We start from the raw sequence: 144,179 nt of genomic DNA on the forward strand, positions 1-144,179 counted from the left end.
GATCGAAAAGAATTGAATCGAATGGAATCGGAAAGAAACGAATCGAATCGAAAAGAATCAAATTGAATTGAATCGAAAAGAACTGAATCGAATCAAATCTAAAAGAATCGAATCGAAAAGAATCAAATCGAATCGAAAAGAACTGAATTAAATCAAATAGAAAAGAATAGAATTGTAAAGAATCGAATAGAATAGATTCAAATCGATTCGAATCGAATCGAAAAGAATGGCATTGAATCGAAAAGGATCGAATTGAATCAAATCGAATATAAAAGAAACGAATCCAATCGAAATCGAATCGAATTGAATCGAAAAGAATCGAAAAAAAATCAAATAAAAAAGTATTGAATCGAATGAAAAGTATCGAATTGAATTGATTCGAATCGAAAAGTATCGAATCGAAACAAATAGAAAAGAATCGAATCAAATCAAATCCAATCTAAAAGAATCGAAACAAATCGAATGAAAAAGAATCGAATCAAATCACAAAAATCAATTTCAACTGAAAAGAATTGAATCGAAAAGAACCGAATCGAATCAAATCGAAAAGAATCGAATTGAAAGGAATCTAATTGAATAGATTCAAATCGAATCGAATCGAAAATAATTGAATCGAATCGAAAAGAATCGAATCGAAAAGAATCAAATCGAATTGAAAAAAACGATTCGAATCTAATCTAAAAGAATCGAATCGAATCGAATAGAAAACATCATATCGAATCGAATAGAAAAGAATCGAATCAAGTCAAATCGATTCAAAAAGATAGGAATTCGAATAGAAAAGACTCGAATCGAAAAGAATCAAATCGAATCGATTCGAAAAAAATCGAATCGAATCGCACGGAATCAAAAGAATCGAATTGAATGGAAGTGTAAAGAATCGAATCAAATTGAAAAGAATCGAGTCAAATCGAATCAAAAAGAATCGAATCGAATCAAATCGAAAAGAATCGAATCGACACATTTGAATCGAATCGAATCAAATTGAAAAGAAACGAATCGAAAACTATTGAATCAAATCGAAAAAAATCGAATCGAATCGAATCGCATCGAAAAAGAATCGCATCGAAAAAAATCCAATCGAATCGAATCGAAAAGAATCGAATCGAATCAAAAGAATCAAATCGAATCAAATCGTTTGGAAAAGAAAGGAATTCGAATCGAAAAGACTCAAATCATAAGATTTGAATCGAATCAAAAAGAAACGAATAAAAAATTATCGAATCAAAACGAAAAAATCGAATCGAATCGAATCGAAACGAACTGAATCGAATCAAATCGAAAAGAATCGAATCAAAAAGAATCGAAAAAATAGAATCGAAACGCACCGAATCAAAAGAATCAAATCGAATGGAAGTGAAAAGAATCAAGTCGAATTGAATCGAAAATATCTAATTGAATCAATTCTAAAAGAAAGGAATTCGGGATCCCTGGGTGGTGCAGCGGTTTGGCGCCTGCCTTTGGCCCAGGGCACAATCCTGGAGACCCGGGATCGAATCCCATGTCAGGCTCCCGGTGCATGGAGCCTGCTTCTCCCTCTGCCTGTGTCTCTGCCTCTCTCTCTCTCTCTCTCTCTGTGTGACTATCATAAATAAATAAAAATTAAAAAAAATAAATAAAATAAAAATAAAAATAAAATAAAATGTACGGATTCTATAAACTCCACAGTTTAAAAAAGAATAAAAAATAAAACAAAAAAAATAAAATAAAACAAAAGAAAGGAATTTGAATCGAAAAGACTCGAATAGAAAGATTCGAATCAAATCAAATCAAAACAAAAAGAATCGAATCTAATAGAATCAAAAAGAAACGAATCAAAAACTATCATATCGAAACGAAAAAAATCGTATCGAATTGAAAAAAATCGAATCGAATCAAAAAGGATCGAAGCTATTCGAAACGAATCAAAAAGAATCGAATCGAATCGAAAATATCTAATCGAATGGAAAAGAATCGAATCAAATTGAAAAGAATTGAATCTAATCAAAAAGAATTGAATTGAATCAAAAAATCGAATTGAACCGAAAAAGAATAGAATCGAATTGAAAAGAATCGAATTGAATCGAAAAGAACCGAATCCAATCAAATCGAAAAGAATCAAATTGAAAAGAATCTAATCGAATAGTTTCAAATCGAATTGAATCGAATCAAAGAATCAAATCGAATCGAAAAAAATCGATTCGAAAGGAATAAAAAAGAATCGAATCGAATTAAATTGATTCGAAAAGAAAGGAATTCGAATTGAAAAGACTCGAATTGAAAAGAATCAATTCGATTGATTCAATTGATCGATTTTTCAATTGATCGAAAAAAATCGAATCGACTCGCACCGAATCAAAAGAATCGAATCGAACGGAAGTGAAAAGAATCGAATAGAAAAGAATCGATTCGAAAAGAATCGAATCTAATCAAATTGAAACGAAAAGAATTGAATCGAATTGAATCGAAAAGAATCGAATCGAATCAAATCGAAAAGAACAGAATGGAATCAAATCGAAAAGAATCGAAACGAAGAGTCGAATCGAAAAGAATCTAATCGAATCTAAAAGAATGGAGTCGAATCGATTCAAAAAGAAATTCAAATCAAAAAGACTCAAATAGAAGGATTCGAATTGAATCGAATTGAATTGAAAAGAATCGAATCGAATCAAATCGAAAAGAAATGAATAGAAATCTATCGAATCTAAATGAAAAAAAATCGAATCGAATCGAATCGAAGAGAATAAAATCGAATGGAAGAAGATCGAATCAATGGAAAAAGAATCAAATCGAATCAAATCGAAAAGAACAGAATGGAATCAAATCGAAAAGAATTGAATCGAATCGAAAAGGATTGAATCGAATTGTACCGAATAGAAAAGAATCAAATCATATCGAAAAGAATCGAATTGAAAAAATCTAATAAAAAAGAATTGGATCAAATCGAAATATCGAATCGAATGGAAAAGAATCGAATCGAATGGAAAAGAATCGAATCGAATTGAAAAGAATTGAATCGAATCGAACAGAATCGAAAATAATCGAATAGATCGAATCAAAAAGAATCGAATCGATTTGAAATGAATAGAGTAGAATCGAATCGAAGCGAAGCAAAAAGATTCGAATCAAATGGAAACGAATCAAATTGAATCCAAAAGAATTGAATAGAATCGAACAGTATAAATCGAATCCAAAGAATCGAATTGAATCAAATCAAAAAGAATTGAATCGAAACGAAAAGAATCCAATTGTATCGAATCAAATCGTAAACAATCAAATCGAATCAAATGGAAAAGAATCAAATTGAATCGAATCGAAAAGAATCGAATGGTATCGAATTGAATTGAAAAGAATTGAATCATATCTAATTGAATTGAAAAGTATCAAATGGAATAGAACCGAAAAGAATCGAATCGAATCGAATTGAAAAGAATCGAATCGTATCGAATCAAATCAAAAAGAATCGAATCGAAAAGCATCGAAAAGAATCGAATCGAATCAAAAAGAATCAAATCAAGTCAAATCGAAAAGTATTGAATCGAATCGAAAAGAATCGAATCGAACCGAAAAGAATCGAATCGAATGGAATCGAATTGAATTGAATTGAATTGAATCGAATTGAATCGGAAAGAATCGAATAGATTCGAATCGAATCGAATCGAAAAAATTCGAAACGAATCTAATCAGATCGAATGGAAAAGAATCGAATCGAATCGAAAAGAATTGAATAGAATCGAACCAAATCGGAAATAATCGAATAGATAGAATCAAAAAGAATCGATCGATTTTAAATGAATAGAGTAGAATCTAATCGAAGCGAAGCGAAAAGATTTGAATCGAATTGAATCCAAAAGAATTAAATCGTTTTTTTTTTAATTGGTGTTCAATTTACTAACATACAGAATAATACCCAGTGCCCGTCACCCATTCACTCCCACCCCCCGCCCTCCTCCCCTTCAAAAGAATTAAATCGAATCGAACAGTATCGAATCGAATCCAAAGAATCGAATTGAATCAAATTGAAATAATCGAATTGAAAAGAATCGAATCGAAACGAAAAGAATCCAATTGTATCGAATCAAATCGTAAAGAATCAAATCGAATCGAATCGAAAAGAATCGAATTGAATCGAATTTTAAAGAATCGAATGGTATTGAATTGAATCAAAAAGAATCAAATCATATCTAATTGAATTGAAAAGAATTAAATCGAATAGAACTGGAAAGAATCGAATCGAATCGAAAAGAATCGAATCGTATTGAATCAAATCGAAAAGAATCGAATCGAATAGCATCGAAAAGAATAGAAATGAATAGAGAAGAATCTAATCGAATCGAATCGAATAGAATCGAATCGAATTGAAAAGAATCGAATTGAATAGCATCGAAACAAATCGAATCGAAAAGAATCGAATTGAATAGCATCGAAACAAATCGATGCAAAACGAAAAGAATCGAATTGAATCGAATCGAAAAGAATCAAATCATATCGAATGGAATCGAAAAGAATCGAATCATATTGAATTGAATCGAAAAGAATCGAATCGAATAGAACCGAAAAGAATCAAATCGAATACAATCGAAAAGAATCGTATTGAATCGAATCGAATTGAATCGAAAAGAATTGATTCCAATGGAATTGAATCGAAAAGAATCGAATCGAACAGTAACAAATCGAATTGAAAAAAATCGAATCAAATAAAATCGAAAAGAATCTAATTGAAACGAAAAGAATCGAATCGAATCGAATTGAAAAGAATCGAATCGAATCAAAACAAAAAGAATCAAATCGAAGAGCATCGAATCGAATAGAAAAGAATCGAATTGAAAAAATCGAATCGAAAAGAATCGAGTTGAGTTGAATCGAATCGAAAAGAATCGAGTCGAATCGTATCGAATAGAAAAGAATCGAATCAAGTACAAAAAAATCGATTCGAATGGAATCGAAACGAATTGAATCAAAAAGAATCGAATCGAATTGAATCGAAAAGAATCGAATAGATTCGAGTCGAAACGAATCGAAAAAAATTGAAACAAATCGAATCATATCGAATGGAAAAGAATCGAATTGAATCGAAAAGAATCGAAACGAACTGAATCGAAAAGAATCGAATCGAACAGAACCAAAAAGAATCGAATCGAAAAGAATCGTATCGAATCGAATCGAATTGAATCGAAAAGAATCGAATCGATTCCAGTCGAATTGAATCGAAAAGAATCGAATCGAACAGTATCGAATCTAATTGAAATGAATCAAATAAAATAAAATAGAAAAGAATCAAATCGAAACGAATAGAATCAAATCGAATCGAATTGAAAAGAATCGAATCAAATAAAATCGAAAAGAATCGAATCGAAACAAAAAGAATCGAATCAAATTGTATCGAATTGAAAAGAATCAAATCGAATCGAATCGTTTGGTAAAGAAAGGAATTCGAATCAAAAAGACTCGAATCGTAAGATTCGAATCAAATCGAATCAAAAAGAAACGAATCAAAAACTATCGAATCGAAACGAAAAAAATCTAATTGAATCGAATCGAAAAGAATCGAATATAATAGAAAAGGATCGAATTAAATCATATCGAATAGAAAAGAATCAAGTCAAATCGAAAAGAATCGAATCGAATAGAATCGAAGAAATCTAATAAAAAAGAATCGAATCGAATCGAAAATATAGAATTGAATGGAAAAGAATCGAATCGAACCAAAAAGTGTTGAATGGAAAAGAATCGAATCGCATCGAATCAAAAAGAATCGAAAAGAATCGAATTGGGGATCCCTAGGTGGCGCAGCGGTTTAGCGCCTGTCTTTGGCCCAGGGCGCGATCCTGGAGACCCGGGATCGAATCCCACATCGGGCTCCCGGTGCATGGAGCCTGCTCCTCCCTCTGCCTGTGTCTCTGCCTCTCTCTCTCTCTCTCTCTCTCTCTCTCTCTGTGACTATCATAAATAAATAAAAAGTTTAAAAAAAAAAAGAAAAGAATCGAATTGAATCAAAAAAATCGAATTGAACCGAAAAGAATAGAATAGAATCAAAAAGAATCGAATCGAATAGAAAAGAACCGAATCGAATCTAATCGAAAAGAATCGAATTGAAAAGAATCTAATTGAATAGATTCAAATCGAATTGAATTGAATCAAAAAGAATCGAATCGAATCGAAAAGAATCGAATTGAATCGAAACTAAAAGAATCGAATCGAAAAAAATCAATTCGAATGGAATCAAAAAGAATAGAATCGAATCAAATCGAATCGAAGCAAATCGAAAAGAATCGAATAAAATCGAATCGAAAAAAATAGAATCGAAACACACCCAATCAAAAGAACCAAATCGAATGGAAGTGAAAAGAATCGAATCGAATCGAAAATAATCGAATAGAATCATTTCTCAGAGAGGAATTTGAATCGAAAAGACTCGAATCGAAAGATTCGAATCAAATCGAATCAAAACAAAAAGAATCAATTCGAATAGAATCGAAAAGAAAAGAATCAAAAACTATCATATCGAAACGAAAAAAATCGTATCGAATCAAATCGAAAAGGATCCAATCGATTCGAAACGAATCAAAAAGAATCAAATCGAATCGAAAATATCTAATAGAATGGAAAAGAATTGAATCAAATCGAAAAGAATTGAATAGAGAAGAATTGAATCGAATTGAATAGAAAAGAATTGAATCTAATAAAAAAGAATCGAATTGAATAAAAAAATCGAATTGAACCGAAAAGAATAAATCGAATAGAAAAGAATTGAATCGAATCGAAAAGAACCGAATCCAGTCAAATCGAAAAGAATCGAATTGAAAAGAATCTAATTGAATAGTTTCAAATCGAATTGAATCGAATCAAAGAATCGAATGAATCGAAAAAAACGATTCGAATGGAATCAAAAAGAATCGAATTGAATTAAATCAATTCAAAAGAAAGGAATTCGAATCGAAAAGACTCGAGTTGAAAAGAATTGAATTGAATAAAAAAAATCGAATTGAATCGCACCGAATCAAAATAATCGAATCGAACGGAAGTGAAAAGAATCGAATAGAAAAGAATCGATTCGAAAAGAATCGAATCTAATCAAATTGAAACGAAAAAAATCGAATCGAATTGAATCGAAAAGAATCTAATTGAATCGGAAAGAATCGTATCGAATTGAAAAGAATCAAATCGAATCAAATCGAAAAGAACATAATGGAATCAAATCGAAAAGAATCAAATCGAAAAGAATCAAAACGAAGAGTTGAATCGAAAAGAATCGAATCGAATAGAAAAGAATGGAATCGAATCGATTCAAAAAGAAAGAAATTCAAATCAAAAAGACTCGAATAGAAGGATTCGAATTGAATCGAATTGAATTGAAAAGAATCGAATCAAATCGAAAAGAAACGAATAGAAAACTATTGAATCGAAATGAAAAAAATCCAATTGAATTGAATCGAAGAGAATAGAATCGAATCGAAAAAGATGGAACCGAATCTAAAAGAATCGAATCGATTCGAAAAGGATTGAATCGAATTGTATCGAATAGAAAAGAATCAAATCATATCGAAAAGATTCGAATCGAATTGAATCGAAAAGAATTGAAAAAATCTAATAAAAAAGAACTGAATCTAATCAAAAATATCGAATCGAATGGAAAAGAATCGAATCGAAAATAATCGAATCGAATCGAAAAGAATTGAATCGAATCGAGCCGAATCGAAAATAATCGAATAGATCGAATCAAAAAGAATCGAATCGATTTGAAATGAATAGAGTAGAAACGAATCAAAGTGAAGTGAAAAGATTCGAATCGAATGGAAACGAATCAAATTGAATCCAAAAGAATTGAATCTAATCGAACAGTATCAAATCGAATCCAAAGAATCGAATCGAATCAAATCAAAAAGAATCGAATCGAAACAAAAAGAATCCAATTGTATCGAATCAAATCATAAACAATCAAATCGAATCAAATCGAATCGAAAAGAATCAAATTGAATCGAATCGAATGGAATCGAATTGAATCGAAAAGAATCGAATCTTATCGAATTGAATCGAAAAGAATCGAATCGAATAGAACTGAAAAGAATCGAAACGAATACAATCGAAAAGAATCGTATCAAATCAAATCGAATTGAATCAAAAAGAATCAAATCGAATCTTATATACTCGAATCAAAAAGAATCGAGTCGATTCAAATCGAAAATATCAAACTGAATCGAAAAGAATCGAATCGAAAAGAAAATAATCTATTCAAATAGAAAATAATCGAATTGAATCCAAACGATTTGTCGATACGAAACAAATCGAATCAAAAATAATAGAATCAAATCGAACTGAATCGAAATGAAAATAATCAAATTGAATCGAATTGAAAATAATCGAATCAAATCAAATCAGAAATAATTGAATCGAATCTAATCGAAAATAATCTATTCGCATTGAATCGAATCGAAAATAATCAAATTGAGGGATCCCTGGGTGACACAGCAGTTTAGCGCCTGCCTTTGGCCCAGGGCGCAATCCTGGAGACCCGGGATCGAATCCCACGTCGGGCTCCCGGTGCATGGAGCCTGCTTCTCCCTCTGCCTATGTCTCTGCCTCTCTCTCTCTCTCTGTGTGACTATCATAAATAAATAAAAAATTTAAAAAAAAAGAAAATAATCGAATTGAATTGAATTGAAAATAATGAAATCGAATCGAAAATAATCGAATCGAAAGTAAACTTATCGAATCGAAAATAATCAAATCGAATCGAATCAAATCGAAAATAATTGACCGAATCGATCGAATTGAATTGAAAATAATTGAATCAAATTGAATCGAAAATAATCGAATCGAATCGATATGAAAAGATTCGAATAGAATTGAATCAAATCGAAAAGAATCAAATCTAATCGAAAAAAATCGAATCGAATCGAAAAGAATCGAATCGAAACGAAAGATTTGAATCAAATTGAATTGAATCGAAAGGAATCGAATCGAATCGAAAAAATCAAATCGAATAGAAAAGAATAGAATAGAATAGAATAGAATCCAAGATAATCGAATCGAAAAGAATAGAATCGAATCGTATCGAAAAGAATCGAATCAAATCAAATGGAAAAGAATCGAATCGAATCATAAAGAATCGAATTGAATCGCATCAAAAAGATTTGATTCGAATTGAACTGAAAAGTATCGAATCGAAACAAAAAGAATAGAATCGAATCAAATAGAATCGAATAGAAAAGAATCTATCGAATCGAAAAGAATCGAATCGATACGAATCGAATTGAAAGAATTGAATCGAATTGATTCGAATTGAAAGAATTGAATCGAATCGAAATGAAAAGAATCTAATCGAATCAAATCCCTAACCCTAAACCCTAACCCCTAACACTAAACGTATCCTAACCATAACCCTTAACCCTAACCCTTAACCCTAACCCTAACCGTAACCCTACCACTAACACTAACTCCTAAACCCTAACCCTAAACCTAACCCTAACCCGAACACTAACCCTAAACTTAAACCGTACCCTAACCCTAACCCGGACCCTAACCCTAACAGGTACCTTAACACTACCTGTACCCAAACCCTTACCCGTACCCTAAACCATACCCTAACCCTAACCAGTACTCTTAACACTAACCCGTACCCTAACCCGTACCCTAAAACATATCCTAACCCTACCCCTAACCCATAACCCTAACGTTAACCCTTACACCTAACCATAACCCTAAACCCTAACCCTTAACCCTAACCCTAAAACAAAACCTAACCCTAACCCCTAACCCTAGCCTTAACCCCTACCCATACCCCTAACCCTAAACTGAACCCCTAACCACTAAACCTAAACCTAACCTTAACCCTTAACCATAACCCTTAACCCTAACCCTAAACCTAACCCTAATCCTAACACTAACCCAAACCCTAACCCTAACCCCTAACCCACCTAACACCTAACCTTAACCCTAACACTAACACTAACCCTAACAACTAACAACTAACCCTAGCCCTAACCCCTAACCCTAACCCTAACCCTTAACACTAACACTTAACCCTAACCCTATCCCTAACCCCTAACCCCTAGCCCTAACCCATACCCTATCCCTAACCCTTAAACCTAACACTTAACCCTAACCCTAAACCGAACCCTAACCTCTAACCCTAACCTTAAACCTAACCCCTCACCCTTACCCTAACCCTAACACTAACCCGAACCTCTAACTCTAACCCTAACCCTAAACAACCTGAAACTTACCCATACACTAACCCGTACCCTAGCCCTAACACTCACCCGTAATCTAAACCTAACCCTAATCCGTACCCTAACTGTAACCCATACCCTAAACCTAACCCTAACCCTAACCCGTACCCTAACGCTAACCCTATCCCATACAGTAACCCTAACCCTAACACACTAAACCTAACCCGTACCCTAAACCTAAACCGTACCCGTACCCTAACCCTAAAGCGTACCCTAAACCTAACCCTAAACCCGTACTCTAAACCTAACCCTAACCGTACCTAAACCTAACCCATACTCTAAACCTAACCCTTTCCTGTACCCTAACCCTAACCCGTACCCTAACCCTAACCCGTACCCTAACCCGTACCCTAACCCTAACCCGTAACCCGTACCTTAACCCTAACCCAAACCCGTACCCTAACCCTAACCCTAACCCTAACCCGTACCCTAACCCTAACCATAACCCATACCCTAACCCTAACCCTAACCCGTACCCTAACCCTAACCCGAAACCTAACCCTAAACCTAACCCGTACCAACCCTAACCCTAACCCTAACCCGTACCCTAACCCTAACCCGTACCCTAACCCTAACCCATACCCTAACCCTAACCCGTACCCTAACCCTAAACCTAACCCGTACCCTAACCCTAACCTTAACCAGTACCCTAACCCTAACCCTAACCAGTACCCTAACACTAACCTGGACCCTAACCCGTACCCTAACCCGTACCCTAACCCGTAATCTAACCCTAACCCGTACCCTAACCCTAACCCGTACCCTAACCCGTAATCTAACCCTAACCCGTACCCTAACCCTAACCCGCACCCTAACCCTAACCCGTACCCTAACCCTAACCCATACCCTAGCCCTAACCCTAACCCGTACGCTAACCCTATCCCGTACCCTAACTCGTACCCTAACCATAACCCTAACCCGTACCCTAACCCTAACCAGTACCCTAACCCTAACCCTAAACCCGTACTCTAACCCTAACCCTAACCGTACCCTAATCCGTACCCCAACCCGTACCCTAACCCTAACCCTAACCCGTATCCTAACCCTAGCCCTAACCCCTAACCCGTACCCTAACCCTAACCCGTACCCTAACCCTAACCGTAACCCTAACCCGTACCCTAACCCTAACCCTAACCCATAACCCTAACCCTGCCTTCACCCCTTACCCTAAACTCTAACCCCATCCCCCACTCTATCTCTAACCGTATTCCCTCCCATTCCCTAACCCTAAACCCTATAACCTATCTGTAACATTACCCTAATCCAGACTTTAAGTCAATTTCCTAATCCCTAATACCTTATTTTAACTCCTACCTCTTGACCCTTACCCCATCCGTCACCCTCACCAGTAACTCGTACGCATAACCATGATCACTAATCCATATCATCTAACCTAACCTTTACCACCTATTGCTCACCCTAAACCCTAACCCTATCTCAATTCTCCCCATTCACTTACCTTGTCGTTCTGAGTAGCCCTGCTGAGGTGGATGTGACTCTGAACAGCGCCTCCAGGGTCCTCCAGCGGGTCCTGAGGAAGCCGGACTCCTGTCATGGCGGACGTGGCCCCATGTCTTCCTGAGTCATAGACAGCGGGTCCTGAGGACGAGAGGGGTCCTGTCACTGTGGACTATGCCTCACATCCTCCAGAAGCCTCCCCGCGGGTAGGCCCCATGGATGTGGCCCCACATGGGACTGAAGCTTACCCGCGGGTCCTGAGGAGGCCGGGGCTCCTGTCAGCGAGGACGCGGCCCCACATCTTCCTGAAGTCTCACCGCGGGTCCTGAGGAGACCAGGCTCCTGTCAGCGAGGACGGGGCTCCACATCCTCTGGAAGCCTCACCGCGAGTCCTGAGGAGGCCAGGGCTCCTGTCACTGTGGAGGCAGCCCCACATGGTCCTGAAGCCTCCCCGTGGGTACTGAGGAGGCCGGGGCTCCTGTCAGCATGGACGCGGCCCCACGTCCTCCTCAGGCCTCCAGAGCGCAGAGGGACTCCTGTTACTGCTGGCGGACGAGGCCTACTGCGCACGTGCGCCCTTGACCCGGGCCTGGGTTCGGGCGCCCCCTGCGGGACGCTCAGGAGCTGAAGGAGGCCGTGCAGGAGGCGGCGTCCCCGCGCCCAGGGCCGGACCTGCCTCCTTCCAGGCTCCAGCTGAGACCTAGGAGCTTCGGAAACGTCGCGCTGAAATGGAGCACAACACCCGGCTTCCCCAGAAATACTTAAGGACAATGAATTGGAGCCCACAGGATGCGAAATGAAATGTGGACCAAACTTTTACCACGTCCGCCAAGACTCACTCAACCCTCTTCCACTGTGGGCGGGACCGCGGGCTGGTGCAGCCGCCCTGGAAACAGTCAGGAGGCTCCTCAGGAAGTTACTGATAGAGCTGCCCTGCGACCGGCAGGTGCACGGCCTGGAGCTCACTCCGAAGATACAGATGCAATGAAACGCCGGGACACCTGCGCCCCAATGTCTACAGCAGCCGGGTCCACAGTAGCCACACTGTGGGAGGAGCCTCGGTGCCTTCAGACAGATGATGGATAAAGAGGATGGGAGATAGATGATGGTCATAGAGAGAGGAATGGTACTGAGCTATCAAAGAGAAGGAAATCTTGCCATTTGCAATGACGCGGATAGAACTAGAGGGATCATGTTAAGTGAAATAAGTCAGTCGGGAAAGAGAATGACCGTGTGGTGTCATTCATAGGTGGAATTAAAGAAGCAAAGCAGATGAACTACTGTGAAGGGAAGGAAAGACAAATAAGATGAAAACAGATACAGGAAATACAGACTCTTTTTTTTTTTTAATTTTTATTTATTTATGATAGTCACACAGAGAGAGAGAGAGAGGCAGAGACACAGGCAGAGGGAGAAGCAGGCTCCATGCACCGGGAGCCCGACGTGGGATTCGATCCCGGGTCTCCAGGACCGTGCCCTGGGCCAAAGGCAGGCGCCAAACCGCTGCGCCACCCAGGGATCCCACATCTGCTTTTTTGAAATAAGATTTTGTTTATTTACTCATGAGAGACACAGAGAGAGAGAGAGAGAGAGAGAGAGAAAGAGAGAGAGGCAGAGACAGAGACAAAGGGAGAAGCAGGCTCCCTGTGGGAAGTCCAATGTGGGACCCCATCCTAGGACCCCAGGATCAACCACTGAGCCACCCAGGCATCCCTAAAATTACATTTCCTAACAAACTTGCAGTCCATAAATACTTGAAACCGACAGAGTGGGACATTCTTCCAAGAATTCACAGCTGCCTGAATGTTAATGCTTTGCTAGAGGCCAAAAGCAACATTTGTTTACAGATAGCCAGACCTCCAGGATCCTGTAAATCTTTCATGTGTGAAAATCCTTTTGGAAACTTCTTTTATCTCTAGAGTCCCCACCCCACACAGCAACTTAAAAGTTTATAACCAAGGCTCCTCATAATCCTGGTGAAGCTTTTCAGGCCCAGGGGTCCTGTCCCCATACTTTAATAAAAACACCTTTGTCTCAAGGATTCTCTCTTGACCACTGGCTCCTGGCCCACAGTACATCACAGGTACATTTCTGAGTTAATTGCATCAGCACATCAGGAAAGTACAGAAGATTTTTGCCTATCTTCTTGTATGACACATTCCGGAGAGGGACATTCCCATCTGTTCGATCTGGGTTTTTCTCTTCCTGGGATATACAGCTAGCTAGCTAGGTAGATGATAGAGTGATAGATCTACTGATAGATCAATCCCAGGAACATAAATAGATGTTTATATAAACAAACATATAAACATAAATCTATTTTTCCACTTAATATATTTATTATTAAATATATTACTCATAATATAATAATTATTATCTATAAACAGAACTATATATTTATATTTAAATATGCAAAATAAACATTTCTATATCTAATCTCTATACGTCCATATATAGATCTCCCTATAGAGATAGAGACAAAATGGTTAGAAATAGATGTGTGCAGAAAGAGAGAGAAATAGATATAGACCTATAAATATGGAGAGGATCTGCTTTCAAATTCTATCCAAAGACCTCTCCTGACAGGCACAGGCAAACGCACACACACATACTCAATAAAAATACTTCTTTTATAGTAGACACCATATTGCAAGTGCATTTAAAATTAGCAATGCATAACATTTATTTCCTGGACATTTGTCTTCCAAAAAGTTCACAGTGCTTCAGTGTCAGTTAAGAAATGATTCATGTGAAATTTTTATTAAACCAAATTTACTGGGAAATTACTGCCCAGATAATACTTTATTTTGATTTTATTGAGTTCCTTCCTAATCACTGAGCCTTTTAGTTAGAGCTTTCAACTATAGCAAATGCCTTAGAAGGCCAATTTTTAAGTTGCTATTATAATACCCTAATGGATCACGTATCGTTTTCCTTCGCTCAGATATGGCACACAGTAGGCACCTGATAAAATACTGAATGAGTGAATGGATAAAATTGATTTTTATCATTTAATTCAGCAATTTCATTCTTATCTTTGTCCATTTCATGTTCTAATGTTTATCAACATCAACTCAAGAAGGTTAGGGATCCATTAATTTATTAAGTATTTGGTGCATAGCTACTATGTGCAAGGTGCTAGGAATACCAAGTTAACCAGATATAGATGCAGTCCCTAGCTCCCTCCAGGCCATGCTGGTGGGACGGATACTAACCAAAAAGTGACAGAAAGACAACTAAACAAGATTATAGTAGCCTATATAAAGGTAAATATACAGCTTACTACAAGTACATATATAAGAAGGCTTAGTCTAACTGGGGCCTCAGAGAAGATGACCAGAAGAAGCAACATTTATATTAAGACTTAGAGAAAGGAGAAGGTAAGTGGTGGAAGGAGAATATTATGAGGAAAAGGAAGGTTTCTGCCTCTGAATTGTAGGGCTCTGGGCAAGTCCCTTGAGCTTAGGCTCTGAACCTACTTCTTTCTCTGCAAAACTGTGACAGTAAGAATGCCTGTGCCATAGAGCTCTAATGAGTAAAGAGTTGGACTTTATTTGTACAATACCTAGGACTTTAGTAAGTACTTAATAAATATTTTCTGGTGGCCATAACGGCCTGGAGCCAGGCTTCCTGAGTTCGAATCCACTTAACTAGCTAGGTCAAACGACCTTGGACAAGATGTTTTCTTCCTATCTATCCTTTAGTTGGCCCATCAAGATAACAGTATCTGCCCATAGGGTTGTTGGAGGATCCCATGAGTTCTTTTATGTGAAGCATGACACAATTCTTGGCACATAATATGTGCCATATGAATGTTAACTTGTATTAGCAATAAAGAAATCCTACAACAGTCTAATGAGGTGTTTAGAAATTATTCTATAGCTTTTAAAGGAATTGAAATTCAAAAAGAACCTACGTGCCTGTCCGTGTTTATGTAGCTAACCAGTTCATTATCTGAAACCCAAACTCACAATTTCTGATTCTAACCTCACTCCAAGAGGCCTCCGCAAGCCCGAGGAAAAATTGCCTTCCTGGGATCTCAAGGAAGAATCTTTAACATAATAATATGACCATTGGTAATAATGTCTCTTGGTTCTTTCCAAATCCATAAAGATGCATTTCCTGAGGAGTGACTGAGCTGTGAAGAGATGAGGAACCCTCAGCCCTCTGAATTACTTGTGTCAGAAAATTTTAACCATAGTACTGCGGATAGTAAATTATCCTTATTAAGAGGAAATATGTCTCAGATTGGAATCTGAGCAATCAGATGGGCAGAGAAAAACCGCTTTGACTTGCTCTTCATCTTTTAAAGACAAAGGAGAGCTTTTCTATGTACAAAGTCAGTTGTCAAGATAGCCTTAGGGAATAAGAGTCTGCAGCATCGAATCCGGCTTCACAGCTTCACAGCCGGGACGCCCGCGCTCCAGGTCTTCCTGATCCCAAATCCCTGGACCTGTCCCCCAACACACGCTGCCACCAGAGGTCATTTGCAATTGCTCTCTTAGGAGCTCTGGGGAAGGGGGAAAGAGCTAGATAGGAAGACGGGACGTGTGGAGGCCGAGAAAAAAAAATTTTTTTTGAGGCCGAGAAAATTAAGGCCATTCCACTTTTAGTCCAGTGTTAGCACACGTCCAGCCATCCCACGCCCCTGCAAAGAAGAGCTGAAATTTTCATTACTTCAGTTACAGGGAAAAAAAAAAGTTTACAGCTTAATGTCTTTGAAAGCCCCACATTAGCATAAGAACTGAGCCCAGGCCTAGGGCGGGAAGCCCCTATTAGAATGAGAACAGAGCTCAATGCCCTTGAAGGCCCCATATCAAAATGTAAACAGAACTTGAGAAATTGCTCCAGCCCTTCTGGAGGTCCCCGAGACCAGCCCTTAAAACTAAGCTAAAACCCACCTCGGGGTCCAAGTCCCTGCTCCGCTGTGTCGGGTGTACTTGGACGCAAGCTCGAGCTTGAAAAAAACCCCTCGTGCGTTTCCATCGGTGTTGGCTTCTCGGTGGTTTCTCGGATTTGCAATCTTGGGCACAACAGTCTGAGATAAAAAAACAAAACCAAAAGAAGCTCGGACGCAGGCAGAGTGAACGCAGGGTTCTGAGAGAAGCGGCGGAGACCCAGGGGCTTGGGGGCTCTTCTGTGGAGGCCATCCCCCTCATTACCCACCTCCACACCATCCACCTACATCATCATCCCCCATGGGATCGTCCCCATACCATCCCCCCTACACCATCCCCCTGACACCCCCACACATTCCCCACCCACACTATACCCACACACCATCCCCCCTACACCACCTCCCACACTCCACCACCATCATACCTCTGCCCCCACACCATCGGACCCCAGCAAGGACCTGGGGCAGCTGTCCCCTCTGGGACATGCTCAGCCTCCCCGGGGTTCTCTGGACAGCCTGCTCCCATCAGAAGCCCTGGTGTCCCATAGAGTACACAGGAGGGAATGCCGGAGCCCCCCACAGGGTGGATGCAGGTGGGTGGAACACGGTATGCACTGTGCCCTGCCTCCTCCCACTGTCCCTCCTGGAGGGCGGCACACCCTGCACAGGACACCAGCCCCTAACCCAGAGAGACGTGGGCTGGCCTGGCCCCGGGCTCTGTGGGGGCTGGGGTGATTTGAGCCCCCCCCCCCCCAGGCCCAACACAAAGACTAAAGGGATCCAGCCCCCCATGGCCCTGGTCAGGCCTGGATACTGGCCCCGGGCTGAGCGAGCCCTCTCACAGCTGCATGTGGCCTCCTGGGCCCTGGGTGTGCCCCACAGATCCGGGTCGCTGACCTAGGGCAGCCCTTGGGATCCCGGGACACCCCAGGGTGGAGAGAGCAGGGGTAGGCCGGTGGGCCCCACCAACACCCACAGCAGGAGGCAGGCTCCTCCAGGTGCTGGGGCCCCAGGGGGCCCGAGATCGGGGTCCAGCTGCCCTGCGGGGACCCAGCGCAGGAGCCCATGAGGTGCAGGTCCAGGTCAGCTCTGCTGTCCTCAGAACCATCTCTCTGGCTGAAACCTCAGGACACACGCCCCCCCACACGGAGTCCACACATGCTCCCAGGTGGCGGACTCCAGCCCCCGCCCCCCCACCCCGTGTGATTCTTGCCCTCCCCTAAAGGACAGAAAGGTCTCCCTCCCCAGGGGAAGGCGCGCACTCTCGGCTCTGAGCCTGTTTGCTGTAGCAAGTCAAGAAAGTGTTGTGGTGCGAAAATGCACAGCCAGCCCATTTCCGTGTCTCCAGGAACTCAGTGCACGGGGCGTGGAGAGACCCCCAGAGAGGAGGAGGGGGCACCACCCAGGCCCCAACCAGCCCCTGCAGGGGCGCCGCCAGGCACACACACAGCTGACGTCCCCACGTGCCTTCCAGGGGCGGCCAGACACCAGGGTCAGGACCCCACGGACTTTACTGGGACTCAGCCTGTGCCCCGCGGGCCAGGAGGGGCTGGGACAGAGTGACAGTCAGGGAGCCTCAGGTCACCAGGGTCTGTGCAAAGCGACCTAGGAGGTCTGTGCTCCCTCTGTCCTGGGGGCCTGGGCTGGCCGGGTTCCGGGGCACTTCCTCCCCTCCCCGCATCCCCGTGCCTGTGTGCCTCGGGCACAGAGGGCCTGTGGGGCAGTCAGTGTGGCCCTGGAAGGGAGGTCAGGGCAGCAGGCCCTGGTCTTGTGCCCAAGATTGCAAATCCAAGAAACCTCCAAGGAGCCAAAACCGATGCAAACACACGAGGGTTTATTTACAAGCTCGAGCTTGGGTCCAAATATACCCGACACTGCGGAGCAGGGACTTGGACCCCGAGACTAAGAGGTGGCGTAGCAGCTTTATAGGGGCCAGTGGCCCATGGGATACACAGAAAGGTTCACAGTCATGTCGGTCCACTTGCAGGTGGCCGATTGAATTACATCTTACCCTATAGTATCCATTTGAGCTGGCCTATACTTTGGTCAGAATTGGCGCGCAGTTTTGGCGGGCACAAAGCAGGGTTACATTGTTATGAGCCGATTTCCAATTAGGGTGTGCCCAGAGGCTCGACTAGGGTGGGGCAGCGCCTTAAGCAATAAGCAGGTTATGTGGGGGTCATACAGGAGGTGGCAGGTGTAGCACAAAATGGAATCAGTCCTGCTCTGCTTGTCCAGGGGTAGGGGATTTTTGTTAAATTTCCTGGGTCTCACATTCCCCCCTTTTTCAGAGGATTCTATGCAGGATCCAATCAAGGGTCCAGGTTGCTCTTAGAGTGAGCCAGGTGGAATGATTAAACCAGGATTTTAACCAACCTTGTTGCTGTTCTCGCTCCCATTTATATTCCAGCGAAGAAGCAACACTCTACGTGTAAGGCAGCACATAACCCCCCACACACACACCCTTTGTTGTAAGAAGACTAAGTCTAATCCCTTTCTATTTTGAAGGACAACCTCAGACTAGGGAGTCTTGGAGGTGCGAAATTAGTGAGAACGGCGCAGTATTAGCTTTAGGGGATTGTCCTTGTCCGGTTGGCCTTTCCATTCTGGAACAAAGTTCTTGAGAACGGTATGTGGGTCAGCTGGCTGGACGTGGGTATGGTGGACTCCGGGAGTAATCCCGTCGACCTTGAGAGCAGTGGGAGTGGTCAGGATCACGGTGTAAGGTCCCTTCCAGCGAGGTTGAAGTGTCTGGTGTTGGTATCTCCACACGTACACCCAGTCACCTGGCCGATATCAATGGGGATCCGGGGGTGGCCCAGTCTCATAGAGGGCCCTCAGTGTAGGCCACACCTGCTCATGGGTTCATGACATTTGGAAGGAGAAAAGAAGTTGGCGACCATCAAATTCAGCAAGCACCTCAAGTTTTAAAATGGGGATAACAGGTGGAGGAAGACCGAACATGATCTCGTAGAGTCAGTCCCATCTTATATGGGGAGTTCCTCACCCTATATAGGGCGAAGGGGAGGAGAGTCACCCAGTCCCCGCCAGTCTCCAGGACTAATTTAGTTAAGGTCTCCTTTAATGTTCTGTTCATCCTCTCTACCTGTCCTGAGCTCTGGGGCCTATATGCACAATCTAATTTCCAATCTGCCCCAAGTACTAGTGCCACTCCCTGTGTTACCTTAGAGAAGAATCCTGGGCCCTTGTCTGACCCAATCTTAACAGGAAAACCATATCTCGGTAAGATGTCTTCCAGCAGTTTCTTGGTCACGGTCTGTGCCGTTTCATGTTTGGTGGGAAATGCCTCTGTGCATCCTGAAAAAGTATCTACAAACACTAGTAAATACCTGTATCTATCCGTATTTTCCAGGTTTTACCTCAGTGAAGTCCACTTCCCAGTACGCTCCTGGGCGGTCCCCCCGGAGCCAGGTGCCTGGGTTAGATCCATGGGCGGTGGCATTAGTTAACTGGCATGAGTGGCAGCTTGCCACGATCTGCTCGATCTTTGCTCGAGAGTCTTTAATAGTGATCTTTGCATGTCGTATGAGGTCTTCCATCTTCCTTGTTCCCGTGTGAGTACTCCGATGCGTTTTGGATAGGACTCGCTGTCCCAGTTCCTCTGGCAAGATGATGCTGGAGTCTGCGGCCCTCCACCAGCCACACAATCACTGGGTCATAGGCAAGTGTTTGATCCAGTGTAAGTCAGCATCACTATAGTTGGGGGTGTCCGGCAGGGTCCGCTCCCCCGGATCAGGTAGCGTGATTGCTAAGACCTGGGTCACCAAAAGGGACGCCTCCTTTGCTTTTAAATCGGCTAGCCGGTTTCCCCTGGCTACTGGTGTGTCTGCCTTTTGGTGCCCCGGACAGTGGATGATGGCTAGGGCCTTGGGCAGCCAGAGGGCCCTCAGGAGTTCAAGAATCTCCGTTTTGTTTTTAACAGTCTTTGCCTCTGCTGTCAGAAGCTCTCTCTCTCTCTGTAAAGGGCTCCGTGAATGTGAGTGGTGGCAAAGGCGTACCTGCTGTCGGTGTAGATGTTTATTCATTTACCTTCCCCCGTGGTCAGCGCCTTGGCCAGTGGGATCAGTTCTGCCCATTGAGCCAACATTCAGGCTGTCAATGGCTCTGCCCAGACGGTCTCTGTCTCCGTGGTTATGGTATGGCTGCCCCCGCAAATCGGACCCCTTCTCGGACAAAACTGCTGCCGTCCGTGTACCAGGTAGCATCGGCATTTGGCAGTGGCTGGTCCTGGAGATCAGCTCTGATTCCGTACACCTGTGCCAAAATTTCTTGACAGTCATGCAGGGGGGGGTCCCAGTCTGGGTTAGGGAGTAGCGTTGCCGGATTCAGGGTTGTTGGTGGCTTAAATAAAATTCTGGTGGGGTTTAGCAGTAGGCTCTGATAATGGGTCAGATGGGCATTGCTGATCCAGCTGTCTGGGGGCTGTTTGAGTACCCCTTTAATAGCGTGTGGGGTGGTAACATGCAGTTCTTCCGGACTTTTTTTATTATAGACTCGTTCTGCTATTATCACTAAGTCCTGCAAGCTCTTCTCTCCCAGTCTCTCTACTCTTTGCAATTTCTTTTTAATGTTCAGAGCGGCCTGGTTAACAAAAGCCATGATAATTGCGGCCTTTGTTTCCGGGGCTTCTGGGTTCATACGGGTGTACTACTTAAAGCCTCTATGACTCCCTCTAAGAAGGCTGCTGGACTCTCATCCTTACCCTGTCTCACATCATAGACCTTGGCCAGATTGGTCGTCTTGCACGCGGCAGCCTGGAGACCTGCCATTAGAGTCTGGCGGTGGACCCGGAGTCTCTCCTTAACTTAAGGCGAGTTGTATGCTTTGAGGAGTAAAAAAGGGTTTCAGCCAAAGAGGGGAATTCTCGATCATGTCCTGCCATGCCAGGATGTTGGGCATCTGGTCAGGGTGGCCATCTGGTTTGTCCCTGAAGTTCACGGCCTTAACCTGTAAGATAATAGGTAGGTGAAAATTTTCTTCTCGGGGCCATCCCACGTCAAAGGTTGACCATTCTGATATGCAATAAATTTGGAATCTCTCTCTCTGTATGTCTATGCTCAGAATAAGAGTGCTTCCCTAACATCCGAGAAGTGGGAGAGCATAAGAGACAAGGGTATGGTTTGCATCTGCCCCATTATGTCCCCCGTCCACACCAAGGCACAGTTATGACAGTTCACAAATAACACAAACACACAGTTAACAAGAACACAGTAACACAGACCAGCACACAAACAGGTAACACAGACCAGCGTGCAAACAGGTAACAAGAACACAGTAACAGACAAACGTTCTAGTGCGGCTGTGGAGACAAGACAGAAAGTAATCCAAAGGGCTGGCAGCCAGCCCTCCTTACAGATGAGGACCCCCGTCCTCCATACAGATGAGGACCCCATCCTCCTTTCATATGAGGACCCCCATCTTCCATACAGATGAGGACCTCCGTCCTCCTTACAGATAGGACCTCCATCCTCCAGGCAGGGGCAAGAGACGTCTCCTCAAGACCCCTGGTTGATGGCTCACCAGTGCGTCCGCCTAAGCCAATGCCGACCTAATACAGATTGGAATTCCTACAGGTTAGAGCTCTCAGAGAATATGCGCGCAAAAGGTGGAAAAAGTTGAGTGCACTCACCACGCATGAAACCCTCCGGATAGGGTCCTGAAAGTCTCTCAGATCCCGGAAGAGCCCCCAAATGTTGTGGCCAAGATTAAGAATCCGAGAAACCACCGAGAAGCCGACACCGATGCAAACACACGAGGGTTTATTCACAAGCTGGAGCGTGGGTCTAAGTATACCTGACACAGTGGAGCAGGGACTTGGACCCCGAGACTAAGAGGCATAGCAGCTTTATAGGGGCCAGGGGCCCATGGGATACACAGAAAGTTGCACAGTCATGTCGGTCCACATGCAGGTGGCTGATTGAATTGCATCTTACCCTATAGTATCCATTTGAGCTGGCCTATTACTTTGTTTTTTTTTTTTAATTAATTAATTTATTTTTTTATTTATGATAGTCACACAGAGAGAGAGAGGCAGAGACACAGGCAGAGGGAGAAGCAGGCTCCATGCACCGGGAGCCCGATGTGGGATTCGATCCCGGGTCTCCAGGATCTCGCCCTGGGCCAAAGGCAGACGCCAAACTGTTGCGCCACCAAGGGATCCCTGGCCTATTACTTTGGTCAGAACTGGCGCACAATTTTGGCAGGCACAAAGCAGGGTTACATTGTTATGAGCCGATTTCCGATTAGGGTGTGCCCAAAAGCTTGACTAGGGTATGGCAGCACCTTAAACAATAAGCAGGTTACGTATAGGTCATACAGGAGGTGACAGGTGTAGCACAAAATGGAATCAGTCTTGCTCTGCTTCTCCAGGAGTAGGGGATTTTTGTTAAATTTCCTGGGTCCTGAGATCCGTGGGTGGTGCAGCGGTTTAGCGCCTGCCTTTGGCCAGGGGCGTGATGCTGGAGACCCGGGATCGAATCCCACGTCGGGCTCCCGGTGCATGGAGCCTGCTTCTCCCTCTGCCTATGTCTCTGCCTCTCTATCTCTCTCTCGCTGTGTGACTATCATAAACAAATAAAAAGAAATTTCCTGGGTCCCACACTGACTGCATGTACACTTTGCTTCTAACAGGCCTAGGTTCGATGCGTGACAGAAGTGGTGTGAGAGGCAATTGGAAGGTGCAGGCCAGGAGACAAGTGTCTTCAAGCTCAATCCAGCGACTACCGAGGAATTCCTCTCATACATTGGCACTACATAATAACTTCCATACAAGAGAAGCTAGTTGAACGCAGTGTCCAGGGGAACTTGATTCTGAGAGGTGAGACCACACGCAGTCCCTCACAGTTCCACACTGCCTGCAGATAGAGTATCGAACATCCTCACTAGAGATGTATGCCAGAAGCTCATGGGATGCAGGGGGCAAGTCGCAGGCTTCAATGGTTGTGTCTCCAGGTGCAGCAGAGCAGTATTCATTAAACCTCCTGACTTACGGCACCGAGCCATGCGTCCTTTTGAGAGCTGAGCTCAAGACAGGACCCTCCCGCATCCTGCCTGACTGTAGACATAGCTGCTAACATCCTTATCTTAGGTGCTGGGAGACGTTGTGAGAAAAGCATGTGGAAGCGTTGGGCTTAACTCACGTGTATCTGAGTTGTATACAGCGATTTCCAACGGCCTTCTTCAATCAGAGTGTAGCTAGGTTCCAACTCCCATGTACGAGTGGGTATCAGACATTTGCCACCCAGGCATACACACTTCTGAGAGTTGAGCCAAGGGCCTGTACCTCCCACATCCTGCCTGCAGGTACTCGTCGCTCCTAACCGGCCTAGGCTCGATGCGTGACTCAAGTGTTGTGAGTGCTATGTGGAAACTCCTGGCACACAAGACTAGTGCCTCCACGCTCAATCCAGCGATTTCCTAGTAATGCTGTCTTAGACTAGTGCTACATGCTAAGTTCCATACATGAGAAGGTAGCTGAACGCCTTGTCCAAAAGCAAATTACTTCTGAGAGTTGAGCTCACATTCAGTCCCTCACAGTTCCACACTGCGTGCAGAATGAGTTTCCAACATCTTCAAAATAGACTTTTGTCAGAGGCTTCTGAGATGGAAGTGAACAATGCAGACCTGGAAGGTATCTCCAGGTGCAGTAGAGTGGCAATCTTGGAACCTCCTAACTCAGAATACTGCTACGTTCTCACTGCCAGGAGAACACAGCTAGTTGAAAGCTGGCTTCCAGGCATGCTTCCTTGTGAGAGATGAAGTGAGGACAGGACCGTCCCGCAACCTGACTGCCTGTAGACATAGGTCCTAGCATCCTTATGTTAGGTGCTGGAAGAGGTTGTGTGAAAAGCATGTGGAAGTGACAGGCCTGTACTCACGTGTATCTGAGTTCAATACAGTGTTTACCAACGTCCTTGTTCAATTATAGTGTAGCTCGGTTCTAGCACCCGTCAATAAGTGTCTGTCAGACATCTGCCTGCAAAGCATACACACTTCTGAGAGTTGACCTTATGCCCTGTACCTCCCACATGCTGACTGCAGGTACACTTCGCTCCTATCAGGCCGAGGCTCGATGCATGACAGAAGGGTTGTGAGAGGTTAGTGGAAGGTGCCGGCCCACACGACTAGTGTCTCCAAGCCCAATCCAGAGATATGTGAGGAACTGCTCTCTTAGATTGGTGCTACATACTAAGTTCCATACATGAGAAGCTAGGTGAACGCAGTGTCCAAAGGGTACTTGCTTCTGAGACTTGAGCTCAACCCCAGTCCCTCAAAGTTCCACACAGCCTTCAGATGGAATTTCGAACATCCTCACTAGACATGTTTGTCAGAAGCTCTAGGACACAAGGAGCTACCTGCAGGCTTCAATGCTTGTGTCTCCAGGTGCAGTAGAGCGGTAATCTTGGAACCTCCTGACTCAGAATACTCCTACGTTCTCACTGCCAAGGAGAACGCAGCTAGTTGAAAGCTGGCTTCTAGGCATGCTTCCTTGTGAGAGCTGAGGTCAAAGCAGAACCCTCCCGCATCCTGACTGCCTGTAGACATACGTCCTAGCATTCTTATGTTAGGTGCTGGAAGAGGTTGTGTGACAAGCCTGTGGAAGTGACAGGCCCGTACTCTCATGTATCTGAGTTCAATACAGCGATTGCCAACGTCCTTGTTCAATTCGAGTGTAGCTCGGTACTAGCTCCCCTGGATAAGCGTCTAGCAGACATCGGCCTGCAAAGCATACACACTCCTGAGACTTGAGCTTTTGGCCTGCACCTCCCCCATCCTGACTGCCTGTATGTTCCACGTCCACAGCATTTCGTTGTATGCGCGACAGTAGCGGAGTGAAAACCACGTGTCTGCCTTGTGAGTTTCTCGCCTAGCAGACGGCTGCCTCCAAGGCGTGCACACTCCTTTGGATTGAGCTTGTGGCTTGTACCTCCCACATGCTGACTGCCTGTACGCTCCGCTTCCAAAGGATTTCGTCCAATACGGGACGCAAGTTTTGTGAGAGGCAAGTGTCTCTTAGTTCCATCCAGAGACTTCTGAGGAATTCCTCACTCAGAGGGGTGCTACATGCTAACTTCCAAACCGGAGTACCTAGCTGAAAGCTCTCTCTCTGCGGAATTTCCTTCTGTGAGATGAGCTGACACGCGGTCCTTCCCAGTTCCACACTGCCTGCAGATGCAGTTACGAACATCTTCAACTAGACATGTTTTCAGAAGCTCATGGGATGTAAGGGCCAGCTGCAGGCTTCAAGGTTGTGTCTCCAGGTGCAGTAACGCGGTATTCATTGTAAGCGTACCACCTTACAATGCTGTCACGTTCTCATGGCCATCAGAACGAGCTAGTAGAAAGCTGGCTTCTAGGCATGCTTCCTTTTGAGAGCTAAGCTCAGGTCAGGACCCTCCCTCATCCTTCCTGCCCGTAGACGTAACTGCTAATTGCTTATGTTATGTGCTGGGAGAGGGCGGCAAAATGCTTGTGGAAGTGTCAGGCCTGTACTCCCGATTATCTGAGTTGAATACAGCGATTTCAAACGGGCTTTTTCAAAGAGTGTAGCCAGTTTCTAACTCCCATGTTCGATTGGGTAGCAGACATCTGCCTCTCAGGCGTACACACTTTTGAGAGTTGAGCTTATGGCCTGTACTTACCACATCCTGCCTGCAGGTACACTTCGCTGCTAAAAGGCCTAGGCCCGATGCATGACTGAAGTGTTGTGAGAGGTAAGTGGAAAGTCCCGGCACACAAGACTAGTGCCTCCAAGCTCAATCCTGCGATTTCCCAGTAATTCCTGTCTTAGACAGGTGCTACATACTTAGTTCAATACGTGAGAAGCTGGCTGAACCCCGAGTCCAAAAGCATCTCTCTTCCGAGAGTTGAGTTCACACCCAGTCCCTCACAGTTCCAACTGCCTGCAGAATGAGTTTTGAACATCTTCACCCGAGACGTTTTTCAGAAGCTTGTGAGACGCAAGTGGAATAATGCAGGCCTGGAAGGGGTCTCCAGGTGCAGGAGAGTGGTATTCTTCGAACCTCCTGTGTTAGAAGACTGCTATGGTCTCCCGGCCATTAGAACGAAGCTAGTGGAAAGCTGGCTTCTAGGCTTTCTCACTTGTGAGATTGAGGTCAGGGCAGGACGCTCCCGAATCCTGGCTGCCCATAGTCATAGCTGCTAACATCCTTAAGTGAGGTGCTGGGAGAGTTTGGAGAAATGCAAGTGGAAGTGTCAGGACTCTACTCACGTGTCTGAGTTCAATACAGGAGTTGCCAACGTCCTTGTTCAATTAGAGTGTAGCTCGGGTATACGTCGCCTCGATAAGTGTCTAGCAGACATCGGCCTGCAAAGCGTACACACTTCTGAGAGTTGAGCTTATGGCCTGTACCTCCCCCATCCTGACTGCATGGACGTTCCGCTTCCACAGCATTTCATTGTGTGCGGGAGAGTGTCGGAGTGAGAACCAAGTGTCTGCCTTGTCAATTTCACGCCTACTGGACAGCTGTCTCCAAGGCATGCACACTCCTTTGGATTGAGCTTAGGGCTTGAGCCTCCCACATGCTGACCGCCTGTACGCTATGCTTCTAAAGGATTTCGTTCGATACGGGATGCAAGTTTTGTGAGAGGCAAGTGTCTCTTAGCTCCATCCAGCGACTTCTGAGGAATTCTTCCCTCAGATGGGATCTCCATACTAACTTCGAAACCTGAGTACCTAGCCGAAAGCTCTCTCTCTGAGGAACTTCCCTTTCGGAGATGAGCTGACACGCGGTCCTTCCCAGTTCCACACTGCATGCAGATGTAGTTACGAATATCCTCACTAGACATGTTTTCCGAAGCTCATGGGATGTAAGGGCCAGCTGCAGGCTTCAATGGTTGTGTCTCCAGGTGCAGTAGAGCAGTATTCATGCAACGTCCTGCCTTACAATGCTGCTACGTTCTCACGGCCATCAGAATGAGCTACTAGAAAGCTGGCTTCTAGGCATGCTTCCTTCTCAGAGCTGAGTTCATGGAAGGACCCTCCCGCATCCTGCCTGCCCGTACACGTACCTGCTAATATGCTTATGTTAGGTGCTGGGAGAGGTCGGTGAAATGCATGTGGAAGTTTCAGGCCTGTACTCCCAATTATCTGAATTGAATACAGCGATTTCAAACAGCCTTCTTCAAATAGTGTAGCTAGTTTCTAACTCCCATGGACGAGTGGGAAGCAGACATCTGCCTCCCAGGCGTACACACTTTTGAGAGTTGAGCTTATGGCCTGTATTTCCCACATCCTGCCTGCAGGTACACTTCGCTGGTAAAAGGCCTAGGCCCGATGCGTGACTGAAGTGTTGTGAGAGGTAGTGGAAAGTCCCGGCACACAAGACTAGTGCCTCCAAGCTCAATCCAGCGACTTCCTAGTAATTCCTGTCTTAGACAGGTGCTACATACTAATTTCCATACGTGAGAAGCTAGCTGAACCCCGAGTCCAAAAGAGTCTCTCTTCTGAGAGTTGAGCTCACGCCCAGTCCCTCACAGTTCCAACTGCCTGCAGAATGAGCTTTGATCATCTTCACCAGAGACGTTTGTCAGAAGATTGTGAGACACAGGTGGAATACTGCATGCCTGGAAGATGTCTCCAGGTGCAGTAGAGTGGTAATCTTGGAACCTACTGAATTAGAATACTGCTACATTCTCACTGCCATAAGAACGCAGCTAGTTGAAAGCTGACTTCTTGGCATGCTTCCTTGTACGAGCTGAGGTCAGGGCAGGACCGTCCCGCATCCTGACTGCCTGTAGACATAGGTCCTAGCATCTTTATGTTAGGTGCTGGAAGAGGTTGTGTGAAAAGCATGTGGAAGTGACAGGCCTGACTCACGTATATCAGAGTTAAATGCAGCGATTGCCAACGTCCTTATTTAATTAAAGTGTACCTCGGTTCTACCTCCTATCAATAAGTGTCTATCAGATATCTGCCTGTAAAGCATACACACTTCACCAGTCACCTCGTCCAGGTGAGGCCCAGGTATATAAGAGAGTATCCAGGTCCCAAAGATGCCCAGGTAAGGACCACAGTCAACAGGTCCAGGAGAGGCCCAAATATGGATCAGAGTCATTTTGTTCCAGGTGAGGCCAAGAAAGAGTCCACAGCAATCAGGTCCAGGTGGGGAACAAAGTCACCAGGACTGGGTGAGGCCCAGATGGGGACCAGATTCACCAGGTCCAGGTGAGGCCCAGGTGGTGACCAGAGTCCCCGGGTCTGGGAGAGGACCAGGTAAGGACCAGATTCACCAGGTCCAAGAGGCCCACGTGGGGACCTGAGTCACCAGATATGGGTGAGGCCCAGGTGGCAACCCCACTCACCAGGTCCAGGTGAGGCCAACCTGCAGGCCAGAGTCACCAGATCCAGGTGAGGCCCTAGTGGGGACTGGAGTCACCAGGTAAATGTGAGTCTACAAGAACACCACAGTCACCAGGTCCAGGTGTGGTTCATGTGGGAACAAGAGTCACCAGGTCCAGGTGAGACCCAGGTGGGGACCACAGTCACCAGGTCCAGATTGAGGCCTAGGTGGGGGGACCAGAGTCATCAGGACCAGTTGAGGCCAAAGTGTGGAGCAAAGTTATCATGTCCAGGTGAGGCCCAGGTGGGAAACAGAGTAACCATGTCCCATTGATGCCAGGTGGGAAAAGAGTCACAAGGTCCAGACGAGGCCTAAGTGAGGAGTAGATTCACCAGGTCCTGTTGAGGCCCAGTTGAGGACCAGTGTCCCCAGCTCTGGGTGAGTCCCAGAGGGGTACCAGAGCCACCCGGTTCTGGTGATATCCAGGTGGGGACCAGAGTCACCACGTCAGGGTGAGGCCCAGAGGGGGACGAGAATCACTAGGTCCAGGTGAGGCCCCGATGTGGAACTGAGAAACCAGGTCCCATGATGCCCATATGAGGACCTGAGTCACCAGGTCCAGGTGAGGTCCCTGTGGGAACCAGTCACCTCGTCCAGGAGAGGCCCAGGTGGGACCACAGTCACCAGGTCCAGGTGAGGCCCAGGTATATAAGAGAGTATCCAGGTCCCAATGATGCCCAGGTAAGGACCAGAGCCAACAGGTCCAGGAGAGGCCCAAATATGGATCAGAGTCATTGTGTTCCAGGTGAGTCCAGATGGAGACCACAGGAACCAGGTCCAGGAGAGCCCCATATGGGAACCAGAGCCACCAGATCCAGGTGAGGTCCAGGTGGGACCACAGTCACAAGGTCCAGGTGAGGCGCAGGTGGCAACAGGATTCACCAAGTCCAGGTGAGGCCCAGGTGGCGACCAGTCACCAGATCCAGGTGAGGACCAGCTAAGGACCAGATTCACCAGGCCCAAGTGAAGCCCAAGGGGTGACCAGAGTCACCAGGTAAGGGTGAGGCCCAGAGGGGGAACCAGAGTAACCAGTTTAGTTTGAGGCCCAGAAAGGGACCAGAGGTCCCTGGTCAAAGTGAGGCCCAGGTGTGGAATAGAGTATCCAGGTCCCAATGATGCCTGGGTGAGGACCAGAGTCACTAGGGCCATGCAGGCCCAGATGGGGAACAGAATCACTAGGTCCTGGTGAGGCATAGAATAAGACCACAGTCAGCAGTATCAGGTGAGCCCCTTGTGGGAATCAGAGCCACTCTATCCAGCTGAGTCCCAGGTCCATGTGAGGCCCACGTGAGGACCAGATTCATCAGGTCGAATTGAGGCATAGCTGGGGACAAGAGTCACCAGGTCTGGGTGCGGCCTAGGTGGGGCAAGATTCAGCAGTTCTGAGTTAGGTCAAAGTGGGGACGAGAGACACCAGGTCCAGGTGAGACCAAACTGAGGACCAGAGTCACCAGATCCAGGTGAGGTCCATGTTGGAAAGAGAGTCACCAGGTCCAGGAGAGGTCCAGGTGGGGACCAGAGTCACCAGATCCAGGTGGAGCCCACGTGGGGACCAGAGTCACCAGATCCAGGTGAAGCCCAGATGAGGACCAGAGTTACCAGGTACGCGTGAGGCCCCGGTGGGGATCAGAGGCAACAGGTCCATGTAAGGCCTGTTTGGGGACCATGGTCAACAGGTCTACTGGAGGCCCAGGTGTGGAACACAGTATTCAGGTCCAGGTGAGTCCCCGGTGGTGACAAGAGTCACCACGTCCAGGTGAGGCCCAGGTGGGGACCAGGATCACCAGGTACAGGGGAGGCCCCTGAAAGAACCAGAGCCAACATTTCGAGGTCAGGCGCAGGTGGCACCAGGGTCAGCAGGTCCAAGTCAGGCCAAAGTGGGGTTCACAGTCACTAGGGCACGGTGAGACACAGAGGGGGACCAGAGTGACCTGGTCCAGGTGAGGTCCAGTTGTGGAACACAGTCACCGGGTCCCAATTTTGGCCAGTTGAGGACCATGGTCAACAGGGCCAGGTGAGGCCCAGATGGGGACCGCAGTCCCCAAATCCAGGTGAAGCCCAGGTGGGGACCACAGTCACCAGATCCAGGGTAGTCTCAGGTGCAGACCAGAATCACCATGTCCAGGTGAGGTGCAGGTGGCAACCACACTCACCAGGTCTTGGTGAGGTCCTGGTGGGGACCAGAGTCACAAGGTCCATGAGAAGCTAGAAACACTGCAGCCACCAGGTCCACATGATGTCCATGTGGGAACGAGAATCACCAGTTACAGGTGAGGATCAGGTGGGGATCCGACTCACCATGTCCAGGTGAGACCCAGGTGGGAACCAGTGTCACCATGTCCAGGTGTGGCCCAGGTGAAGACCAGACTTAATAGGTCCGGCTGGGTCACTGTTAGTGAACAGTGTAACCATATCCTGATGCTACCCAGGTGGGTATCAGAGACACCAGGTCCTGGTGAGGCCCAGGTGGGACCAGAGACATTAGGTCCAGATGAGGTCCCGATGGGAACCACAGTCACCAGGTCAGGTGAGGCCATGCTTAGGATCAGAGTCACCAGTTACAGGTGAGGCCCAGGTGGAGCCAGAATCACCTGGTACAGAAGAGGCCAAAGTCAGGACCAGAGTTACCAGGATCAGGTCAGTCCCAGTGGAGAATAGAGTAATCATGTCCAGATGATGCCCAGGTAGAACCAGAGTCACCAGGTCCAGATGAGGCGCAGGTGGGGAGCATATTCACTAGGTCCCGGTGAGGCCCAGTTGAGGACCAGAGTCACCAGGTCTAGTTGAGGCCTAGAGGGGTACCAGATTCACCTGGTCTAGGTGACATCCAGATGGGGACCAGAGTCACCATGTCAGAGTGAGGCCCAGAGGGGATCCAGAGTCATCATGTCCAGGTGAGGCTCAGGTGTGGAACAGAGTATCCAGGTCATAATGATCCACAGGTGAGGACCAGAGTCACCAGATCTGGGTGAGGCCCAGTTAGGATCAGAGTCACCAGTTCCAGGTGAGGCCAAGGAGTACACAGCAATCAGGTCCAGGTGGGGAACAAAGTCATCAGGACTGGGTGAGGCCCAGATGGGGACCAGATTCACCAGGTCCAGGTGATTCCCAGGTGGTGACCAGAGTTACCAGTTCCGAGTGAGGACCAGGTAAGGACCAGATTCACCAGGTCCAAGTGAGGCCCACGTGGGGACCTGTGTCACCAGATATGGGTGAGGCCCAGGTGGCAACCCCACTCACCAGGTCCAGGTGAGGCCAACCTGCAGGCCATGCAGAGGAACCATGTCCCGATGATGCCCAGGTAGGGACCAGAGTTAGCAAGTCCAGGTGAGGCCAACCTGCAGGCCATGCAGTGGAACCATGTCCTGATGATGCTCAGGGAGGGACCAGAGTCACCAGGTCCAAATGAGGCCCAGATGGAGCATATTCAATGGGTCCAGGTGACGCCCAGTTGAGGACCAGAGTCACCAGATCTGGTTGAGGCCTAGAGGGGTACCAGAATCACCTGGTTCAGGTGACATCCAGATGGGGACCAGAGTCACCAGGTCAGGGTGAGGCCCAGAGAGGTTCCAGAGTCATCATGTGCAGGTAAGGCTCAGGTGTGGAACAGAGTAACCAGGTACCAATGATGCCCTGGTGAGGATCAGAGTCACCAGATGTGGGTGACGCGCAGATAGGATCAGAGTCACCAGTTCCAGGTGAGGCCAAGAAAGAGTTCACAGCAATCAGGTCCAGGTGGGGAACAAAGTCACCAGCATTGGGTGAGGCCCAGATGGGGACCAGATTCACCAGGTCCAGGTGAGGCCCAGGTGGTGACCAGAGTCCCCGGGTCTGGGAGAGGACCAGGTAAGGACCAGATTCACCAGGTCCAAGAGGCCCACGTGGGGACCTGAGTCACCAGGTATGGGTGAGGCCCAGGTGGCAACCCCACTCACCAGGTCCAGGTGAGGCCAACCTGCAGGCCATGCAGAGGAACTATGTCCCGATGATGCCCAGATAGGGACCAGAGTTACCAGGTCCAGGTGAGGCCAACCTGCAGGCCATGCAGTGAAACCATGTCCCGATGATGCCCAGGTAGGGACCAGAGTCACCAGGTCCAAATGAGGCCCAGATGGAGCATATTCACTGGGTCCAGGTGAGGCCCAGTAGAGGACAGAGTCACCAGAACTGGTTGAGGCCTAGAGGGGTACCAGAATCACCTGGTCCAGGAGACATCCAGATGGGGACAAGAGTCACCAGGTCAGGGTGAGGCCCAGAGAGGTTCCAGATTCATCATGTCCAGGTGAGGCTCAGGTGTGGAACAGAGTAACCAGGTACCAATGATGCCCAGGTGAGGACCAGAGTCACCAGATCTGGGTGATGCGCACATAGGATCAGAGTCACCAGTTCCAGGTGAGGCCAAGAAAGAGTCCACAGCAATCAGGTCCAGGTGGGGAACAAAGTCACCAGGACTGGGTGAGGCCCAGATGGGGACCAGATTCACCAGGTCCAGGTGAGGCCCAGGTGGTGACCAGAGTCCCCGGGTCTGGGAGAGGACCAGGTAAGGACCAGATTCACCAGGTCCAAGAGGCCCACGTGGGGACCTGAGTCACCAGGTATGGGTGAGGCCAAGGTGGCAACCCCACTCACCAGGTCCAGGTGAGGCCAACCTGCAGGCCAGAGTCACCAGATCCAGGTGAGGCCCTAGTGGGGACTGGAGTCACCAGGTAAATGTGAGTCTACAAGAACACCACAGTCACCAGGTCCAGGTGTGGTTCATGTGGGAACAAGAGTCACCAGGTCCAGGTGAGACCCAGGTGGGGACCACAGTCACCAGGTCCAGATTGAGGCCTAGGTGGGGGGACCAGAGTCATCAGGACCAGTTGAGGCCAAAGTGTGGAGCAAAGTTATCATGTCCAGGTGAGGCCCAGGTGGGAAACAGAGTAACCATGTCCCATTGATGCCAGGTGGGAAAAGAGTCACAAGGTCCAGACGAGGCCTAAGTGAGGAGTAGATTCAACAGGTCCTGTTGAGACCCAGTTGAGGACCAGTGTCCCCAGCTCCGGGTGAGTCCCAGAGGGGTACCAGAGTCACCCGGTTCTGGTGATATCCAGGTGGGGACCAGAGTCACCACGTCAGGGTGAGGCCCAGAGGGGGACGAGAATCACTAGGTCCAGGTGAGGCCCCGATGTGGAACTGAGAAACCAGGTCCCATGATGCCCATATGAGGACCTGAGTCACCAGGTCCAGGTGAGGTCCCTGTGGGAACCAGTCACCTCGTCCAGGTGAGGCCCAGGTGGGACCACAGTCACCAGGTTCAGGTGAGGCCCAGGTATATAAGAGAGTATCCAGGTCCCAATGATGCCCAGGTAAGGACCAGAGTCAACAGGTCCAGGAGAGGCCCAAATATGGATCAGAGTCATTGTGTTCCAGGTGACGCCAGATGGAGACCACAGGAACCAGGTCCAGGAGAGCCCCATATGGGAACCAGAGCCACCACCTCCAGGTGAGGTCCAGGTGGGACCACAGTCACAAGGTCCAGGTGAGGCGCAGGTGGCAACAGGATTCACCAAGTCCAGGTGAGGCCCAGGTGGCGACAAGTCACCAGATCCAGGTGAGGACCAGCTAAGGACCAGATTCACCAGGCCCAAGTGAAGCCCAAGGGGTGACCAGAGTCACCAGGTAAGGGTGAGGCCCAGAGGGGGAACCAGAGTAACCAGTTCAGTTTGAGGCCCAGAAAGGGACCAGAGGTCCCTGGTCAAAGTGAGGCCCAGGTGTGGAATAGAGTATCCAGGTCCCAACGATGCCTGGGTGAGGACTAGAGTCACTAGGGCCATGCAGGCCCAGATGGGGAACAGAATCACTAGGTCCTGGTGAGGCATAGAATAAGACCACAGTCACCAGTATCAGGTGAGCCCCTTTTGAGAAACAGAGCCACTCTATCCAGCTGAGTCCCAGGTCTATGTGAGGCTCACGTGAGGACCAGATTCATCAGGTCGAATTGAGGCATAGCTGGGGACAAGAGTCACCAGGTCTGGGTGCAGCCTAGGTGGGGCAAGATTCAGCAGTTCTGAGTTAGGTCAAAGTGGGGACGAGAGACACCAGGTCCAGGTGAGACCAAACTGAGGACCAGAGTCACCAGATCCAGGTGAGATCCATGTTGGAAAGAGAGTCACCAGGTCCAGGAGAGGTCCAGGTGGGGACCAGAGTCACCAGATCCAGGTGAAGTCCAGGTGGGGACCAGAGTCACCAGATCCAGGTGAAGCCCAGGTGGGGACCAGAGTCACTAGGTCCAGATGAGGCCCAAGTGAGGACCAGAGTTACCAGGTACACGTGAGGTCCCGGTGGGGATCAGAGGCAACAGGTCCATGTGAGGCCCACGTGGGGACCTGTGCCACCAGGTATGGGTGAGGCCCAGGTGGCAACCCCACTAACCAGGTCCAGGTGAGGCCAACCTGCAGGGCAGAGTCACCAGATCCATGTCAGGCCCTGGTGGGGATCGGAGTCACCAGGTAAATGTGAGTCTCCAAGAACACCACAGTCACCAGGTCTAGGTGTGTGCCATGTGGGAACGAGAATCACCAGGTCCAGGTGAGACCCATATGGGGACCACAGTCACCAAGTCCATATTGAGGCCTAGGTGGGGCCCAGGGTCATCAGGGCCAGGTGAGGCCTAAGTGTGGAGTGAAGTTATCAGGTCCAGGTGAGTCCCAGGTGAGAACCAGTCACCTCGTCCAGGTGAGGCCCACAAGAGTAGTGCCTCCAAGCTCAATCCCCTGACTTCCTAGTAATTCCTGTCTTAGACTGGTGCTACATACTAAGTTCCATACTAGCTAATTGAACCCTGCATCCAACGGCAACTTACATCCGAGAGTCGTGCTCACACGAAGTCCCTCAGAGTTCCACACTGCCTGCAGAATGTGTTTCCAACGTCTTCACCAGAGAAGCTTGTCAGAAGCTTGTGAGACACAAGTGGAATAATGCAGGCGTGGAAGGTGTCTCCAGGTGGAGTAGAGTGGTGTTCTTGGAACCTCCTGAGTTAGAATACTGCTGCGTTCTCAGGGCCAGAAGAATGCAGCTAGTTGAAAGCTGGCTTCTAGACATGCTTCCTTGTGAGAGTTGAGGTGAGGGCGGGACCCTCCCGCAACCTGACTCTCTGTAGACATGGGTCCTAACATCCTTATGTTAGGTGCTGGAAGAGGTTGTGTGAAAAGCATGTGGAAGTGACAGGCCTGTACTCACGTGTAACTGAGTTCAATACAGCGATTTCCAACAGCCTTGTTCAATTAAAGTGTAGCTGGGTTCTAACTCCCATAAAAGAGTGGCTAGCAGACAGCTGCCTGCAAAGCATACACGCTTCTCAGAGTTGAGCTTATGGCCTGTACCTCCCATAATCGACGGCCTGTACGGATCGCTTCCACAGCATTCCCTTCTATGCAGGACTGTAGCCAAGTGAGAACCAAGCTTCTGCATTGTCAATTTCGCGACTACCGAACACCTGCCTCCAAGTGATGCACACTCCTTTGGATGAGCTTATGGCTTGTTCCTCCCACGTGCTGACCGCCTGTACCTTTCACTTCGAAAGGACGTTGTTCGATAAGGGACACAAGTTTTGTGAGAGGCAAGTGTCTCCCAGCCCAATCCAACGACTTCTCAGTAATTCCTCCCTCAGAAGGGAGCTACATACTAACTTCCAAACCGGAGTACCTAGTTGAAAGCTGTCCCTCTGGGGAACTTCCTTCTGAAAGATGAGCTGACACGCGGTCCTTCCCAGTTCCACGCTGCCTGCAGATGCAGTTACGAACATCCTCACTAGACATGTTTGTCAGAAGCTCATGGGACGCAAGGGGCAAGCTGCAGGCTTCAAGGTTGTGTCTCCAGGTGCAGTAGAGCTTTATTCATGGAACGACCTGACTTCCAACTCTGTAAAGTTTGAGTTAGGGTTAGGGTTAGGGTCCTGTTTAAGCTTAGGGTTAGGGTTAGGGTTAGGGTTCAGGTTAGGGTTAGGGGTAGGTTCAGTGTTAGGGGTAGGCTACGGGTTAGGATTAGGTTTAGGGTTAGGGTTAGGTTACGGGTTAGGGTACGGGTTAGGTTACGGATTAGGGTACGGGTTAGTGTTAGTGTTAGGGTTAGGGTACGGGTTAGGGTTCAGTTAAGTTTTCCGGTTAGGGTTAGGGTTAAGGTATGGGTTAGGGTTAAAGTTAGGGTACTGGTTAGGGTTAGGGTAGGGTTAGGTTACGAGTTAGGGTTAGCGATAGGGTAAGGGTTATGCTTAGGATTAGGTTAGGGTTAGGGTTAGGATTAGGGATTGGGTTTTGTTACGTTTAGGGTTGGGGTAAAGTTAGGGTTAGGGTATGGGTTAGAGTTTGGGTTAGAGTACGGGTGAGGGTTAGGGTAAGTGTTAGGGTATGGGTTAGGATTAGGGTGCGGGTTAAGGTTAGGTTTAGGGTTAGTGTATGGGATAGGGTTAGGTTTAGGGTACTGTTTAGCGTTAGGGTTAGGGTTAGGTTACAGGTTAGGGTTATGGTTAGGGTTAGAGTACGGGTTAGGGTTAGAGTTAGAGTTCGGGTTATGTTTAAGTTTCGGGTTAGGGTTAGGCTACGGGTTAGGGTTAGTGTTAGGGTTATGATTAGGGTTCGGTTTAGGCTTAGGTTAGGGTACAGATTAGGGTTAGGGTTAGGGTTAGGGTACGGTTTAGAGATATGGTATGGATTACGGTACGGGTTAAGGTATGGGTTAGTGTACTGGTAACGGTTAGGGTTTGGGTTAGGTTTAGGGTACGGGTTAGGGTTAGGTTTAGGGTTAGGGTTAGGGTACAGGATAGTGTTGGTTTACCGTTAGTGTTAGCGTTTGGGTTAGGGTACGGGTTAGGGTTAGGGTTAGGGTTAAGGGTAGGGTTAGGGTTTAGGGTTAGGGCTAGGGTTAGGGTACTGTTTAGGGTTAGGTATAGGGTTAGGTTTAGGTTACGGGTTAGGATTAGGGTTAGGTTTGGGTTAGGGTTAGGGTTAGGGTTCGGGTTAGGGTATGGGATACGTTTTGGGTTAGGGTTAGGGAACGGGTTAGGGTTAGGGTTGGGGTTAGGGTTACGCTTAGGGTACGGGTTCAGGTTAGGGTTAGGGGTAGGGTACGGGTTTGTTTATGGGTTAGGTTACAGGTACGGTTACGGGTTAGTGTACAGGTTAGTGTTAGGGTTTTGGTTAGGGAACGGGATAGGATTAGAGTTTGGGTACGGGTTAGGGTACAGGTTACGTTATGGTTTAGGGTTAGCGTACAGGTTAGAGTTTGGGTTCAGGTTAGGGTTAGGGTTAGGGTTAGGTTTAGGGTACGGGTTAGGTTTAGGGTCACGGTATGGGTTAGGGTACGGATTAGGGTTAGGGTTAGGATACGGGTTAGGGTTAGGGTACGGGAGAGTTAGTGTTAGAGTACAGGTTTTGGTTAGGGTTAGGTTTAGGGTACAGCTTAGGGTTAGGTTTAGGGTTAAGGGTTAAGGTTAGGGTTAAGGTACATGTTAGGGTTAGTGTACTGTTTAGGTTTAGGGTTAGGGTTAGGTTTATTTTACGGGTTAGGGTTAGGGTTAGTTTACGTGTTAGGGATAGGGTTAGGGTGAGGTTTAGGGTTAGGTTAGGGTTAGGGTTAGGGTTAGGTTTAGAGATAGGGTTAGGGTTATGATTAGTGTTAGGGTTAGGTTAGGGGTAGTTTTAGTGTGAGGGTACGGGTTATGGTTAGGGTTATTGTAGGTTACGTTTTAGGGTTAGGGTGGGTTAGGGTTAGTGTCAGGTTAGTAGTTAGGGTTAGGGTTAGGGTTAGGGGTTAGGGTTAGGGTTAGGTTACGGGTTACGGTTAGAGTACGGGTTATGGTTAGGGTTAGGGAATGGGTTAGGGTTAGGGTTAGGGTACTGTTTAGTGTACAGGTTAGGGTTCGGGTTAGGGTTAGGGTACAGGTTAGGGTAAGGGTTAGGGTTAGGGTATGGTTTAGGTTTAGGGTTAGTGTAAGGGTTAGGGGTAGGCTTACTGTACGTGATAGGGTCAGGGTTAGGATCCAGGTTACATTTAGGGTTAGGTTTAGGGTACGGGTTAGAGTTAGGGTACAGTTTAGGGTTAGGTTTAGGTTATGGGTGAGTGTTAGGGGGAGGGAAAGGGTTAGTTTATGGGTTAGGTTTCAGATTAGGTTTAGGGTTAGGTTTAGAGTTGGTGGTTAGGATTTATGTTAGGGTTAGTGTTAGGGTTATGGTTAGGGTGAGGGGTTAGGGTTAGTGTTAGGGGTTAGGGTTAGGTTTAGGGTTAGGGTTAGGGTTAAGTGTTAGTGTTAAGGGTTAAGGGTAGGGTTAGGGGTTAGCGGTTAAGGGGTAGGGCTATGGTTAGGGGTTAGGTGTTAGGGTTAGTGTTAGTGTTAGGGTTATGCTTAGGGGTTAAGGTTAGGGTTAGTGTTTAGGGTTGGGTTTGGGTTAGTGTTAGGATTAGTGTTAGGGTTAGGGTTAAGGTTTAGGGTTAAAGGTTAGGGTTAGGTTTAGGGTTAGTGGTTAGGGGTTCAGGTTAGGGGTAGGGGTATTGGTTAAGGTTAGTGTTAGGGGTTAGGGTTAGGTTTTGCTTTAGGGTTATGGTTAGCGGTTAGGGTTTAGGGTTAGGGTTAGGTGTTAGGGTTAGGGTAGGGTTAGGGGTTAGGGTTAGGGTTATGGTTAGGTACGTGTTAGTGTTAGGGTTAGGATACGGGTTAGGGTATGGGTTAGGGTATGGGTTAGTGTAGAGTACTGGTTAGGTTAGGTTTAGGGGACGGGTTAGTGTACGGGTTAGGGTACGGGCTTAGGGTTAGGGTACGGGTTAGGGTATGGGTTAGGGTTGGGGTACAGGTTAGTGTTAGTGTACCTGTTAGGGTTCGGGTACAGGTTTGGTTAGTGTACGGGTTAAGTTTAGGGTTAGTGTTCGGGTAGGGTTAGGGTTAGGTTTAGGGGTTAGGGGTTATGGTTAGGGTTAGCGTTATGGTTAGGGTTAGGCTTAGGGTTAGGGTTAAGGGTTAGGGTTAAGGCTTAGGGTTAGGATAGGTTTAGTGTTAGGGGTTAGGGTTAGGGGTTAAGGTTAGGGATTTGATTCGATTCGATTCTTTTCAATTCGATTCGATTCAATTCTTTTCGATTCGAATCGATTCGTTTCAATTCTTTCAATTCAATTCTTATCAATTAGATTCTTTTCGATTAGATAGATTCTTTTCTATTCGATTCAATTTTATTCGATTCGATTCTTTTCGATTTGATTCGATTCGAGTCTTTTTGATTCGATTCATTTTAATTTGATTCTTTTCGGTTCGATTCAATTCAAATCTTTTTTATGCGATTCAATTCGATTCTTTACGATTCGATTCGATCTTTTCAATTCGACTCGATTTTTTTCGATTTGATTTGATTCTTTTCCTTTCGATTTGATTCGATTCTTTTTGATATGATTCGATTCTATTCTTTTCGATTTGATTCTCTTCGATTCAATTCGATTCGATTTTTTCGATTCGATTCAATTCCTTTTGATTCAATTCAATTTGATTCAAATCTTTCATTTCGATTCGATTCTTTTCAATTCGATTCGATTTTTTCGATTCGATTCTATTCTTTTCGGTTTGATTCAATTCGATTCGAATGTATTCGAATCAATTCTATTCTTTTCAATTCGATTCGATTTGATTCTTTTCGATTCGATTCTTTTCGATTCGATTTGATTCTTTTCGATTCGATTCGATTCAATTCTGTTCGATTTGATTTGATTCAATTCGATTCGATTCGATACTTTTCAATTAGATTCTTTTCGATTTGATCGATTCTTTTCAATTCGATTCGATTCGATTCGATTCAATTTGATTTTTTTCGATGCGATTCGATTATTTTTGATTCGACTCAATTCGATGGTTTCCGATTATTTTCGATTCGATTTGATTCGATTCTTATCAATTCGATTCGATTATTTTCGATTCAATTCGATGCTATTCGATAATTTTCGATTCTATTCGGTTGCATTAGATTTGATTATTTTTTATTCAATTCGATTCGATAATTTTTTATTTGATTCGATTCATTTCAGTTTGATTCGATTATTTTCGATTCATTTGAATTCAATTTGATTATTTTTGATTTGACTATTTGGATTCGATTCAATTTTTTTCGATTTGATCCGATTATTTTTGATTCGATCGATTCTTTTTGATTCGATTCGATTCTTTTTGATTCTATTCGATTCAATTATTTTTGATTCAATTCGGTTCGATTCGATTATTTTCAACTCAATTCGATCGATTCGGTTCAATTATTTTCAATTCGATTCAATTCGATTATTTTCGATTCGATAAGATTACTTTCGATTCGATTATTTTCGATTCGATTTCATTATTTTCAATTCAATTCAATTCGATTATTTTCTATTCGATTCAATGCGAATCGATTATTTTCTATTAGATTCGATTCAATTATTTTCGATTTGATTTGACTTCGATTATTTTCAATTTGATTCAATTTGATTATTTTCATTTTGATTCGGTTCGATTCAATTCTATTATTTTTGATTCGATTAGTTTCGGATCGATTCGAATCGTTTTGATTCAATTCGATTATTTTCGATTTGAATCGATTCTTTTCGATTCGATTCTTTTCTATTCGGTTTGATATTTTCGATTCGAATTGACTCGATACTTCTTTTTTTAAATGTGTTTATTTATGATAGTCACACACACACACAGAGAGGCAGAGACATAGGCAGAGGGAGAAGCAGGTTCCATGCACCGGGAGCCCGATGTGGGATTCGATCCCGGGTCTCCAGGATCGCGCCTTGGGCCAAAGGCAGGCGCTAAACCTCTGCGCCACCCAGGGATCCCAACTCGATTCTTTTTGATTCAAGTATATAAGATTTGATCCGATTCTTTTCGATTGAATTTGATTCAATTCGATACGATTCTTTTCAATTTGATTCGATTCGTTTTGATTCGACTCGATTCTTTTCGATTCAATTCTTTTCGATTCAATTAAATACGATTCTATTCTTTTCGATTCGATTTGATTTGATTCTTTTTGATTCGATACAATTCGATTTGATTCTTTTCGATTTGATTCGATTCAATTCGATACTTTTCAATTTGATCATTTCGATCGATTCGATTCGATTCTTTTCATTTCGATTCGATTCAATTCTTTTCAATTCGGTTCGATTCGATTCTTTTCGTTTCGATTTGATTCTTTTCTATTTTATTTGATTCGATTAATTTCAATTAGATTCGATACTGTTCGATTCGATTCTTTTCGATTCAAGTCGATTGGAATCGATTCGATTCTTTCGATTCTATTCGATTCGATTCGATACGATTCTTTTCGATTCGATTCTTTTCGGTCTGTTCGATTCGATTCTTTTCGATTCAGTTCGATTCGATTCTTTTTGATTCGATTCGATTCTTTTCGATTTGATATGATTCTATTCGTTTCAATTTTTTTCGATTCATGTCGATTGGAATCTATTCGATTCTTTTCTATTCAATTTGATTCGATTGATTCTTTTCGATTCAATTCGATTCGATTCGATTCTTTTCGATTCGATTCGATTCGATACGATTCGATTCTTTTTGATTCGATTTTTTCGATTCAATTCTTTTCAATTCGATTCGATTCTTTTCAATTTGATTCTTTTCGATTCGATTCGATTTGATTCGCCTCTTGTCTTTTCGATTCGATTCTTTTCGATTCGATTCGATTCGATCCTTTTCGTTTCGATTATATTCTCTTCGATTCGATTCAATTCGATACGATTCAATTCTTTTCGATTCGATACCATTCGATTCGATTCTTCTCGAATCGATTCAATTCAATTCGATACGATTCGATTCTTTTTGATTCGATTCTTTTCGATTTGATTCGATTCGATCATTTGGATTCGATTTGTTACATTTTGATTCGATTCTTTTCGATTCGATTCGATTCAATTCTTTTGGATTTAATTGGATTCATTTAGATAATTTTTGATTCGATTCGATTCTTTTACCCAAGACTCGATTTGATTCTACTCGATTCAATTCATTTCGATTCTTCTTGATTCAATTCTTTTCGATTCTTTTTGATTCAATTTGATTCTTTTCAATTCGATTCGATTCAATTGTTTTTGAATCCATTTGATTCGATTCGATTATTTTCGATTCGACTCGATTTGATTCGATTCGATTCGATTATTGATTCGTTTCAATTCCAATTATTTTTGATTCGATTTGATTTGATTATTTTTTATTCAATTATTTTCAATTCGATGCAATTCGATTCGATTCTTCTCATTTCAATTCAATTCGATTCTTTTGAATTCGATTCGATTCGATTCTTTTCGTTTCGATTCGATTCTTTTTGATTTGATTCAATTCTTTTCATTTCGATTTGATATTCTTCGATTCAATTCTTTTCGATTCAATTCGATTCGATTTGATTCTTTTCGATTAATTTCGATTCGATTCGATTCCATTTGATTGATTCTTTTCAATTCGATTCGATTCTTTTCGATTCAATACGATTTGATCGATTCTTTTCGATGCGAATCAATTCGATTCCATTCTTTTTGATTCGATTCGATTCGATTCTTTTAGATTTGATTTGATACGATTCTTTTCAATTCGATTCGATTCGTTTCGATTCTCTTTGATGTTTTTTGATTCGATCTTTTCAATCGATTTAATTCGATTCGATTCATTTCGATTCGATTCGATTCGAATTTTTCGATTCTATTCTTTTCAATTCGATTCTTTTCGATTTGATTCGATTTGATTTTTTTCTATTCGATTCTTTTCGATTCGATCGATTTGACTCTTCATTTCGATTCGATTCTTTTCGATTCGATTTGATTCTTTTCGTTTCGATTAGATTCTCTTCGATTCGATTCTTTTCAATTCAATTCTTTTCGATTCGATTTGATTCTTCTCCATTCGATTCGATTCGATTCTTTTCTATTCGATTCGATAAGGTTCTTTTCGTTCGATTCAATTCTGTTCGATTCTATTCCATTCGATTCGATTCGATTGTTTTCAATTCGATTCTATTCGATTCTTTTTGTTTCGATTCGATTCTTTTTTATTTGATTCGATTCGATCATTTGGATTCAATTTGTTATATTTCGATTCGATTCTTTTCGATTCAGTTCGATTCGATTCTTTTCCATTCGATATGATTCCATTCGTTTCGATTTTTTCGATTCGTTTCGATTCGAATCTATTTGATTCTTTTCTATTCAATTCGATTCGGTTGATTCTTTTCGATTTGATTCGATTCCATTCGATTCGATTCGATTCTTTTCGATTCGATACGATTCAATTTGATTCTTTTCGATTCGATTCAACTCAACTCGATTCTTTTTTATTTGATTTTTTCGATTCGAATTTTCAATTCGATTCTTTTCGATTTGATTCTTTTCGTTTCAATTCAATTCAATTTTTTTCAATTCGATTCGATTCGATTCGATTCTTTTCGTTTCGATTAGATTCTCTTCGATTCGATTCTTTTCGATTCGATTCGATTTGATACAATTCAATTCTTTTCGATTCGATACCATTCAATTCGATTCTTCTCGAATCGATTCAATTCAATTCGATTCTTTTCGATTCGATTCGATTCAATTCTTTCGGATTTAATTGGATTCATTTAGATAATTTTTATTTGATTCGATTCTTTTCCCCTAGCTTCAATTCGATTCTACTCGATTCAATTCATTTCGATTCTTCTTGATTCAATTCTTTTCAATTCTTTTTGATTCGGTTTGATTCTTTTCGATTCAATTCGATTCTTTTCGATTCGATTCAATTCAATTGTTTTTGAATCCATTTGATTCGATTCAATTATTTTCGATTCGACTCGATTTGATTCGATTCGATTATCGATTCAATTCAATTCCAATTATTTTCGATTTGATTCGATTTGATTATTTTTTATTCAATTCGATTCAATTATTTTCGATTCGATGCAATTCGATTCGATTCTTCTCATTTCAATTCAATTCGATTCTTTCGAATTCAATTCGATTCGATTCTTTTCGATTTGATTCAATTCTTTTCAATTCGATTTGATACTGTTCGATTCAATTCTTTTCGATTCAATTCGATTTGATTTGATTCTTTTCGATTAAATTCGATTCGATTCTTTTCGATTCGATTCGATTCTTTTCTTCGATTCGATTCGATTCTTTTTATTCAATAGGATTCGATCGATTCTTTTCATGCGAATCAATTCGATTCCATTCTTTTTGATTCGATTCGATTCTTTTAGATTTGATTTGATACGATTCTTTTCACTTCGATTCGATTCGTTTCGATTCATTTCGATTCTCTTTGATGTTTTTTGATTCGATCTTTTCAATCGATTAAATTCTATTTGATTCATTTCGATTCGATTCGATTCGAATTTTTCGATTCTATTCTTTTCAATTCGATTCTTTTCGATTTGTTTTGATTTGATTTTTTCTATTCGATTCTTTTCGATTCGATCGATTTGACTCTTCGTTTCGATTCGATTCTTTTCGATTCAATTCTTTTCTATTCGATTCGATTTGATTGTTCTCCATTCGATTCGATTCGATTCTTTTCAATTCGATTCAATAAGATTCTTTTCGTTCGATTCAATTCTGTTCGATTCTATTCTATTTGATTCGATTAGATTCGATTGTTTTCAATTCGATTCTATTTGATTCTTTTCGTTTCGATTCGATTCTTTTCGATTTGATTCGATTCGATCATTTGGATTCAATTTGTTACATTTTGATTCGATTCTTTTCTATTCAGTTCAATTCGATTCTTTTCGATTCGAATGGATTCTTTTCCATTCGATATGATTTGATTCGTTTCGATTTTTTTCGATTCATTTTGACTCGAATCTATTCGATTCTTTTCTATTCAATTCGATTCGATTGATTCTTTTTGATTCATTCGATTCGATTCGATATCATTCGATTCGATTGTTTCGATTCGATTCGATTCTTTTCGATTCGATATGATTCGATTCGATTCTTTTCGATTCGATTCAACTCAACTTGATTCTTTTCGATTCGATTTTTTCGATTCGATTCTTTTCAATTCGATTCGATTCTTTTCGATTTGATTCTTTTCGTTTCAATTCGATTCGATTCTTTTCAATTCGATTCGATTCGATTCTTTTCGTTTCAATTAGATTTTTTTCGATTTTATTTGATTCGATTCTTATCAATTCGATTCGGTACTGTTCGATTCGATTCTTTTCTATTCAATTCGATTGGAATCGATTCTTTTCTATTCAATTCGACTCGATTTGATACGATTCTTTTTGATTGTATTCGATTCGATTCTTTTCGGTTCTATTCGAGTCGATTCTTTTCGATTCAATTCGATATGATTCGATTCTTTTCGATTCCATTCGATACAATTCGATTCTTTTCAATTCAATTCGATATGATTCATTTCTTTTTGATTCCATTCGATACGATTCGATTCTTTTCAATTCGTTTCGATTCGGTTCTTTTTGATTTGATTCGATTTGATTCGATTATTTTCACTTCCATTCGATTCAATTCTTTTGATTTGGTGCGATTCGATTCTATTCTTTTCGATTCGATTCTTTTCGATTCGAATGTCTTTCTTTTCAAATCGATTTGATTTGATTCTTTTCTATTCGATTCGATTCGATTCTTTTCGATTTGATTTGATTTTTTTATTCAATTCGATTCTTTTCGAGTCTCTTCGATTCGGTTTTTTCGAATCGATTCCATTCTTTTTGATTTGAACTTCGATTCGATTATTTTGGATTCGATTCGATTCTTTTCTTTTTTTTTGATTCGATTCTTTTCGAATCGATTTGATTCTTTTCTATTCGATTCAATTCAGTTCTTTTCTATTCTTTTCAATTCGATTCGATTCGATTATTTTCTATTTGATTCAATTCAATTCGATTTGTTTCTTTCTAAATGATTCGATTCTTTTTGATTCCACTCCTTTTGACTCGATTCATTTGGATTCGATTATTTTCGATTCGATTCGATTCTTTTCGATTCAATTCGATTTGATTCTTTTTAATTCATTTCTTTTTGATTCCATTCGAATGTTTTTGGTTCGATTAGATTCTTTTTGATTGAATTTGATTCGAATAGAAACACTACGATTCGATTGTTTTCGATTGGATTCAATTGGATTCGATTGTTTTCGTTTCGATTCAATTCAATTCCTTTCGATTCAATTTGATTCTTTTCGATTCGATTTTTTTCTATTCGATTCTTTTTTATTTGATTTGTTTCGATTATTTTCTATTCTATTCGATTCGATTCTTTTTGATTCGTTTAGAATTGATTAGATCCTTTTCGATTCGATTTTTTTTTATTCGATACGATTTTTTTATATTCGATATGATAGTTTTCGATTAGTTTCTTTTCGATTCTATTCGATTCGATTCTTTTTGTTTCGATTCGATTTGATTCGATTCTTTCGATTTGAGTCTTTTCGATTCGAATTCCTTTCTATTAAAATCGATTCGATTCAATTCTTTTCGATTCGATTCAATTCGATTCATTTTTTTCTGAAACAATTCGATTCTTTTTGCTTCCATTCTTTTCGATTAGATTCATTTGGATTCGATACTTTTTGATTCGATTAGATTCGATTCTTATGAATCGATTCAATTCGATTCTTTTTGATTCGTTTCTTTTTTATTCCATCGAATCTTTTTGGTTCGATTAGATTCTTTTCGATTCAATTCGATTCGAATCGAAACTCTTCGATTGAATTCATTTCGATTCGATTCTTTTCGATTCGATTCAATTCATTTCTTTTCGATTCAATTTTTTTCTATTCAATTCCTTTTTATTTGATTTGTTTCAATTATTTTCGATTCGATTCAATTCTTTTCAATTCGATGCGATCCGATCCTTTTGGATTCGATTCGATTCGATTCGATTTTTTTCGTATCAATACGATAGTTTCCGATTCATTCTTTTTGATTCTATTCGATGTGATTCTATTTGTTTCAATTCCATTTGCTTGTGGAAGTATCAGGCCTGTACTCACCATTATCAGAGATGAATATAGCGATTTCAAACGGCCTTCTTCAAAGAGTGTAGCTAATTTCTAACTCCAATGTACGAGTGGGTAGCAGACATCAGCCTCCCAGGCGTACACACTTTTGAGAGTTGAGCTTATGGCCTGTACTTCCCACATCCTCCTCCAGGTACACTGCGCTGGTAACAGGCCTAGGCTCGATGCGTGACTGAAGTGTTGTGAGAGATAAGACGAAAGTCCCGGCAGACAAGACTAGGGCCTCGAAGCTCAATCCTGCGATTTCTTAGTAATTCCTGTCTTAGACAGGTGCTACATACTAAGTTCCATACGTGAGAGCTAGCTGAACCCCAAGTCCAAAAGCATCTCTCTTCCAAGAGTTGAGTTCACACCCAATCCCTCACAGTTCCACATTGCCTGCAGAATGAGTTTTGAACATCTTCACCAGAGACGTTTGTCAGAAGCTTGTGAGAAGCAAGTGGAATAATGTAGGCCTGGAAGGTGTCTCCAAGTGCAGTAGAATGGTATTCTTCAAACCTCCTGAGTTAGAAGACTGCTATGATCTTACGGCCATTAGAACGCAGCTAGTTGAAAGCTGGCTTCTAGGCATGCTCTCTTGTGAGAGTTGAGCTCAGGGCAGGACCCTCCCGCATCTGGCCTGCCCATAGTCATACCTGCTAACATCCTTAAGGGAGATGCTGGGAGATGTTGGAGAAATGCAAGTGGAAGTGCCAGGACTGTACTCACGTGCATCTGACTTCAATACATCGATTGCCAACATCCGTGTTCAATTAGAGTGTAGCTCGGGTATACCTCGCTTCGATAAGTGTCTAGCAGACATCAGCCTGCAAAGCATACACACTTCTGAGAGTTGAGTTATGGCATGTACCTCCCCAATCCTGACTGCCTGAACGTTCCGCTTCCACAGCATTTCGTTGTATACGGGAGAGAAGCGGAGTATAAACCAAGTGTCTCCCTTGTCACTATCGCACCTAGCGGACAGCTGACTACAAGGCATGCACACTCCTTTGGCTTGAGCTTATGGCTTGTACCTTCCACATGCTGACCGCCTGTACGCTTCACTTCCAAAAGATTTCGTTCGACACGGGACGCAATTTTTGCGAGAGCCAAGTGTCTCTTAGTTCAATCCAGCGACTTCTGAGGAATTCCTCCCTAAGATGGGAGTTACATACTAACTTCCAAACCTGAGAACGTAGCTGAAAGCTCTCTCTTGGGGAACTTCCTCCTCGGAGATAAGCTGAAACATGGTCCTTCCCAGTTCCACACTGCCTGCAGATACAGTTACAAACATCCTCACTAGACATGTTTGTCAGAAGCTCATGGGACACAAGGAGCCAGCTGCAGGCTGCAATGCTCGTGTCTCCAGGTGCAGTAGAGCGGTATACATGGAACCTCCTGGCTTACAATGTAGCTTCTTTCTCACGGCCAGGAAAATGCAGCTAGCAGAATGGTGCCTTCGAGGCATGCTTCCTTTTGAGAGGTGAGCTCAAGAGAGGACCCTCCGGCATCCTGACTGCCTGTAGGCGTAGTTGCTAACATCCTTATGTTAGGTGCTGGGAGAGGTTGGGGGAAATGCATGTGGAAGCGTGAAGCTTGTACCCACGTGTATCTGAGGTGAATACAGCAATATCCAACTGCTTCTTCAATTAGAGTGTAGCTGGGTTCTAACTCCCATGGACGAGTGGGTAGCAGACATCTGCCTCCCAGGCATACACACTTCTGAGAGTTGAGCCAATGGCCTGTACCTCCCACATCCTGCCTGCAGGTACTCGTCGCTCCTAAGCAGCCTAGGCTCGATGCGTGACTCAAGTGTTGTGAGTGGTATGTGGAAACTCCTGGCACACAAGACTAGTGCCTCCACGCTCAATCCAGCGATTTCCTAGTAATTCCTGTGTTAGACTGTTGGTACATACTAAGTTCCATACGTGAGAGTGTAGCAGAATGCCTTGTCCAAAGGCATCTTACTTCTGAGAGTTGAGCTCACACCCAGTCCCTCACAGTTCCACACTGCCTGCAGAGTGAGTTTCCAACGTCTTCACCAGAGACGTTTGCCAGAGGCTACTGAGGCAAGTGGAACTATGCAGACCTGGACGGTATCTCCAGGTGCAGTAGAGTGGTAATCTTGGAACCTCCTGACTCAGAATACTGCTACATTCTTACTGCCAAGGAGAACGCAGCTAGTTGAAAGCTGGCTTCTAGGCATGCTTCCTTGTGAGAGCTGAGGTCAGGGCAGGACCGTCCCGCATCCTGACCGCCTGTAGACATAGGTCCTAGCATCCTTATATTACGTGCTGGAAGAGGTTGTGTGACAAGCCTGTGAAAGTGACAGGCCCGTACTCTCGTGTATCTGAGTTCAATACAGCGATTGCCAACGTCCTTCTTCAATTCGAGTGTAGCTCGGTTTTAGCTCCCCTGGATAAGTGTCTAGCAGACATCGGCCTGCAAAGCATACACACTCCTGAGACTTGAGCTTATGGCCTGCACCTCCCCCATCCTGACAGCCTGTACGGTCTGCTTCCACAGCATTTCGTTTTATGTGGGACAGGAGCGAAGTGAGAACCAAGTGTCTGCCTTGTCAGTTTCGTGCCTAGCAGACGGCTGCCTTTAAGGCATGCACACTCCTTTGGATTGAGCTTGTGGCTTGTACCTCCCCACAGCCCGAGGAGATAGTGGAGGCTGACACTTTAAGCTGAATGACCTGTGTCTTGAAGAAGTTGGCTTTCTTTACGTGGGAAAGATATCATGCCAAAAAAAATTAAAAAGAAAGAAAAAGAAAAAAGTACCTATAATGTAAAGAGTATTATCGCTGAGACATGTGTAGGAAGCTTTGCCACTGCCATAAAGGTGGGTGACACAAAAGGCAATCTGGAATGAAGAAGCAGGAACATGTTAACTGTCTATTTAATAAAATACATTCATTATGCAAATCTCCTACTTCCTGCTACTTGGACTCTCATTCTTATAGATTAGGAGGAGGTTCCTCTCTTTCACAATTGCTGCAGAATCGTTTTGTATGAAGTATGGTCGTGCCTCCCCGACCCCCTGAAAACCATGAGCATCGATGTTGACTGCTGGATCTGTCACCTCAGCAAACTGGATGTGACTTGTGCCTTGTTGGATTGCCAGAATGTAGAAAGAAATGTACTTTTCTTTTTTTTAACAATGTAATTGGTACTTGATAAGGACCGAACATTATTTTAGTTCATGTTTAATTTAAATTAAATATATTCTGTGGTTTAAAAAAATAGAATCGAATCGAATAGAAAATAATTGAAACAAATCAAATAAAAAGGAATCGAATGGAAAAAATTGAATCGAAATGAAATGAATTGAATCGAATTGAAAATAATCAAATCGAATCGAATCGATTTGAAAATAATCGAATCGAAAAGAATTCAATCGAAGTATTTCAAATCAAATCGAATTGAATCGAAAAGAATTTAATCGAACCGAAAAGATTTGAATGGAATCAAAAAGAAACGAATCAAATAGAATCGAATAGAATCGAATCGAAAATAATTGAATCTAATCGAATCGAAAAGTATTGAATCCAAATAAATCTAATCGAAAAGAGTAGAATCAAAAATAATTGAATTGCTTCAGAAAAAACGAATTGAATTGAATCGAATCGAAAAGAATTGAATCGAATCGATTCTAAAAGAAAGGAATTCGAATCGAAAAGACTCGAATCGAAAGATTCGAATCAAATCGAATTGAAACAAAAAGTATCGAATCGAATACAATCAAAAAGAAACTAATCGAAAACTATCATATCGAAAATAAAAAAATCATATCAAATTAAAAAAATCGAATCGAATCGAATTGAAAAGTATCTAATCAATTCGAAACGATAATCGAATCAAAAGAATCGAATCGAATCAAAAAGAATCGAATTGAATCGAATAGAAAATAATCGAAACAAATCAAATAAAAAAGAATCGAATAGAAAAAAATTGAATCGAATCGAAAAGAATCAAATCGAATTGAAAAGAATTGAATCAAATCGAATCGAAAACAATCGAATCCAATCGAATCCAATCGAAAACAATTGAATCGAACAGATTCGAATCGAATCGAATTGAATCGAAAAGAATCTAATCGAACTGAAAACATTCGAATAGAATCAAAAAGAAATGAATTAAATAGAATCAAATCGGAATGAATCAAAAAGAATTGAATCTAATCGAATCAAAACTAATCGAATCCAAATGAATTGAGTCCAAAGGAGTGGAATGGAAAAGAATCGAATCGTTTAGAAAGAAATGAATCGAATTGAATCGAATCTAATCCAAAATAATCGAATCAAATCGAATTGAAAAGAATCAAATCGAATCAAAAAGAATCAAATCGAATTGAAAAGAATCGAATTCAAAATAATCGAATCAAAGAGTCGAATCGAAAAGAATCGAAACGATTTGAATAAACTGAATCGAAGAGACTCGAAAAGAATCGAATCGAATCAAAAAGAATCGAAATCGAATTGAAAAGAATCGAATCGAATCGAATCAAAAAGAATCGAATCATACCGATTTGAAAAGAAAGACATTCGAATTGAAAAGAATCGAATCGAAAAAAATCGAATCAAATCGCACCGAATCAAAAGAATCGAATCTAATGGAAGTGAAAATAATCGAATCAAATCTAATCGAATCAAAAAGAATCGAATCGAATCAAATCGAAAAGAATTGAATCGAATTGATTCGAAAAGAAAGGAATTCAAATAAAAAACTTTCGAATAGAAAGATTCGAATTGAATCGAATCGAATCGAAAAGAATCAAATCGAATTGAGTAGAAAAGAAACGAATAGAAAACTATCGAATGGAAATGAAAAAAATCGAATCGAATCGAAGAGAATCAAATCGAATCGAATATAAGAAACGAATCGAATCAAATCGAAAAGAATCGAATCGAATAGAAAAGGATCGAATCTAATTGTATCGAATAGAAAATAATCAAATCAAAACGAGAAGAATTGAATCGAATAGAAAAGGATCGAATCAAATCAAATTGAATAGAAAAGAATCGAATCTAATCAAAAAGAATAGAATCTAATCGAAAAAAATCAAATCAAATCGAAAAGAATCGAATCGAATCAAATCAAATTGAAAAGAATCGAATTAAATCGATTCGAAAAGAAAGAAATTCAAATCAAAGAGACTCGAATCGAAAAGAATTGAATCGAATCGGAAAAAATCGAATCTAATCACACCGAATCAAAAGAATCGAATCGAATGGAAGTGAAAATAATCGAATTGAATCGAATTGAATCAAAAAGAATCAAATCGAATTGAATCAAAAAGAATTGAATCGAATTGAAAAGAATCGAATCGATTCGAAAAGAAAGGAATTCAAATAAAAAACACTCGAATAGAAAGATCCGAATCGAATCGAATCGAATAGAAAAGAAATGAATAGAAAACTATCGAATGGATACGAAAAAATCGAATCGAATCGAAGAGAATCATATCGAATCGAAAAAATCGAATCAAATTGAGTATAAGAATCGAATCGAATCGAATCGAAAAGGGTTGAATCGAATTGTATCGAATAGAAAAGAATCAAATCAAATCGAAAAGAATCGAATCAAATCGAAAAGGATCGAATTGAATCAAATCAAATAGAAAAGAATCGAATCGAAAAGAATCGAATCGAATTGAATCAAAAAGAATCAAATCAAATCGAAAAGAATCGAATCAAATCGAAAAGAATCGAATCGCATCGAATCAAATCGAAAATAATCGAATCAAATCGATTCGAAAAGAAAGAAATTTGAATAGAAGAGACTCGAATTGAAAAGAAACGAATAGAATCATATAAAAAAAATCGAATCAAATCGCACCGAATCAAAAGAATCAAAATCAAGGGAAGTGAAAATTATCGAATCGAATCCAATCGAATCAAAAAGAATCGAATTAAAAAGAATCGAATCGAATCGATTCGAAAAGAAAGGAATTCAAATAAAAAACACTCGAATGGAAAGATTCGAATAGAATCTAATCGAATCGAAAAGAACCTGAATCGAATGGAATAGAAAAGAAACGAATAGAAAACTATCGAATCGAAACGAAAAAAATCGAATCGAATCGTATCGAATCGAATCGAAAAAGATCAAATCGAATCGAAAGAAAGAATCGAATCGAATCGAATCGAAAAGAATTGAATCGAATTGAAAAGAATCAAATTTAATTGTATCGAATAGAAAAGAATCAAATCAAATCGAAAAGAATCGAATCGAATCGAATTGAAAAAGATCGAATCGAATCAAATCGAATAGAAAAGAATCGGATCGAATAGAAAAAAATCGAATCAAATTGAATTGAAAAGAATCAAATCCAATCGAAATGAATCGAAACGAATCAGAAAGAATCGAATCAAAACGAAAATAATCAAATCGAGTCGAATCAAATTGAAAAGAATCGAAACTAATCGAATGAAATAGAAAAGAATCGAATCGAATCAATTCTAAAAGAAAGGAATTCAAATCGAAAAGACTCGAATCGAAAGATTCGAATCAAATTGAATCGAAACAAAAGAATCGAATCGAATAGAATCGAAAAGAAACGAATCGAAAACTATCATATCGAAACGTAAAAAATCATATCGAATCGAATCGAATTGAAAAGGATCGAATCGATTCGAAATGAATCAAAAAGAATCGAATATAAAAGAAACGAATCAAAAAGAATCGAATCGAATCGAAAAGAATAGAATCTAATCGAATCAAAATAAATCAAGTCGAAGGGCGTGGAATTGAAAAGAATCGAATCGACTCGAAAAAAACGAATCGATTGAATCGAATCGAATCAAAAATAATCAAATTGAATCGAATTGAAAATAGAAAAGAATCGAATCGAACCGAAATGAAAAGAATCAAATCGAATCGAAAAGATACGAATCGAATTGAATCGAAAAGAATCGAATCGAAAAGGATCGAATTGTAAAGAATCGAATCGAATCGAAAAGAATCGAATCAAAGAGTCGAATCGAAAAGAATTGAATCCATTTGAAAAAAACGAATTGATTCGAATTGACTCAAAAATAATCGAATCAAATCAAAAAGAATCGAATCGAATCGATTCGAAAAGAAAGAAATTCGAATCAAAGAGAGTCGAATCAAAAAGAATCTAATAGAATGGAATCGAAAATAATCGAATCGAATCGCACCGAATCAAAAGAATTGAATCGAATGGAAGTGAAAATAATCGAATCGAATCGAATCGAATCAAAAAGAATTGAATCGAATTGAAAAGAATCGAATCGAATCGATTCGAAAAGAAAGGAATTAAAATCAAAACCACTCGAATAGAAAGATTCAAATCGAATCAAATCGAATCGAAAAGAATCGAATCAAATCGAATAGAAATGAAATGAATAGAAAACTATCAGGGAACCCTGGGTGGCGCAGTTTAGCACCTGCCTTTGGCCCAGGGTGCGATCCTGGAGACCCGGGATCGAATCCCATGTCGGGCTTCCGGTGCATGGAGCCTGCTTCTCCCTCTGCCTATGTCTCTGCCTCTCTCTGTCTCTCTGTGTGACTATCATAAGTAAATAAAAATTAAAAAAAAAATAAAAAAAAGAAAACTATCAAATGGAAACGGAAAAATCGAATCGAATCGAAGAGAATTGAATCGAATCGAAAAAGATCGAATCGATTCGAATATAAGAATCAAATCGAATCGAAAAGAATCAAATCGAATCGAATCGAAAAGGATCGAATCGAATCAAATCGAATAGAAAAGAATCGGATCGAATCGAAAAGATTCAAATCGAATCGAAACAAAAAGAATCGCATCGAATAGAATAAGAAAAGAACGATTCGAAAACTATCGTATCGAAACCAAAAAAATCGAATCGAATCGAATCGAATTGAAAAGAATCGAATCAAATCAAATCGAAAATAATTGAAACAAATCAAATAAAAAAGAATCGAATAGAAAAAATCAAATCGAAAAGAAATGAATCGAATCAAAAAGAATCGAATTGAAAGGAATCTAATTGAATAGATTCAAATCGAATCGAGTCAAAAAGAATTGACTCGAAACGAAAAGAATCGAATCAAAAAGTATCGAATCGAATTGAAAAAAGCGAATCGAATCGAATCTAAAGAATCGAATCGAATCGAATTGAAAAGATCATATTGAATCGAATAGAAAAGAATCGAATCGAATCAAATCGATTCGAAAAGAATGGAATTCGAATAAAAAAGACTCGAATCGAAAAGAATCAAATCGAATCGAATTGAAAAGAAATGAATCGAATCAAATAGAAAAGAATAGAATTGTAAAGAATCGAATAGAATAGATTCAAATCGAGTCGAATTGAATCGAAAAGAATGGAATTGAATCGAAAACGATCGAATCGAATCAAATCGAATATAAAAGAAACGAATCGAATCGAAATCGAATCGAATCGAATCAAATCGAAAAGAATTGAAAAAAGTCAAATAAAAAAGTATCAAATCGAATCGAAAAGTAATCCAATCGAATCAAATAGAAAAGAATCGAAGCGAATCGAATCAAAAAGAATCGAATCCAAACGATTCAAATCGAAAAGAATCAAATCAAATCAAATAAAAAAGAATCGAATCAAATCAAATCCAATTGAAAAGAATCGAAACAAATCGAATGAAAAAGAATCGAATCAAATCACAAAAATCAATTTGAACCGAAAAGAATCGAATAGAAAAGAACCGAATTGATTCAAATCGAAAAGAATCGAATTGAAAGGAATCTAATCGAATAGATTCAAATTGAATCGGATCGAAAAGAATTGACTCCAATCGAAAAGAATCGAATCGAAAAGTATCGAATCTAATTAAAAAAACGAATCTAATCTAAATCTAAAAGAATAGAATAGAATAGAATTGAAAAGATCATATCGAATCGAATAGAAAAGAATCGAATCAAATCGATTCGAAAAGAAAGGAATTCGAATCGAAAAGCCTCGAATCGAAAAGAATCAAATCGAATCGATTCGAAAAAAATCGAATCGAATCGCACGGAATCAAAAGAATCGAATTGAATGGAAGTGTAAAGAATCGAATTGAATCGAAAATAATTGAATCAAAAAGAATCGAATCGAATCGAAAAGAATCGAATCGACACATTTGAATCGAATCGAATCAAATTGAAAAGAAATGAATCGAAAACAATCGAATCAAATTGCAAAAATCGAATCGAATCGAATTGCATCGAAAAAAATCCAATGGAATCGAATCGAAAAGAATCGAATCGAATCAAATCGTTTGGTAAAGAAAGGAATTCGAATCGAAAAGACTCGAATCGTAAGATTCGAATCGAATCAAATAAAAAAGAAACGAATCAAAAACTATCGAATCAAAACGAAAAAAATCGAATCGAATCGAATCGAAAAGGATCGAATCGAATCGTATCGAATAGAAATGAATCAAATCAAATTGAAAAGAATCGAATCGAATGAAAAAGAAAAAAATCTAATAAAAAATTGTATTGAAAATATTGAATTGAGTGGAAAAGAATCGAATCAAATCGAAAAGAATTAAATTGAATCGAACCGAAAACAATCGAATCGAATCGAATTGAAAAGAAATGAATCAAAAACTATCATATCGAAATGAAAAAAATCGTATCGAATCGAAATAAATCAAATCGAATCGAATCGAAAGGGATCGAATTGATTTGAAACGAATCAAAAAGAGTTGAATCGAATGGAAAAGAATCGAATCGAATCGAATCGAAAATAATCGAAACAAATCAAATAAAAAATCCAATAGAAAAAAATCAAATCGAATCGAAAAGAATCGAATCGAATGAAAAAGAATTAAATCGAATCGAACTGAAACAATCGAATCGAATCGAATTGAAAAGAATTGAATCGAAGAGTTTCGAATCGAATTGAATGGAATCGAAAAGAATCGTATCTAATCGAATCGAAAAGAATTGAATCCAATGAATCGAGTCGAACGGAGTGGAATCGAAAAGAATCGAATCGTTTAGAAAAAAACGAATCAAAATGAATCCAATCGAAAATAATCGAATCGAATCGAATTGAAAAGAATAGAAAGAATCGAATGAAGAGAATCGAATCGAATCGAATCGAAAAGAATCAAATCGAATCGAAAAGAATCGAATCGAAATGAATCGAAAAGAATCGAACATAATCGAATCGAAAAGAATCGAATCAAATCGAAAAGAATCGAATCCAAAAGAATCGAATCGAAGAGTTGAATCGAAAAGAATCGAATCGAATCGAAAAGAATGGAATCGAATTGATTCGTAAAGAAAGGAATTCAAATCAAAAAGACTCGAATAGAAAGATTCGAAACGAATAGATAAGTATCGAATCGAATCAAATCAAATCCATTTGAAAAGAAAGGAATTCGAATTGAAAAGACTCGAATCGAAAAGAATCGAATCGACGTGATTCGAAAAAAATCGAATCGAATCGCACGGAATAAAAGAATCAAATCGAATGGAAGTGTAAAGAATCGATTCGAATCGAAAAGAATCGAATTGAATTGAAAAAAATTGAATCGAATCGAAAAGAATTGAATCGAATCGAAAGATTCGAATCGAATCAAATCGAAAAGAAACGAATCGAAAACTATTGAATCACATCGAAAAAAATTGAATCGAATCGAATCGCATTGAAAAAAATCGAATCGAATCGAATCGAAAAGAATCGAATCAAATAAAAAAGAATCGAATCAAATTGCTTGGAAAAGAAAGGAATTCGAATCGAAAAGACTCTAATCGTAAGATTCTAATCGAATCGAATCAAAAAGAAACGAATCAAAAACTATCAAATTGAAACAAAAAAAATCGAATCGAATCGAAAAGAAATCGAATTGAAAAGGATCAAATTGAATCATATCGAATAGAAAAGAATCAAATCAAATTGAAAAGAATCAAATCAAATTGAATAGAATCGAATCGAATTGAATAGAAAAGAATCAAAAATCTAATAAAAAAGAATCGAATCAAATGGAAAAGAATTGAGTGGAAAAGAGTCGAATCGAATTGAATCGAAAGGAATCGAATCGAATCTAAAAGAATCTAATCGAATCGAAAAAATCGAATCAAAAAGAATCGAATCGAATCGAAAGGAATCGAAAAGAATAGAAAACCGTCGATTCAAATCTAAAAGAATCGACTTGAATCGAATCAAAGAGAATCGAATTGAATCAAAAATATCGAATTGAACCTTAAAGAATAGAATCGAATCGAAAAGAACCGAATCGAATCAAATCAAAAAGAATCGAATTGAAAAGAATCTAATCGAATAGCTTCAAATCGAATTGAATCGAATCGAATCGAAAAGAATCAAATCGAATCGAAAAAATCGAATTGAATCGAATCTAAAAGAATTGAATTGAAAAAATCGATTCGAATGGAATAAAAAATTGAATCGAATCAAATCGATTTGAAAAGAAAGGAATTTGAATCGAATCGAATCGAAAAGAATCTAATAGATTCGAATCGAAACGAATTGAAAAAATTTGAAACGAATCTAATCAGATCGAATGGAAAAGAATCAAATCGAATAGAAAAGAATTGAATCGAATCGAACCGAATCAAAAATAATCAAATAGATCGAATCAAAAAGAATCAAATCGATTTGAAATGAATATAGAGTAGAATCAAATCGAAGCGAAGTGAAAAGATTCGAATCGAATAGAAAATAATTGAAATGAATCGAATTGAATCCAAAAGAATTGAATCGAATCAAACAGTATAGAATCGAATGCAAAGAATCGAATCAAATCAAAAAGAATCGAATCGAAAAGAATCGAATCGAAACGAAAAGAATCCAATTGTATCGAATCAAATCGTAAACAATCAAATCAAATAGAATCGAAAAGAATCAAATTGAATCGAATTGAAAAGAATCTAATGGTATTGAATTGAATCGAAAGGAATCGAATCATATCTAATTGAATTGAAAAGAATCAAATCGAATAGAACTGAAAAGAATCGAATCGTATCGAATCGAATCGAAAAGAATCAAATTGAATAGCATCGAAAAGGATCGAATCGAATCGAAAAGAATCGAATTGAATCGAATCGAAAAGAATTCAATTGAATTGAATCGAATCGAAAAGAATCGAATCGAACCGAAAAGAATCGAATCGAATGGAATCGAATAGAATTTAAATGAATTGAAAAGAATTGAATTGAATCGAAAAGAATTGAATAGATTCAAATCGAATCGAATTGAAAAAATTCGAATCAAATCTCATCAGATCGAGTGGAAAAGAATCGAATCAAATCGAAAAGAATTTAATCAAATCAAACCGAATCAAAATAATCGAATAGATCGAATCAAAAAGAATCGATCGATTTGAAATGAATAGAGTAGAATCTAATCGAAGCAAAGTGAAAAGATTTGAATCGAATTGAAAGGAATCGAAATGAATCGAATCGAATCGAAAAGAATTAAATCGAATCAAACAGTATCGAATCAAATCCAAAGAATCAAATTGAATCAAATCGAAATGAATCGAATCGAAAAGAATGGAATCGAAATGAAAAGAATCCAATTATATCGAATCAAATCGTTAACAATCAAATCGAATCGAAACGAAAAGAATCAAATTGAATTGAATCGAAAAGAATCGAATGGTATCGAATTGAATCGAAAAGAATCGAATCATATCTAGTTGAATTGAAAAGAATCAAATCGAATAGAACTGAAAAGCATCGTATCGAATCGAATCGAAAAGAATCGAATCTTATCGAATTGAATCAAAAAGAATCGAATTGAATAGCATCGAAAAGAATCGAAATGAATAGAAAAGAATCGAATCGAATTGAAAAGAATCAAATCGAATTGAATTGAAACGAAAAGAATTGAATTGAATTGCATCGAATCGAAAATAATTGAATAGAATTCAATAAAAAATAATCGAATCGAATCAAATCGAATATAATTGGAATTGAATCGAATCAATAATCGAATCAAATCAAATTGAGTCGATTGAAAATAATCGAATCAAATCAAATAGATTCAAAAACAATTGAAACAAATCGAATCGAATTAAAAATAATCGAATCAAATCGTATCGAATCGAATCAAAAAGAATCGAATTGAATCAAAAAGAATCGAACCGAATCGAAAAGAATCGAATAGAATTGAATAAAAAAGAATCGAAATGAATCGAATCGAGTAGAATCGAATTGAAGCTAGGCGAAAAGAATCGAATCGAATCAAAAATTATCTGAACGAAAAATAAAAAAAATTATCTAAACGAATCCAATTGAATCAAAAAGAATCTAATCGAATCGAATCGAAAAGAATCAATTCGAAATGTAACAAATCGAATCCAAATGATTGAATCAAATCAAATCGAAAAGAATCCAATCGAAAAGAATCGAATCGGAACGAAAAGAATCGAATTGAAAAGAATCGAATCGAATAGAATAGAATTGAACAGAAATGATTCGAATGAAAAAAATCTTATTGAATCGAATAGAAAAGAATCAAATTGAATCGAAGAGAATTGAATTGAAAAGAATCGAATCGAAGAGAATCTAATCGAAACGAAAAGAATCAAATTGAATCGAATCGAAAAGAATCGAATCGGAAAGAATCGAATCGAATGCAATCAAAACGAAAAGAATCGAATTGAATCGAATTGAAAAGAATCAAATCGAATTGATTCAATCGAAAAGAATCGAATCGAATCGAATCGCATCAAATCAAAAATAATTGAATCGAATTGAATAAAAAATAATCAAATCGAATCGAATCGAAAATAATTGGAATTGAATTGAATTGATAATTGAATCGAATCAAATCGAGTCGAATAGAAAATAATCGAATCGAATCAAATCGATTCGAAAAAATCGAATCAAATTGCATCGAATTAAAAATAATGGAATCGAATCGTATTGAATCGATTCAAATTGAAAAGAATCAAATCAAATCGAAGTGAAAAGAATCGAATCGAATCGTATCGAATCAAAAAGAATTGAATCGTATCGAATAGGATCGAATCGAAAAGAATCGAATCAGAAAGAATTGAATCGAAGAGAATCTAATCGAAACAAAAAGAATCGAATCAAATCGAATAAAAAAGAATCGAATCGAAACAACAAGAGTCGAATTGAATCGAATCGAAAAGAATCAAATTGAAAAGAATCGAATCGAAAAGAATCGAATCGAATCATATCGAATTGAAAAGAATCTAATTGAATCGAAAAGAATCGAATTGAATGGAATCGAATCAAATAAAATTGAATCGAAAAGAATCAATCAAATCGAATTGAATCAAAAAGAATCGAATAGATTCGAATCGAAACGAATCGAAAAAAATCGAAACGAATCGAATCATATCGAATCGAAAAGAATCTAATCGAATCGAAAAGAATCAAATCAAAGTGAATCGAAAAGAATGGAATCGAACAGAACCAAAAAGAATCGAATCAAAAAGAATCGTATCGAATTGAATCAAATTGAATCGAAAAGAATCGAATCGATTACAATTGAATTGAATCGAAAAGAATCGAATCGAACAGTATCGAATCTAATTGAAACGAATCGAATCAAATAAAATAGAAAAGAATCAAATTGAAACGAAAAGAATCGAATCGAATTGAATTGAAAAGAATCTAATTGAATCGAAAAACAATGAATCGAAAAGAATCAAATCGAAACGGAAAGAATCGAATCAAATGGAAAAGATCGAATTGAAAAGAATCAAACTGAATTGAATTGAATCAAAAAGAATCGAATCGTATCGAATCGAAAAGAATCAAATCGAATCGAATCAAAAAGAATAGAATTGTATTGAAAAGAATCTAATCGAATCGAAAAGAATCGAATCAAATTGAAAAGAATTGAATCGAATGCAATCAAATCAAAAAGATTCGATTCAAATCGAATTGATTGAATCGAAAAGAATCAAATCGAATCGAATCGCATCGAATAGAAAATAATTGAATCGAATTGAATAAAAAATAATCGAATGAAATTGAATGAATTGAGAATAATTGGAATTGAATGGAATCGATAAGCGTATCAAATAAAAAATAATCGAATAGAATCAAATCGATTCAAAAAAATCGAATCAAATTTCATCGAATCAAAAGTAATCGAATCAGGGGATCCCTGGGTGGCGCAGCGGTTTGGTGCCTGCCTTTGTCCCAGGGCGTGATCCTGGAGACCCGGGATCGAATCCCACATCGGGCTCCCGGTGCATGGAGCCTGCTTCTCCCTCTGCCTGTGTCTCTGCCTCTCTCTCTCTCTCTGTATCTGTCATAAATAAATAAAATATTTTAAAAAAATGAAACTAATCGAACTGAAAATAATAGAATCGATTCAAATGGAAAATAATCTAAACGAATCGAAAAGAATCAAATCAAATCGAAAATAATCGAATCGAATTGAAAATAATCGAATCGAATCGAATCAAAAATGATCGAATCGAATCGAAAATAATCAAATCAAATTGAATCGAATCGAATCGAATTAAAACGAATCGATTAGAAAATAATCGATTCACATCGAATCGAATCGAAAATAATCGAATCGAATCGAAAATAATCGAATCGAAAAGAATTGAGTCATTTGAATCATAAATATTGAATCGAATCGAAAAGAATTGAATCGAACTGAAAAGAAATGAATCGAATTGAAAAGAATCGAATCGAATCAAAAATTATCGAATCGAATTGAATGTAATCGAATCGAAAATAATCAATTCGCATTGAATCAAATCGGTAATAATCGAAATGAATTGAAAAGAATCAAATCGAATCGAAAATAATCTAAACTAATCCAATCGAATCAAATTGAAAATAATCGAATCGAATCGAATCAAATCGAAAATAATCGAACCGAATCGAACAGAATTGAATCTAAAATAATCGAATCGAATCGAATTGAATCGAAAATAATCGAATTGAATCGAACCGAATTGATTCGAAGATAATCGAATCAAAAATAATCGAATTGAATCGAATCAAATTGAATCAAAAAGAATTGAATCGTGGGATCCCTGGGTGGTGCAGCGGTTTAGCGCCTGCCTTTGGACCAGGGCACGATCCTAGAGACCTGGGATCGAATCCCACGTCAGGCTCCCGGTGCATGGAGCCTGCTTCTCCCTCTGCCTATGTCTCTGCCTCTCTCTCTCTCTCTCTCTGTGACTATCATAAATAAATAATAAAAAAATTTTTTTAAAAACTTAAAAAAAGAATTGAATCGAATCGAAAGAATCGAATCGAATCGAAAAGAATCGAATCGAATTGAATTGAAAAGAATAGAATCGTTTCGAAAAGACTCGAATCGAATTGAATCAAATCGAAAAGAATCGAATCTAATTGAAAAAGATTGAATCGAATTGAAAACAATCGAATCGAAACGAAAGATTTGAATCGAATCGAATTGAATCTAAAGGAATTGAATCAAATCGAAAAAATCGAATCGAATTGAAAAGAATAGAATCGAATTGTATCGAAATGAATCGAATCAAATTGAATGGAAAAGAATCGAATCGAATCGAAAAAAATCGAATCGAATTGAAAAGAATCAAATCGATTCGTAAAGAATCGAATTGAATCACATCGAAAAGATTTCAATCGAATTGAACTGAAAAGAATCGAATCGATACGAATCGAATCAAAAAGACTCAAATCGAATTGAATCGAAACGAATCGAATCGAATCAAATTGAATCGAATAGAAAAGAATCTATCGAATCGAAAAGAATCGAATCGATAAGAATCGAATTGAATGAATTGCATCGAATCGATTCGAATCGAAAATAATTGAATCGAATCGAATCGAAAATAATCGAATCGAATCAAATCCCTAACCCTAACCCCTAACCCTAACACTAAACCTATCCTAACCCTAACCCTTAACCCTAACCCTTAACCCTAACCTTAACTCTAACTGTAACCCTAACCCTAACCCTAACCCCTATCCCTAACCCTAACCTGAACACTACCCTAAACTTAACCCGTACCCTAACCCTAACCGTACTCTAACCCTAACAGGTACCCTAACACTAACCTGTACCTCAAACCTAACCCATACCCTAACCTGTACCCTAACCCGTACCCTAAACCTAAGCCCATACCCTAACCCATCCCCTAACCCTAACCCTAACCAGTACTCTAACACTAACCCGTACCCTAACCCGTACCCTAACCCTAACACTAACACGTACCTAACCCTAACCCTAACCCTAACCCTTAACACTAACCCTTAACCCTAACCCTAACTCTAACTGTAACCCTAACCCTAACCCTAACCCCTACCCCTATCCCTAACCCTAACCCGAACACTACCCTAAACTTAACCTGTACCCTAACCCTAACAGTACTCTAACCCTAACAGGTACCCTAACACTAACCTGTACCTCAAACCTAACCCATACCCTAACCTGTACCCTAACCCGTACCCTAAACCTAAGCCCATACCCTAACCCATCGCTAACCCTAACCCTAACCAGTACTCTAACACTAACCCGTACCCTAACCCGAACACGTACCTAACCATAACCCTAACCCTAACCCTAACCCTAACATCTAACCCTAACCCTAAAACCTAACCCCTAAGCCTAAACCAAAACCAAAAACAAACCCTAACCCTTAACCCTAACCTTAATCCTACCCCTAACCCTAACCCTAACCAGAACCCCTAACCACTAACCCTAAACCTAACCCTAACCCTTAACCCTAACCCTTAACCCTAACCCTAACCCTAATCCTAACACTAACCCAAACCCTAACCCTAACCCCTAACCCTAACCTTAATGCTAACCTTAACACTAACACTAACACTACCCCCTAAAACTAACCCTAAACCCTAACCCTAACCCTAACCCTAAAACTAACACTAACACTAACCCTAACCCCTAACCCTAAACCTAACCTGAAACCTAACCCATACATAAACCGTACCCTAATGCTAACACTCACCCGTAACCTAAACCGAACCCTAACCTGTACCCTAACTTAACCCGTACCCTAACCCTAACCCTAACCCGTACTGTAACCCGCACCCAAACCCGTACCCTAACCCTAACCCTTACACTAACCCTAACCCGTACCCTAACCCTAACCCATACCCGTACCCTAACCCTAACCCGTACCCTAACCCGTACACTAACCAGTACCCTAACCCTAACCCTAACCCGTTCCCTAACCGTAACCGTAACCCATATTCTAACTGTAACCCGTACACTAACAGCTAACCCTAACCCTAACCGTAACCCTAACCCAAAACCTAACCCCTAACTGTAACCCAAACCCCTAACCCCTAACACTAACACTAACCCTAACCCTAATCCTTAACCCTACACTTAACCCTAACCCGTACCCGTACCCTAGCCCTAACCCATACCCAACCCATACACAAACCAGTACCCTAACCCTAACCCGTTCCCTAAACGTAACCGTAACCCATACTCTAACCGTAACCCGTACCCTAACCCTAACCCTAACCCTAACCTTAACAAAACACTAAACCTGGGATCCCTGCATGGCGCAGCGGTTTGGCGCCTGCCTTTGGCCCAGGGCGCGATCCTGGAGACCCAGGATCGATTCCCACATTGGGCTCCCGGTGCATGGAGCCGGCTTCTCCCTCTGCCTGTGTCTCTGCATCTCTTTCTCTCTCTGTGACTATCATAAATAAATAAAAATTTAAAAATATATAAAAAAAAACAAAAAAAAACACTAAACCTAACCCCTAACCCTAAACCTAACCCTAACCCCTCACCCTTACCCTAACCCTAACTCCTAACCCTAAACCTAACCCTAACCCTAACCCAAACCCTAACCCTTAACCCTAACCCTAACCATTAACACTAACCCAAACCCTAAACCTAATTCTTAACCCTAACCGTAATCCTAACTCTAACCCGAACCCCCACCAAACCCTAAACCCTAACCCCTAACCCATAAAACTAACCCTACCCTAACCCTTAACACTAACCCTTAACCCTAACACTAAGCCTAGCCCAAAACCTAACCCCTACCCTAACCCAAACCACTAACCCCTAACCCTAACCCTAACCCTAACCCTATTCCTTAACCCTACCCTTAACCCTAACCCAAACCCTAACCCTAACCCCTAACCCTAACCGTAACACCAAACCTTAACCCTAACCCTAACACTACCCCTAACCCCTAACCCCTAACCCCTAACGCTATTTATTTACCCTGAACCTCAACACTTAACCGTAAACCTAACCCTAACCCTTACCCTAACCCTAACCCTAACCCGTACCCTAACCCTAAACCATACCCTAACCCCAACCCTAACCCGTACACTAACCCTAACCATTACACTAACCCTAACCCGTACCCTAACCCTAACCCATACCCGTACCCTAACCCTAACCCGTACCCTAGCCCTAACCCGTACCCTAACCCGTACACTAACAAGTACCCTAACCCGTTCAGTAACCCATTCCCTAACCATAACCGTAACCTGTACTCTAACCGTAACCCATACCCTAACCCTAACACTAACCCTAAACCTTAACAAAACCCTAAACCTAACACCTAAGCCTAAACCTAACCCTAATCCCTCACCCTTACCCTAACCCGAAACATAACCCTAACCCTAACCCTAACCTTAACCCTAAACCTAACCTGAAACCTACCCCATACACTAACCCATACCCTAACCCTAACCCTAACCCATACCCTAACCCTAACCCTAACCCGTACCCTAACCCTAAACCATACCCTAAAACTAACCCTAACACTAACCCGTACCCTAACCCTAACCCGATCCTGTACCCTAACCCTAACCCTAACCCATACCCATACCCTAACCCTAACACTAATCCTAACCCATACCCTAACCCATACCCTAACCCTAACCCGTACCATAACCCTAATCTACTCTCACCCTAACATAAACCTGTACCCTAACCATAACCTTAACCGTAACCTCACCCTAACCCTAACCCTAAAAATAACCCTAACCCAAACACTAACCCCTAACCCTTAACACTAACACTAACCCAAACACTAAACCTAATTCCTAACCCTAACCCTAACCCTAACCCTAAGACCTAACCCCTAACCCTAACCCTAACCCCTAACCCATAACCCCTAAACCTAACCCTAACCCTAACCCTTAACCCTAACACTTAACCCTAACCCTAACCCAACACCCAACCCCTAATCCTAACCTTAATCCTTAACCCTACCCTTAACCCTAACCCTAACCTGTACCCTAGCCCTAACCCGTACCCTAACCCATACACAAACCACTACCCTAACACTAACCCTAACCCGTTCCCTAAACGTAACCGTAACCCGTACTCTAACCGTAACCCGTACCCTAACCCTAACCCTAACCCTAAACCTTAACATAACCCTAAACCTAACCCTTAACCCTAAACCTAGCCCTAACCCCTCACCCTTACCCTAACCCTAAACATAACCTTAACCTTAACCCTAAACCTAACCCTAAACCTAACCTGAAACCTAACCCATACACTAACTCGTAACCTAATTCCTAACCCTAACTGTAACCCTAACCCTAACCCCTAACCCCCAACCCTAACCCTAACCCCTAACCCATAACCCTAAACCTAACCCTAACCCTTAACCTTAACCCTTAACCCTAACCCTAACCCAAAACCATCCCCTAACACTTACCCAAACCCCTAACCCCTAACCCTAACCCTAACCCTATTCCTTAACCCTACCCTTAACCCTAACCCTAACTCAAACCCTAACCCTAACCCCTAACCCTAACCGTAACCCCAAAACTTAACCTTAGCCCTAACCGTAACACTACCCCTAACCCCTAACGCTATTTATTTACCCTGAACCTCAACACTTAACCCTAAACCTAACCCTAACCCTTACCCTAAACCTAACCCTAACTGAACCCTAACCCTAACCGTAACCCGTAACCTAACCCTAACCCGTACCCTAACCCTAAACCATACCCTAACCCCAACCCTAACCCGTACACTAACCCTAACCCTTATCCTAACCCTAACCCGTACCCTAACCCTAACATGTAACCTAAATCTAACCCTGACCCTAACCCAAACAATACCCTACTCCTAATCCTAACCCGTGCCCTATGCCTACGCTAACCCCAACCCTAACCCTAACCCGTACACTAACCCTAAATGGTTCCCTAACACTAACCCTAACCCGTACCCTAATCCTAACCCTAAAACTAACCCTAACCGGTACCCTAACCCTATACCGTACCCTGCACTAATCCTAACCAAACCCGTACCCAAACACTAAAACTACCCCTAAACCTAACCCTACCTAATCATAACCCTAACCCTATCTCTAAACCTAACCCTAACCCTAATCCTAAACTAACCCTAACCCTCACCCTAACCGTATCCCTAACACGTAACTAACCCTAACCCTAACCCATAAACTAAACCTAACCCTAACCCAAAACCTAGCAGTACCCTAACCCTAATCAAAACATGTATCTTAACCCTAACCCTATCCCTAAGCCGTACCCTAACTCTAACGCTGACCCTAACCCAAACCCTTACCCTAACTCCTAACCCTAACTGTAACCCTAACCCTAACCCCTAACCCCTAACCCTAATCCTAAACCTAATCCCTAATCCCTAACCCTAACCGGAACCCGAACCCCTAACCCCTAACCCTAACCCTAACCCTTAACCCTAACCCTTAACCATACCCCTAACCCTAACCCCAACCCTAACCCTAAACCAAACCCTAACCCTAAGTCCTAACCCTAACACTAACCCTAACCCGTAACCTAACACTAAACCATAACCTAACAGTACCCTAACCTGTACCCTAACCCACCCAAACCCTAATCCTATCCAGTTCCCTAACCCGAACCCTAACACTAACCCGTACACTACCTGTAACAATACCCGTACCATAACCCATAAACAAACCCATACCCTACCCCTAACCCTAACCTGAACCCGTACCCTAAACCTAACCCTAACCCCAACCCTAACCCTAAAGCCTTCCCTAACCCTAACATAAACGTATCCCATGCCCTAACCCAAACCCTAACCCTAACCCTAACCCATAACCTCACCCTAACCCTAACCCTAACCTGGAAACTAAACCTAACACTATACCTAACCGTAAACAGTACCCTAACCCTAACCCTAACCGAAACCTAACCCTAACACTAACCCTAACCATGACCTACCCTAACCCTAACCCTAACCCGTAACCTAAACCTAACCCTAACACTAACCCTTAAAAGTACCCTAAAGCTGACCCTAACCCAACCCTAACCCAAACCCTAACACTAACCCTAAACCTAACCCTATTCTGTACCCTAACCCTAACCCTAAACCTAGCCCTAACCCATACCCTAAACCTAACCCAAACCCTAACCGTTATCAGTACCCTAACCCATACCTAAACCCGTACCATAATCCATACCATATCTCTAAACCGTACCCTCACCCTAACCCTAACCCGTACCCTAACCCTAATCTGTACCCTAAACCTAAGCCTAAACTGAACCCTAATCATAACCCTAACACTAACCCGTAGCCTAACCCTAACCCGAACCCTAAACATAACCCGAACTCTAACTCTAACCCTAACCCGTACTCTAACCCTAACCGTAACTCTAACCTGTAACCTACCCCTAACACTAACCCTAGCTAAACAGTACCCTAAAGCTAACCCTATCCCATACCCTAACCCTAAACCTAACCCTAAACCTAACCCAAAGCCTAACCTTAACCCGTACCCTAATCCTAACCCGTACCCTAACGCTTACCCTAACCCTCACCCGTACCCTAACCCAAACTCTAACCAGTACCCTAACCCTAACCTTACCCCAACCCTAAACCTAACGAAACACAATCCCTAATCCTAACCCTAACCCTAACCTAATCCTAACCTTAACCCTTACCCTATCCTTAACCCTAACCCTAACCTAACCCTAACCCTAACCCTAACCCTGAACAGTACCCTAACTTTAACCCTAACCCGTACCCTAACCCTAATCCTAACCGTAAAGCTAAACCGAACCCTAAGCCATACCCTAACACTAACCCTAACCCTAACCCGTACACTAACCCTAACACTAACACTAACCCGTAGCCTAATCCATAACCAACCCGTACCCTAACCTGTAACCTAACCTGTAACCTAACCCTAACCCTAACCCGTAGCCTACCCCTAACCCTGAACCTACCCCTAACCCTAACCTGAACCCTAACACTAACTGTAACCCTAACCCTAACCCTAACCCTAACCCTAACCCTAAGCTTAAACAGGACCCTAACCCTAACCCTAACCCATAACCTAACCCAAACTTTACAGCATTGGAAGTCAGTTCATTCCATGAATAAAGCTCTACTGCACCTGGAGACACAACCGTTGAAGCCTGCAGCTTGCCCCTTGCGTCCCATGAGCTTCTGACAAACATGTCTAGTGAGGATGTTCGTAACTGCATCTGCAGGCAGCGTGGAACTGGGAAGGACCGCGTGTCATCTCATCTTTCAGAAGGAAGTTCCCCAGAGAGACAGCTTTCAACTAGGTACTCCGGTTTGGAAGTTAGTATGTAGCTCCCTTCTGAGGGAGGAATTACTGAGAAGTCGTTGGATTGGGCTGGAGACACTTGCCTCTCACAAAACTTGTGTCCCGTATCGAACGACGTCCTTTCGAAGTGAAAGGTACAGGCGGTCAGCATGTGGGAGGAACAAGCCATAAGCTCATCCAAAGGAGTGTGCATCACTTGGAGGCAGGTGTTCGGTAGTCACGAAATTGACAATGCAGACACTTGGTTCTCACTTGGCTACTAGTCCTGCATAGAACGGAATGCTGTGGAAGCGATCCGTACAGGCCGTCGATTGTGGGAGGTACAGGCCATAAGCTCAACTCTGAGAAGTGTGTATGCCTTGCAGGCTCTGCTAGCCACTCTTTTATGGGAGTTAGAACCCAGCTACACTTCAATTGAACAAGGCTGTTGGAAATCGCTGTATTGAACTCAGTTACACGTGACTACAAGCCTGAAACGTCTACATGCTTTTCACAACCTCTTCCAGCACCTAACATAAGGATGTTAGGACCTATGTCTACAGGCACTCAGGTTGCGGGACGGTCCCGCCCTCACCTCAACTCTCACAAGGAAGCATGTCTAGAAGCCAGCTTTCAACTAGCTGCGTTGTTATGGCCCTGAGAACGCAGCAGTATTCTAACTCAGGAGGTTCCAAGAATACCACTCTACTCCACCTGGAGACACCTTCCAGGCCTGCATTATTCCACTTGCGTCTCACAAGCTTCTGACAAGTGTCTCTGGTGAAGACGTTGGAAACACATTCTGCAGTCAGTGTGGAACTCTGAGGGACTGCGTGTGAGCCCAACTCTCGGATGTAAGTTGCCGTTGGATGCAGGGTTCAATTAGCTAGTATGGAACTTAGTATGTAGCACCAGTCTAAGACAGGAATTACTAGGAAATCGCAGGATTGAGCTTGGAGGGACTACTCTTGTGGCCTCACGGGGACGAGGTGACTGGTTCCCACCTGGGACTCACCTGGACCTGATAACTTTACTCCACACTTTGGCCTCACATGGCCCTGATGACTCTGGGTCCCCCACCTAGGCCTCAATCTGGACCTAGTGACTGTGGTCCCCACCTGGGTCTCACCTGGACCTGGTGACTCTCGTTCCCACATGAACCACACCTGGACCTGGTGACTGTGGTGTCCTTCTAGCCTCACATTTACCTGGCGACTCCGGACCCCACCAGGGCCTCACCTGGATCTGGTGACTCTGGCCTGAAATTTGGCCTCACCTGGACCTGGTGAGTGGGGTTGCCACCTGGGTCTCACCCATACCCAGTGACTCAGGTCCCCAAATGTGCCTCACATGGACCTGGTGAATCTGGTCCTTACCTGGTCCTCGCCCGGGCCTGGTGATTCTGGTCACCACCTGGGCCTCACCTGGACCTGGTGAATCTGGTCCCCATCTGGGCCTCACCCAGTCCTGGTGACTTTGTTCCCCACCTGGACCTGATTGCTGTGGACTCCTTCTTGGCCTCACCTGGAAGACGTGACTCAGATCCTATCTGGGCCACACCCAAATCTGGTGACTCTGGTCCTCACCTGGGCATCATTGGGACCTCGTTACTCTGTTCAACACCTGTGCCTCACCTGGGCATGATGACTCTGGAACCTCTCTGGGCCTCACCCTGACCAGGTGACTCTGGTCCCCATGTGGATGTCACCTGGACCAGGTGATTCTGGTACCCCTCTAGGCCTCAACCATACCTAGTGATTCTGGTCCTCAACTGGGCCTCACCTGTACCTAGTGAATATGGTACCAACCTGGGACTCATCTGGACCCTGGTGATTCTGGTCTGCACCTGAGACTACCCTGGATCTGGTGAGTGTGGTCCCCACCTGGGTCTCACTTGGATCTGGTGACTCTGATCCCCATCTGGGCCTCACCTGGCCTTGTTGACCATGGTCCTCAACTGGGCATAATTGGGACCCGGTTACAGTGTTCCACAACTGGACCTCACCTGGGCCAGGTGACTCTGGTCCCCCTCTGGATCTCACTGTGCCCGGGTGACTGTGAACCCCACATAGGTCTGACTTGGTCGTGCTGACTCTGGTTGCCACCTGTGCCTCACCTCGAACTGTTGACTCTGGTTCTTTCAAGGGTCTCCCGTGTACCTGGTGATCCTGGTTCCCATCTGGGTCTCACCTGGACCTGGTGACAGTTGTTACCACCTGGGACTCACCTGGACCTGGTTACTGTGTTCCACATCTGGGCCTCACATAGACCTGTTGACCATGGACCCCAGTTGGCCTCACATGGACCTGTTGCCTCTGGTCCCCACCTGGGCCTCACGTGTACCTGGTAACTCTGATCCATACCTGGGCCTCATCTGGACCTGGTGACTCTCATCCCCACTTGGGCTCCACCTGGATCCGGTGACGCTGGTCCCCACCTGGACCTCTCCAGGACCTGGTGACTCTCTTTCCCACATGGACCTCACCTGGATCTGGTGACTCTGGTCCTCAGTTTCGCCTCACTGGACCTGGTGACTCTCGTCCCCACTTTGACCTAACTCAGACCTGGTGAATCTTGTCCCCACCTAGGCCTCACCCAGACCTGGTGACTCTTGTACCCAGCCATGCCTCAATTCGACCTGATGTATCTAGTCCTCACATAGGCCTAACATGGACCTGGAACTCAGCTGGATATAGTGGCTCCAGTTCCCACATGTGGATCACCTGATACTGGTGACTGTGGTCTCCTTCTATGCCTCACCAGGAGGACCTGGTGATTCTGATCCCTATCTGGGCCTTGCATGGCCCTAGACTCTGGTCCCCACCTAGGCATCATTGGGACCTGGAAACTCTATTCCACACCTGGGCCTCACTTTGACTGGGGAACTCTGGTCAAACTCTGGGCCTAAATCTAAACTGGTTACTCTGGTTCCCCTTCTGGGCCTCACCCTTACCTGGTGACTCAGGTCCCCCCCCTGGGCTTCATTTGGACCTGGTGAATCTGGTCCTTACCTGTTCCTCACCTGTACCTGGTGACTCTGGTCACTACCTGGATCTCACCTGGACTTGGTGAATCTTGTTGCCACCTGAGCCTCACCTGAACCTTGTGACTGTGGTCCCCACCTGGACCTCCCCTGGATCTGGTGGCTGTGGTTCCCATATGGGGCTCTCCTGGACCTGGTTACTGTGGTCTCCTTCTGGCCTCACCTGGAGCAATACTACTCTGATCCATCTTTGGGCCTCACCTGGACCTGGTGACTCTGGTCCTTACCTGGGCATCATTGGGACCTGGTTACTCTCTTCTATACCTGGGCCTCACCTGGACCTGGGGACTCTGGTCCCCCTCTGGACCTCACCCTGACCTGGTGACTGTGGTCCCACCTGGGCCTCACCTGGACGAGGTGACTGGTTCCCAAAGGGACCTCACCTGGACCTGGGGAATCTGGTCCTTCCATGGGCATCATGGGACCTGGTTACTCAGTTCCACCTCGGGGTCTCCCCTGGACCTAGTGACTCTCGTCCAACTCTGGGCTTCATCCTGACGTGGTGACCCTGGTTCCCACCTGGATATCACCTGGACCAAGAGACTCTGGTCCCCTTCTGGGCTGCACCTGGAGCTGGGGACTCTGGTCTTCAATTGGGCCTCAACAGGACCTGGTGAATCTACTCCTCGCTTAGGCCTCGTCTGAACCTTGTGACTCTGGTCCCACCTGGGCATCAGTGGAACATGGTTTCTCTGTTCCCCACCTGGGACTCACCTGGACCTGATAACTTTACTCCACACTTTGGCCTCACATGGCCCTGATGACTCTGGGTCCCCCACCTAGGCCTCAATTTGGACCTGGTGACTGTGGTCCCCACCTGGGTCTCACCTCGACCTGGTGACTCTCGTTCCCACTTGAACCACACCTGGAGCTGGTGACGGTGGTGTCCTTCTAGCCTCACACTTACCTGGTGACTCCAGTCCCCACCAGGGCCTCACCTGGATTGGTGATTCTGGCATGCAGGTTGGCCTCAGCTGGACCTGGTGAGTGGAGTTGCCACCTGGGACTCACCCATTCTTGGTGACTCATGTCCCCACGTGGGTCTCACTTGCACCTGGTGAATCTGGTCCTTACCTGGTCTTCACCACGACCTGGTGACTCTGGTCCCCATCTGGGCCTCACCCAGTCCTGGTGACTTTGTTCCCCACCTGGACCTGATTGCTGTGTACTCCTTGGCCTCACCTGGAACTGGTGACTCTGATCCTATCTGGGCCTCACCCAGATCTGGTGACTCTGGTCCTCACCTCGGCATCATTGGGACCTGGTTACACTCTTCCACACCTGAGCCTCAACTGGACATGATGAGTCTGGAACTGCTCTGTGCCTCACCCTGACCTGGTGACTCTTGTCCCCATCTGGATGTCACCTGGACAAAATGATTCTGGTACCCCTCTAGGCCTCAACCAGACCGGGTGACTCTGGTCCTCAACTGGGACTCACCTGGACCTAGTTAATATGCTCCCCACCTGGGCCTCATCTGGACCTGGTGACACTGGTCCCTACCTAGGCTACACTGGGACATTTTTACTCTATTCCCCACTGGGACTCACCTGGACCTGGTAACTCAGGGCCTCACTTTGGCCTCTTCTGTACTAGGTGACTCTGGCCCCACCTGGGCCTCACCTGGAACTGGTGACTCTGATCTTCATCATGGCCTCACCTGACCTGGTGACTGTAGTTCTCACCGGGACCTCACCTGGACCTCATGTCTCTGGTTCCCACCTGGGCCTCACATGGACCTGGTGTCTCTGGTACCCACCTGGGTAGCATCAGGTCATGGTTACTCTGTTCCCTAACAGGGACCAACCTGGACCTGTTAACTCTGGTCTTCACCTGGGCCATACCTGGACATGGTGACACTGGTTCCCACCTGGATCTCACCTGGATCTGGTGAGTCTGATCCCCACCTGGGCCTCACTTGTAACTGGTGATTCTCGTTCCCACATGGAACTCATGTGGACCTGGTGGCTGCAGTGTTTCTAGCTTCTCATGTACCTGGTGATTCTGGTCCCCACCAGGGCCTCACCAAGACCTGGTGAGTGTGGTTGTCACCTGCACCTCACCTGGACCTGGTGATTCTGGTCTGCACCTGAGACTACCCTGGATCTGGTGACTGTGGTCCCCACCTGGGCTTCACCTGGATTTGGAGACTCCGGTCCCCATCTGGGCCTCACCTGGCCCTGTTGACCATGGTCCTCAACTGGGCAAAATTGGGACCAGGTGACTGTGTTCCACAACTGGACCTCACCTGGACCAGGTGACTCTTGTCCCCCTCTGTGTCTCACCGTGCCCTCGTGACTGTGAACCCCACTTTGGCCTGACTTGGACGTGCTGACCCTGGTTGCCACCTGCGCCTGACCTCGAACTGTTGACTCTGGTTCTTTCAAGGGCCTCCCCTGTACCTGGTGATCCTGGTCCCCACCGGGGCCTCACCTGGACGTGGTGACTCTTGTCACCACCGGGGACTCACCTGGACCTGGTTACTGTGTTCCACACCTGGGCCTCAAGTAGACCTGTTGACCATGGTCCCCAAGCCGGCCTCACATGGACCTGTAGCCTCTGATCCCCACCGGGGCCTCACGTGTACCTGGTAACTCTGGTCCTCACCTGGGCCTCATCCGGACCTGCTGACTCTGGTCCCCACCTAGGCTTCACCTGGATATGGTGAATATGGTCCCCACCTGTACCTCTCCTGGACCTGATGACTATCTTTCCAACATGGACCTCACCTGGATCTGGTGACTCTCGTCCTCAGTTTGGCCTAACCTGGACCTGGTGACTCTCGTCCCCACTTTGACGTAACTCATGCCTGCTGAATCTTGTCCCCACCTAGGCCTTACCCAGACATGGTGACTCTTGTCCCCAGCTATGCCTGAATTCGACTTGATGAATCTGGTCCTCATGTGTGCCTCAGGGGACCTGGTGAATCTTTTCCCCACCTGTGCTTCACCTGGATCTGGTGACTCTGGTCCGCACCTGGGCCTCTCGTGTAACTGTAACTCTGGTCCTCACCTGGGCCTCATCTGGACTTGGTGACTCTGGTCCCCACCTGGGCTTCACCTGGATCTGGTGACTCTGGTCCTCAGTTTGGACTCACTGGACCTGGTGACTCTCGTCCCCACTTTGATCTAACTCAGACCTGCTGAATCTTTCCACATCCTAGGCCTCACCCAGACCTGGTGACTCTTGTCCCCAGCTATGCCTCAATTCGACCTGATGAATCTGGTCCTCACGTGGGCCTCACATGGACCTTGGTCTCAGCTTATAGAGTGGCTCTGGTTCCCACATGGGGCTTGCCTGATACTGGTGACTGTGGTCTCCTTCTATGCCTCACTAGGACCTGGTGATACTGATCTCCATCTGGGCCCTGCATGGCCCTAGTGACTCTGGTCCTCACCTAGGCATCATTGGGACCTGAATACTCTATTCCACACCTGCGCCTCACTTTGACTGAGGACCTCTGGTCCCACGCTGGGCCAAAAACTAAACTGTTTCCTCTGGTTCCCCTTCTGGGCCTCACTCTTTCCTGGTGACTCTTGTCTCCCCCTGAGCTTCACTTGGACCTGGTGAATCTGGTCCTTACCTGGACCTCACCTGGGCCTTCTGGTCACGACATGGGTCTCACCTGGACTTGGTGAATCTTGTTGCCACTGGGCCTCACCTGGAACTTCTGACTGTGGTCCCCACCTGGACCTCACCTGGATCAGGTGGTTCTGGTTCCCATATGGGGCTCTCCTGGACCTCGTTCCTGTGGTCTCCTTCTGGCCTCACCTAGAACAACACGACCCTGATCCATATTTGGGCCTCACCTGGACCTGGTGACTCTGGTCCTTACCTGGGCATCATTGGGACCTGGTTACTCTCTTCTATACCTGGGCCTCCCCTGGACCTGGTGACTCTGATCACCGTCTGGACCTCACCTTGACCTGATGACTGTGGTCCCACCTTTCTCACTTGGACGAGGTGACTGTTTCCCACAGGGACCTCACCTGGACCTGGTGAATCTGGTCCTCACATGGGCATCATGGGACCTGGTTACTCAGTTCCACCTCGGGGTCTCTTCTGGACCTAGTGACACTCGTCCCGCTCTTGGCCTCACCCTGACGTGGTGACTCTGGTCCCCACCTGTTTATTCCCTGGACCGGGTGACTCTGGCCCTCCTCTAGGCCTCACCCGGAGGTGGGGACTCTGGTCCTCAACTGGGCCAAAACAGGACCTGGTGAATCTTTCCTCACTTAGGCCTCATGTGGAACTTGTGACTCTGGTCCCACCTGGGCATCAATGGGACATGGTTACTCTGTTCCCCACCAGCGATTCACCTGGACCTGATAACTTTGCTCCACACTTTGGCCTCACCTGGCCCTGATGACTCTGGGTCCCCCACCTAGGCCTCAATCTGGACCTAGTGTCTGTGGTCCCCACCTGGGTCTCACCTGGACCTGGTGACTCTCGTTCCCACATGAACCACACTTGGACCTGGTGACTGTGGTGTCCTTCTAGCCTCACATTAACCTGGTGACTCCGGTCCCCACCAGGGCCTCACCTGGATTTGGTGACTCTGGCCTGCAGGTTGGCCTCACCTGGACCTGGTGAGTGGGGTTGCCACCTGGGCCTCACCCATACCTGGTGACTCAGGTCCCCTCGTGGGCCTCTTGGACCTGGTGAATCTGGTCCTTACCGGGTCCTCACCTGGACCCGGTGACTCTGGTCACCACCTGGGTCTCACCTGGACCTGGTGTATCTGGTCCCCATCTGGGCCTCACCCAGTCCTGGTGACTTTGTTCCCCACCTGGACCTGATTGCTGTGGACTCCTTCTTGGTCTCACCTGGAACTGGTGACTCGGATCCTATGTGGGCGTTACCCAGATCTGGTGATTCTGGTCCTCACTTCGGCATCACGGGGAACTGGTTACCCTGTTCCACACCAGAGCCTCACTTGGACCTGATGACTCTGGAACCCCTCTGGGCCTCACCCTGACCTGGTGAATCTGGTCCCCATCTGGATGTCACCTGGACCAGGTAATTCTGGTACCCCTCTAGGTCTCAACCAGACATTGTGACTCTGGTACTCAACTGGGCCTCACCTGGACCTAGTGAATATGCTCCCCACCTGGGCCTGATCTGGACCTGGTGACTCTGGTCCCTACCTGGGCATCATCAGGACATGGTTTCTCTATTTCCCACTGGGACTCACCTGGATCTGGTAAATCTGTTCCTCTCTTTGGCCTCTTCTGTACCAGGTGACTCTGGCCCCACTTAGACCTCACCTGGAACGGATGGCTCTGATCCTCAGCAGCATGTCTCAAATGCACCTTTCCACTAGCTGCCGTTCTTATGGCCGTGAGAATGTAGCTACATTGTAAGTCCAGACGTTCCGTGTATACCGCTCTACTGCACCTAGAGACACAAGCATTGAAGCCTGCAGCTAGCTCCTTTGTCCTATGAGCTTCTGACAAACACGTCTAGTCCTCACTGTTTGAAATTTCATCTGCAGGCTTTGTGGAACTGTGAGGGACTGGGGGTGAGTTCAAGTCTCAGAAGCAAGTACCCTTTGGACACTGTGTTCAACTAGCTTCTCATGTATGGAACTTAGTAGGTAGCACCATCTAAGAGAGCAGTTCTTCACATATCTCTGGATTGGGCTTGGAGACACTAGTCATGTGGGCCGGCACCTTCCACTAACCTCTGACAAAACTTCTGTCATGCATCAAGTCTAGGCCTGATAGGAGCAAAGTGTACCTGCAGTCAGCATGTGCGAGGTAAAAGGCATAAATTCAACTCTCAGAAGTGTGTATGCTTTGCAGGCCGATGTCTGGTAGACACTTATTGAGGCGAGGTATACCCGAGCTAAACTCTAATTGAACTTGGACGTTGGCAATCGCTGTATGAAACACAGATACACCTGAGTACAGTCCTGACACTTCCACTTGCATTTCTCCAAACACTCGCAGCCCCTAACATAAGGATTTTTGCAGATTCGACTATAGGCAGGCAGGATGCGGGAGGGTCTGCCCTGAGCTCAGCTTTCAAATGGAGGCATGCCTCGAAGCCAGCTTTCTACCAACTGCGTTCTGATGGCCATGAGAATGTGGCAGCCTTGTAATTCAGGATGTTCCATGAACACCGCTTTACTGCACCTGGAGACACAACCTGGAAGGCTGCAGCTTGCCCCTGGCATCCCATGAGCTTCTGACAAACATGTCTAGTGAGGATGTTCGTAACTGCTTCTGCAGGCAGTGTGGAACTGGGAAGCACCGCGTGTCAGCTCATCTCACAGAAGAATATTCACCAGAGAGAGAGCATTCAGTTTGGTACTCAGGTTTGGAAGTTAGTATGCAGTTCCAATCTGAGGGAGGAATTCCTCAGAAGTCACTGAACTGAAGTAAGGGACACATGGCTCTCGCAAAACTTGCGTCTCGTATCGAACGAAATCCTTTGGAAGCGAAGCATACAGGCGGTCAGCAAGAGAGAGGTTCAAGCCATAAGCTCAAACCAAAGGCGTGTGCGTGCCTTGCAGGCAGGTGTCTGCTAGGCGCGAAATTGACAAGGCATACAGTTGGTTTTCACAGGGCTACTGTCCCGCAGGCAACGAAATGCTGTGGAAGAGGAACGTACAGGCAGTCAGGATGGGGAGGTACAGGCCATAAGCCCAACTCTCTGAAGTTTGTATGCTTTGCAGGCCAATGTCTGCTAGACACTTATCGAGGCGAGGTATACCTGAGGTACACTCTAATTGAACAAGGAAGTTGGCAATCGCTGTATTGAACTGAGATACATGTGAGTACAGTCCTGACACTTCCACTTGCATTTCTCCTACCTCTCCCAGCACAAAACATAAGGATATTAACATCTACGACTACGGGCAGACAGGAGGCCGTGGACTCCTGCCCTGAGATCAGCTTGCAAAAAGAGGCTTGCCTCGAAGCCAGCTTTCTACTAACTGCGTTCTGATGGCCTTGAGAATGCGGCAGCATTGTAATTCAGGATGTTCCCTGAATATCGCTTTCCTGCACCTGGACACACAACCTTGAACCCTGCAGCTTGCCCCTGGCATCCCATGAGCTTCTGACAATCATGTCTAGTGAGGATGTTCGTAACTGTATCTGCAGGCAGTGTGGACCTGGGAAAGACCACGTTTCAGCTCATTTACGAGAGGGATGTTCCCCGGAGAGAGGGCTTTCAGCTTGGTACTCAGGTTTGGAAGTTAGTATGTAGCTCTCATCTGAAGGAGGAATTCCTCCGAAGTTGCTGGATTGAACTAAGACACATTTGCCTCTCGCTAAACTTGCGTCCCTTATCGAACGAAATCCTTTGGAAGCGAAGTATACAGGCGGTCAGCATGTGAGAGGTTCAAGTCCTAAGCTCAATCCAAAGGAGTGTGCATGCCTTGGTGGCCGCTGTCTGCTAGGCGGGAAATTGACAAGGCAGACACTTGGTTTTCATTCCGCTAGTGTCTCGCATACAACGATTTGCTGTGGAAGAGGAACGTACAGGCAGTCAGGATGGCGGTCGTACAGGCCACAAGCTCAACTCTCAATAGTGTGTATGCATTAAACGTGTATATTGCCCTGGGTAACATTAACATTTTCACAATATTAATTCTGCCAATCCATGAGCATGGAATATTTTTCCATCTCTTTGTGTCTTCCTCAATTTCTTTCAGAAGTGTTCTATAGTTTTGAGGGTATAGATCCTTTACATCTTTGGTTAGGTTTATTCCTAGGTATCTTATGCTTTTGGGTGCAATGTAAATGGGATTGACTCCTTAATTTCTCTTTCTTCAGTCTCATTGTTAGTGTATAGAAATGCCACTGATTTCTGGGCATTGATTTTGTATCCTGCCATGCTACCGAATTGCTGTATGAGTTCTAGCAATCTTGGGTGGAGACTTTTGGGTTTTCTATGTAGAGTATCATGTCATCGGCGAAGGGGGAGAGTTTGACTTCCTCAGAGAGTTAGAACAAATTATTTTAAGATTTGTGTGGAATCAGAAAAGACCCCGAATAGCCAGGAGAATTTTAAAAAAGAAAACCATATCTGGGGGCATCACAATGCCAGATTTTGGTTGTACTACAAAGCTGTGGTCATCAAGACAGTGTGGTACTGGCACAAAAACAGACACATAGATCAGTGGAACAGAATAGAGAATCCAGAAGTGGACCCTGAACTTTATGGTCAACTAATATTCGATAAAGGAGGAAAGACTATCCATTGGAAGAAAGACAGTCTCTTCAATAAATGGTGCTGGGAAAATTGGACATCCACATGCAGAAGAATAAAACTAGACCACTCCCTTTCACCATACACAAAGATAAACTCAAAATGGATGAAAGATCTAAATGTGAGACAAGATTCCATCAAAATCCTAGAGAAGAACACAGGCAACACCCTTTTTGAACTCGGCCATAGTAACTTCTTGCAAGATACATCCATGAAGGCAAAAGAAACAAAAGCAAAAATGAGCTATTGGGACTTCATCAAGATAAGAAGCTTTGCACAGCAAAGGATGTACAGTCAACAAAACTAAAATACAACCTACAGAATGGGAGAAGATATTTGCAAATGACATATCAGACAAAGGGCTAGATTCCAAGATCTATAAAGAACTTCTTAAACTCAACACCAAAGAAACAAACAATCCAATCATGAAATGGGCAAAAGACATGAACAGAAATCTCACAGAGGAAGACATAGACATGGCCAACATGCATATGAGAAAATGCTCTGCATCACTTGCCATCAGGTAAATATAAATTAAAACCACAATGAGATACCACCTCACACCAGCGAGAATGGGGCAAAATAACAAGGTAGGAAACAATAAATGTTGGCGAGGATGCGGAGAAAAGGGAACCCTCTTACACTGTTGGTGGGAATGTGAACTGGTGCAGCCACTCTGGAAAACTGTGTGGAGGTTCCTCAAACAGTTAAAAATAGACCTGCCCTATGACCCAGCAATTGCACTGTTGGGGATTTACCCCAAAGATACAAATGCAATGAAACGCCGGGACACCTGCACCCCGATGTTTATAGCAGCAATGGCCATGATAGCCAAACTGTGGAAGGAGCCTCGGTGTCCAATGAAAGATGAATGGATAAAGAAGATGTGGTTTATGTATACAATGGAATATTACTCAGCTATTAGAAATGACAAATACCTACCATTTGCTTCAACATGGATGGAACTGGAGGGTATTATGCTGAGTGAAGTAAGTCAATCGGAGAAGGACAAACATTGTATGTTCTCATTCATTTGGGGAATATAAATAATAGTGAAAGGGAATATAAGGGAAGGGAGAAGAAATGTGTGGGAAATATCAGTAAGGGAGACAGAACGTTAAGACTACTAACTCTGGGAAACGAACTAGGGGTGGTAGAAGGGAAGAAGGGCGGGGGGTGGGAATGAATGGGTGATGGGCACTGGGGGATATTGTGTATGTTAGTAAATTGAACACAAATAAAAAATAAATTTAAAAAAAAGTGTGTATGCTTTGCAGGCCGATGTCTGCTAGACACATATCGAGGCGAGGTATACCCGAGCTACACTCTAATTGAACAAGGACGTTGGCAATCTCTGTATTGAACTCAGATACACGTGAGCACAGTCCTGATACTTCCACTTGCATTCTCCAACCTCTCTCAGCACTTAACATAAGGATTTTTGCAGTTACGACTACGGGCAGGCAGGATGCGGGAGGGTCATGCCCTGAGCTCAGCTTTCAAATGGAGGAATGCCTCGAAGCCAGCTTTCTACTAACTGCGTTCTGATGGCCATGAGAACGTGGCAGCTTTGTAATTCAGGATGTTCCATGAACACCGCTTTACTGCACCTGGAGACACAACCTTGAAGCCTACAGCTTGCCCCTGCATCCCATGAGCTTCTGACAAACATGTCTAGTGAGGATTTTGTAACTGTATCTGCAGGCAGTGTGGAACTGGGAAGGACCGCGTGTCAGCTCATCTCACAGAAAGAAATTCCCCAGAAAGAGAGCTTTCAGCATGGTACTCAGGTTAGGAAGTTAGTATGCAGCTCCCATATGAGGGAGAAATGCCTCAGAAGTCACTGAATTGAACTAAGGGAACCATGGCTCTCACAAAACTTGCATCCCGTATCGAACGAAATCTTTTGGAAGCGAAGCATACAGGCGGTCACCAAGAGGGAGGTTCAAGCCATAAGCTCAAGCCAAAGGCGTGTGCATGCCTTGCAGACAGGTGTCCACAAGGTGCAAAATTGACAAGGCAGACACTTGGTTTTCACTGGGTTAGTACCCGCATACAACGAAATGCTGTGGAAGAGGAACATACAGGCAGTCAGGATGGGGGAGGTACAGGCCATAAGCCCAACTCTCCGAAGTTTGTATGCTTTGCAGGCCGATGTCTGCTAGACCCTTATCGAGGCGAGGTATACCTGAGCTACACTCGAATTGAACAAGGACGTTGGCAATCTCTGTATTGAACTGAGATACACGTGAGTACAGTCCTGACTCCTCCACTTGCATTACTCCAACGTCTCCCAGCACGAAACATAAGGATGTTAGCAGCTACAACTACGGACAGGCAGGATGTGGGAGGGTACTGCCTTGAGCTCAGCTTTCAAAGGGAGGCTTCATGCCTCGAAGCCAGCCTCTGCTAACTGCGTTCTTTTTTTTATTTTTATTTTTATTTTTTTAATTATTTATTTATGATAGTCACAGAGAAGAGAGAGAGGCAGATACACAGGCAGAGGGAGAAGCAGGCTCCATGCACCGGAAGCCCTATGTGGGATTTGATCCTGGGTCTCCGGGATCGTGCCCTGGGCCAAAGGCAGGCACCAAACAGCTGCGCCACCCAGGGATGCCGTACTAACTGTGTTCTGATGGCCATGAGAACGTGGCAGCATTGTAATTCAGGATGTTCCATGAATACCGCTTTATTGCACCTGGAGACACAACCTTGAAGCCTGCAGCTTACCCCTGGAATCCCATGAACTTCTGACAAACATGTCTAGTGAGGATGTTCGTAAGTGCATCTGCAGGCAGTGTGGAACTGGGAAGGACCACGTTTCAGCTCATCTCTGAGAGGGAAGTTCCCCAGAGAGAGAGCTTTTAGCTCGGTACTCAGGTTTGGAAGTTAGTATGTAGCTCCCATCTGAGGGAGGAATTCCTCAGAAGTTGCTGGATTGAACTAAGACACATTTGCCTCTCGCTAAACTTGCGTCCCGTATCAAACGAAATCCTTTGGAAGCGAAGTGTACAGGCGGTCTGCATGTGAGAAATTCAAGCCCTAAGCTGAATCCAAAGGAGTGTGCATGCCTTGGAGCAACTGTCCGCGAGGCGGGAAATTGACAAGGCAGACACTTGGTTTTCATTCCGCTACTGTCCCGCATACAACGATATGCTGTGGAAGAGGAACATACAGGCAGTCAGGATGGGGGAGGTACAGGCCACAAGCTCAACTCTCAGAAGTGTGTATGCTTTGCAGACCGATGTCTGCTAGACACTTATCGAGGCGAGGTATACCTGAGCTACACTCTAATTGAACAAGGACATTGGCAATCACTGTATTGAACTCAGATACACGTGAGTACAGTCCTGACACTTCCACTTGCATTTTTCCAACCTCTCCCAGCACCTAACATAAGGATTTTTGCAGCTACAACTAAGGGTAGGCAGGATGCGGGAGAGTCCTGCCCAGAGCTCAGCTTTCAAAAGGAGGTATGCCTCGAAGCCATCTTTCTACTAACTGGGTTCTGAATGCCATGAGAATGTGGCAGCATTGTAATTCAGGATGTTCCATGAATACCACTTTACTGTACTTGGAGACACAACCTTGAAGCCTGCAGCTTACCCCTGGCATCCCATGAGCTTCTGGCAAACATGTCTAGTGAGGATGTTCGTAACTGTATCTGCAGGCAGTGTGGAACGGGCAATGACTATGTTTCAGCTCATCTCCGAGAGGGAAGTTCCCCAGAGAGACAACTTTCAGCTAGGTACTCAGGTTTGGAAGTTAGTATGTAGCTCCCATCTGAGGGAGGAATTCTTCAGAAGTTGCTGGATTGAACTAAGTCACAATTGCCTCTCGCTAAACTTGCGTCCCCTATTGAATGAAATCCTTTGGAAGCGAAGCGTATAGGCCGTTAGCATGTGAGAGGTTCAAATCCTAAGCTCAATCCAAGGAGTGTGCATGCCTTGGAGGCAGCTGTCCGGGAGGCGGGTAATTGACAAGGCAGACAGTTGGTTTTCATTCCGCTACTGTCCCACTTACAACGAAATGCTGTGGTAGAGTAACGTACAGGCAGTCAGGATGGGGGAGGTACAGGCCACAAGCTCAACTCTCAGAAGTGTGTATGCTTTGCAGGACGATGTCTGCTAGACACTTATCGAGGCGAGGTATACACGAGCTACACTCTAATGGAACAAGGACGTTGGCAATCGCTGTATTGAATTCAGATACAAGTGAGTACAGTCCTGACACTTCCACTTGCATTTCTCCAACCTCTCCCAGCACCTAACATAAGGATTTTTGCAGCTACAACTACGGGCTCTCAGGATGCCGGAGGGTCCTGCACTAAGCTCAGCTTTCAAAAGGAGGCATTCCTTGAAGACATCTTTCAACTAGCTGCGTTCTAATGGCTGTGAGACCATAGCAGTCTTCTAACTCAGGAGGTTCGAAGAATACCACCTTACTGAACTTGGAGACACCTTCCAGGCCTGCATTATTCCACTTCCGTCTCACAAGCTTCTAACTAACGTCTCTGGTGAAGATGTTCAAAACTCATTCTGCAGACAATGTGGAACTGTGAGGGACTGGGTGTGAGCTCAACTCTCAGAAGAGAGATGCTTTTGGACTCGAGTTCGGCTAGCTCTCAAGTATGGAACTTAGTATGTAGCACCTGTCTAAACAGGAATTACTAGAAATCGCTGGATTGATCTTGGAGGCACTAGTCTTTTGTGCCGTGGTTTTCCTCTTACCTCTCACACTTCAGTCACGCATCGAGCCTAGGCCTGTTAGCAACGAATTGTACCTGCAGGAGGATGTGGGAAGTACAGGCCATAAGCTCAACTCTCAAACGTGTGTACGCCTGGGAGGCAGATGTCTGATACCCACTCGTACATAGGAGTTAGAAATTAGCTATACCCTTTGAAGAAGGCCGTGTGAAATCGCTATATTCAACTCAGATACTCGTGAGTACAGGCCTGATACTTCCACATGCAAATAATTCGAAACAAAAAGAATCGCATTGAATAGAATCAAAAAGAACGAATCGGAAACTATCGTATTGTAACGAAAATAATCGAATTGAATTGAATCGAATACTAAAGTTTCGAATCGCATCGAACTGAAAAGAATCAAATCAAATCGAATCGACAATAATTGAAACAAATCAAATAAAAAGGAATCGAATAGAAAAAAATAGAATCGAAAAGAAATGTATTGAATCGAATTGAAAAGAATCGAATCGAATCGAATCAAAAAGAATCGAATCGAACATAATTCAATTGAAGAATTTCTAATCGAATCGAATTGAATCGAAAAGAATCTAATCGAACCGAAACGATTCAAATGGAATCAAAAAGAAACGAATCAAAAAGAATCTTATCGAATCGAATCGAAAAGAATTGAATCGAATCGAAAAGTATCGAATCCAAATGAAACTATTCGAAAAGAGTAGAATCAAAAAGAATCGAATTGTTTCAGAAAAAACCAATTGAATTGAATCGAATCGAATAGAAAATAATCGAAACAAATCAAATAAAAAAGAATCGAATAGAAAAAAATCGAATCGAATCGAAAAGAATCAAATCGAATCGAAAAGATTCGAATAGAATCGAAAAGAAACGAATCAAAAAGATTCGAATCGAGTCGAATCGAAAGGAATAGAATCGAATCGAATCGAAAAGAATCGAATCCAAATAAATCAAGTCGAAAGGAGTGGAATCGAAAAGAATCGAAACGATTCGAAAAAACGAATCGAGTTGAATCGAATCGAATCGAAAATAATCGTATTGAATTGAATTGAAAAGAATAGAAAAGAATCGAGCCGAATCGAAAAGAATCGAAACGAATAGAAACGAAACGAATCAAATCCAATCGAAAAGAATCGAATCGAATTGAATTGAAAAGATTCGAATCGAATCGAATAGAAAAGCATCGAATCGAATCAAATAGAAATAAACGAATAGAAAACTATCGAATGGAAATGAAAAAAAATCGAATCGAATCGTATTGAATCAAATAGAAAAAGATCGAATTGAATCGAATATAAGAATCGAATCGAATCTAATCGAAAAGAATCGAATCGACTCAAAAAGGATCGTATTTAATTGTATCGAATAGAAAAGAATCAAATCAAATCGAAAAGAATCGAATCAAATCGAAAAGGGTCGAATCGAATCTAATCGAATAGAAAAGAATTGGATCGAATCGAAAAGAATCGAATTGAATTGAATCGGAAAGAATCAAATCGAATCAAAAAGATTCGAATTGAATCGGAAAGAATCGAATCGAAACGAAAGGATCAAATCGAATCATATCAAAAAGACCTGAATCGAATCAAATTGAAAGAATCGAATTGAATCAAATCAAGTCGAAAAGAATCGAATCGAATCAATTCTAAAAGAAAGGAATTCGGATCGAAAAGACTCAAATCGAAAGATTCGAATCAAATCAAATCGAAACAAAAAGAATCAGGGATCCCTGGGTGGCTCAGCGGTTTGGCGCCTGCCTTTGGCCCAGGGCATGATCCTGGAGTCCTGGGATCGAATCCCATGTCGGGATCCCTGCATGGAGCCTGTTTCTCCCTCTGCCTATCTCTCTGCCTCTTTCTCTCTCTGTCTCTTATGAATAAATAAATAAAATCTTAAAAAAAGAAACAAAAAGAATCGAATCGAATAGAATCGAAAAGAAACGAATCAAAAACTATCATATCGAAACAAAAAAATCGTATCGAATCAAAAAAATCAAATCGAATCGAAAACGATCGAATCGATTCGAAATGAATAAAAAGGAATCGAATCAAATCAAAAAGAATCAAATCGAATCGAATTGAAAATAATTGAAACAAATCAAATAAAAAGAATCGAATCGAAAAGAATAGAATTGTATTGAAAAGAATCGAATCTAATCAAAAAGAATTGAACTGAATCGAAAACAATCAATCGAATCGAATCGAATCAAAAGAATTGAATCGAAGAGTTTCGAATCGAATCGAATTGAATCGAAAAGAATCTAATTGAATCGAAAAGATTCGAATAGAATCGAAAAGAAACGAATCAAAAAGAATCGAATCAGATTGAAAATAATAGAATCTAATCGAATGGAAAAGAATCGAATCCAAATAAATCGAGTTGAAAGGAGTGGAATCGAAAAGAATCGAATCGATTCGAAAACAAAGAATAGAATTGAATCGAATCGAATTCAAAATAATTGAATCCAGTCGAATTGAAAAGAATAGAAAAGAATCGAATTGAATCGAAAAGAATCGAATCGAATCGAACCAAAAAGATTCAAATCAAATCGAAAAGAATCGAATTGAATTGAATCGAAACGAATCGAATCGAATCGAAGAGTCGAATCGAAAAGAATCGAATCGATTTGAAAAAAACAAATTGATTCGAATCGAATCGACACGAAAAGAATCAAATCGAATCAAAATGAATCAAATCGAATCGAAAAGTATCGAATCCAAATGAATCTAATCGAAAAGAGTAGAATCAAAAAGAATCGAATTGTTTCAGAAAAAAACGAATCGAATTGAATCGACTCAAAAAGAATTGAATTGATCCTAAAGGAAAGGAATTTGAATCTAAAAGACTCGAATCGAAAGCTTCGAATCAAATCGAATCAAAACAAAAAGAATCGAATCGAATAGAATCGAAAACAAACTAATTGAAAACTATCATATCGAAAAGAAAAAAATCGTATCGAATCAAAAAATCGAATCGAATCGAAAAGGATCTAATCAATTCAAAACTAATAAAAAAGAATCGAGTTGAATCGAAAAGAATGGAATCGAATCGAATAGAAAATAATTGAAACAAATCAAATAAAAAAGAATCGAATAGAAAAATTGTATCGAATTGAAAAGAATCAAATCGAATCGAAAAGAATTGAATCGAATCAAATCGAAAACAATCGAATCCAATCGAATCGAATAAAAAACAATTGAATCGAAGAGTTTCGAATTGAATCGAATTTAATAGAAAAGAATCTAATCAAACCAAAAACATTAGAATAGAATAAAAAAGAAACGAATTAAAAAGAATCAAATCGAATAGAATCGAAAAGAATCGAATCTAAACGAATCGAAAATAATCGAATCCAAATGAATCGAGTCAAAAGGAGTGGAATCGAAAAGAATCGAATCGTTTAGAAAGAAACGAATAGAAATGAATCGAATTGAATAGAAAATAATCGAATTGAACAGTCGAATCGAAAAGAATCGAATCGATTCAAAAAAACTGAATCGAAGAGACTCGAAAAGAATCGAATCGAATTGAATCAAAAAGGATCGAATCGAATCGAAAAGAATCGAATCGAAAAGAATCAAATCGCACCGAATCAAAAGAATCGAATCGAATGGAAGTGAAAATGATCGAATCAAATCGAATCGAATCAAAAAGAATCGAATTGAATCGAATCGAAAAGTATCGAATTGAATCATTGCTAAAAGAAAGGAATTCAAATAAAAAACATTCAAATAGAAAGATTCGAATCGAATCGAATCGAAAAGAATAGAATCGAATAGAAAGGAAACGAATAGAAAACTATCGAATGGAAAAGAAAAAAATCGAATTGAATCGAAGAGAATCGAATCGAATTGAAAAAGATCAAATCGAATCAAATATAAGAATCGAATCAAATCGAATCGAAAAGAATTGAATCGAATCGAAAAGGATCGAATCGAATTTTATCGAATAGAAAGAATCAAATCAAATCGAAAAGAATCGAATCGAATCAAAAAGGATTGAATCGAATCAAATTGAATAGAAATAATCGAATCGAATTGAATCGAAAAGAATCAAATCAAATTGAAAAGAATCGAATCGAAAAGAATCGAATCGAATTGAATCAAACCGAAAAGAATCGAATCAAATCGATTCGAAAAGAAATTCAAATCGAAGAGACTCGAATCGAAAAGAATCGAATCGAATCGAAAAAAATCGAATCTAATCGCACCTAATCAAAAGAATCGAATCGAATGGAAGTGTAAAGAATTGAATTGAATCGAAAAGAATCGAATCAAATCGAATCAAATAGAATGCAATCGAATTGAATCGAAAAGAAACGAATCGAAAGATTCAAATCAAATCAAATCAAATGAAACGAATCGAAAACTATCGAATCGAAAAAAATCGAATCAAATCGAATCGCATCGAAAAGAATCCAATCGCATCAAATCAAAAAGAATTGAATCGAATCGAAAAGAATCGAATAGAATCAAAACGTTGGAAAAGAAAGGAATTCGATTCGAAAAGACTCGAATCGAAAGATTCGAATCGAATAGAATACAAAACTATCGAATCGAAACGAAAAAAATCGAATCGAATCAAATCGTAAAGCATCAAATCGAATTGAAAAGGATCGAATCGAATCGTATCGAATAGAAAAGAATCAAATCAAATAGAAAAGAATCGAAAAAATATAATAAAAAAGAATCGAATGGAAAGAATCGAATCGAATTGAAAAAAATCGAATCGAATTGCACCAAATCAAAAGAATCGAATCGAATGGAAGTGAAAAGAATCAAATAGAAAAGAATCGACTGAAAAAGAATCGAATCAAATCAAATTTAAATGAAAAGAATCAAATCGAATTGATTCGAAAAGAATCGAATCGAATCGGAAAGAATCGAATCGAAACTAAAACAATCAAATCGAATCAAATCGAAAAGAACTGAATCGAATCAAATTGAAAAGAATACATCGAATCGAATAAAAAATGTAGAATCGAAACGCACCGAATCAAAAGAATCAAATCGAATGGAAGTGAAAAGAATCAAATTGAATCGAAAAGAATCGAATCGAATCAAATCTAAAAGAAGCGAATCGAATTGAATCGAAAAGAATCTAATCGAATCGATTCGAATTGAAAAGAATCGAATCAAATCAAATATAAAAGCATCAAATTGAATTGAACCGAATCGAATCGAATGGAATCAGATCCAAAAAAATTGAATCGAATTGCACCGAATCCAAAGAATCGAATCAAATGGAAGTGAAAAGAAACTAATTGAATCAAATCGAATTGAATCGAAAAGAATTGAATCGAATCGAATTGATTCAAAAAGAAAGGAAATCGAATAGAAAAGACTCGAATCAAAAGATTCGAATCAAATCGAATCGAAACAAAAAGAATCGCATCAAATAGAATCGAAAAGAACGATTCGAAAACTATCGTATTGAAACCAAAAAAATCGAATCGAATCGAATTGAAATGAAAAGGATCGAATCGAATCGAATTGAAAAGAATCAAATTGAATTAAATCGAAAATAATTGGAAAAAATCAAATAAAAAAGAATGGAATAGAAAAAAATCAATCGAAAAGAAATGAATCGAATCGAAAAGAATCGAATCGAATCGAAAAGAATGGAATCTATAAGAATTCAATCAAAGAGTTTCGAATCGAATCGAATTGAATCGAAAAGAATCTAATGGGACCGAAAATATTCGAATGGAATCAAAAAGAAACAAATCAAAAAGAATCGACTTGAATCAAATCGAAAAGAATTGACTCGAATTGAATCGAAAAGAATCGAATCCAAATGAATGTAATCGAAAAGAGTGGCATCAAAAAGAATCGAATTGTTTCAAAAAAAGAATTGAATTGAATGGAAACGAAAAGTATTGAATCGAATCGATTCTAAAAGAAAGGAATTCGAATCGAAAAGACTCGAATCGAAAGATTCGAATCAAATCAAATTGAAATAAAAAGTATTGAATCGAATCGAATCTAAAAGAAACGAATCGAAAACTATCATATTGAAATGAAAAAAATCGTATTGAATGAAAAAAATTGAATCGAATCGAATCGAAAATGATTGAATCAATTCGAAAGAAATAAAAAAGAATCGAATCGAATTGAAAAGAATCGAATCGAATTGAAAAGAATTGAAACAAATCAAATAAAAAAGAATCGAATAGAAAAAAATCGAAAGGAATTGAAAAGAATCGAATCAAATCGAAAAGATTTGAATAGAATCGAAGCGAATCGAAAAGAATTGAATCAAAGAGTTTCGAATCGAATCGAATCAAAAAGAATCTAATCGAACCGAAAAGATTCGAATGGAATCAAAAAGAAACGAATTAAAAAGAATCGAATCGAAAAGAATCTAATCTAATCGAATTGAAAAGAATCAAATCCAAATGAATCGAGGCGAAAGGAGTGGATTCGAAAAGAATCAATCGAACAAAACGAATCAAAATAAATCGAATCGAAAAGAATCGAATCGAATCGAATTGAAAAGAATAGAAAAGAACCGAATTGAAACGAATCCAAAAGAATCAAATTGAATTGAAAAGAATTGAATTGAATTGAATCGAAAAGAATCGAAAAGGATTGAATTGAAAAGAATCGAATTGAAAAGAATAGAAAAGTATCGATTTGAATCGAAAACAATCGACTCGAATTGAATCGAAAAGAATCGAATTGAATAAAAAAATCGAATTGAACCGAAAAGAATAGAATCAAATCGAAAAGAATCGAAACAAATCGAAAAGATCCGAATCAAATCAAATAGAAAAGAATCGAATTGAAAAGAATCTAATCTGGGGGCATCACAATGCCAGATTTCAGGTTGTACTACAAAGCTGTGGTCATCAAGACAGTGTGGTACTGGCACAAAAACAGACACATAGATCAGTGGAACAGAATAGAGAATCCAGAAGTGGACCCTGAACTTTATGGGCAACTAATATTCGATAAAGGAGGAAAGACTATCCATTGGAAGAAAGACAGTCTCTTCAACAAATGGTGCTGGGAAAATTGGACATCCACATGCAGAAGAATGAAACTAGACCACTCTCTTTCACCATACACAAAGATAAACTCAAATGGATGAAAGATCTAAATGTGAGACAAGATTCCATCAAAATCCTAGAGAAGAACACAGGCAACACCCTTTTTGAACTCGGCCATAGTAACTTCTTGCAAGATACATCCACGAAGGCAAAAGAAACAAAAGCAAAAATGAACTATTGGGACTTCATCAAGATAAGAAGCTTTTGCACAGCAAAGGATACAGTCAACAAAACTCAAAGACAACCTACAGAATGGGAGAAGATATTTGCAAATGACATATCAGATAAAGGGCTAGTTTCCAAGATCCATAAAGAACTTCTTAAACTCAACACCAAAGAAACAAACAATCCAATCATGAAATGGGCAAAAGACATGAACAGAAATCTCACAGAGGAAGACATAGACATGGCCAACATGCACATGAGAAAATGCTCTGTATCACTTGCCATCAGGGAAATACAAATCAAAACCACAATGAGATCCCACCTCACACCAGTGAGAATGGGGAAAATTAACAAGGCAGGAAACCACAAATGTTGGAGAGGATGTGGAGAAAAGGGAACCCTCATACACTGTTGGTGGGAATGTGAACTGGTGCAGCCACTCTGGAAAACTGTGTGGAGGTTCCTCAAACAGTTAAAAATAGACCTGCCCTATGACCCAGCAATTGCACTGTTGGGGATTTACCCCAAAGATACAAATGCAATGAAACGCCGGGACACCTGCACCCCGATGTTTATAGCAGCAATGACCACGATAGCCAAACTGTGGAAGGAGCCTCGGTGTCCAACGAAAGATGAATGGATAAAGAAGATGTGGTTTATGTATACAATGGAATATTACTCAGCTATTAGAAATGACAAATACCCACCATTTGCTTCAACGTGGATGGAACTGGAGGGTATTATGCTGAGTGAAGTAAGCCAGTCGGAGAAGGACAAACATTATATGTTCTCATTCATTTGGGGAATATAAATAATAGTGAAAGGGAATATAAGGGAAGGGGGAAGAAATGTGTGGGAAATATCAGAAAGGGAGACAGAACGTAAAGACTGCTAACTCTGGGAAATGAACTAGGGGTGGTAGAAGGGGAGGAGGGCGGGGGGTGGGAGTGAATGGGTGACGGGCACTGGGGGTTATTCTGTATGTTAATAAATTGAACACCAATAAAAAATAAATTAAAAAAAAGAATCTAATCGAATAGATTCAAATTGAATTGAATCGAATCGAAAAGAATCAAATCGAATCGAAAAGAACAGAATCGAATCGAAAAAATTGAATTGAATCGAATCTAAAAGAATCCAATAGAAAATATCGATTCGAATGGAATAAAAAAGAATCAAATCGAATCAAATCGATTTGAAAAGAAAGGAATTTGAATCGAAAAAACTCGAATAGAAAAGAATCGAATCGAATCGAAAAAAATCGAATCGAATTGCACCGAATCAAAAGAATCGAATCGAATGGAAGTGAAAAGAATCGAATAGAAAAGAATCGAATCAAATCGAATTGAATCGATTCGAAAAGAAGCGAATTGAATCCAATTGAATCGAAAAGAATCGAATTCAAATGTATCGAATCGAAAAGAGTCGAATCAAAAAGAATCGAATCGATTTGAAAAACAAACGAATCGAAGGGAATCGAATTGAAAATAACCGCATCGAATCGAATCGAAAAGAATAGAAAAGTATCAATTCAAATAAAAAAGAATTGACTCGAATCGAATTGAATCATATTGATCGAAAAGAATCGAATCGAATTGAATCGAAAAGAATCTAATCGAATCAGAAATAATCGAATCGAATCGAAAAGAATCAAATCAAATCGAATCGAAAATAACTAAATCGAATCAAATAAAAAAGAATCGAATTGAAAATAATCGAAGAGAATAGATTCATATCGAATCGAATCGAATGGAATCGAAAAGAATCGAATCGAAAAGAATCAAATCGAATCGAATCGAAAAGAACTGAATCGAAAAAATAGAAAAGAATAGAATTGTAAAGAATCGAATAGAATAGATTCAAATCGAATCGAATCGAATCGAAAAGAATGGAATGGAATAGAAAAGGATTGAATCGAATCAAATTGAATATAAAAGAAACGAAACGAATCGAAATTGAATTGAATCGAATTGAAAAGAATCGAAAAAAATCAAATAAAAAAGTATCGAATCGAATCAGAAATATCAATTGAATTGATTCAAATCGAAAAGAATCGAATCGAATCAAATGGAAAATAATTGAACCAAATCGATCGAATTGAATTGAAAATAATCGAATCCAATTGAACCGAATTGAATCGAAAAGAATCGATCGAATAAAAAATAATTGGATCGAATCGAAAATAATCGAATCGAATCCAATGAAATCGAATTGAAAATAATCAAATCGAATTGAATCGAATCGAAAATAATCTAATCGAATAAAAAATAATCACATCGAATCGAAATGAATCGAAAATAATCGATTCGCATAGAATCGAATCGAAAATAATCCAATCGAATTGAATCGAAAATAATCGAATAGCATCTAAAATAATCCAATCGAATCGAAAAGAATCGAATCTATTCGAATTAAAAATAATCGAATCGAATCGAATCAAATCGAAATAATTGATTCGCATCGAATGGAATCAAATAAAAAATAATTGAGTCAAATTGAATCGAAAATAATCGAATCGAATCGAAAAGAATCGAATCGAATCTAAAAGAATCGAATTGATTCAAATCAAAAAGAATGGAATCGAAAATAATCGAAATGAATTGAATCGAAAATAATCAAATCGAATGGAAAATAATCGAATTGAATTGAAAATAATCGAATCGAAAATAATCGAATCGATTCGAATGGAAAATAATCGAAACGAATCAAAAATAATCGAATAGAATCGAATCAAAAATAATCGAATCGAATCGAAAATAATCAAATCAAATGGAATCGAATCGAATCGAATTAAAACGAATCGATTCGAAAATAATCGATTCACTTTGAATCGAATCGAAAATAATCAAATCGAATATAAAATAATTGAATCGAATAGAAAATAATCGAATCGAAAAGAATTGAGTCGATTCAAATCACAAACACTGAAACGAATCGAAAAGAATCGAATCAAATTGAAAAGAATTGAATCGAATTGAAAAGAATCGAATCGAATCAAATAGAAAATCGAATCGAATCGAATGTAATCGTATCGAAAATAAACAATTCGCATCGAATCGAATCGGAAATAAATGAATTGACTTGAAAAGAATCGAATCGAATCGAAAATAATCTCAACTAATCCAATCGAATCAAATCGAAAATAATCGAATCGAATCAAATCAAATCGAAAATAATCGAACCGAATCGAACCGAATTGAATCTAAAATAATCGAATCAAATCGAACCTGAATTGAATCGAAAATAATCGAATCGAATCGAACCGAATTGATTCTAAAATAATCTAATCGAATCGAATCGAAAATAATCAAATCAAATCGAATCGAATTGAATCGAAACTAATCGAATCGAATCGAATCGAAAATAATCGAACCTAGTCAAATCGAATTGAATCGAAAATAATCGATTCGAATCGAACCGAATTGAATAGAAAATAATCTAATCGAATCGAAAAGAATCGAATCGAATCAAAAATAATTGAATCGAATGTAAATAATTGAATCGAATCCAATCAAATCGAATCAAAAATAATCAAATTGATTTGAATTGAATCAAAAATAATAGCATCGAATCGAATTGAATCGAAAATAATCGCATTGAATTGATTCGCATTGAATTGAATCAAAATAATCCAATCGAATTGAACCGAAAATAATAGAATCGAATCTAAAATAACCAAATCGAATCGAAAATAATCCAATCGAAAAGAATCGAATTGATTCGAATTGAAAATAAACGAATCAAATCGAAAAGAATCGAATCGAATCGAAAATAATAGAATCGAATCGAATTGAATCGAAAATAATCGATTCGCATCGAATTGAAAATAATCGAATCGAAATGAATCGAAAACAATCAAATTGAATCGAAAATAATCGAATCGAATCAAAAAGAATCGAATCGAAAAGAATCGAATCGGGATCCCTGGGTGGCGCAGCGGTTTGGAGCCTGCCTTTGGCCCAGGGAGCGATCCTGGAGACCCGGGATCGAATCCCACATCGGGCTCCCGGTGCATGGAGCCTGCTTCTCCCTCTGCCTGTGTCTCTGCCTCATTCTCTCTCTCTCTCTCTCTGTGACTATCACAAATAAATAAAAATTTAAAAAAATTGAAAAGAATCGAATCGATTCGAAACGAAAATAAACGAATCGAACCACAATGAATCGAATCAAATAAAAAATAATCGAATCGGGGATCCCTGAGTGGCGCAGCGGTTTGGCGCCTGCCTTTGGCCCAGGGCGCGATCCTGGAGACCTGGGATCGAATCCCTCGTCGGGCTCCCGGTGCATGGAGCCTGCTTCTCCCCCTGCCTGTGCCTCTGCCTCTCTCTCTCTCTGTGTGTGACTATCATAAATGAATAAATAAAATTCTTTAAAAAAAATCGAATCGAATTGAATCAAAAATAATCAAATCTAAAAAAAAATAATAATCAAATCTAATGCAATCGAATCGAATCGAAAATATTCGAATACAATCGAATTGAAAATAATCGAATCGAATCGAAAACAATCGAATCAAAACGAATAGAAAATAATCGAATCAAACCATCGAATTGAGTCGAATCAAAAATAATCGAATCGAAAAGAATCAAAATGAATCGAATCGAATCGAATCGAATTGAAAAGAATCGAATCAAATTGAAAAGAATCGAATCGAAAAGAATCGAATCGAATCGAAAAGAATCGAATCGAATCGAATTGAATCGAATCGAATTGAAAAGAATCGAATCTAATCAAAAAGAATGGAATCGATTAGAAAAGATTCGAATCGAATTGAATCAAATCGAAAATAATCGAATCTAATCGAAAAAAATCGAATTGAATCGAAAAGAATCGAATCGAAACGAAAGATTTGAATCGAATTGAATCGAATCGAAAGGAATCGAATCGAAGAGAAAAAATCAAATCGAATCGAAAAGAATAGAATCGAATCGAATCAAAGAGATTCGAATCGAAAAGAATAGAATCGAATCGTATCGAAAAGAATCAAATCAAATCGAATGGAAAAGAATCGAATCTGATCGAAAAAAATCGAGTCGAATTGAAAAGAATCGAATCAAATCATAAAGAATCTAATTGAATCGCATCGAAAAGATTTGAATCGAATCGAACTGAAAGAATCTAATCGAAACGAATCGAATCCAAAAGACTCGAATCGAATCGAATCGAAAAGAATCGAATCGAATCAAATTGAATCAAATAGAAAAGAATCTATCGAATCAAAAAGAATCGAATCGAATCGAAAAGAATCGAATCGACTCAAATCCATAACCCTAACCCCTAACCCCTAACACTAAACCTATCCTAACCCTAACCCTTAACCCTAACCCTTAACCCTAACCCTAACCGTAACCCTAACCCTAACCCTAATCCCTAAACCCTAACCTGAACCCCAACCCTAAACTTAACCCGTACCCTAACCTTAACCGTACCCTAACCATAACAGGTACCCTAACACTAACATGTAACCCAACCCTAACCCGTATCCTAACACGTACCCTAACCCGTACACTAACCCGTCCCCTAACCCGTCCCCTAACCCTAACCCTAACCAGTACTCTAACACTAACCTGTACCCTAAACCGTACCCTAACCCGTATCCTAACCCTAACCCTAACACGTACCTAATCATAACCCTAACCCCTAACCCTAACCCTAACACCTAACCATAACCCTAAACCCTAAACCCTAACCCTAAACCTAAACCAAAACCTAAACCTAACCCCTAACCCTAACCCTAACACTTAACACTAACCTTTAACCCTAACCCTACCCCTAACCCCTAACCTAACCCTAACCCTATCCCTAACCATTAAACCTAACACTTAACCCAAACCCTAACCCTAAACCTAACCCTAACCCCTAACCCTAACCCTAACCCTAACCCCTCAAACTAACCCTAACCCTAACACTAAGCCTAACACTAACCCTAACCCCTAACTCTAAACCAACCTAACCCTAAACCTAACCTGAAACCTAACCCATACACTAACCCGTACCCTAACCCTAACCCTATCCCATAACCTAAACCGAACCCTAAACTGTACCCTAACTCTAACCCGTACCCTAAACCTAAACCTAATCCTAACCCATACCCAAACCCGTACCCTAACCCTATACCATAGACTAACCCTAACCCTAACCCTTACACTAAACCAAACCCATACCCTAACCTGTACCCGTACCCGTACCCGAAACCATACCCTAACCCTACCCATACCCTAACCCTAACCCGTACCTTAACCCGTACACTAACCAGTACCCTAACCCTAACCCAAACCCATTCCCGAACCGTAACCGTAACCCATACTCTAACTGTAACTGGTACACTAACCCTAACCCTAACCCTAACCCTAAACCTAAACATAACCCTAACCCTAACCCCTAACCCTAACCCTAACCCCTCACGCTAACCCTAACCCTAAACCTAACCTTAACACTAACCCTAAACTTAACCCTACCCCTAACCAGAAATCTATCCCGAAACCTAACCCATACACTAACCCGTAACCTAACCCTAACCCTAACCTAACCCTACCCTAACCCATACCCTAAACCTAACCCTACCCTAACCCGTACCCTAACCCTAACCCTATCCTGTACCCTAACCCTAAACCTAACCCGTACCCTAAACCTAACACTAACACTAACCCGTACCCTCACCCTAACCTGTACCTTACCCTAATCTTACCCGCACCCTAACACTAACCTGTACCCTAATCCTAACCCTAACCCTAACCTTAACCCTACCCTTAACCCTAACCCTAACCCAAACCCTAACCCTAACCCCTAACCCTAACTGTAACCCCAAACCTTAACCCTAACCCTAACCCTAACACTACCCCTAACCCCTAACCCCTAACGCTATCCGTGACCCTTAACCTCAACACTTAACCCTAAACCTAACCCTAAACCTTACCCTAACCTGTACCCTAACCCTAACCGAACCCTAACCGTAACCGTACCCTAACCCTAACCCGTACCCTAACCCTAAACCATACCCTAACCCCAACCCTAACCCGTACACTAACCCTAACCTGTATCCTAACCCTAACCCGTACCCTAACCCTAACACGTAACCTAAATCTAACCCTGACCCTAACCCAAACAATACCCTACCCTAATCCTAACCCGTGCCCTAACCCTTACGCTAACCCCAACCCTAACGCTAACCCGTACACTAACCCTAAATGGTACCCTAACACTAACCCTAACCCGTACCCTAATCCTAACCCTAAAACTAACCCTAACCCGTACCCTAACCCTATACCGTACCCTACCCTAACCCTAACCATAACCCGTACCGAACACTAAAACTACCCCTAAACCTAACCCTAACTCTAATCATAACCCTAACCCTATCTCTAAACCTAACCCTAACCCTAACCCTAACCTAACCCTAACCCTCACCCTAACCGTATCCCTGACACGTAAACTAAACCTAACCCTGATCCTAACACTAACCCATAAACTAAACCTAACCCTAACCATAACCCTAAACAGTACCCTAACCCTAACCCAAACGTGTACCTTAACCCTAACCCTAAGCCGTACCCTAACCATAACCCTAACCCTAACCCAAAACCTAACCCTAACTCCTAACCCTAACTGTAACCCTAACCCTAACCTTAACACCTAACACCTAACCCCTAACCCTAACGTAACCCCTAACCCTAACCCGAACCCGAACCCCTAACCCCTAACCCTAACCCTAATCCTTAACCCTAACCCTTAACCATAACTATAACCCTAACACTAACCCAAACCCTAACTCCTAACTTAACACTAACCCTAACCCGTACCCTAACCCTAAACCGTACCCTACCCTAACCCTAACCATAACCCGTACCATCACACTAAAACTACCCCTAACCTAGCCCTAACATTAATCATAACCCTAACCCTATCTCTAAACCTAACCCTAACCCTAACCGAACCCTAACCCTCACCCTAACTGTATCCCTAACACGTAAACTAACCCTAACCCTAACACTAACCCATAAAAACTAACCCTAACCCTAACCCTAACCCTAACACTAACCCATAAAAAACCTAACCCTAACCCTAAACAGTACCCTAACCCGTAACCCAAACGTGTACCTTAACAATAACACTAACCCTAAACCTAACCCTAAGCCGTACCCTACCCTAACCCTAACCATAACCCATACCCTTACACTAAACTACCCCTAACCTAACCCTAACACTAATCATAACCCTAACCCTATCTCTAACCTAACCCTAACCCTAACCCTAACCTAACCCTAAACCTCACCCTAACCCTATCCCTAACATGTAAACTAACCTTAACCCTAACCCTAAACCTTAAACTAAACCTAACCCTAACCCTAAACAGTACCCTAACCCTAACCCTAACGTGTACCTTAACCCTAACCATGACCCTAGAACCTAACTCTAAGCCGTACCCTAACCCTAACCCTAATCCAAACCCGTACCCTAACTCTAACACTAACTCTCCCGTACCATAACCCTAACCCGTATCCTAACCCTAACCCTAATCCATACCCTAACCCATACCGTAACCCTAAACCTAACCCGTACCCTAAACCTAACCCTAACCCCAACCCTAACTTGAACTCTAACCCTAACCCGTACCCTAACCCTAAACCATAAACTAACCTGTACCCTAACCTGTACCCTATCCCGTACCCAAACCCTAATCCTATCCCATTCCCTAACCCGAACCCTAACACTAACCTGTACACTAACCCGTAACCTTACCCGTACCCTAACCCATAAACAAACCCATACCCTACCCCTAACCCTAACCTGAACCCGTACCCTAAGCCTAACCCTAAACCCAACCCTAACCCTAACCCGTTCCATAACCCTAACCCTAAACGTATCCCATACCCTAACCCGAACCCTAACCCTAACCCTAAACCATAACCTAACCCTAACCCTAACCCGTAACCTAAACCTAACACTATACCTAACCCTAAACAGTACCCTAACCCTAACCCTAAACCCTAACACTATACCTAACCCTAACCGAAACCTAATCCTAACCGAAACCTAACCCTAACACTAACCCTAACCGTAACCTACCCTAACCCGTAACTTAAACCTAACCCTAACCCTAACCCTAACCCTAAACAGTACCCTAAACCTAACCCTAACCCGTACCCAAACCAAACCCTAACACTAACCCTAAACCTAACCTTATCCTGTACCCTAAACCTAACCCTAAACCTAACCCAAACCCTAACCGTTACCAGTACCCTAACCCATACCTTAACCCGTACCATAATCCATACCATATCTCTAAACCGTACCCTCACCCTACCCTAACATGTACCCTAAACCTAAGCCTAAACCGAACCCTAATCATAACCCTAACATAACCCTAAACCGTAGCATAACCCTAACCCGAACCCTAAACATAACCCGAACTCTAACTCTAACCCTAACCCATACTCTAACCCTAACCATAACTCTAACATGTACCCTAACCCTAACCCTAACCCTAACGCCAAACAGTACCCTAAACCTAACCCTATCCCATACCCTAACCCTAAACCTAACCCTAAACCTAACCTTAACCTGTACCCTAATCCTAACCCGTAACCTAACTCTTACCTTAACCCTCACCTGTACCCTAACCCAAACTCTAACCCGTACCCTAACCCTAAACTTACCCCAACCCTAAACCTAACGAAACCCAATCCCTAATCCTAACCCTAACCCTACCCTGACCTAATCCTAAACTTAACCCTTACCCTATCCCTAACGCTAACCTGTAACCTACCGTAAACCTAACCCTAAACAGTACCCTAAATTTAACCCTAACCCGTACCCTAATGCTAACCCTAACCGTAAACCTAAACCGAAACCTAAGCCGTACCCTAACCCTAAACCTAACACTAACCCGTACCCTACCGTAACACTAACACTAACCCGTACCCTAATCCGTAACCTAACCCGGACCCTAACCCGTAACCTAACCCGTAACCTAACCCTAACCCTAACCCTAACCCTAACCCGTTGCCTACCCCTAACCCTGAACCTACCCCTAACCCTAACCTGAACCCTAACCCTAACCTGAAACCTAACCCTAACTCGAACCCTAAACCTAACCCTAAACCTAAGCCTAACCCTAAGCTTAAACAGGACCCTAACCCTAACCCTAACCCGTAACCTAACCCAAACTTTACAGCATTGGAAGTCAGGTCGTTCCATGAATAAAGCTCTACTGCACCTGGAGACACAACCGTTGAAGCCTGCAGCTTGCCCCTTGCGTCCCATGAGCTTCTGACAAACATGTCTAGTGAGGATGTTCGTAACTCCATCTGCAGGCAGTGTGGAACTGGGAAGGACCGCGTGTCAGCTCATCTCGCAGAAGGAAGTTCCCCAGAGAGACAGCTTTCAACTAGGTACTCGGTTTGGAAGTTAGTATGTAGCTCCCTTCTGAGGGAGGAATTACTGAGAAGTCGTTGGATTGGGCTAGGAGACACTTGCCTCTCACAAAACTTGTGTCCCGTATCGAACGACGTCCTTTCGAAGTGAAGGTACAGGCGGTCAGCATGTGGGAGGAACAAGCCATAAGCTCATCCAAAGGAGTGTGCATCACTTGGAGGCAGGTGTCCGGTAGTCGTGAAACTGACAATGCAGACACTTGGTTCTCACTCCGCTACTGTCCCGCATAGAAGGGAATGCTGTGGAAGCGATCCGTACAGGCCGTCAGATTGTGGGAGGTACAGGCCATAAGCTCAACTCTGAGAAGCGTGTATGCTTTGCAGGCAGATGTCTGCTAGCCACTCTTTTATGGGAGTTAGAACCTAGCTACACTTCAATTGAACAAGGCTGTTGGAAATCGCTGTATTGAACTCAGTTACACGTGACTACAAGCCTGAAACGTCTACATGCTTTTCACAACCTCTTCCAGCACCTAACATAAGGATGTTAGGACCTATGTCTACAGGCAGTCAGGTTGCGGGAGGGTCCCGCCCTCACCTCAACTCTCACAAGGAAGCATGTTTAGAAGCCAGCTTTCAACTAGCTGCATTCTTCTGGCCTCTGAGAACGCAGCAGTATTCTAACTCAGGAGGTTCCAAGAATACCACTCTACTCCACCTGGAGACACCTTCCAGGTCTGCATTATTCCACTTGCGTCTCACAAGCGTCTCTGGTGAAGAAGTTGGAAACACATTCTGCAGGCAGTGTGGAAATGTGAGGGACTACGTGTGAGCCCCTTTCCGATGTAAGTTGCTGTTGGATGTAGGGTTCAATTAGCTAGTATGGAACGTAGTATGTAGCACCAGTCTAAGACAGGAATTACTAGGAAATCGCAGGATTGAGCTTGGAGGCACTACTCCTGTTGGCCTCACCTGGACGAGGTGACTGGTTCTCACCTGGGACTCACCTGGATCTGATAACTTTGCTCCACACTTTGGCCTCACCTGGCCCTAATGACTCTGGGCCCCACCTAGGCCTCAATCTGGTCCTGGTGACTGTGGTCCCCACCTGGGTCTCACCTGGACCTGGAGACACTCGTTCCCACATAAACCACTCCTGGACCTGGTGACTGTGGTGTCCTTCTAGCCTCACATTTACCTGGTGACTCCGTTCCCCACCAGGGACTCACCTGGATCTGGTGACTCTGGCCTGCAGGTTGCCCTCACCTGGACCTGGTGAGTGGGGTTGCCACCTGGTCCTCACCCATGCATGGTGACACAGGTCCCCACGTGGGCCTCATTTAGACCTGGTGAATCTGGTCCTTACCTGGTCCTCACCCGGAACTGGTAACTCTGGTCACCACCTGGGAATCACCTGGACCTGTGAATCTGGTCCCCATCTGGGCCTCACCCAGTCCTGGTGACTTTGTTCCCCACCTGGACCTGATTGCTGTGGACTCCTTCTTGGCCTCACCTGGGACTGGTGACTCTGATCCTAACTGGGACTCACTCAGATCTGGTGACTCTGGTCCTCACCTGTGGACCATTATGACCTGGATACTCTGTTCCACACCTGAGCGTCACCTGGACATGATGACTCTGGATCCCCTCTGGGCCTCACCCTGACATGGTGACTCTCGTCCCCATCTGGATGTCACCGAGACCAGGTGAATCTGGTACCCCTCTAGGCCTCAACCAGACCTGGTGACTCTGGTCCTCAACTGGGCCTCACCTGGACCTAGTAAATATGCTCCCCACCTGGGCCTCATCTGGACCTGGTGACTCTGGTCCATACCTGGGCATCATCAGGACATGGTTACTCTATTCCCCACTGGGACTCACCTGGACCTGGTAACTCTGGTCCTCACTTTGGGCTCTTCATGTACAAGGTGATCTGGCCACACCTGGGCCTCACCTGGAACTGGTGACTCTGATCCTCAGCATGGCCTCACCTGACCTGGTGACTGTGGTTCCCACCGGGACCTCACCTGGATCTCATGTCTCTGGTCCCCACCTGGGCCTCACCTGGACCTGGTTTCTCTGGTACCCTCCTGGGTAGCATCAGGACATGGTTACACTGTTCCCTAACAGGGACCCACCTGGACCTGATATTTCTGGTCTTCACCTGGGCCACACCTGGACATGGTGACACTGGTTCCCACCTGGGTCTCACCTGGACCTGGTGAGTCTGATCCCCACCTGGTCCTCACCTGTAACTGGTGATTGTCGTTCCCACATGGACATCATGTGGACCTGGTGGCTGCAGTGTTTCTAGCTTCTCATGTACCTCGTGACTCTGGTCCCCACCAGGGCCTCACTGGGACCTGGTGTGTGTGGTTGCCACCTGCACCTCACCTGGACCTGGTGATTCTGGTCTGCACCTGAGACTAACCTGGATCTGGTGACTGTGGTCCCAACCTGGGCTTCACCTGGATTTGGAGACTCCGGTCCCCATCTGGGCCTCACCTGGCCCTGTTGACCATGGTCCTCAACTGGGCAAAATTGGGACCCGGTGACTGTGTTCCACAACTGGACCTCACCTGGACCAGGTCACTCTGGTCCCCCTCTGTGTCTCACCGTGCCCTAGTGACTGTGAACCCCACTTTGGCCTGACTTGGACCTGCTGACCCTGGTTGCTACCTGCGCCTGACCTCGAACAGTTGACTCTGGTTCTTTCAAGGGCCTCCCCTGTACCTGGTGATCCTGGTCCCCACCTGGGCCTCACCTGGACGTGGTGACTCTTGTCACCACCGGGGACTCACCTGGACCTGCTTACTGTGTTCCACACCTGGGCCACAAGTAGACCTGTTGAGCATGGTCCCCAAGCCGGCCTCACATGGACCTGTTGCCTCTGATCCCCACCGGGGCCTCACGTGTACCTGGTAACTCTGGTCCTCACCTGGGCCTCATCTGGACCTAGTGACTCTGGTCCCCACCTGGGCTTCACCTGGATCTGGTGACTCTGGTCCCCACCTGGACTTCACCTGGATCTGGTGACTCTGGTCCCCACCTGGACCTCTCCTGGACCTGGTGACTCTCTTTCCAACATGGACCTCACCTGGATCTGGTGACTCTGGTCCTCAGTTTGGCCCCACCTGGACCTGGTGTCTCTCGTCCCCACTTTGACCTAACTCAGAACTGCTGAATCTTGCCCCACCTAGGCTGCCCCCAGACCTGGTGACTCTTGTCCCCAGGTATGCCTCAATTCGACCTGATGAATCTGGTCCTCACGTGGGCCTCACATGGACCTGGGACTCAACTGGATAGAGTGGCTCTGATTCCCACAAGGGGCTCACCTGATACTGCTGACTGTGGTCTTATTCTATGCCTCACCAGGACCTAGTGATTCTGTTCCCATCTGGGCCTGCATGGCCCTAGTGACTCTGGTCCTCACCCAGGCATCATTGGGACCTGGATACTCTATTCCACACCTGGGCCTCACTTTGACCAGGGACCTCTGGTCCCATTCTGGGCCTCAAACTAAACTGGTTACTCTGGTTCCCCCTCTGGGCCTCACCCTTACCTGGTGACTCTGGTCACCCCTTGGGCTTCATCTGGGCCTGGTGAATCTGGTCCTTAGCTGGTCCTCACCTGGATGTGGTGACTGGTCGCCACCTGGGCCTCACCTGGACTTGATGAATCCTGTTGCCACCTGCGCCTCACCTGGACCTTGTGACTGTGGTCCCACCTGGACCTCACCTGGATCTGGTGGCTCTGGTTCCCATATGGGGCTCTCCTGGACCTGGTTCCTGTGGTCCCATCTGGCCTCACCTGGAACACAATGACTTTGATCCATATTTGGGCCTCTCCTGGAACTGTTGACTCTGGTCCTTACCTGGGCATCATTGGGACCTGGATACTCTCTTATATACGTGGGCCTCACCTGGACCTGGTGACTGTGGTCCCACCTGGGCCTCACCTGGACGAGGTGACTGGTTCCCACAGGGACCTCACCTGGACCTGGTGACTCAGGTCCTCATATGGGCATCATGGGACCTGGTTTCTCAGTTCCACATCGGGGCCTCACCTGGACCTAGTGATTCTCGTCCCCCTCTGGGCCTCACCCTGACGTGGTGACTCTGGTCCCCACCTGGATATCACCGGAACCGGGTGACTCTGGTCCCCCTATGGGACCCACCCGGAGCTGGGGACACTGGTCCTCAACTGGGCCTCACCTGGACCTGGTGAATCTGGTCCCCATCTGGGCCTCACCCAGTCCTGGTGACTTTGTTCCCCACCTGGACCTGATTGCTGTGGACTCTTTCTTGTCCTCACCTGGAACTGGTGACTCTGAACCTATCTGCGAGTCACCCAGATCTGGTGACTCTGGTCCTCACCTGGGCATCATTGGTACCTGGTGACTCTCTTCCTCACCTGAGCCTCACCTGGACATGAAGACTCTGGAACCTCTCTGGGCCTCTCCCTGACCTGGTGACTCTAGTCCCTACCTGGGCATCATCGGGACATGGTTCCACTGCATGGCCTGCAGGTTGGCCTCACCTGCATGTGGTAACTCTCATCTTTACCTGGGTATCATCGGGATATGGTTCCTCTGCATGGCCTGCAGGTTGGCCTCACCTGGACCTGGGGAGTGCCTTGCCACCTGGCCTCACCAATACCTGGTGACTCAGGTCCCCACGTGGGCCTCATTTGGACCTGTTGAATCTGGTCCTTACCTGGTCGTCACCCGGAACTGGTCAGTCTGTTCACCATCTGGGAATAACCTGGACCTGGTGAATCTGGTCCCCATCCGGGCCTCACCCAGTCCGGGTGACTTTGTTCCCCACCTGGACATGATTGCTGTGGACTCCTTCTTGGCCTACCTGGAACTGGTGACTCTGATCCTAACTGGGCCTCACCCACATCTGGTGACTCTGGTCCTCACCTGTGGACCATTATGATCTGGATACTCTGTTCCACACCTGAGCCTCACCTGGACATGATTACACTGGATTCCCTCTGGACCTCACCCTGACATGGTGACTCTGGTCCCCATGTGGATGTCACCTAGACCAGGTGAATCTGGTACCCCTCTAGGCCTCAACTAGACCTGGTGACTGTGGTCCTCAACTGGGCCTCACCGGGACCTAGTGGATATGCTCCACTCCTGCGCCTCATCTGGACCTGGTGACTCTGGTTCTACCTGGGCATCATTGGGACCTGGATACTCTCTTATATACCTGGGCCTCACCTGGACCTGATGACTGTGGTCCCACCTGGGCCTCACCTGGACCTGGTGAATCTGGTCCCCATCTGGGCCTCACCCAGTCCTGATGACTTTGTTCCCACCTGGACCTGATTGCTGTGGACCCTTTTCGTGGCCTCACCTGGAACTGGTGACTCTGATCCTATATGCGAGTCTCCCAGATCTGGTGACTCTGGTCCTCACCTGGGAGTTATTGGTACCTGGTGACTCTGTTCCACACCTGAGCCTCACCTGGAAATGACGATTCTGGAACCTCTCTGGGTCTCACCCTGACCTGGTGACTCTGGTCCCCATCTGGATGTCACCTGGACCAGGTGATACTGGTACTCCTCTAGGCCTCAACCAGATCTGGTGACTCTGGTCCTCAACTGGGCCTCAGCTGGACCTAGGGAATATGCTCCATCTGGGCCTCATTTGGACCTGGTAACTCTGGTCACTACCTCGGCATCATCGGGACATGGTTCCACTGCATGGCCTGCAGGTTGCACTCACCTGGACCTGGTAAATCTGGTCCCTACCTGGGCATCATCCGGACATGGTTCCTCTGCATGGCCTGCAGGTTGGCCTCACCTGGACCTGGTGAGTGGGGTTGCCACCTAGGCCTCACCCATACCTTGTGACTCAGGTCCCAACGTGGGGCTCTTGGACCTGGTGAATCTGATCCTTTCCTGGTCCTCTCCTAGACCATTGGACTCTTGTCACTACCTGGGCCTCCCCTGGACCTGGTGAATCTGGTCCCCATCTGAGACTCACCCAGTCCTGGTGACTTTGTTCCCCACCAGGACCTGATTGCTGTGGACTCCTTCTTGGCCTCACCTAGAACTGGTTACTCTGATCCTATCTGCGCGTCACCCAGACCTGGTGAATCTGGTCCTCACCTGGGCATCATTGGTACCTGCTGACTCTGTTGCACACCTGAGCCTCACCTGGACATGATGACTCTGGAACACTCTGGGCCTCACCCTGACCTGGTGACTCTGGTCCCCATCTGGATGTCACCTGGACCAGGTGATTCTGGTACCCCTCTAGGCCTCAACCAAATCTGGTGACTCTGGTCCTCAACTGGGCCTCACCTGGACCTAGTGAATATGCACCATCTGGGCCTCATTTGGACCTGGTGACTCTGGTCCCTACCTGGGCATCATCGGGACATGGTTCCACTGCATGGCCTGCAGGTTGGCCTCACTTGGACCTGGTAAGTCTGGTCCCTACCTGGTCATCATCGGGACATGGTTCCTCTGAATGGCCTGCAGGTTGGCTTCACCTGGACCTGGTCAGTGGGCTTGCCACCTGGGCCTCACCCATGCCTGGTGACACAGGTCCCCACGTGGGCCTCACTTGGACCTGGTGAATCTAGTCCTTGCCTGGTCCTCACCCGGAACTGGTAACTCTGGTCACCACCTGGGAATCACCTGGACCTGGTGAATCTGCTCCCCATCTGGTCCTCACTCAGTCCTGGTGACTTTGTTCCCCACCTGGACCTGATTGCTGTGGACTCCTTCTTGGCCTCACCTGGAACTGGTGACTCTGATCCTAACTGGTCCCCACCCAGATCTGGTGACTCTGGTCCTCACCTGTGGACCATTATGATCTGGATACTCTGTTCCACACCTGAGCCTCATCTGGACATGAGGACTCTGGATCCTCTCTGGGCCTCACCCTGACATGGTGACTCTGGTCCCCATCTGGATGTCACCTAGACCAGGTGAATCTGGTACCCCTCTAGGCCTCAACTAGACCTGGTGACTCTGGTCCTCAACTGGGCCTCACCGGGACCTAGTGAATATGCTCCCCACCTGCGCCTCATCTGGACCTGATGACTCTGGTTCTACCTGGGCATCATCGGGACATGGTTACTCTATTCCCCACTGGGACTGACCTGATCCTGATAACTCAGGTCCTGACTTTGGCCTCTTCTGTACCAGGTGATTCTGGCTCCACCTGGGCCTCACCTGTAACTGGTGACTGTGATCCTAAGCATGGCCTCACCTGACCTGGTGACTGTGGTTCCCATCGGGACCTCACCTGGACCTCATGTCTCTGGTCCCACCTGGGCCTGTCCAGGACCTGGTGTCTCTGGTCCCCACCTGGGTAGCATCAGGATATGGTGACCCTGTTCACTAACAGTGACCCAGAAAAACATATTAACTCTGGTCTTCACCTGGGCCACACCTGGACATGGTGACACTGGTTCACACCTGGGCCTCACCTGGACATGGTGAGTCGGATTCCCATCTGGTCCTCACCTGTAACTGGTGATTCTCGTTCCCACATGGACATCATGTGGACCTGGTGGATGCAGTGTTTATAGCTTCTCATGTACCTCATCACTCTGGTCCCCACCAGGGCCTCACAGGGACCTGGTGAGTGTGGTTGCCACCGGCAACTCACCTGGACCTGGTGATTCTGGTCTGCACCTGAGACTACCCTGGATCTGGTGAATGTGGTCCCCACCTGGGCTTCACCTGGATTTGGGGACTCCAGTCCCCATCTGGGCCTCACCTGGCCCTGTTGACCATGGTCCTCAACTGGGCAAAATTGGGACCCGGTGACTGTGTTCCACAACTGGACCTCACCTGGACCAGGTGACTCTGGTCCCCCTCTGGGTCTCACCGTGCCCTAGTGACTGTGAACCCCACTTTGGCCTGCCTTGGACCTGCTCACCCTGGATGCCACCTGCGCCTGAACTCGAACTGTTGACTCTGGTTCTTTCAAGGGCCTCCCCTGGACCTGGTGATCCTGGTCCCCACCTGGGCCTCAACTGGACGTGGTGACTCTTGTCACCACCTGGGACTCTCCTGGACCTGGTTACTGTGTTCCACACTTGGGCCTCAAGTAAACCTGTTGACCATGGTCCCCAAACCGGCCTCACATGGACCTGTTGCCTCTGATCACCACCGGGGCCTCACGTGTACCTGGTAACTCTGGTCCTCACCTGGGTCTCATCTGGACCTAGTGACTCTGGTCCCAACCTGGGCTTCACCTGGATCTGGTGACTCTGGTCCCCACCTGGACTTCACCTGGATCTGGTGACTCTGGTCCCCACCTGGACCTCACCTGGATCTGGTGACTCTGGTCCTCAGTTTGGCCTCACCTGGACCTGGTGTCTCTCGTCCACACTTTGACCTAACTCAGAACTGCTGAATCTTGCCCCACCTAGGCCGCACCCATACCTGGTGACTCTTGTCCCCAGCTATGCCTCAATTCGACCTGATGAATCTGGTCCTCACGTGGGCCTCACATAGACCTGGGACTCAGCTGGATAGAGTGGCTCTGGTTCCCACAAGGGGCTCACCTGATACTGGTGACTGTGGTCTTATTCTATGCCTCACCAGGACCTAGTGATTCTGTTCCCCATCTGGGCCTGCATGGCCCTAGTGACTCTGGTCCTCACCCAGGCATCATTGGGACCTGGATACTCTATTCCACACCTGGGCCTCACTCTCACCAGGGACCTCTGGTCGCATTCTGGGCCTCAAATTAAACTGGTTACTCTGGTCCCCCTCTGGGCCTCACCCTTACCTGGTGACTCTGGACACCCCTTGGGCTTCATTAGGGACTGGTGAATCTGGTCCTTTGCTTGTCCTCACTTGGATATTATGACTGGTCGCCACCTGGGCCTCACCTGGACTTGGTGAATCCTGTTGCCACCTGCGCCTCACCTGAACCTTGTGACTGTGGTCCCACCTGGAACTCACCTGGATCTGGTGGCTCTGGGTCCCATATGGGTCTCTCCTGGACCTGGTTCCTGTGGTCTCCATCTGGCCTCACCTGGAACACAATGACTCTGATCCATATTTGGGACTCTCTTGGACCTGTTGACTCTGGTCCTTACCTGGGCATCATTGGGACCTCGATACTCTCATATACCTGGGCCTCACCTGGACCTGGTGACTGTGGTTCCACCTGGGCCTCACCTGGATGAGGTGACTGTTTCCCACAGGGACCTCATCGGGACCTGGTGACTCAGGTCTTCATATGGACATCATGGGACCTGGTTTCTCAGTTTCACATTGGGGCCTCACCTGGAGCTAGTGATTCTCGTCCCTCTCTGGGCCTCACCCTGACGTGGTGACTCTGGTCCCAACCTGGATATCACCAGAACCGGGTGACTCTGGTCCCCCACCGGGACTCACCCGGAGCTGGGGACACTGGTCCTCAACTGGGTCTCAACAGGACCTGGTGAATCTACTCCTCACTTAGGCCTCGTCTGGACCTTTTGACTCTTTTCCCACCTGGCATCAATGGGACATGGTTACTCTGTTCCCCACCTGGGCCTCACATCCACATGATAACTTTGCTCCACACTTTGGCCTCAACTGGTCCTGATGACTCTGTTCCCCCCACCTAGGTCTCAGTCAGGACCTGGTGACTGTGGTGCCCACCTGGGTCTCACCGGTACCTGGTGATTCTCGTTCCCACATGAACCATACCTGGACCTGTTGACTGTGGTGTTCTTGTAGACTCACATTTACCTGGTGACTCCGGTCCCCACTAGGGCCTCACCTGGATCTGTTGTCTCTGGCCTGCAGGTTGACCTCACCTGGACCTGTGAGTAGGGTTTGCCACCAGGGCCTCACCCATACCTGGTGACTCAGGTCCCCACGTGGGCCTCTTGGAACTGGTGAATCTGGACCTTACCTGGTCCTCTCCCAGACCCGGGGACTCTGGTCACCACCTGGGACTCACCTGGACCTGGTGAATCTGGTCCCTATCTGGGCCTCACCCAGTCCTGGTGACTTTGTTCCTCACCTGGACCTGATTGCTGTGGACTCTTTCTTGGCCTCACCTGGAACTGTTGACTCTGATTCTATCTGCGCGTCACCCAGACCTGGTGACTCTGTCCTCACCTGGGCATCATTGGTACCTCGTGACTCTGTTCCACACCTGAGCCTCACCTGGACATGATGACCCTGAAACCTCTCTGGGCCTCACACTGACCTGGAGACTCTGGTCCCCATCTGGATGTCACCTTGACCAGGTGAATCTGGTACCCCTCTAGGCCTCAACCAGATCTGGTAACTCTGGTCCTCAACTTGGCCTCACCTGGACCTAGTGAATATGCTCCATCTGGGCCTCATTTGGACCTGGTGACTCTGGTCTCTACCTGGGCATCATTGGGACATGGTTCCACTGCATGTCCTGCAGGTTGGCCTCACCTGGACTTGGTAAGTCTGGTCCCTACGTAGGCATCATCGGGACATGGTTCCTCTGCATGGCCTGCACGTTGGCCTCACCTGGACCTGGTGAGTGGGATTTCCACCTGGGCCTCACCCATACCTGGAGACTAAAGTCCCCACGTGGGCCTCACTTGGACCTGGTGAATCTGGTCCTTACCTGGTCTTCACCTGGAACTGGTAACTCTGGTCACCACCTGGGAATCACCTGGACCTGGTGAATCTGGTCCACATCTGGGCCTCACCCAGTCTTGGTGACTTTGTTCCCAACCTGGACCTGATTGCTGTGGACTCCTTCTTGGCCTCACCTGGAACTGCTGACTCTGATCCTAACTGGACCTCACCCAGATCTGTTGATTCTGGTCCTCACCTGTGGAACAATACGACCTGGATACTTTGTTCCACACCTGAGCCTCACCTGGACATGATGACTCTGGATCCCCTCTGGGCCTCACCCTGACATGGTGACTCTGGTCCCCATCTGGATGTCACCTAGACCAGGTGAATCTGGTACCCCTCTAGGCCTCAACTTGACCTAGTGACTCTAGTCCTCATCTGGGCCTCACTGGGACATAGTGAACATACTATCTATTGCGCATCATCTGGACCTGTTGACTCTGGTTTTACCAGGCCAACATCAGGACATGGTTACTCTATTCCCTACTGGGACTGAACTGATCCTGGTAACTCAGGTCCAGACTTTAGACTCATCTGTACAAGGTGACTCTGGCTTCTCCTGGGCCTCACCTGTAACTGGTGACTCTGATCCTAAGCATGGCCTCACGAGACCTGGTGACTGTGGTTCCCATCCGGACCTCACCTGGACCTCATGTCCCTGGACCCACCTTGGCCTCACCAAGCCCTGGTGTCTCTGGTACCCACCTGGGTAGCATCAGGATATGGTTACACTGTTCACTAACAGTGACCCAGCCGGACCTATTAACTCTGGTCTTCACCTGGGCCACACCTGGACATGGTGACACTCGTTCCCACCTGGGTCTCACCTGGACATGGTGAGTCGGATCCCCACCTGGTCCTCACCTGTAACTGGTGATTCTCGTTCCCACATGGACATCATGTGGACCTGGTGGCTGCAGTGTTTCTAGCTTCTCATGGACCTCGTGACTCTGCTCCCCACCAGGGCCTCACCGGGACCTGGTGAGTGTGGTTGCCACCTGCACCTCACCTGGACCTGGTGAATCCGGTCTGCACCTGAGACTACCCTGGATCTGGTGACTGTGGTCCCCACCTGGTCTTCACCTGGATTTGGGGACTCCGGTCCCCATCTGGGCCTCACCTGGCGTGTTGACATTGGTCCTCAACTGGGGAAAATTCGACCCGGTGACTGTGTTCCACAACTGGATCTCAACTGGACCAGGTGACTCTGGTCCCCCTCTGGGTCTCACTGTGCCCTAGTGACTGTGAACCTCGCTTTGGCCTGCCTTGGACCTGCGGACCCTGGATGCCACCTGCGCCTGACCTCGAAGTGTTGACTCTGGTTCTTTCAAGGGCCTCCCCTGTACCTGGTGATCCTGGTCCCCACCTGGGACTCAACTGGACGGGGTGACTCTTGTCACCACCTGGGACTCACCTGGACCTGGGTACTGTGTTCCACACTTGAGTCTCAAGTAGACCTGTTGACCATGGTCCCCAAGCCGACCTCACATGGACCTGTTGCCTCTGATCCCCACCGGGGCCTCACGTGTACCTGGAAACTCTGGTCCTCACCTGGGCCTCATCTGGACCTAGTGACTCTGGTCCCCACCTGGGCTTCACCTGGATCTGGTGACTCTGGTCCCCACCTGGACTTCACCTGGATCTGGTGACTCTGGTCTCCACCTGGACCTCTCCTGGACCTGGTGACTCTCTTTCCAACATGAACCTCACCTGGATCTGGTGACTCTGGTCCTGAGTTTGGCATCACCTGGACCTGGTGTCTCATGTCCACACTTTGACCTAACTCAGAACTGCTGACTCTTGCCCGACCTAGGCTGCACCCATACCTGGTGACTCTTCTCCCCAGGTATGCCTCAATTCGACCTGATGAATCTGGTCCTCACGTGGGCCTCACATGGACCTGGGACTCAGCTGGAAAGAGTGGCTCTGGTTCCCACAAGGGGCTCACCTGATACTGGTGACTGTGGTCTTATTCTATGCCTCACCAGGACCTAGTGATTCTGTTCCCCATCTGGGCCTGCATGGCCCTAGTGACTCTGGTCCTCACCCAGGCATCATTGGGACCTGGATACTCTATTCCACACCTGGGCCTCACTCTCACCAGGGACCTCTGGTCGCATTCTGGGCCTCAAATTAAACTGGTTACTCTGGTCCCCCTCTGGGCCTCACCCTTACCTGGTGACTCTGGACACCCCTTGGGCTTCATTTGGGCCTGGTGAATCTGGTCCTTAGCTTGTCCTCACTTGGATATGGTGACTGGTCGCCACCTGGGCCTCACATGGACTTGCAGAATCCTGTTGCCAACTGCGCCTCACCTGGACATTGTGACAGTGTTCCAACCTGGACTTCACCTGGATCTGGTTGCTCTGGTTCCCATACGGGGCTCTCCTGTAACTGGTTCCTGTGGTCTCCATCAGGCCTCACGTGGAACACAATGACTCTGATGCATATTTGTGACTCTCCTGGACCTGTTGACTCTGGTCCTTACCTGGGATTCATTGGGGCCTGGATACTCTCTTATATACCTGGTCCTCATCTGGAACTGGTGACTGTGGTCCCACCTGGACCTCACCGGAACGAGGTTACTGGTTCCCACAGGGACCTCACCTGGACCTCGTGACTCAGGTCCTCATATGGGCATCATGGGACCTGGTTTCTCAGTTCCACATCGGGCCTCACCTGGAGCTAGTGATTCTCGTCCCCCTCTGGGCCTCATTCTGACGTGGTGACTCTGGTCCCCACCTGGATATCACCAGAACCGGGTGACTCTGGTCCCCCTCTGAGACTCACCCGGAGCTGTGGACACTGGTCCTCAACTGGGCCTCAACAGGACCTAATGAATCTACTCTTCACATAGGCCTCGTCTGGAACTTGTGACTCTTTTCCCACCTGGCATCAATGGGACATGGTTACTCTGTTCCCCACCTGGGCCTCACCTGGACATGATAACTTTGCTCCACACTTTGGCCTCAACTGCTCCTGATGACTCTGGTCCCCCCACCTAGGCTGGACCTGGTGACTGTGGTCCCCACCTGGGTCTCACCTGGACCTGGTGACTCTTGTTCCCACATGAACCACATGTGGACCTGGTGACTGTGGTGTTCTTGTAGACTCACATTTACCTGGTGACTCCGGTCCCCACTAGGGCCTCACCTGGATCTGGTGACTCTGGCCTGCAGGTTGGCCTCACCTGGACCTGGTGAGTGGGGTTGCCACCTGAGCGTCACCCAAACCTGGTGACTCAGGTCCCCACGTGGGCCTCTTGGACCTGGTGAATCTGGTCCTTACATTGTCCTCTCCCAGACCTGGGACTCTGGTCACCACCTGGGCCTCAACTGAACCTTGTGAATCTGGTCCCCATCTGGGCGTCACCCAGTCCTGGTGACTTTGTTCCCCACCTGGACCTGATTGCTGTGGACTCCTTTTGGGCCTCACCTGGAACTGGTGACTCTGATCCTAACTGGGCCTCACCCAGATCTGGTGACTCTGGTCCTCACCTGGGCATCATGGTACCTGGTGATTCTGTTCCTCACCTGAGCCTCTCCTGGACATGATCACTCTGAAACCTCTCTGGGCCTCTCCCTGACCTGGTGACTCTGGTCCCCATCCTCATGTCACCTGGACCAGGTGATTCTGGTACCCCTCTAGGCATCAACTAAATCTGGTGACTCTGGTCCTCAACTTGGCCTCACCTGGACCTAGTGAATTTGCTCCTTCTGGACCTCATTTGGACCTGGTGTCTCTGGTCCCTACCTGGGCATCATCGGGACATGGTTCCACTGCATGGCCTGCAGGTTGTCCTCACCTGGACCTGGTAACTCTGTTCCCTACTAGGGCATCATCGGGACATGGTTCCTCTTCATGGCCTGCAGGTTGGCCTCACCTGGACCTGGTGAGTGGGGTGGTAATCTGGGCCTCACACATACATTGTGACACAGGTCCCCACGTGGGTCTCACTTGGACCTGCTGAATCTCGTCCTTAACTGGTCCTCACCCGGAACTGGTAACTCTGGTCCCCACCTGGGAATAACCTGGACCTTGTGAATCTGGTCCCCGTCTTGGCCTCACCCAGTCCTGGTGACTTTGTTCCCCACCTGGACCTGATTGCTGTGGACACCTTCTTGGCCTCACTTGGAACTGGTGACTCTGATCCTAACTGGGCCTCATCCAGATCTGGTGACTCTGGTCCTCACCTGTGGACCATTATGACCTGGATACTCTTTTCCACACCTGAGACTCACTTTTGACATGATGACTCTGGATCCCCTCTGGGCCTCAGCCTAACATGGTGACTCTGGTCCCCATCTGGATGTCACCTAGACCAGGTGATTCTGGTACCCCTCTAGGCCTCAACTAGACCGGGTGATCTGGTCCTAACTGGGCCTCACCGGGACCTAGTGAATATACTCCCCACCTGTGACTCATGTGGACGTGGTGACTCGGGTTCTACCTGGGCATTATCGGTACATGGTTACTCTATGCCCCACTGGGACTGACCTGATCCTGGTAACTCTGGTCCTGACTTGTGCGTCTTCTCTACCGGGTGACTCTGGCTCCACCTGGGCCTCACCTGTAACTGGTGACTCTGATCCTAAGCATGGCCTCACCTGACCTGGTGACTGTGGTTCCCTTCGGGACCTCACCTGGACCTCATATCTCTCGTCCCACCTGGACCTCACCAGGACCTGGTGTCTCTGGTACCCACCTGGGTAGCATCAGGATATGGTTACACTCTTCACTAACAGTGACCCAGCCGTACCTATTAACTCTGGTCTTCACCTGGGCCACACCTGGACATGGTGGCACTGGTTCCCTCTTGGGTCTCACGTGGACATGGTGATTCGGATCCCTGCCTGGTCCTCACCTGTAACTGGTGATTCTCGTACCCACGTGGATATCATGTGGACCTGGTGGCTGCAGTGTTTCTAGATTCTCATGTACCTCGTGTCTTTGGTCCCCACCAGGGCCTCACCGGGACCTGGTGAGTGTGGTTTCCACCTGCACCTCACCTGGACCTGGTGATTCTGATCTGCACCTGAGACTACCCCGGATCTGGTGACTGTGTTCCCCACCTGGGCTTCACCTGGATTTTGGGACTCCGGTCCCCATCTGGGCCTCACCTGACCCTGTTGACCATGGTCCTCAACTGGCCAAAATTGGGACCCGGTGACTGTGTTCCACAACTGAACCTCACCTGAACCAGGTGACTCTGGTCCCCCTCTGGGTCTCACCGTGCCCTAGTGACTGTGAACCCCACTTTGGCCTGACTTGGACCTGCTGACCCTGGTTGCCACCTATGCCTGACCTCGAAGTGTTGACTCTGGTTCTTTCAATGGCCTCCCGTGTACCTGGTGATCCTGGTCCCCACGTGGGTCTCACCTGGACGTGTTGACTCTTGTCACCCCCGGGGACTTCCTGGACCTGCTTACTGTGTTCCACACCAGGGCCTCAAGTAGACCTGTTGACCATGGTCCCCAAGCCGGCCTCACATGGACCAGTTGCTTCTGATCCCCACCGGGGCCTCACGTGTACCTAGTAACTCTGGTCCTCACCTGGGCCTCATCTTGACCCATTGACTTTGGTCCCCACCTGTGCTTCACCTGGATCTGGTGACTCTGGTCCCCACCTGGACTTCACCTGGATCTGGAGACTCTGGCCTGCTGGTTGGCCTCACCTGGAACTGGTGAGTTGGGTGGCCACCTGGGCCTCACCCATACCTGGTGACTCAGGTCCCCACGTGGGCTTCTTGGACCTGGTGAATCTGGTCTTTACCTGGTCCTCTCCCGGAGCTGGGGACTCTGGTCACCACCTGGGACTAACCTGGACCTGGTGAATCTGGTCCCCATCTGGGTCTCACCCAGTCCTGGTGATTTATTCCCCACCTGGACCTGATTGCTGTGGACTCTTTCTTTGCCTCACCTGGAACTGGTGACTCTGATTCTATCTGCGCATCACCCAGACCTGGTGACTCTGGTCCTCACCTGGGCACCGTTGGTACCTGGTGACTCTGTTCCACACCTGCGCCTTACCTGGACATGATGACTCTGGAAAATCTCTGGGCCTCACCCTGACCTGGTGACTCTGTTCCCCATCTGGATGTCACCTGGACGAGGTGATTCTGGTACCCCTCTAGTCCTCAACCAGATCTGGGGAATCTGGTCCTCAACTGGGCCTCACCTGGACCTAGTGTATATGCTCCATCTGGGCCTCATTTGGACCTGGTGACTCTGGTCACTACCTGGGCATCATCGGGATATGTTTCCACTGCATGGCCTGAAGGTTGGCCTCACCTGGACCTGGTGAGTGGGGTTGCCACATGTGCCTCACCCATACCTGGTGACACAGGCCCTACGTAGTCCTCACTTGGACCTAGTGAATCTGCTCCTTACCTGGTCCTCACACGGAACTTGCAACTCTGGTCACCACCGGGGAATCACCTGGACCTGGTGAATCTGGTCCCCATTGGGCCTCACCCAATCCTGGTGACTTTGTTCCTCACCTGGACCTGATTGCTGTGGACTCCTTCTTGTCCTCACCTGGAACTGTTGACTCTGATCCTAACTGGGCCTCACCCAGATATGGAGACTCTGGTCCTCACCTGTGGACCATTATGACCTGGATACTCTGTTCCACACCTGAGCCTCACCTGGACATGATGACTCTGGATCCCCTCTGGGCCTCACCCTGACATGGTGACTCTGGTTCCCATCTGGATGTCACCCAGACCAGGTGAATCTGGTACCCCTCTAGGCTTCAACTAGACCTGGTGACACTGGTCCTCAACTGGGCCAAACCGGGACCTAGTGAATATGCTCCCCACCTGCGCCTCATCTGACCTGGTCACTCTGGTTCTACCTGGGCATCATTGGGACATGGTTACTCTATTGCCCACTGGGACTGACCTGATTTCGGTAACTCTGGTCCTGACTTTGGCCTCTTCTGTACCAGGTGACTTTGGCTCCACCTGGGCCTCACCTGTAACTGGTGACTCTGATCATATGCATGGCTTCATCTGACCTGGTGACTGTGGTTCCCATCGGGACCTCACCTGGACCTCATGTCTCTGGTCCCTCCTGACCCTCACCAGGACCTGGGGTCTCTGATACCCACCTGGGTAGCATCAGGATATCGTTACACTGTTCACTAAGAGTGACCCTGCCGGACCTATTAACTCTGGTCTTCACCTGGGCCACACCTGGACATGGTGACACTGGTTTCCACCCGGGTCTCACCTGGACATGGTGAGTCGGATCCCCACCAGGTCCTCACGTGTAACTGGTGATTCTCGATCCCACGTGGACATCACGTGGAACTTATGGCTGCATTGTTTCTAGCTTCTCATGTACCTTGTGACTCTGGTCCCCACAAGGGCCTCACCGGGATCTGGTGAGTGTGGTTGCCACCTGCAACTCACCTGGACCTGGTGAATCTGGTCTGCACATGAGACTATCCTGGATATGTTGACTGTGGTCCCCACCTGGTCTTCACCTCGATTTGGGGACTCCAGTCCACATCTGGGCCTCACCTGGTCCTGTTGACCATGGTCCTCAACTGGGCAAAATTGGGAACCGGTGACTGTGTTCCACAACTGGACCTCACCTGGACCAGGTGACTCTGGTCCCCCTCTGGGTCTCACCGTGCCCTAGTGACTGTGAACCCCACTTTGGCCTGACTTGGACCAGCTGACCTGGTTGCCACCTGCGCCTGACCTCGAACTGTTGACTCTGTTTCTTTCAAGGGCCTCCCCTGGACCTGGTGTTCCTGGTCCCCACCTGGGCCTCACCTGGACGTGGTTCCTCTTGTCACCACCGGGGACTCACCTGGACCTGCTTACTGTGTTCCACACCTGGGCCTCAAGTAGATCTGGTGACCATGGTCCCCAAGCCGGGCTCACATGGACCTGTGGCCTCTGATCCCCACCGGGGCCTCACGTGTACCTGATAAGTCTGGTCCTCACCTGGGCCTCGTCTGGACCTAGTGATTCTGATCCCCACCTGGGCTTCACCCGGATCTGGTGACTCTAGTCCCCACCTGGACCTCTCCTGGACCTGGTGACTCACATTCCAACATGGACCTCAACTGGATATGGTGACTCTGGTCCTCAGTTTGGCATCACCTGGACCTGGCGTCTCTCGTCCCCACTTTGACCTAACTCAGAACTGCTGAATCTTGCCCCACCTAGGCCGCACCCATACCTGGTGACTCTTGTCCCCAGTTATGCCTCATTTCGACCTGATGAATATATTACTCACGTGGGCCTCCCATGGACCTGAGACTCAGCTGGATAGAGTTCCTCTGGTTTCCACAAGGGGCTCACCTGATACTGCTGACTGTGGTCTTATTCTATGACTCATCAGGACCTAGTGATTCTGTTCCCCATCTGGGCCTACATGGGCCTAGTGACTCTGGTCCTCACTCAGCCATCATTGGGATCTGGATACTCTATTCCACACCTGGGTCTCACTTTGACCAGGGACCTCTGGTGCAATTCGGGGCCTCAAACTAAACTGGTTACTCTGGTTCCCCCTCTGGGCCTGACCCTTACCTGGTGACTCTGGTCACCCCTTGGGCTTCACTTGGGCCTGGTGAATCTGGTCCTTAGATGGTCCGAACCTGGATCTGGTGACTGGTCGCCACCTGGGCCTCTCCTGGACTTGGTGAATCCTGTTGCCACCTGCGCGTCACCGGGACCTTGTGACTGTGGTCCCACCTGGACCTCACCTGGATCTGGTGACTCTGGTTCCCATATGGGGCTCTCCTGGACCTGGTTCCTGTGGTCTCCATCTGGCCTCACCTGGAACACAATGACTCTGTTCCATATTTGGACCTCTCCTGGACCTGTTGACTCTGGTACTTACCTGGGCATCATTGGGACCTGTGTACACTCTTATATACCTGGGCCTCACCTGGACCTGGTGACTGTGTTCCCACCTGGGCCTCACCTGGATGAGGTGACTGGTTCCCACAGGCACCTCAACTGGACCTGGTGACTCAGATCCTCATATGGGCATTATGGGACTTGGATTCTCAGTTCCACATCGGGGCCTCCCCTGGACCTAGTGATTCTCGTCCCACTCTGGGCCTCACTCTGACGTGGTGACTCTGGTCCCCACCTGGATATCACTAGAACCGGGTAACTCTGGTCCCCCTCTGGGACTCAGCCGGAGCTGGAGACACTGGCACTCAACTGGGCCTCAACAGGAGCTGGTGAATCTACTCCTCACTTAGGCCTCTTCTGGACCTTCTGACTCTTTTCCCACCTGGCATCAATGGGACATGGTTACTCTGTTCCCCACCTGGGCCTCACCTGGACATGATAACTTTGCTCCACACTTTGGCCTCAACTGATCCTGATGATTCTGGTCCCCCCATCTAGGCCTCAATCTGGACCTGGTGACTGTGGTCCCCACCTGGGTCTCACCTGGACCTGTGACTCTCATTCCCACATGAACCACACCTGGACCTGATGACTGTGGTGTTCTTGTAGTCTCACATTTACCTGGTGTCTCCGGTCCCCACTAGGGCCTCACCTGGATCTGGTGACTCTGATCCTATCTGCGCGTCACTCAGACCTGGTGACTCTGGTCCTTACCTGTGCATCATTGGTACCTGGTGACTCTGTTCGACACCTGAGCCTCACCTGGACATGATGACTCTGGAACCTGGCTGGGCCTCACCCTGACCTGGTAACTCTGGTCCCCATCTGGATGTCACCTGGACCAGGTGATTCTGGTACCCCTCTAGGCCTCAACCAGTTCTGGTGCCTCTGGTCCTCAACTGAGCCTCACCTGAACCTAGTGAATATGCTCCATCTGGGCCTAATCTGGACCTGGTGACTCTGGTCCCTACCTGGGCATCATCAGGACATGGTTCCACTGCATGGCCTGCAGGTTGGCCTCACATGAACCTGGTAACTCTGGTCCCTACCTGGGCATCATCGGATCACGGTTCCTCAGCATGGCCTGCAGGTTGGCCTCACCTTGAACAGGTGAGAGGGGTTGCCATCTGGGCCTCACTCAGTCCTGGTGTCTTTGTTCCCCACCTGGACCTGATTGCTGTGGACTCTTTCTTGGCCTCACCTGGAACTGGTGACTCTGATTCTATCTGCGCGTCACCCAGATCTGGTGACTCTGGTCCTCACCTGGGCATCATGGTACCTGGTGACACTGTTCCACACCTGAGCCTCACCTGGACATGATGACTCTGGAACCTCTCTGGGCCTCTCCCTGCCCTGCTGACTCTGGTTCCCATCTGCATGTCACCTGGACGAGGTGATTCTGGTACCATTCTAGGCCTCAACCAAATCTGGTGACTCTGGTCCTCACCCAGGCATCATTGGGACCTGGATACTCTATTCCACACCTAGCCTCACTTTGACCATGGTCCTCTGGTCCCATTCTGGGCCTCAAACTAAACTGGTTACTCTGGTTCCCCCTCTGGGCCTCACCCTTACCTGGTGACTCTGGTCACCCCTTTGGCTTCACTTGGGCCTGGTGAATCTGGTCCTTAGCAGGTCCGCACCTGGATGTGGTGACTGTTCGCCCCCTGGGCCTCACCTGGACATGGTGAATCTTGTTGCCACTTGTGCGTCACCTGGACCTTGTGACTGTGGTCCCACCTGGAACTCACCTGGATCTGGTGGCTCTGGTTACCATATGGGGCTCTCCTGGACCTGGTTCCTGTGGTCTCCATCTGGACTCACCTGGAACACAATGACTCTGATCCATATTTGGGCCTCTCCTGGACCTGTTGACTCTGGTCCTAACCTGGGGATCATTGCGAACTGGATACTCTCTTATATACCTGGGCCTCACCTGGACCTGGTGACTGTGTTCCCACCTGGGCCTCACCTGGACGAGTTGACTGGTTCCAACAGGGACCTCACCTGGACCTGGTGACTCAGGTCATCATATGGGCATTATGGGACCTGGTTTCTCAGTTCCACATCGGGGCCTCACCTGGACCTAGTGATTCTCATCCTCCTCTGGGCCTCACCCTGACGTGGTGACTCTGGTCCCTAGCTGGATATCACCAGAACCGGGTGACTCTGGTCCCCCTCTGGGACTCACCCGGAGCTGGGGACACTGGTCCTCAACTGGGCCTCAACAGGACCTGGTGAATGTACTCCTCACTTAGGCCTCGTCTGGATCTTGTGACTCTTTTCCCACCTGGCATCAATGGGACATGTGTTCTCTGTTCCCCACCTGGGCCTCACCTGGACATGATAACTTTGCTCCACACTTTGGCCTCAACTGGTCCTGAGGACTCTGTTCCCCCCACCTAGGCCTCAATCTGGTCCTGGTGACGGTGGTCCCCACCTGGGTCTCACCTGGACCTGGTGACTCTCGTTCCCACATGAAACCCACCTGGACCTGTTGACTGTGGTGTTCTTGTAGACTCACATTTACCTGGTGTCTCCTGTCCCCAGTAGGGCCTCCCCTGGATCTGGTGACTCTGATCCTATCTGCGCGTCACCCAGACCTGGTGACTCTGCTCCTAACCTGGGCATCATTGGGACCTGGTTACTCTGTTCGATACCTGAGCCTCACCTGGACATGATGACTCTGAACCTGGCTGGGCCTCACCCTGACCTGGTGACTCTGGTCCCCATCTGGTTGTCACCTGGACCAGGTGACTCTGGTACCCCTCTAGGCCTCAACCAGTTTTGGTGGCTCTCGTCCTCAACTGGGCCTCACCTGGACCTAGTGAATAAGCTCCATCTGGGCCTCATTTGGACCTGATGACTCTGTTCCCTACCTGGGCATCATCGGGACATGGTTCCACTGCATGGCTTGCAGGTTGGCCTCACATGAACCTGGTAACTCTGGTCCCTACCTGGGCATCATCGGGTCATGGTTCCTCAGCATGGCCTGCAGGTTGGCCTCACCTTGAACTGATGAGAGGGTTTGCCACCTGGGCCTCATCCATACATGGTGACACAGGTCCCCATGTGGGCCTTACTTGGACCTGATGAATCTGGTCCTTACCTGATACTCACGTGGAACTGGTAACTCTGGTCACCACCTGGGCCTCACCTGGACCTTGTGTATCTGGTCCCCATCTGGGCCTCACCCAGTCCTGGTGACTATGTTCCCCACCTGGACCTGATTGCTGTGGACTCTTTCTTGGCCTCACCTGAAACTGGTGACTCTGATCCTATATGCGTGTCACACAGACCTGGTGACTCTGGTCCTCAACTGGGCATGATTGGTACCTGGTGACTCTGTTCCACACCTGAGCCTCATCTGGACATGAGAACTCTGGATCCACTCTGGGCCTCACCCTGACATGGTGACTCTGGTCCCCATCTGGATGTCACCTAGACCAGGTGAATCTGGTACCCCTCTAGGACTCAATTAGACCTGGTGACTCTGGTCCTCAACTGGGCCTCACCGGGACCTAGTGAATATGCTCCCCACCTGCGCCTCATCTGCACCTGATGACTCTGGTTCTACCTGGGCATCATCGGGACATGGTTAATCTATTCCCCACTGGGACTGACCTGATCCTGGTAACTCAGGTCCTGACTTTGGCCTCTTCTGTACCAGGTGATTCTGGCTCCACCTGGGCCTCACCTGTAACTGGTGACTGTGATCCTAAGCATGGCCTCACCTGACCTGGTGACTGTGGTTCCCATCGGGACCTCACCTGGACCTCATGTCTCCGGTCCCACCTGGGCCTGACCAGGACCTGGTGTCTCTGGTACCCACCTGGGTAGCATCAGGATATGGTGACCCTGTTCACTAACAGTGACCCAGCCGGTCCTATTAACTCTGGTCTTCACCTGGGCCACACCTGGACATGGTGACACTGGTTCCCACCTGGGACTCATCTGGACATGGTGAGTCGGATCCCCACCTGGTCCTCACCTGTAACTGGTGATTCTCGTTCCCACATGGACATCATGTGGACCTGGTGGCTGCAGTGTTTCTAGATTCTCATGTACCTCGTGACTCTGGTCCCCACCACGGCCTCACTGGGCCTGGTGAGTGTGGTTGCCACCTGCACCTCACCTGGACCTTGTGATTCTGGTCTGCACCTGAGACTACCCTGGATCTGGTGACTCTGGTCCCCACCTGGTATTCACCTGGATTTGGGGACTCCGGTCCCCATCTGGGCCTCACCTGGCCCTGTTGACCATGGTCCTCAACAGGGCAAAATTGGTACCCGGTTACTGTGTTCCACAACTGGACCTCACCTGGACCAGGTGACTCTGGTCCCCCTCTGCGTGTCAATGTGCCCTAGTGACTGTGAAACCCACTTTGGCCTGACTTGGACCTGCTGACCCTGGGTGCCACCTGCACCTGACCTCGAACTGTTGACTCTGGTTCTTTCAATGGCCTCCCCTGGACCTGATGATCCTGGTCCCCACCTGGGCCTCACCTGGACGTGGTTCCTCTTGTCACCACCGGGGACTCACCTGGACCTGCTTACTGTGTTCCACACCAGGGCCTCAAGTAGACCTGTTGACCATGGTCCCCAAACCGGCCTCACATGGACCTGTTGCCTCTGAATCCCACCGGGGCCTCACGTGTACCTGGTAACTCTGGTCCTCACCTGGGGCTCATCTGGACCTAGTTACTCTGGTACCCACCTGGGCTTCACCTGGATCTGGTGACTCTGGTCCCCACCTGGACTTCACCTGGATCTGGTGACTCTGATCCCCACCTGGACCTCTCCTGGACCTGGTGACAATCTTTCCAACTTGGACCTCACCTGGAACTGGTGACTCTCGTCCTCAGTTTGGCCTCACCTGGACCTGGTGTCTCTCGTCCCCACGTTGACCTAACTCAGTACACTGAATCTGTCCCCACATAGGCCGCACCAAGACCTGGTGACTCTTGTCCCCAGCTCTCTCAATTCGACCTGATGAATCTGGTCCTCTTGTGAGCCTCACATGGACCTGGGACTCAGCAGGGTAGAGTGGCTCTGGTTCCCACAATGGGCTCACCTGATACTGCTGACTGTGGTCTTATTCTATGCCTCACCAGGACCTAGTGATTCTGTTTCCCATCTGGGCCTGCACGGCCCTAGTGACTCTGGTCCTCACCCAGGCATCATTGGGACATGGATACTCTATTACATACCTGGGCCTCAATTTGACCAGCGACCTCTGGTCCCATTCTGGGCCCCAAACTAAACTGGTTAATCTGGTTCCCCCTCTGGGCCTCACCCTTACCTGGTGACTGTGGTCACCCCCTGGGATCTAATTGGCCCTGGTGAATCTGGACCTTAGGGGGTCCGCACCTGTATCTCGTGACTGCTCGCCACCTGGGCCTCACCTGGACTTGGTGAATCCTGTTGCCACCTGCGCCTCACCTGGACCTTGTGACTGTGGTCCCACCTGGACCTCACCTGGAGGTGGTGGCTCTGGTTACCAATGGGGCTCTCCTGGACCTGGTTCCTGTGGTATCCATCTGGCCTCACCTGGAACACAATGACTCTGATCCATATTTGGGCCTCTCCTAGACCTGTTGACTCTGGTCTTACCTGGGCATCATTGGGACCTGGATACTCTCTTATATACCTGGGCCTCACCTGGACCTGGTGACTGTGGTCCCACCTGGCCGTCACCGGGACGAGGTGACTCGTTCCCACAGGGACCTCACCTGGACCTGGTGACTCAGGTCCTCATATGGGCATCATGGGACCTGGTTTCTCAGTTCCACATCGCGGCCTCACCTGGACCTAGTGATTCTCGTCCCCCTCTGGGCCTCACCCTGACGTGGTGACTCTGGTCCCCACCTGGATATCACCAGAACCGGGTGACTCTGTTCCCCCTCTGGGACTCACCCAGAGCTGGGGACATTGGTCCTCAACTGGGCCTCAACAGGACTGGTGAATCTACTCCTCACTTAGGCCTCGTCTGGACCTTGTGACTCTTTTCCCACCTGGCATCAATGGGACATGGTTACTCTGTTCCCCACCTGCGCCTCAGCTGGACATGATAACTTTGCTCCACACTTTGGCCTCAACTGGTCCTGATGACTCTGGTCCCCCCACCTAGGCCTCAATCTGGACCTGGTGACTGTGGTCCCCACCTGGGTCTCACCTGGACCTGGTGACTCTCGTTCCCACATGAATCACACCTGGACCTGGTGACTGTGGTGTTCTTGTAGACTCACTTTTACCTTGTGACTCCGGTCCCCACTAAGGTCTCACCTGTATCTGGTGACTCTGGCCTGCAGCTTGGCCTCACCTGGACCTGGTGAGTGGGGTTGCCACCTGGGCCTCACCCATACCTGGTGACTCCAGTCCCCACAGGGGCCTCTTGGACCTGGTGAATCTTCTCCTTACCTGGTCCTCCCCAGACCCGGGGACTCTGGTCACCACCTGGGCCTCACCTGGACCTGGTGAATCTGTTCCCCAACTGGGCCTCACCCAGTCCTGTTGACTTTGTTCCCCACCTGGACCTGATTGCTGTGGACTCTTTCTTGGCCTCACCTGGAACTGGTGACTCTGATCCTATCTGGGCGACACCCAGACCTGGTGACTCTGGTCCTCACCTGGGCATCCTTGGTACCTGGTGACTCTGTTCCACACCTGAGCCTCACCTGAACATGATTACTCTTGAACCTGTCTGGGCCTCACCCTGACCTGGTGACTCTGGTCCCCATCTCGATGTCACCTGGACCAGGTGATTCTGGTATCCTTCTACGCCTCAACAATATCTGGTAACTATGGTCCTCAACTGGGCCTCACCTGGACCTAGTGAATTTGCTCCATCTGGGCCTCATTTGCACCTGGTGACTCTGGTCCCTACCTGGGCATCATCGGGACATGGTTCCACAGCATGGCCTGCAGGTTGGCCCCACCTGGACCTGGGGAGTGGGGTTGCCACCTGGGCCTCACACATACCTGGTGACACAGGTCCCCACGTGGGCCTCACGTGGACCTGTTGAATATTGGCCTTACCTGGTCCTCACCCGGAACTGGTAAGTCTGGTCACCACCTGGAAGTCACCTGGACCTGGTGAATCTGGTCCCCAACTGGGCCTCATCCCAGTCCTGGTGAATTTGTTGCCCACCTGGACCTGATTGCTGTGGACTCCTTCTTGGCCTCACCTGGAACTTGTGACTTTGATCCTAACTGGGCCTCACCCAGATCTGGTGACTCTGGTCCTCACCTGAGGACCATTATGATCTGGATACTCGGTTCCACACCTGAGCCTCACCTGGACATGATGACTCTTAATCCCCTCTGGGCCTCAGCCTGACATGGTGACTCTGGTCCCCATCTGGATGTCACCTAGACCAGGTGAATCTGGTACAACTCTAGAATCAATCGAATTGAAAACAATCGAATCGAAAAGAATCGAATCAAAAAAAGTCGAATCGAAACGAAAACAATCGAATCGAATCGAATCTAAAAGAATCGTATTGAATTGCATCGAGTCGAAAAGACTCGAATCAAAAAGACTCGAATCGAATTGAATCAAATCGAAAAGAATCTAATAGAAACCACTCGAACAGAATCAAATCGAAATGATTCAAAATGAATCGAATAGAATAGAATCGAAAAAATTCGAATAGAATCGAAACGAATCGAAACGAATTGAATCGAAGAGAATCGATTAGAATCGAAATGAAAAGAATCGTATTGAATCGAATCGAAAAGAATCAAATCAAATCGAATCGAAAGAATTGGATCAAATCGAAAAGAATCCAATCGAATCGAAAAGAATCGAACTGAATGGAATCAAATCGAAAAGAATCTAATCGAATCGAAAAGAATCGAATCAAATTTAATGGAATCGAAAAGAATCGAATTGAATCGAAAAGAATCGAAATGAAACAAATCAGATCAAATGGAAAAGCATCAAATCGAATTGAAAAGAATCGAATCGAATCGAAATGAATCGAATCAAAAAGACTCGAATCGAAAAGAATCGAATTGAAAAGAATCGAATCGAATCGAAAAGACTCGAATCGAATTAAAAATATCAAATCGAATCGAATCGCAAAGATTCGAATTGAAAAGACTCGAATTGAATAGAAAAAAATCGAATAGAAAAGAATCGAACCGAAAAGAAAAGAATCAAATTGAATCAGTCGATTAAATTCTAGTCGAATCGAATCAAAAAGAATGAAATCGAGTCGAATCGAATCGAAAAGAATCGAATCGAATCGAAAAGAATCGAATTGTATCTAATCAAAAAGAATCGAATCGTATCGACTCGAATCGAAAAGAATCCAATTGCATCATCGAATGGAAACTAATCGAATTGAATAGAATCGAAAAGAATCGAATCGAATCAAATCGAAAACAATCAAATTGAATTGATCGAAAAGAATCGAATTGAATCAAATCGAATCGAAATGAAAAGAATCGAATCGATTCAAATAGAAAAGAATCGAATCGAAAAGAATCAAATCGACACGAAAAGAATCGAATCGAATCAAAAAGTATCGAATTGATTCGAAAACATTCGAATCGAAAAGAATCGAATTGAAATGAATCCGATCGAAATGAAAAGAATCTACTCGATTCGAATCCAAAAGAATCGAATCCAAAAGAATCGAATCGAATCCAAAAGAATCGAATCGAATTGAATCAAAAGAAATGAATTGAATTGAATCAAAAAGGAACTAATCGAATCAAATCGAAAAAAATCGAATAGAATCAAATCGAATCAAAAAGAATCGAATAGCTTCGAATAAAAAAGAATCGAATTGAGGGATCCCTGGGTGGCGCAGCGGTTTAGCGCCTGCCTTTGGCCCAGGGCGCGATCCTGGAGACCCGGGATCGAATCCCACATCGGGCTCCCGGTGCATGGAGCCTGCTTCTCCCTCTGCCAGTGTCTCTGCCTCTCTCACTCTCTCTGTGACTATCATAAAAAAAAGAATCGAATTGAATCCAGTTGAAAAAAATCATAAAGAATCAAATCGAAAAGAATCGAATTCCATGTAACGAAAAGATTCGAATTGAAAAGATTCGAATCGAAACAAAAGAATCGAATCGAATCGACATGAATCAAAAAGAATCGAATCAAAACGAATCGAAAAGAAACAAATCAAGTAGAATCTAAAAGAATCGAATCGAATCAAATCGAAAAAATTCGAATAGAATTGAATCGAAAAGAATCAAAACGAATCGAACCGAAGAGAATCGATTCGAATCAAAATAAAAAGTATCGTATCAAATCGAATCGAAAAGAATCATATCAAATAGAATCGAAAGAATGGAATCAAATCTAAAACAATCGAATCGAATCGAAAAGAATCGGATTGAATGGAATCGAATCGAAAAGAATACAATAGAATAGAATCGAAAGAAATCGAATAGAATCAAATCAAATCAAAAAGAATCGAATTGAATTGATCCTAACCAAAATAAGCGAAATGAATCGACTCGAACCGAAAAAAATCAAATCGAAAAGAATCTAATCTCAACGAAAATAATCGAAATGAATAGAATCGAATTGAATCAAATCGAAAAGAATCGAATGGAATCCAATCGAAAAGAATCAAATGGATTCGAATCGAAACAAATTGAATCCAATCGAAAAGAATCTAATTGAATCGAATCGAAAAGAATCGAATTCAATCAAAACGAATCGATTCGAATGGAATAGAAAAGAATAGAATCGAATCGAAAAGAATCAAATCGAATCGAAAAGAATCGAATCGAAAAGAATTGAATCGAATCGAAAAGAAACGAATCGAACCGAATCAAAAAGAAAACAATCGAATCGAATCAAATACAAAAGAATCGCTTTGAATAGCATAGAATTGAAAAGAATCGAATCAATCGAATTGAAAACAATCGAATCGAAAAGAATCGAATCAAAAAAAGTCGAATCGAAACGAAAACAATCGAATCGAATCGAATCTAAAAGAATCGTATTGAATTGAATCGAGTCGAAAAGACTCGAATCAAAAAGACTCGAATCGAATTGAATCAAATCGAAAAGAATCTAATAGAAACCACTCGAACAGAATCAAATCGAAATGATTCAAAATGAATCGAATAGAATAGAATCGAAAAAATTCGAATAGAATCGAAACGAATCGAAACGAATTGAATCGAAGAGAATCGATTAGAATCGAAATGAAAAGAATCGTATTGAATCGAATCGAAAAGAATCAAATCAAATCGAATCGAAAGAATTGGATCAAATCGAAAAGAATCCAATCGAATCGAAAAGAATCGAACTGAATGGAATCAAATCGAAAAGAATCTAATCGAATCGAAAAGAATCGAATCAAATTTAATGGAATCGAAAAGAATCGAATTGAATCGAAAAGAATCGAAATGAAACAAATCAGATCAAATGGAAAAGCATCAAATCGAATTGAAAAGAATCGAATCGAATCGAAATGAATCGAATCAAAAAGACTCGAATCGAAAAGAATCGAATTGAAAAGAATCGAATCGAATCGAAAAGACTCGAATCGAATTAAAAATATCAAATCGAATCGAATCGCAAAGATTCGAATTGAAAAGACTCGAATTGAATAGAAAAAAATCGAATAGAAAAGAATCGAACCGAAAAGAAAAGAATCAAATTGAATCAGTCGATTAAATTCTAGTCGAATCGAATCAAAAAGAATGAAATCGAGTCGAATCGAATCGAAAAGAATCGAATCGAATCGAAAAGAATCGAATTGTATCTAATCAAAAAGAATCGAATCGTATCGACTCGAATCGAAAAGAATCCAATTGCATCATCGAATGGAAACTAATCGAATTGAATAGAATCGAAAAGAATCGAATCGAATCAAATCGAAAACAATCAAATTGAATTGATCGAAAAGAATCGAATTGAATCAAATCGAATCGAAATGAAAAGAATCGAATCGATTCAAATAGAAAAGAATCGAATCGAAAAGAATCAAATCGACACGAAAAGAATCGAATCGAATCAAAAAGTATCGAATTGATTCGAAAACATTCGAATCGAAAAGAATCGAATTGAAATGAATCCGATCGAAATGAAAAGAATCTACTCGATTCGAATCCAAAAGAATCGAATCCAAAAGAATCGAATCGAATTGAATCAAAAGAAATGAATTGAATTGAATCAAAAAGGAACTAATCGAATCAAATCGAAAAAAATCGAATAGAATCAAATCGAATCAAAAAGAATCGAATAGCTTCGAATAAAAAAGAATCGAATTGAGGGATCCCTGGGTGGCGCAGCGGTTTAGCGCCTGCCTTTGGCCCAGGGCGCGATCCTGGAGACCCGGGATCGAATCCCACATCGGGCTCCCGGTGCATGGAGCCTGCTTCTCCCTCTGCCAGTGTCTCTGCCTCTCTCACTCTCTCTGTGACTATCATAAAAAAAAGAATCGAATTGAATCCAGTTGAAAAAAATCATAAAGAATCAAATCGAAAAGAATCGAATTCCATGTAACGAAAAGATTCGAATTGAAAAGATTCGAATCGAAACAAAAGAATCGAATCGAATCGACATGAATCAAAAAGAATCGAATCAAAACGAATCGAAAAGAAACAAATCAAGTAGAATCTAAAAGAATCGAATCGAATCAAATCGAAAAAATTCGAATAGAATTGAATCGAAAAGAATCAAAACGAATCGAACCGAAGAGAATCGATTCGAATCAAAATAAAAAGTATCGTATCAAATCGAATCGAAAAGAATCATATCAAAGAGAATCGAAAGAATGGAATCAAATCTAAAACAATCGAATCGAATCGAAAAGAATCGGATTGAATGGAATCGAATCGAAAAGAATACAATAGAATAGAATCGAAAGAAATCGAATAGAATCAAATCAAATCAAAAAGAATCGAATTGAATTGATCCTAACCAAAATAAGCGAAATGAATCGACTCGAACCGAAAAAAATCAAATCGAAAAGAATCTAATCTCAACGAAAATAATCGAAATGAATAGAATCGAATTGAATCAAATCGAAAAGAATCGAATGGAATCCAATCGAAAAGAATCAAATGGATTCGAATCGAAACAAATTGAATCCAATCGAAAAGAATCTAATTGAATCGAATCGAAAAGAATCGAATTCAATCAAAACGAATCGATTCGAATGGAATAGAAAAGAATAGAATCGAATCGAAAAGAATCAAATCGAATCGAAAAGAATCGAATCGAAAAGAATTGAATCGAATCGAAAAGAAACGAATCGAACCGAATCAAAAAGAAAACAATCGAATCGAATCAAATACAAAAGAATCGCTTTGAATAGCATAGAATTGAAAAGAATCGAATCAATCGAATTGAAAACAATCGAATCGAAAAGAATCGAATCAAAAAAAGTCGAATCGAAACGAAAACAATCGAATCGAATCGAATCTAAAAGAATCGTATTGAATTGAATCGAGTCGAAAAGACTCGAATCAAAAAGACTCGAATCGAATTGAATCAAATCGAAAAGAATCTAATAGAAACCACTCGAACAGAATCAAATCGAAATGATTCAAAATGAATCGAATAGAATAGAATCGAAAAAATTCGAATAGAATCGAAACGAATCGAAACGAATTGAATCGAAGAGAATCGATTAGAATCGAAATGAAAAGAATCGTATTGAATCGAATCGAAAAGAATCAAATCAAATCGAATCGAAAGAATTGAATCAAATCGAAAAGAATCCAATCGAATCGAAAAGAATCGAACTGAATGGAATCAAATCGAAAAGAATCTAATCGAATCGAAAAGAATCGAATCAAATTTAATGGAATCGAAAAGAATCGAATTGAATCGAAAAGAATCGAAATGAAACAAATCAGATCAAATGGAAAAGCATCAAATCGAATTGAAAAGAATCGAATCGAATCGAAATGAATCGAATCAAAAAGACTCGAATCGAAAAGAATCGAATTGAAAAGAATCGAATCGAATCGAAAAGACTCGAATCGAATTAAAAATATCAAATCGAATCGAATCGCAAAGATTCGAATTGAAAAGACTCGAATTGAATAGAAAAAAATCGAATAGAAAAGAATCGAACCGAAAAGAAAAGAATCAAATTGAATCAGTCGATTAAATTCTAGTCGAATCGAATCAAAAAGAATGAAATCGAGTCGAATCGAATCGAAAAGAATCGAATCGAATCGAAAAGAATCGAATTGTATCTAATCAAAAAGAATCGAATCGTATCGACTCGAATCGAAAAGAATCCAATTGCATCATCGAATGGAAACTAATCGAATTGAATAGAATCGAAAAGAATCGAATCGAATCAAATCGAAAACAATCAAATTGAATTGATCGAAAAGAATCGAATTGAATCAAATCGAATCGAAATGAAAAGAATCGAATCGATTCAAATAGAAAAGAATCGAATCGAAAAGAATCAAATCGACACGAAAAGAATCGAATCGAATCAAAAAGTATCGAATTGATTCGAAAACATTCGAATCGAAAAGAATCGAATTGAAATGAATCCGATCGAAATGAAAAGAATCTACTCGATTCGAATCCAAAAGAATCGAATCCAAAAGAATCGAATCGAATCCAAAAGAATCGAATCGAATTGAATCAAAAGAAATGAATTGAATTGAATCAAAAAGGAACTAATCGAATCAAATCGAAAAAAATCGAATAGAATCAAATCGAATCAAAAAGAATCGAATTGAGGGATCCCTGGGTGGCGCAGCGGTTTAGCGCCTGCCTTTGGCCCAGGGCGCGATCCTGGAGACCCGGGATCGAATCCCACATCGGGCTCCCGGTGCATGGAGCCTGCTTCTCCCTCTGCCAGTGTCTCTGCCTCTCTCACTCTCTCTGTGACTATCATAAAAAAAAGAATCGAATTGAATCCAGTTGAAAAAAATCATAAAGAATCAAATCGAAAAGAATCGAATTCCATGTAACGAAAAGATTCGAATTGAAAAGATTCGAATCGAAACAAAAGAATCGAATCGAATCGACATGAATCAAAAAGAATCGAATCAAAACGAATCGAAAAGAAACAAATCAAGTAGAATCTAAAAGAATCGAATCGAATCAAATCGAAAAAATTCGAATAGAATTGAATCGAAAAGAATCAAAACGAATCGAACCGAAGAGAATCGATTCGAATCAAAATAAAAAGTATCGTATCAAATCGAATCGAAAAGAATCATATCAAAGAGAATCGAAAGAATGGAATCAAATCTAAAACAATCGAATCGAATCGAAAAGAATCGGATTGAATGGAATCGAATCGAAAAGAATACAATAGAATAGAATCGAAAGAAATCGAATAGAATCAAATCAAATCAAAAAGAATCGAATTGAATTGATCCTAACCAAAATAAGCGAAATGAATCGACTCGAACCGAAAAAAATCAAATCGAAAAGAATCTAATCTCAACGAAAATAATCGAAATGAATAGAATCGAATTGAATCAAATCGAAAAGAATCGAATGGAATCCAATCGAAAAGAATCAAATGGATTCGAATCGAAACAAATTGAATCCAATCGAAAAGAATCTAATTGAATCGAATCGAAAAGAATCGAATTCAATCAAAACGAATCGATTCGAATGGAATAGAAAAGAATAGAATCGAATCGAAAAGAATCAAATCGAATCGAAAAGAATCGAATCGAAAAGAATTGAATCGAATCGAAAAGAAACGAATCGAACCGAATCAAAAAGAAAACAATCGAATCGAATCAAATACAAAAGAATCGCTTTGAATAGCATAGAATTGAAAAGAATCGAATCAATCGAATTGAAAACAATCGAATCGAAAAGAATCGAATCAAAAAAAGTCGAATCGAAACGAAAACAATCGAATCGAATCGAATCTAAAAGAATCGTATTGAATTGAATCGAGTCGAAAAGACTCGAATCAAAAAGACTCGAATCGAATTGAATCAAATCGAAAAGAATCTAATAGAAACCACTCGAACAGAATCAAATCGAAATGATTCAAAATGAATCGAATAGAATAGAATCGAAAAAAATTCGAATAGAATCGAAACGAATCGAAACGAATTGAATCGAAGAGAATCGATTAGAATCGAAATGAAAAGAATCGTATTGAATCGAATCGAAAAGAATCAAATCAAATCGAATCGAAAGAATTGAATCAAATCGAAAAGAATCCAATCGAATCGAAAAGAATCGAACTGAATGGAATCAAATCGAAAAGAATCTAATCGAATCGAAAAGAATCGAATCAAATTTAATGGAATCGAAAAGAATCGAATTGAATCGAAAAGAATCGAAATGAAACAAATCAGATCAAATGGAAAAGCATCAAATCGAATTGAAAAGAATCGAATCGAATCGAAATGAATCGAATCAAAAAGACTCGAATCGAAAAGAATCGAATTGAAAAGAATCGAATCGAATCGAAAAGACTCGAATCGAATTAAAAATATCAAATCGAATCGAATCGCAAAGATTCGAATTGAAAAGACTCGAATTGAATAGAAAAAAATCGAATAGAAAAGAATCGAACCGAAAAGAAAAGAATCAAATTGAATCAGTCGATTAAATTCTAGTCGAATCGAATCAAAAAGAATGAAATCGAGTCGAATCGAATCGAAAAGAATCGAATCGAATCGAAAAGAATCGAATTGTATCTAATCAAAAAGAATCGAATCGTATCGACTCGAATCGAAAAGAATCCAATTGCATCATCGAATGGAAACTAATCGAATTGAATAGAATCGAAAAGAATCGAATCGAATCAAATCGAAAACAATCAAATTGAATTGATCGAAAAGAATCGAATTGAATCAAATCGAATCGAAATGAAAAGAATCGAATCGATTCAAATAGAAAAGAATCGAATCGAAAAGAATCAAATCGACACGAAAAGAATCGAATCGAATCAAAAAGTATCGAATTGATTCGAAAACATTCGAATCGAAAAGAATCGAATTGAAATGAATCCGATCGAAATGAAAAGAATCTACTCGATTCGAATCCAAAAGAATCGAATCCAAAAGAATCGAATCGAATCCAAAAGAATCGAATCGAATTGAATCAAAAGAAATGAATTGAATTGAATCAAAAAGGAACTAATCGAATCAAATCGAAAAAAATCGAATAGAATCAAATCGAATCAAAAAGAATCGAATTGAGGGATCCCTGGGTGGCGCAGCGGTTTAGCGCCTGCCTTTGGCCCAGGGCGCGATCCTGGAGACCCGGGATCGAATCCCACATCGGGCTCCCGGTGCATGGAGCCTGCTTCTCCCTCTGCCAGTGTCTCTGCCTCTCTCACTCTCTCTGTGACTATCATAAAAAAAAGAATCGAATTGAATCCAGTTGAAAAAAATCATAAAGAATCAAATCGAAAAGAATCGAATTCCATGTAACGAAAAGATTCGAATTGAAAAGATTCGAATCGAAACAAAAGAATCGAATCGAATCGACATGAATCAAAAAGAATCGAATCAAAACGAATCGAAAAGAAACAAATCAAGTAGAATCTAAAAGAATCGAATCGAATCAAATCGAAAAAATTCGAATAGAATTGAATCGAAAAGAATCAAAACGAATCGAACCGAAGAGAATCGATTCGAATCAAAATAAAAAGTATCGTATCAAATCGAATCGAAAAGAATCATATCAAATAGAATCGAAAGAATGGAATCAAATCTAAAACAATCGAATCGAATCGAAAAGAATCGGATTGAATGGAATCGAATCGAAAAGAATACAATAGAATAGAATCGAAAGAAATCGAATAGAATCAAATCAAATCAAAAAGAATCGAATTGAATTGATCCTAACCAAAATAAGCGAAATGAATCGACTCGAACCGAAAAAAATCAAATCGAAAAGAATCTAATCTCAACGAAAATAATCGAAATGAATAGAATCGAATTGAATCAAATCGAAAAGAATCGAATGGAATCCAATCGAAAAGAATCAAATGGATTCGAATCGAAACAAATTGAATCCAATCGAAAAGAATCTAATTGAATCGAATCGAAAAGAATCGAATTCAATCAAAACGAATCGATTCGAATGGAATAGAAAAGAATAGAATCGAATCGAAAAGAATCAAATCGAATCGAAAAGAATCGAATCGAAAAGAATTGAATCGAATCGAAAAGAAACGAATCGAACCGAATCAAAAAGAAAACAATCGAATCGAATCAAATACAAAAGAATCGCTTTGAATAGCATAGAATTGAAAAGAATCGAATCAATCGAATTGAAAACAATCGAATCGAAAAGAATCGAATCAAAAAAAGTCGAATCGAAACGAAAACAATCGAATCGAATCGAATCTAAAAGAATCGTATTGAATTGAATCGAGTCGAAAAGACTCGAATCAAAAAGACTCGAATCGAATTGAATCAAATCGAAAAGAATCTAATAGAAACCACTCGAACAGAATCAAATCGAAATGATTCAAAATGAATCGAATAGAATAGAATCGAAAAAATTCGAATAGAATCGAAACGAATCGAAACGAATTGAATCGAAGAGAATCGATTAGAATCGAAATGAAAAGAATCGTATTGAATCGAATCGAAAAGAATCAAATCAAATCGAATCGAAAGAATTGAATCAAATCGAAAAGAATCCAATCGAATCGAAAAGAATCGAACTGAATGGAATCAAATCGAAAAGAATCTAATCGAATCGAAAAGAATCGAATCAAATTTAATGGAATCGAAAAGAATCGAATTGAATCGAAAAGAATCGAAATGAAACAAATCAGATCAAATGGAAAAGCATCAAATCGAATTGAAAAGAATCGAATCGAATCGAAATGAATCGAATCAAAAAGACTCGAATCGAAAAGAATCGAATTGAAAAGAATCGAATCGAATCGAAAAGACTCGAATCGAATTAAAAATATCAAATCGAATCGAATCGCAAAGATTCGAATTGAAAAGACTCGAATTGAATAGAAAAAAATCGAATAGAAAAGAATCGAACCGAAAAGAAAAGAATCAAATTGAATCAGTCGATTAAATTCTAGTCGAATCGAATCAAAAAGAATGAAATCGAGTCGAATCGAATCGAAAAGAATCGAATCGAATCGAAAAGAATCGAATTGTATCTAATCAAAAAGAATCGAATCGTATCGACTCGAATCGAAAAGAATCCAATTGCATCATCGAATGGAAACTAATCGAATTGAATAGAATCGAAAAGAATCGAATCGAATCAAATCGAAAACAATCAAATTGAATTGATCGAAAAGAATCGAATTGAATCAAATCGAATCGAAATGAAAAGAATCGAATCGATTCAAATAGAAAAGAATCGAATCGAAAAGAATCAAATCGACACGAAAAGAATCGAATCGAATCAAAAAGTATCGAATTGATTCGAAAACATTCGAATCGAAAAGAATCGAATTGAAATGAATCCGATCGAAATGAAAAGAATCTACTCGATTCGAATCCAAAAGAATCGAATCCAAAAGAATCGAATCGAATCCAAAAGAATCGAATCGAATTGAATCAAAAGAAATGAATTGAATTGAATCAAAAAGGAACTAATCGAATCAAATCGAAAAAAATCGAATAGAATCAAATCGAATCAAAAGAATCGAATAGCTTCGAATAAAAAAGAATCGAATTGAGGGATCCCTGGGTGGCGCAGCGGTTTAGCGCCTGCCTTTGGCCCAGGGCGCGATCCTGGAGACCCGGGATCGAATCCCACATCGGGCTCCCGGTGCATGGAGCCTGCTTCTCCCTCTGCCAGTGTCTCTGCCTCTCTCACTCTCTCTGTGACTATCATAAAAAAAAGAATCGAATTGAATCCAGTTGAAAAAAATCATAAAGAATCAAATCGAAAAGAATCGAATTCCATGTAACGAAAAGATTCGAATTGAAAAGATTCGAATCGAAACAAAAGAATCGAATCGAATCGACATGAATCAAAAAGAATCGAATCAAAACGAATCGAAAAGAAACAAATCAAGTAGAATCTAAAAGAATCGAATCGAATCAAATCGAAAAAATTCGAATAGAATTGAATCGAAAAGAATCAAAACGAATCGAACCGAAGAGAATCGATTCGAATCAAAATAAAAAGTATCGTATCAAATCGAATCGAAAAGAATCATATCAAAGAGAATCGAAAGAATGGAATCAAATCTAAAACAATCGAATCGAATCGAAAAGAATCGGATTGAATGGAATCGAATCGAAAAGAATACAATAGAATAGAATCGAAAGAAATCGAATAGAATCAAATCAAATCAAAAAGAATCGAATTGAATTGATCCTAACCAAAATAAGCGAAATGAATCGACTCGAACCGAAAAAAATCAAATCGAAAAGAATCTAATCTCAACGAAAATAATCGAAATGAATAGAATCGAATTGAATCAAATCGAAAAGAATCGAATGGAATCCAATCGAAAAGAATCAAATGGATTCGAATCGAAACAAATTGAATCCAATCGAAAAGAATCTAATTGAATCGAATCGAAAAGAATCGAATTCAATCAAAACGAATCGATTCGAATGGAATAGAAAAGAATAGAATCGAATCGAAAAGAATCAAATCGAATCGAAAAGAATCGAATCGAAAAGAATTGAATCGAATCGAAAAGAAACGAATCGAACCGAATCAAAAAGAAAACAATCGAATCGAATCAAATACAAAAGAATCGCTTTGAATAGCATAGAATTGAAAAGAATCGAATCAATCGAATTGAAAACAATCGAATCGAAAAGAATCGAATCAAAAAAAGTCGAATC

Source organism: Canis lupus, chromosome 27 (assembly GCF_003254725.2).
Source record: "Canis lupus dingo isolate Sandy chromosome 27, ASM325472v2, whole genome shotgun sequence".
NCBI lineage: Eukaryota > Metazoa > Chordata > Mammalia > Carnivora > Canidae > Canis > Canis lupus.